Genomic DNA, 129,536 nt, shown 5'->3' on the forward strand with positions numbered 1-129,536 from the left:
GGTAGGGGCCAGCTCTGAACAGATTGAAGGCCTAGATCTAGAAGCTCTGATGGGTGCCATCAATGACGAGGAGACCGCTTCTCTGGTGGTTGCTTCTCTAGCTTGGTCTGGATTCACTTCTCTGGTAGCTTCTACTCTGGTAGTTGCTTCTCTAGCAGACTTGTCTGGAGACTTCCTCTCTGGCGTTCCTAGGACAAGGTCATCTTAAGTCAGCCTTAATCCGGTTTGGTTCGATCTGGTCTGGTTTGACTTTCCATGGTACTCGAATCCATCTAAATAAGCTACGTGTCATGATCTTAGGGCAGCGCATATTTTACTCCTCATCAGTTCTCTTTCTATTGATTCAATAGCATGTGCATTGAAAGGTTGAAAGCACATAAAAAAACTACTTCCATATATTTTTTTAGGGTGCGTTTACTTCGATGGATAAATTTATCTAAGAAAAATGATAGATAATAAAAATTTATGCATTAAAATATCTCATTTCTTTTCCAACATTTGACACAAAAGAGATGTTCATCATTTTTCCTTCCTTATTTTCACTTTCAAGGATGGATAATATTATCCAGTAAAAAATGACTGGATAATATTATCCAACCTTGAAAGTGAAAATAAGGAAGAAAAAATGGTGAACATCTTTTTTGTGTCAAATGTTGGGAAAAAAAAGGAGACATTTCAAGGTATAATTTTTTGTTATCCTTCATTTTCCATGGATAAATTTATCCATCAAAGTAAACGCAGCATTAAGGGTTAAGTACCAAATTTTCCACTATCGATGGCGTCCGTATCGCGTATAGGACTCTATAGTCAGGGTAAGCGCTGTTTACTACCGCAACGTGGCAAAATCAAACCAATTTCCCCCCACCACTTAACGGAGCTTAACACCGTTATATATATATATATATTTAATTAATATGAAAATCGAACATTTCTACGGGACCAAATACCCCCCTGCGCCGTCGGGCCTCCTTTCTCTTCTTTGTTTGACACAGGGCGCACGACCAGAACCGTCGCCGCCTCTGTTCCAGCGAAAGTCGCCGATTCTCGCCGCCTTCGGCGCAGCAAGGCCAGCTTCTCTCATTCCCCCTCACTTCTTCTCTTCTTCCTTTTCCCCAAATCAAAATACATCAAGGATTTCTAATTTTTAAATTTTGATTTTCTCTTTTTCATACCTTGGCGGTTGGTGGATATGATAAAGGTCGAGGTTTTGGGTCTGGAAGGGGTTGGGGTGGTGGCCATGGAGGCGGTGACGGGTTTGGCGGCGGCTCTGTTGGTGGGGATGGGTTTGGCGGTGGAAGATTTGGTAATGGCGGTGGTGGTGGAAGTGTGTATGATATTGGGGGAGGTAGTGGCGGAGGGTGGGGTAGCGGTGGTGGTGGAGGCTCTGGCATTTGCCAAGGTGGTGCTGGATATAGTTCAGGCGGCGGATACGGAGGTGGCGACGGTTCTGGTCGTGCGTCGTGCATCGAACAGAGAAGGGGAAGGAGGCTCGACGGCGCATGGGGTATTTGGTCTGGTAGGAACGTTTGATTTTCATATTAATTAAAAAAAAATTGACAGTGTTAACGTCCGTTAAGTGGCGGGAGGAAAATTGGTTCGATTTTGTCACGTTGAGGTAGTAAACAACGCTTACCCTGACTATAGGGTCATGTACGCGATAAGGACGCCATCGATAAGGGGGAATTTGGTACTTAACCATTTTTAAAAAAAAATAATCTATCTTTATCATATACAAGAATAAATAATTTTTTACTGAAAGCTGGACTGGCTTGTGAGCTAAACTATGCAGACATTAGCTTAAATATTTTTAATATATATATGACAAAATTTAGGACTTGCACTGGTTGGTGCCCTGTGAGTCTCCAATAAAGATCCGCTCATGATTGAGATGTCTATTATTTTATTAGATATCAATATTATATTTGATAAAATATACTCCCTTCGTCCCGCTATTAAAGTCTCATTTCTTTTCGGCACGGAGATTAAGGAGAAGCAAATTAGATGATTTAAGAGTGTGGTCCACATGATTTAGTTTGTGTTTAAGGAATAACTAATTATTTCTAATTTATTATTATTAAAAGACTTAATTTTTTTAATTTATTTTTATATAATCTGTAATTTTATTTATATTAATTTTATGCTTGTTTGATGAAATTTTTACCTGCCTAAATTAAAAATTAATGGGCATAAGTTGAAAATTTCAAAATGAAAATCTGCCTAACTAATTGGAGTGCATTAACTTTAAAAAATTGAAACACAATTCAATGCACAAAAAAATGGCGGCAGTTGAAAAAGAACCTTTAGCATTAAAAATTGGCCAACATTCAAATTTCCCACAATTTTCAGATTGCTATGCCCTTTATAAATAGGGCAGACAACACATTCAGTCGACTAAACTCCCAAAAAACAAAAAACACTCAAAAACTTAGAAATTGCTCCACATGGCTAGAAGGAAGGATCTTTCTTCCTTTGAGAGGGCTGCCATCATCGAGTTTCTGCTTGAAGGAAGCCAAAATGGAAAGCCATCTCGAGGGAAGATTGATGCTGTTGTTAAAAAATGGAGCTGCTGCCGGCGGACGATCAGTCGTATTTGGGCAGCTGCAAAAGAACGAAGAGTAAATGGTGAGGTAATGAGTTCGGTGAGTAAGAAAATGTTGAGACCAAGGAGAAAACTTGTAGCTCTGGATTTACAGTTAATTGCTAGCCTAAATTTGTCAAAAAGATCAACAATTAGAAAGCTTGCATGTGGGGTTAAATGCAGTAAAAACACAGTGGGTAGATGGGCAAAATCTGGACTGATCAGGGCTCATTCGAATGCAACAAAACCTGATCTCACAGCTCCAAACAAGTTGTTTAGGCTACGGTTTTCCTTAGAAGCTCTAGAATATGATAGGATTATGAGGAGTTTGACATTTAAAAGCATGCTTAACACAGTCCACATTGATGAGAAATGGTTCTACATCACAAAAAGTGCACAAAGGTTCTACTTAACTCCTGAAGAGATAGAACCTCATAGGACATGCAAGAACAAGAAGTTCATCACCAAGGTGATGTTCATGTGTGCTGTATGTAGGCCAGTGTTTGGGGCTAATGGTGAGTGCTTGTTTGATGGAAAAATTGGAATTTTTCCATTCACTGAACTTGTTCCAACAAAAAGGAATAGTAAGAACAGGGCTGCAGGCACTATGGAGTGGAAGCCAATTCAAAGCATCACCAAACAAGTGGTGAAAGACTACCTGATATACCAGGTATATAGGGTGAATGAGATATGCCCTAAATGTAACAATAGCATGTTCCAAGTTCAATTTATTTCTATATATGCTTAGATGATTTGAGACATGCAATGCATTGTGTATGTATGACTGTTTGTATGCATAGCAGCAGCTTTGTAAGGTGTAATGCAGTGGGTATGTAAGAATGAATGCTGAGTTAGTTTCATTGTTTTTTTTAGGGAAAATTGCACCTAAATACATCAACTTTGCCGAAAATCCATATTTGACACGAACTTAGGATTTTACATTTTAATACACCAATTTAATAAGTTGTTCATTTTTGACTTAATTTTCATTTCCGGCGACCGCATTTACAGACGTGGCACTTACGTGTCACGAACTTATCCAGCGTGGCTACATGACGACGTCGTTTTGTTTTTCTGAATTTTAAATAGGGTTTACTCATAAAACGATGTCGTTTTGACCACCGTTTACTATACCTCTCATGCAACGTTTCGGATTCTTCATTCTCACTTCAGTTTTCTCCTCTGATCAACCCTTGTCTTCGCTCGTAATCTTGTCCTCTTGGTATATTCTGACGCCGGCGAGAGTTCGTTAGTCGCACGAAGTGGCGGCGCACCGTTCCGAGATGGCGGATGACAGGTATTTTATTGAGCATCATTTTGCCCTCTTTTCACTAGAATTTTCCGTGATTACGTGAATGTGTATGTTTGGTTCTTGATTGTATCATTTTTAGTGTTTTGGTTCTTGATTGTATCATTTTTAGTGTTTTGGTTTTTGATTGTATCCTTTTTTTTATATGTTTTTATACAGCGATGTATTCGGTGTTTATATCCATCATGGGGGTTCATGGAGGCACTTAGGGAAGCAAAGAATGTATTTGAGGGGTGAAGTTAAGTTTGTAGCCAACTTTGAAAAGGATAGATTCGGTTTTTTTGATGTGCAAGATGAAATCAGAAAACTAGGGTATGTGGACTACGAAGACTTAGAATATAAAGTCCCTAAAACTAAGAATTACTATCCCCTCTATGATGACATTGATTGCATGATGATGTTGCAGCCGTTGTCTCCATCTTGTAAATACTTTGAGGTGTTTTTACATAATGGAGTGAAAGAGGATATGCAATTGGGTAAGGGGGATAGTACTGCTAAGGGGAAGGGATTACAGAAACCAGGATTAGAAAAGGAGAAGGGGGATAGTACTGCTAAGGAGAAGGGATTACAGAAACAGGGATTAGAAAAGGAGAAGGGGGATGTCTCTGCTAAGGGGAAGGGTATACAGAAACAGGCATTAGGAAAGGAGAAAGTTGATAGTACTGCTAAGGGGAAGAGTTTACAGAAAAAGGGAATAGGAAATGGGAGAGAACAAGATGCAGAGGGTGTAGCATTTGAATGCCAAACTGATACTGATTCTGAGGATGATCAACTTGAGCCTGAGGATGTTATTGAACAGATAGAGACTGATGATAGTTTGGGTGAAAGTGAACTAGGAAGTGAAGATGAGGAATACAAGGCTGCAAGAGTTGGTGTTAGGTTGCAAGAGAATGTGATTGCTGATGTTAACTGGAATGAAATTCCAGAACAGAGCAATGCAGGTATGATGTGTAGGTTAGTTGATGAGGCTGAGGGAGGTGTAGATTCTGGATGCACATCTGATTACATTGCTTCAGATGAGGATGTGTTTTCAGATTCTACTGATGATGAAGATGATGGTCAAAGGCAGAAGAGGCGCCCTAGAGTTCTTTATGATCCTAAGTGTGATCATAAAGAACTTGAGCCAAGGTTGGGTATGAGATTTGAAACAGGGTACCAGTGTAAAGAAGCTTTGAGAACTTGGGCAATATTTAAGGGATATCCACTTCATTTTGGGAGAGTGCAAAAGAAGACTTGTGAGGCTTTGTGTACACCTCCATGCAAGTGGAGGTGTTATGGAAGTATGAGCAAGAGTCAGGATGTGTTCAAACTGAAAATCCTAGAGGGTGAGCCACATACTTGTGGCTTTGCAATTCATACTAAGCTTGCTAACTACAAATGGATAGCTAGCCAATACTTAAATCATTTCAGATTGAGGCCCAATATGGATATAGGTGAGTTGCAGGCTGACATCATTGAGAGGTATGGTATTGAACCCTCTAGAGGCAGGTTATATAGGGCCAAGACAGAGGCTTTAAAATTGTTGAGGGGGTCAGTTAGTCAGCACTATGCTAGCTTGAGGCCATACATACTGGAATTGATGAGGGTTGACCCAGAGGGCAGGTTTGAGCTATTAACAGATGGTGGGGTTTTTAAAGGCTTGTACATTGGCTTTAGTGCCTTAAAGAAGGGTTTTATGCAAGGATGCAGATGGATCTTAGGCTTGGATGGGTGTTTCCTCAAAACACATTTGGGAGGGCAGTTATTGAGTGCCATTGCCAAGGATGCAAATGACCAAATGTATCCATTGGCTTGGGCAGTGGTCGAAGTAGAAAATGAACAGTGCTGGACTTGGTTCTTGAGCATACTTCTTCAAGAGCTAGGGGTTGAAGATGGCTTGGGAATATCTTTCATTTCGGACCAACAAAAAGTAAGTTTCCATAACATTTGATTTATTTCTGCTGCATATTAAGTAGTAAGTTTCCATAACACATTGTTTATTTGTGCAGGGTCTTATAAATGCAGTGCAAAACCTGGCTCCATTTGCAGAGCATCGCAATTGTGCGCGCCATGTTTATTGCAACTGGAAGAAAGAGTTCAAGGGCCCAACATTGAAGAATCTCTTTTGGAAGGCAGCCAGAAGTACATATGAAGAGCAATGGGAGGCTGCTCTTGAGGAGATGAAAGGTGAGAATGAGGCAGCGTATGAAGATTTCAAAAACAGAGACTACAAGAGATTTTGCAAGGTATTTTTGTGCACAGAATTTCAGAATGACATGGTTGACAATAATATATCTGAGACCTTCAATGGTTATATAGTTAAGTCTAGAAGCAAGCACATTGTGAACATGCTAGAGGATATTAGGATTGCTTTGATGGAGAGGCAGGTGAAAAAACTTCAATTTTTTTTTTATCAGGAAAAAGAGCATTTTATTAAAAAGGAGGGGGTATCAGGAATACCCAAAGGCTGATACAACGAAAAAAGCAAAAACAATAACAACGAACAAAAGAAACTCCTCAGAACTCACAAGACGAACTAACCATGTAATTTTGCCTCTGTAAACCATCGCCTAAAATCTGAAGTGAAACGCTGCAGTTTAAAAGCCTCCAACCACCCCCAAATCCTTGTTTTGATCTCCGCAGCCAACTTCTCTTTCCTCCACACGCCTTGATTGAACTTACAAACATTCCTCTCTTTCCAGATGCACCACATCGTGCATAACCAAACCACAAGAAGAAATTGGCTATCATCCTTGTTTCCAAGATTTATAAAGGCCAACAGATGCTCCTTAGCTTTATGATTCATTGTTGTCTGTTTGCCAATCCACCGCAAAATCTCTTTCCAAACTTCATCGGCTTTATTGCACCCAAAAAATGTATGATTAATGGTTTCATCTTTCACTTTGCAAAAGCCGCACAAAGTATCTGCATTTTGAAAACTGACCTGATGTTTTTGGAGTTCATCGCATGTAGGCAGTCTTCATTTCAAAATCCGCCAAGCTGTGGTTCTAGCCTTGAATGGGACTGCAGCCTTCCAAATCAGCGACCAGATGTTGTCTTCTTGAGGGCGGACTATAGGATTTTTCTCAGAGCAAAGAACCTTGTACGCCGTTTTGACGGAGAAACAACCATTGGGAGATGTTTTCCATCTCCAACCATCTTTGGCAGCAGCATTTACACGTGCTCTGTTGATGAAAGAATGCATAGTGTTGATGAAAGAAAAAACTTCAATTGATTGAGAAGTGTGAAGGCAGGATCTGTCCATCCATTAAGAAAAAACTTGAGAAATTAATGGTTAGTGCTAGGATGTGTATAGCTCATCCAGGAGTAGGGCAAAAGTTTGAAGTGCAGAGGTTAGATGATAAGTTTGTGGTTAGCTTGAGTTCTAGGTCATGTACATGTAGGGCATGGAATCTATCTGGAGTTCCTTGTGTACATGCCATCTCTGCCATTAACTACATGAAACATGGCCCTCAAGACTATGTACATGATGCTTACACAGTGGAGAAATACAAGAAAGCATATTCCTATGCACTTGAACCTATTAATGGTGAGAAAATGTGGCCAAAAGCCACTGGAGATCCTGTACTGCCTCCTTTGGTTAGGATCATGCCAGGACGACCTAAGAAAAAAAGAAGAAGGGAGCATGATGAGGTTGATCCAAAGAAATCCACTAGATTGAGGAAGATTGGGGGACGGATCACTTGTCAAAACTGCTTACAAGTAGGGCATAATGCGAGGGGCTGCAAGAATGAGAAGGTTACTAAGCCACAAAAAGAAAAGGTACAATGTTATGCTATTTCATTTAATCTTTTTCAGTTTGATATCTTATATAACCAATGCCATTCATGTATAGGGCACAAGAGGGAGGCCTCGAAAAACAACTGCTGGAACAAGTGTAGGGAATCAAAGTCTGCTACCTGATGGTTCGAAGAAGAGAGCTAGAAGAGGGTCGAAGGGAGGAAAGGATGCAGGGAACCAACCAACCACACAAGCTGGACAAGATGCAACCAACCAAGCAGAGGGACAATCTGGACAAGATGCAAGCAACCAAACAAGCTCCCAAGGAGAAATTCTAACCCAACATAGTCAAGTGACTGAATGAAGCTTATGTTGGGTTGTAATTTTGGTGGGAGTGAATAGGGAATTACTTTTATTTTGGTGGGAGGAATTACTTCTGTTTTGATGGGATTACATATGTTTTGTTATAAACTGATTATGTAATGGCAAACAATTGAAAGCCAAGCAGGGTGTCATTCTCTGATTCTGTTGTTATAAACTGTTTGGTTATATAATGCTTTTCAGTTTCAGTTTGCTATACATTCTTGTGTCTCTTTCATTTCAGTTTTTTGAAGGGATTAAATGTAGGTTTGAGAGAGATGTGTACCAAAATAGGTTCTTTCATTTCATATCATGAACAAAAAATAAGCACTTACAAAATGTTGGCACCTAACACTAGAACTAACAAGATTACAATAGTAAAATCATGATCACAGTCATGAGGATCACAATCAACCAACACATGCAAACCATCTTCTTCCCACAGTAAATCTTCATATCCTCCATCTCTTTCATATTCTTCTCCAATTCATCAAATTTCCCTTCAAGCTCTATCACTCTACTTAAACAATGCTCAGCAAATTCAGCAAAATGGGACATTGAAACTACATTCAATTGCTTCTGTACCGTGTCCACCCAGAGAAAATAATTACACTGAAAATGAAGGAAAGGAAAGAGTATAAGAGCATTAGAGCTTACGAAATATGCAGATTATTTCAGATTATAATAGGGAAATCAAAAATTTCATTGGGAAATCGATTTGAATGGTATTCTTACGTCTCCATACTGACAACAATAGAACTTTCGATCGGGATTTTTCGAAGTTCTTGATGTCTCCACCTTCGCCGGTATTTTGCAACGGCAATTAATCACAGCGTCCTCTGACCCAGCCGACAACGAAGAAGAGGCTGACATGATCTTAGATCTTGAAGATGAAGGTCGATTTGAACACCAGAGTTTGAAGAAGAAGAGCTGAAGAATGGCGAGGATCGAGTTTTTGAATTTGAGCTGAGCGTGAAATTAGGTTAGAATATATTGGGATTGGAAAATAATTAGTGTAAAACGACGTCGTTTTATACTGCAAAAACGACGTCGTTTAGTGTCTACTCCGGCGAACGGAATAGCGCGTGCCGGTGAGACACGTAGTACGCCACGTAAGACGTTAGATTGGGGGAAATGAAAATTAAGTCAAAATTGAACAACTTATTAAATTGGTGTATTAAAATGTAAAATCCTAAGTTCGTGTCAAATATGGATTTTCGGCAAAGTTGGTGTATTTAGGTGCAATTTTCCCTTTTTTTATGGAAAAACACAGACAATTCCTGCTATTAAAGCAAAGTGGCCAGCAAATGCAAGCAAAACCATCTTTATTCAGCAAGATAATGCCAGGCCTCACATTCAAGACTCAGAACCAGATTTCAGGGCCGTTGCTTCAGTTGATGGCTTTGATATTCACTTGGTGCATCAACCACCAAACTCCCCAGACACAAACATTAATGATTTGGGGTGGTTTAGGGCAATACAAAGCCTCCAAACTGAATCCATGTCTACAAATGTGGATGGCCTAGTGAATGCAGTGATTAATTCATTAAATGAGTTAAGCCCAACTACTTTAAATAAAGTTTTCTTAAGCTTGCAAAGCTGTATGGTGGAAATTCTGAAAGTGAAGGGGAGGAATAGCTATAAGATCCCTCATTTAGGGAAGGATGCTTTGATTAGGCAGGATATGCTGCCCTTGAATCTCCAAGTTCCAAGTGAACTTGTAAGGGAGTGCATATCCTACCTAATTGACAATGGAGCATTGTCAATTAGTGATACACTAATGCAGAATTTGGGAGTTAATGCAGGTTGCACAGATGAGGTTGAGTTGATAGTGCATCAACTTTAAATTCAATCAACTAAAGTTATGTGATATGGGAGTGCAAGGTGGATGCTTTTTGTAAATGATGCTAAACTTTTTTGTAGATGCAACCTGTGATGAAAGGTTTTTTTTTGTAAATGAATGTTGTTATTGCAGTCTGCATGTTCCAAGACTGCAGTAGAAAGGTTTCTATTTTGTAAATGTAGGAAGAATGATGTGGATGTTATAATGCTATAATGTGATGCTATAATGCTGTGATTGAATGCACAAACCAATAACACCAAATCAAACAACAACAGTCACCCAACACCATCAGTTTCAGCAACCAATCAATAACACCATCAATCAACAGCCACTCAATAACACCAATTCAACCACACCTAACCAACAACCACACATAAACAACACCACACACCCAAAACATAAACTAGAACAACTGGACCACACAAGCCGGTAAGAACAGGGGAACAAGTAAGAATCAGGATGCACTCATAGTCAAAATAATGCCATTTAATCATAGATCATTGGACCAAACCAAGTAGGGACGTATAAAGTTGAGCATCAATCATCATTTCAGACCAATGGACCACACATACCACATATGACTAACACTGCAAAAACCCACATGCAACATCCTAAACCAAACCAAATCCCACACGAGATCGCCAACAACCAGTAGTTGTAAATGAAGATTAGGGTAGATCTCACCAGAAAAAAATCAGGGAGCATGCTTTTCAACATCAACAACACAACATCAGACATATCTCTGTGTTGCCAGTTTTCTTCAGACAGATAGGGGTGGGAAGATAGGGTTCGGGTATCGGGTACCCGATTATCCGACCCGAAAAAATCGGGTATCGGGTACCCAATACCCGAAAAAATCGGTGTCGGGCTCGGTATCGGGTAGTTTGAGCGGCTAAAAATTGGGTATCGGGTATACCCGAATACCCGATTGAAAATAAAGGGGGCTATATTTTCGATTTAAAAAAAAATCGGGTATTTCCCTAATACCCGATTAGGCCAAAATTGGGTAATTCGGGTACCCTAATACCCGAAATACCCGATTTTCATAGTTTGACTTGAAAAATGAGATTTTGATCGGGTAATTTAGGGTACTCGAATACCCGACTCGGGTACCCGAGTCGGGTATTAGGGTACCCGATTTTTTTTCGGGGCCGGGTAGTGATTTTCGGTGTTATTCGGGTTCGGGTACCCAATTTTTTCGGGTAGGGTACCCGAACCCGACCCGATTCCCAGGCCTACACACAGAAAAAAAAGAATCAGGGTAAGAAATAGGGTTTCCAGTTGAAACCGATACATCACCGGAGGAGGAAGAACTAGGTGTAGACGAAATCACTTTACCTTCATGGATCTCAGCCCGGCGACGCCAATCTTTGCATCCATCTTCAATCACCAACAATTGGATCCAAGTCTCCAACTCAACCATCCATGCGAAATCGGACTTCTCTGCGTATGATTTCGACATGGAATCGGTGGAATCCCTCAGAAAAATAGATGAAAGAGAGAGCTTCAGATTTCGACCAAAGGCGACGAAATAGAAAGCGAGAGAGAGAGCTTCAGATTTTGACGGAGTTAAATCACAGGGATTCAGATGGGTGAGAGACGAATGCAGAGGAGCGGCGGCTGAAACCCAAGAAAGTCGACGACGGAGCGTCGGAGAATCGGAGAGGCAGAGCGCCGATCGCGATTCGAGAGAGAGAGTAGTTTTAGGGTTTCAGACTTGCGGCGGACTCAAATGGAGAAGAATTGGGAGAAAATTAAATGGTGGGTTGGAGTCCGGTAGGTTCCAATTGAAATTAGTGTGATAATTAGTGATCTCATTTAATGTTAAGCATCCCCTTATTATTTCCTTTTTAGGAAACGGGACATTATCGGTGGGACAACCCAAAAAGGAAAATGGAACTTGAATAGCGGGACGGAGGGAGTATAAAAATGTTTCATGCTCATGTGTAATACAAAATAAAAAAGATATAAATAATAGATAAAGAATCATTATTTTATAAAAAGCTTTGATTTTTAGAACAGACAATACATTATCTCACTCTTATTAATGCATAGCAAAGGAGCTCAAAGACTATTACAACCTTTTACACATGAAGTGATGAAACTAACAATTACTAGGATAGTTCATTTCTTACCTGAAACGGCATATTTTAAGGATAACTACACACACATGGACTGCTGCTCCGATCACTCAATTAGGAAATCTTCTGATTTCCACAACTGCTCACAAAGCAACAACCACCAAATATCTACCACTACAACTCACTTGCTTACATACGAGAGATGAGCAACGGGGCCGAAATTGTCGGGGCGTCCACGCCCATCACCGGCTGGAAAAGATCGAGCTCCCCGTACCTCTCCAAGACGCGCATCCTGGAGTCCTCCGCGGCCATCAGACCGGTGGCGTATGCACCGTGGACCGACCCTGGGTAGTCTATGCTCGTTGCTTCCCCGGCGAAGAACAGGTTGTCGACCGGGATCCTCAGCCGTTCGTAGAGCTCGTGGGACTTCCCGACTTTGTCGTAGCTGTAGGATCCCAGTGAGTCTCTGTCGGATCCCCAATGCGAAACCAGGTACTGCACCTGCAAGATCATGGCAAGTAACACGAAACACGGGCATTAATACGTGTGAAAAAGAGAACGAAGAGCCACGACGTTAGAGAATGCAACACGAACCGGTGCATCAGCATTTGGGAGGATCCTCTGTAGTTGTGCGAAGGCAAAGTTTGCAGCTTCCTCGTCGGACATTTTCTCGATCTCACGGGCCAGCTGGCCTGCGGGCATGTAGACGAGTACCGCATGGCCCGTAGCCTTGTGCAGGTTGAGAAAATAACTGCACTCATACGAGGTCTCAGCAACAACGCCCAAGAACTCTACATTAGGCCAAAACACTTTCTCGAAGTGCAAGATGATCTTGTTCTCGATCCCAATCCCTAAGTCCTTGATGGCTGCTTCCTTCCATTCGGGTAGTCTCGGCTCAAAACTGATGCAGTTCGATTTTAGAACGCCAAGAGGGACAGCGACAACAGCAGCATCTGCTACAAAGGTTCTCCCGTCTTCTACAGTCACCTTTACTCCGTTGTAGCGCCTAACAACTTTTATCACCCTAAAGATTCACATCAAGAAAGGTTAAAATCAGTATTCTACACTAGAAAGGGTTTGTCTATTAAGGAAACATGTTACAATTGTTTACCTGTGGCCCAAGCGAATGTCGAGACCTTTGGCAAGAGTATTAATAACGGGGCGATATCCTCGCACCATTAGCCCATGCCCACCAGGAAGTAACTCTTCCTGCAAATGCAAATATTAAAATCATGCAAGAATGGAGAATATTATCATCTAACAACACACAATCGGATTTTCAATCAGAAACGCCATAGCAATGGAAAATAACCTGATCCCAGCCTCTAAGTGATATGGTATCGGAATCTGCAGAAAACCAGCCTTCCATTCTGCATAGGTACCACTGCAAAACTTTATGACCAAGCCCCTCCAACCTGAAATAGAGACAAGTTGCATTTCCATTAGAGGGCCGTTAAGACAGTATCTTGATACTATTAAGTGTAGGATGTTGCTGCATCTATAGAACCTTAAATCTGGTCTCCTGTCGACAGCAATTGAGAGGGCGCGCTTTATGGACATGTCCTCACTGAATTCCTGTCTTATGAGTTCCGTCTGCATAAAATTGATTCGAGAAACAATTAGAAGTATATTAGGTAAAGGGAAGTTACAAGAGAATGATTCCTAGCAATTCCCATGTATTGTTAATGTTTTTTCTCATTTTCTGAAATCACAAGTGTACGAAGAGAGATAAGACTTGCCTCTTTCAAGATGCTCTCAAATGTTTCCCCGACTTTCGCTACAAGATCTGGAGAAACTTGCTCTCCGTCCATATCAAAAAGCGCATAACTGAAAATGAGCAGATATTAGCTGATAAAATACAGCTAAAATAGATGGATCTTCTTAAGTTATATAAATCAAATCAATTTCTCAAAGCTAATATAAAATTTAGCAAACATTTACTATTGAAACAGATATATACACATGCAAAAATGACAGGTGAAGACTGAATGATAAGAAAACATATTGTTTTGAGGATAATTACCTCTCGAGATCATGATCGTACAAAACAGAGTTATCCCCACTAGTGCGATAAAGTGGTAAACCCAGTCGTCCAATAACAGGGGCTAACGGATTTTCCTTGCAAACACCATGTAACCTGAAACATGATGGAAGATGGTAGCAAGCAGGATTAGGATTACAGGAAGAGCATATAGAGATTGCACAAACATACATATGAGAGAGAGAGAGAGAGAGCAGCAGCAGCAGCAGCAGCAGCAACAATTATGAATGGGGACTAAGCTACATGCATATTCATAACTAATGTTTTAGGGGGGAAAACTCAATAATAAGAAAAGTTTTGGAAGAATTTAACATCTACATTACATACAAGAGATGATTAAGTCGTTTTCAGTTCTTGAAGCACCAAATAATATAATTAACACATGATGTATAAAAATTATGTATTCATGCATTTCCAAACCATTGGCACAACTAACGCGTATAAAAATAGCGTTAAAGAGCAAGAAAATTACCATGAAGCACCCAAATCAACTGGGAAACCAAAAGAATAGTCGGTGTGCACTCTTCCACCTATTCTATCACGTGATTCGAGTACAACTACCTGCAAGATTTACTCTCTTCAAGACTATATCCTTATGCATACCGAGATAGATGACATAACATCTCGAGTATATACCTGAAATTCCGCATCATGCAGAGCTCGTGCAGCTGCAATGCCGGCAAAACCGGCACCTATAACAATAACAGATGGCGATGCCATAGACTTCCTCTCAAAGTTTGAATAGCAAACAGCTGCAAGATGCAGTTTTTGCTCAATAAACAACCTTTACAATAATAAGATTCCTTCTCATTTGTTTTCACTTTAAAATATACTCGTTTTATCAATAAATCATCAATCAGCAAATAATTAAAAGGGTTAAAAGTAGAAAAATTACATAGAATATATATCTTGAAAGGAAAGGAAAATGACTGGAGTCTGGCCATCAACTTGTTCTTCAAAAGGAGCTACTTATATATGCAAATTGACTTATATATGTAAGACAAAAAATATGCAAAGATTCTAACGGTCGAAGTCGAGTCCACTATAAATTTAAAATATTACTATTATAGTTTTAGATTTATTTTGTCTTTATAAAACTTAAATCCACCAAGGCTGCAACCGTCATCATCTTTTCTCCTTTTCTTTGTATGGGATGGATTTTTTATTTTATTTTATTTATTTATTTAAGACTAAACATCAAATTTACTTCTATCTACATTTCCCTCAGAAAAACAGTAACAAATATGCTTAAAAATTCACGTCGATCAAGGAAAAAACAACAGGCAGAAAATCAACAATTCCAGTCACAAATTACTGATTTTAGCCATGATTCAGCTTAAACAAAACTAGCGCCGCGAATAACTAACTCAAACAAGTAAACAACACACACACACACACACACAGAGTTAGAGCTCACCTCTTTCGAGCTGGCGACTGCCCTTATTCCTCGACTCCATAATTCGCGACGATCGGAACGAAAATGATAGCTACGATAATTCACGAATTGATCGCAAAAATTTCAATACTAATTCTGCAGCAGCTCAGCAGCTGAAGGGGACAACGGAAAGGGATATGTTTGAGAGTAATGGATGACGGAAGTGATGAAATTGTTGACCTCCGCAGCTTCACCTTGCTACTCAAATTTTCAACGAATTTGGAACCAAAACAGTTGGGATTTGCGGGGAGAAATTGCTGCGATGATGAATGAGAGATTGAAGAGAGATGAAGTATGGATTTTTTTGAGAGGAGAGAGATGGAAAAGTTAGGTAGTTTCTACAATATTTTTGGAGAATTTATGGAGAGCAGATGATAGCAATCCCACGTGTTTTTGTATTCTTTTTTGAGAACCTTTTTTTCTTGTAATTTTTTTTTTTTTTTCATGTCTTCGTTTACAAAATAATTTTTTATATTTTTCAGACGTCCACAAAAGTTTTATCTACATATGTTCAGAGGGAGAGGTTCAAATAAGAACCACTAATAAAATAAGAACGGAGAACCATTTTAAGTCATTGATCATCAAGATCTACGATGGATGCATCATCTTGGTGGATGGATGCAGGTGCTGGGTTCGAATCCTCAAGAGAGCAAAAAAATTAGTATTTTTTTCGGATGCATTAAATTTAATAGCGGATGCATTAATTTGTATAGCAGATACAGTAATTTTATTGGTTCTTATGTTCTCACGATAATTGTGGTTCTCACTATAACCGCATCCTATGTTCAGATTATACTCCACTATTTATAAATATTTCATTTGCCCTTACTTTTCACATTTTCATCACTTTCAATAATAATTAAAATACATTTTCAACATTTTGAATTACAATCCATAATTTTTGCTACAATATTAATACACTCAATAACTTCTTTCTTAAAACTCGTATAACTCCCTTCAAGGAAGTTCTTTTGTGGACGGATAGAATAATTTTCAACAAGATTTTATTTTATATTAAAATTAGTTATATGAGCATTAATTTTTTTTATTTTGCATATTCATCCATTTTTTTCGGCATAATGACATGACATAAAATACTTGCTTGACATAAATATGATTATGTGAAGAAATAAAATAGTTGGATTAAAATAACGTCGCTTCAATTATTAAGTTTGACCAAAAAATGAACAAGTATGAAAAAAAAAATGCAAAAATTATGATTTTGCACAACAAATTCAGTTTCAAATCTAAAAAATACAAAATATTCTTGGAAAATATTCAACAATGCAAACTGCACACCTCAAATTAAATTTACAAATGAAGATTAATTTGAGGGGACAAAATATAAAGTAATAGTATGTTATAGGAGTACGAATTTATATTAACATGTGATTTGTATATCCGACCTAAACTTTACACGATAATTTATATCCTTATTAAGTTGATTCGATAATGACACAAATCTAATAAAATTTGACATTAATTCATTAATTTTATATATTCATATCGAATTATCGTGTGAAATATTACCAATTACCTAAGAATTAGGTGGTAAAATTAAGGTCACATCAAATGTTTGGTTAAAATGGGATTATTTCACATATAAAATAATTGTTATAAGTTATAGCATAGATTATTATTTTTAATACGTCACTATAAGATTGTGTGTGATTGGTTGTAACCACACGGTGAATTCTTGATTCTTTTTTCTAAGCATATTTGGTCATTTTCACGTAATAAATATTACATTACGTATAAAAGCAATAACTCAACAATTTTCATATATTATATCCTCCATATTAATGTAGTAAAGGTGCAATTTTATATATAATAAAGTTTTGAATGTGACAATTAAAAGATATTTTTTTTAAAAAAGTTCAGTTAGTTGTCTGAAAAGACTCGAGCAATTGAAAGTAGATATAATATTTAATGCACTTTTGTATTCCATGTTGCGACGCGTAGGAGTGGAGAATTTAGGTAATATTTACTCCACTAACATCTTATTTTTATTAATAAAAAATAAATTTTAGATAAAATTATTTAATTATTTATCGTAATCGCCATTCATGAAAGTTAAACTAATTAATACTTATGCCGTTGTGCCGTCGTCCATTTTGTACAATAAATTTGATTTTAAAATATTACATATTTCCTAACTTATTAGTAACTTTATAATATAGATGATGTACGTAAAGAACCTAGATTTATATGGATGAATGATGATGTAATTGTATAAAGAACCTGAAATTATAAATTTTCGAATTTCAATAGCAATTATATATATATATATATATAGGGGTGGGCTACCGTGAGAGCACATCTTAAAATAAGAAATAAGAACAATTTTTAATGTATGAATTTTATATAGAACACGTATGAATTCGCTGTATAAATGTATGAATTGTAAAAAATAAATTTTTGCTACTTTTGAGATTCGAACTCAGGACCATAAATCCATCCCACATGATTATGAATCAACCGTAGATCGAAGGGCTAAAAATGATTCTTATTTTATATCTTAAGAAATGCTCTTATTTTAGCCCATCCTGTTAAAAATTCAACTATTTTAAATTTCATGGAAGTATGTAAATGGACTATTAAAAAATTAATAGCAGTTTTCTCAAAAAAATAAAATAATACTAGCAGTTAATGAACGATTTTTTTTTTACATAATTAAACATTATATTAATGGTTAATTTTACAATTGTATTAAATTGAGTTTTGCAAAAAAGAAATATGACTTTAATTTCTCTTCTTCTTTTTTTTTGACGAATGACTTTAATTTCTCTATAAGTGACAAAATCACTATTTAAATAAATTTGAAATCAATTTTAAATTTAAAACTATATTTTTAATATTTATAAATTTATCCGATGTATTGATTAGATAATGACGAGAAAAATTACAGTGGGCGCTCTAACTATAAGCTCTATCTAGATTCTAGAAAGTGTTTGATGAAATTCAAATTTAAAATTTATATATCTAACTCTAACTCGTGCTTACTCCTCAATTTATATATTGAAGAACAATTAATAAAGTATAGGGCTATTACTTATATATTCAAATTTAAATATCGACCCATATCATTTAACATATTACTCCAAATAATACGGATATTTATTGCTAATATATTTACCCAATTAAAGTTTAATAAGAAAGTTTTTTTTTTAGTTGAGTCTTGATACATATAGTTTTGCATGGACCCTCTTTTGTAAATTACATTTAACTTTATAAATGAAGTAGTATCATGCATTTGTTATGTTCCATATATTTTAAAAAAATCTCCCATGCTCATAAGTAATTAAACATCAATGTAGTTCAATTCGTGAAGGTGCAACTGAAATAAATTAATATACATTTCCATTGTATATGCGATCTTAATTTATTTTTTATCGTATTCTAAAAAAAAATATTTTTTTTATCTTATTTCTCACCAAAAAAACATCTACGTATAGAATATTTATAATAATTTAAATAATACACAATAAATTAGTAATAACTCATACTATTTTATATCCAAGAATGAATTAAATTGATGCTTGTTAATTAATTTACCGACTCTTGTATACATATATGTAATATGCTCCCACAATTATTAATAATATAAACTTTTTATACTGTAATTATGCATTTATTTATTTTTTGTGGTGGCAAATCTGCCGCCGATCTAATTTGAACATTATCTTCTTCTTCTTCTTCTTCTTTTTTTTAAAATGTTATCTTTCAGACAATATAAATTATAAAGAAGATGTCAATTCATCATTTATAATTGCACATCACTCTTCACAATTCACTATTCCACGTGCTAAATGTATATATGGTCGGAAAACATTTGAATGTTTACTTTTTGGATTTTTTTTTAATCCAACTGGATATTATAAACTTAGAAAAAATGGTATAAATAAATAAATATGTATCATCTTTTGAATTTAAATTAATCAAACCTCGTACTCCATAAATGATGCCACTCAACGATATTTTCGTGTAATTCTATAATGTTGTCGGATATAAATATTCAAGAATATATGTATCTATATATAAATATAAAATTAACACACAGTCAATAACTTATAGTATTAAAAGTTATATATTAATAATATTTTAATATGATATCAATAAATAACAAGTCTTCATTTAATAGCCGAACTTTTTATTTGCTACACGTGATATAACAATCTCGTGGCAGGAATTTGCTTTAAATTTTTTGTTCAATTAATTTATCAACATGATAAAATCATTTGGACCACCAATATATAATTAAATTATATGTACTCGCCTTTTTGAATGATTTTAATATTGATTTTTTCGAATTTATGGTAAAAATGACATGTTCTCGTACTAATAGTAAAAAAACATATCATCTCATTTTGCTCATGCACATATTCTTTTCAATATTTCTACTATATACTAACAAAACATATAAGTATATTTTTTTAAAACATTATACATCAAAGATTACAAAAATTTTCATTTCTTAATAATCTTATACTATAATTTTTTGTAACGCCTACTCCTCATGCTGAGCAAAAAAAAAAAAAAAAAAATCTAGAAAAGCTAACAATGTGTTTTAAATGCCAACGCTTTATTTCTTCATAGCGACACGCATTTAGATTCCACATATATATCTATACTATATTAAAACAACAGTTTTCAATTAGAAATTGATTTCAAATCAATTTCAATGGCAATTTTGTGATTTCTTACAAAAAAAATGACTTATTGTATATATTCAAAAATTAAGTAACTAACTCAATTAAAATTGCATAACCCATAATTTTTAAAAAAATGCACACCCCACGTTTAAAAAGAAAAATTGCATAACCCACGTTTATAATTCCATAATAAATTATATGTTTATATGTGTATATATACAATTTATAAGGTATTGGTTATAAATAATTTATAAATTTATATTTATATAATAATTTATAATATATTAAGAAGATCATTTTCAATTTCAAATTGATTTCAAAATTAATAAGTGACACTTTTGTAGTTATAAAAAATTGAAGTTTTATTTGTACAATATAATTTTTTCTTTGTGTTCTTATTTTTTAATATTATTTTTTTCTAAAATTGTGAAATTAAAATTATTTATAAAATATATCAAATTAAATATCATGATAAGAGCATTAATTTGATATATTTTATGTAAATATTTGATTTAAAATGGAGAATTATATTTATTTAAAGATTGATGATTTTTAAAAATTCTCTCTCATCTCTCCTCTTTTTTTGAATAAATCTATTTTTTCTATTTTATTCTTTTTACTTATTATTTATGCCTTTTCACAATATCAATTTTTATTATTGTGAATTTTTCTTTATTTTTTTAATATTCAACTCAAATATATTAAGTGAAAAATAATTTTTTTTTCTTATATTTATAAATATAATAATTGAGTTAGTATCAATTTATATATATAAAAATATAAAAATATTTTCCGTGCATTGCACGGGGTGAAAATGCTAGTTTTAAGATAATGTCCACAACTTTTAATAATATACCTATTTTGGTATTTTTGATGACTCCACAATTTTTGAATTATTTTAATAAATCCTAAATTCATATCTTGTCACATCAAATTAATTTCACGACCTACAATGACTCGACAAAGGTGGCATAAATTATGAATAGACAGGCGAAAACTTCCAAAATGCGGAGAACTGAGTTTTTTTTTTTCCTATTATTATTATTATTATTATTATTATTATTATTATTATTGTTGTTGTTGTTGTTATTATTATATATTTAGAGAAAATAATGCGATATATAATACTGAAAAACAAAGGTATCCACGTTTGTAATTAAGCATGTGCTGATAAATCAATAACGTATTTTTGAGAAGTAAAATTATACTACTATAAATTAAATTATGTAAAATAGTGTAAGATTTAATGAATTGTCGATAATTTAGTGATTCAGTGTAGATAAACTAAAATTAAATATACTAATAAAGTAATTTATTTAAATGATAAATACTCATGAATAAAGTGGTCCTTGAGAGTTGAGATGATTTAATTGGCGAAACGTGCATACTTGTAAATAAATTAATGCATGAGCCAAACATGATGTGATGTTTTAACTGAAATATATATAAACTTGAGATATTTATTCGTAATATTTTATTTTATTTTATTTTATTTTATTTTATGGGTATATAGATTGAGAACCGACATGAAATATTAGACTATAAATAATAAATAGATGATTTTTTTTTTGTTAATTCATATTGCAAGCAAAACCAAATAAGCATGTGGCATGATATTAGCAAACATGTGGCTAAGTTTATGGCTCATTTAATGGAATAATCTCAAAAGGAAACACATGATTATCAAGATATTTTGATTCATTTATTATTATTATTATTATTATTATTATTATTATTATTATTATTATTATTATTATTATTATTATTATTATTATTATATTTTTTTTTTGATCAGGCAAAATGTAATTAAGATAGATAGAGGTACCAGCAGTACCAAAAACCAAAACAGAGTACAAAACACAAAAAAGGAAGAGAGAGAAACGGGTCTCAAGACCCAAAAACAGAAAGCCTCAGAAGCAAAAACTATCCATCCAAGTTCACCGCAACAATTCATCGCTTGAAATCCAAAGGAGAGGAAGACACTTTGAAAGCTGTCCTCCACCCCCATAGCCTGATCTTGATCTCTGCTGTCATTCTCTCTTTGTTCCACGTACCTTGATTGAATTTACATTCGTTTCTCCCTTCCAAATCGTACAGATCCAAACTCCGAGAAGAAAAGAAGCGTCCTTCTTGTTTCCAAGATTATTATTATTATATTATTTTGGTGAGAAAAATGAGCTTTTACTTTTTAGTGGGAGTTTGACACGACTTGAAAATTTGCATAATACTTTTAATTGTTATAATCAGACGATTCTTTGATATTAAAAGGTCAGTTTGATTCAATTTTTCAAACCACCTAATATTTAAATTTGACCTTTTTTCTTTTCTTAGAGACGAATTTGACCTTTTTTCTTAACTCTTGTTTGATTGCTTAAATTTAATCTCTTTCAAAGCTTGCTAATAATCATTATTGCATTAATATGTTATATTTTTTCTGTAATAAAATAAAAAAAATACAGTTAAATTTTTTTTTGGATGATTGAATCACATACGCTTAACCAAAATAAACTTACAAAATATAAAAATATTGATGAGCTTTTGAGAAATGTGTTTTCATATAACTTTTTGAAATTGTTGTCATTTTCACGTGTTATACTTTTAAATTAACTAGTAATTACTATTGAAAGACACGTATTAACCATAATCAACATTGTGCGGTCTTATATTATTGATCATTTTATTCATGTCATCGTTTTAAAATAGCTAATAATCTTAAGTGTGACACCTATTAATGTTTGGCCCTATAACTATTAATAATTTTTTTTTGAGAATAAATTAAACACTATACTTTTGTTACTTGGGTGCTTTTCCACGAACGTGTGGTGAGATTTTGATAACAATTAAATTATTATTATCTTTAATACATTCTAATTGAAAATCAATAAATTCTAACCAGAGAGGTTACAATTAAGAATTTAATTATTTTTTACCCTAAAAAATTGAATTAAATTTTAATTAAAAAATAAATATACTTTAATCAGATATTACTAATCCTACTTTGCTTACCATATTTTCAAAAATCAGATCATATAAGTCAGTTGAGTTAACAAATGATAGAGCATTAAAAATTAAGACGACGTTAAATTTAAATGATAGAATAAACTGATAAAATGTAGTATATAATTAAGTATTTGAAATAAAAATGATAAAATAAATGTAAAATTAATTGATTTTGGTACAAAAAGATACATTCTCAATGATAGATGAATTTGTACTATTTTTATTAATTTATTCTATCACCTAGTAAAAGCTTTTTGAGGAGTATTATATTATTTTATTTAAGCATGAAAAACATGCACATAAATAAGACACTTTATGCTCCACACGCTTTTTTCTGTCGTTTAGATTAAATATATTTATTTACTATAGACATGAGATTTTCATGGTTCAGTTTGATCACAAGAGATCAACATTTAATATTTGGTACTGTATAATATTTATTTATTTGGTATCTCAGATTATTAATTAAGAGAGTACGAGATAGACTAATGTTATTTTTTTTATTTCACTATTTTCTTTTGAAAATTAATCTCACATAATCCCTAAGATAAATTAATCTTGACGATACAATAGTTATTCAATATTTATTTTTTTATTATTTATCTTACTTTTATTAATCAAGTCCATTTTCAAATATGAATACAAAACAAGTGCTCGATGTGCAAAATCAGTCTCTTATTTATTTTCATTCACACACTCGTACAATTATAAATAGAGTAACCGTCTAAATCACAATACGAGTATTAATATAGATATCCTGATTAATTATCAGTATAGTATCTGCTTAAGTAGTCGCCTTATAGAGACGGAGCTAGGATTTTAAAAATGAGTACAAATTTGGGCGGGCAAATTATAATTTTATACATAAAAATTAATAAGAATAATCAAAAAATACAACTTAGATATAATAATAAAAAAGTTTGTCCAAGCGACCATTGAGTCGAATTCGAATTCAGGCTTGACCTCATCTTTGCCGCCTACAACCATTGGGCATCGAAGGACACATCATCCTATCAAAAACATCATTACCTTCCTGATAATTATGAGAAATCCTAAATTTTATTTGTCTAATATTTCATGCGTCCATGAAAATGTATTGTAGTTCGAATGGTACGATTATTAATAAATAGTTGGGTGATGTATATAAAATTGATGAAGATATCCACTAAAGTTGAGTGGAGAAAGTAACACATCAAAATTGATGCATTAAATAATTAATTTTTTTTATAAATATTAATCATAAATAAAATTTAAAATATAAGATATAGTTTTCGAAAAAGAAAAACTACAATTTTTATAAATGGACAAAAATAGCACTGTCCAAATATGAAAAATTGAAAATGTTGGAGTCATAGCCCAACACCAATTATCTCTTTACGTCGCCACAAATTTAAACCTCTCAATTAATGTCTGGACTATGGGCTGGGCCAGGCCGTCATTTAATGGGCCAACAAATCCAATCTATCCTAGAAATTGGGCTTGACCGACCCGACCCGACCCGACCGAACTCGAACCCATTTCGACGGCTCCACATGTTAGTTGAACTCTGAAGTCTGAACTTTTTAACAACGCCATTCACAACACATCCGGCAACTCACATCCTGCCACGTGTTCTTTACTCCACGTGTAATATTCTGATTGGTTCACAGATCCTGCTCTTTCCACGTGGACGCTCTCCCCTACAAAAACCCATTCCCCACAACTCCCCAATTTGATGCAACGGTGGTGAGCTCGAAACTTCCACAAAAATGGCGACGCCGAGTTCACTGCACGCGCTGCTCTTCCTCTCGCTCTTCCTGCTGCATTCGTTTCAAACCGAATCGGCGGTGGCCAGCATAGATCTCGGCTCGGAATGGCTCAAAGTCGCCGTAGTCAACCTCAAGCCCGGCCAGGCGCCGATCTCCGTCGCCATCAACGAGATGTCGAAGCGGAAGACGCCGACGCTCATCAGTTTCCACGCTGACTCCCGCTTGATCGGCGAGGAGTCGGCTAATCTCCTCGCGCGCTACCCGACCAAGGTGTTCTCGCATCTCCCCTCGCTCGTCGCTAAACCCTACAATTTCACGCGAGATTTCCTGCGCAAGCTGTATCTGAGCTACGAGATCGCGCCCGAGGACACGCGGGGTGTGGCGGTTTTCAAGGCCGAGGTTGGGGATGGCGGTCATTTCACGGCGGAGGAGATGGTGGGGATGGTGCTCAAGTACGCGGCGGGGCTGGCGGAGACTCACGCGAGGACGAGCGTGAAGGATGTCGTGATCACGGTGCCCCCGTTCACGGGAGTGGCTGAGAGAAGGGGATTGCTGGCTGCGGCGGATTTGGCCGGGCTGAATGTGCTGGCTTTGGTGAATGAGCACTCCGGGGCTGCTTTGCAGTACGGAATCGATAAGGATTTCTCAAATGGATCAAGGCATGTGGTGTTTTATGACATGGGGGCTAGCAGTACTTATGCCGCATTGGTGTATTTTTCGGCTTACAATGCTAAGGAGTTGGGGAAGACGGTGTCAGTTAATCAATTTCAGGTAACTTGTTCTTTTGAATATTGAGTACGGTATTTAAATTGTTTCGGTTCCTCTTGACGAGTGAGGTTTAGCATTTCAGGTAGGAGTGTGAATAGATTGAATCTGTTGAACTTGAACGTACTGCTCTTGTTCAAGCTTGTTTGAATTTTATCGGTTTCTGTAAGTTGTTTTGGCTTGTTTGATAAACAAATGAATCAAGGCGAGTTCACCTAGGGCATTTTGGTTCTCTTATATGTATATTTTAGACCTAGCTCTGAACAATCTTATTAGAAATTAGAATATGTTATTGAGCCTTTCACAAATGATCATTCAAATGTGTAGTTCTTGAGTTACATATTTTGAGTGACAATCTTATCAGAAATTAGAATATTTTTGGATGGTTCTTGTTATAAGTAAATCCAGCAGTTTGAGTCGCTATCTTTTGATGTCTAAATCTGAAATGTAAACATTTTTTGGTCCATCAAATGAATGAAAAGGTACCTGTGAGTGAAATTACCATAAGTAGCCAAACTTTCAATGCACTTGAGCCCTTCTTTCCAAACATAATCTTCAAATTTATCCGACTTTAGTATAGAGTTTGCCATGAAGGATAATATCACATATATCAAACTTCCATGTTTCAGAATTTTTTTCTGTGAGTGTGGATAGTTTGACATTTGATAGTTGTAACCAGGTGAAGGATGTCAAATGGGATGCAGAACTCGGAGGTCAGAATATGGAATTGAGGTTGGTAGAGTATTTTGCGGATGAGTTCAACAAACAATTTGGAAATGGGGTTGATATTAGGAATTCACCCAAGGCGATGGCCAAATTGAAGAAGCAGGTTAAGCGCACAAAAGAAATCTTGAGTGCCAATATGATGGCTCCGATATCTGTAGAATCTCTTTATGATGATCGTGACTTCAGGTTAGCCTGAGAAACAAGAAATTTTCTTTTGCAAAATATCCATTGATTATTCGTTTTCTTGTTCCCCTTTTTTAACCTCTTAGAAATTATTTTTTCGTAGGAGCTCAATTACTCGTGAGAAGTTTGAAGAGATTTGTGGAGATCTTTGGGAAAAAGCCCTTCTACCCATAAAAGAAGTTCTCAAGCATTCTGGAATGAGTACTGATGATTTGTATGCAGTAGAGTTGATTGGTGGTGCCACACGGGTTCCGAAGTTGCAGGTACATCTGACTTTAAAGTTCTATTTTAGGGTATTGATGCAATGGCGCTACATTTTCATGCTTTCTGTTGTATGTCTTAGTTTCTGGAAGATACCATGTTTATATGTAACTCTTTTAATAAGAACAATTTTCAAGTTTTGCTAACACCATGTGTTGACTTACTCTCAGAGTAATGCCAGAGGCTCAGAACAAAACAACAGTTTTATCTTTTGAATCTCAGCTTCCTTTTCCGTATCAATGTATGGTTTGGATTTGACCATGCCTTTTTCCTACAGGCCAAGCTTCAGGAATTTCTTGGGAGGAAGCAGTTGGACAAACATCTGGATGCTGATGAGGCTATTGTTCTAGGTGCCTCACTACATGCTGCAAATTTAAGTGATGGAATCAAATTAAACCGCAAGTTGGGAATGGTTGATGGTTCTACTTATGGTTTTGTGCTGGAGTTGAATGGTGATGGTCTTTTGAAAGATGAAAACACCAGACAGCTGATTGTACCAAGAATGAAAAAGCTACCTAGCAAGGTAGGTAAATTACTTTTTGGATGTAGAAGTTCGGTGTATCTCTTTCCTTCATATGGTTTTATATCTCATTTACTTTACTGCAGATGTTCAGATCTGTTGTCCACAACAAAGATTTCGAAGTTTCACTTGCTTATGAGAGTGAAGATCTGCTACCACCTGGTGCTGCCTCTCTTACATTTGCGAATTATGATATCTTAGGTCTTGCTGATGCGAGTGAGAAGTAAGGATTATTTTAATTAAAATTCTGATTTCATTCATCGGATAATTGTATTTTTGCCATGAGGTTTTCTCAAGCCCTTGTATGTTCCAGGTACTCATCACGGAACCTTTCCTCCCCGATTAAGGCCAATTTACATTTCTCTCTCAGTAGAAGTGGTATATTTTCCTTAGATCGTGCTGAGGCTGTTGTTGAGATAACCGAATGGGTAGAAGTCCCACGAAAGAATCTCACTGCGGACAACTCAACATCTGCCTCTGCCAACACAACTGATGCTGAAGCTAAGAATGTTTCAGAGGAGAGCACTGACAAGTTGGAGACAAATAATGGCAATAGTAACACGTCTGATTCCAGTGCTAATGATTCTAGCAATGTAGATCTTGGTACCGAGAAGAAGCTAAAGAAGAGGACATTCAGAGTTCCCCTTAAGGTTTCTAAAATAAATGATTTGCAGTTGATAGTTACTTCATCTATAGTAATTTTAAGAATCATATGTGTGTTGCGTGTAGGTTATTGAGAAGACAACAGGGACTGGAATGCCTCTCTCAAAAGAATCTTATGCTGAGTCTAAACGCAAATTAGAAGTACTGGACAAGAAGGATTCAGAAAGGAGAAGAACGGCTGAATTGAAAAACAACCTTGAAGGCTATATCTATTCTACTAAGGACAAGGTAAGAAGTTTAGCTTTTGCTTGTGTAGACTTTGAACATGCATAAAAAATCCCCTCATTGATTGTGGCCATCACTCTGCTATTATTATGTATGTCAACAATATGGATGCTAGTAAATGTCATCTTAGAATAGTCGAATCAAGGTCTTACCTTTTATTCCCTCGTTGACCTGTAATTGTATTATTGTAATATACCTGATGGTATCAGCTAGCCTTGTCCCATTAGAATTTCATATACATGATACCACTATTCTCACATTAATTATTTTACAAGACTATTAGCTCATGTTATCTTTTCTCACTTTCTGAATCCCCATTCATTGCTACCTTGGCATCTGTCGGACTCTGAGGTGGCTTTGCCCTTGTATTAGATTTTGGGATTATTTTACTATCTATCAATTATGCTTATGGATTTAGTTTTCTGATATTTTTTAGCATCCTGTGATTTTGTTTTTAAAATTTACTACTCACACGTGCTTACTTGTGTGCTGATATACCAGCTTGAATCTGAAGAGTTCGAAAAAATATCTTCTGAGCAAGAGAGGAAATCTTTTATGGAAAAACTTAATGAGGTTTGCTCTCTCTCCCTCTCTCCACGCACATGCATGCGTGCTCATTGTTCCATGAATTGGTCCACACTTTCTTATGTGGTATTTGGTTTAAATATTTGCTGATGTTATCTATTGATGCAGGTGGAGGATTGGTTGTATACTGATGGTGAAGATGCTTCTGCCTCTGAATTTCAACAACGTCTGGACACATTGAAATCTATTGGCGACCCTATATTTTTCAGGTCTCTTTTAATTTCAATAATCCAGTAATTTATTACATCTCATTGTCTAAGTTGGTCCTAATGTTGTTATTTGTTGTAGGCATACTGAACTCACTGCACGGCCTGCTGCATCTGAACAAGCACGAAGATATCTGACAGAAATAGAGCAGGTAAATAAACTATAGTTTTGGAAGTATAAATTTTTGCTCACAGCTGGACATCACAAGAAAAGATGTGATTTAAGTGATAAAATTATGGAAAAGAGCATTATTTTTTCTCCCACTTGGTTTGATTTAACTGTTTGAAACCTTGACGAGCTGTCCGATTATTTTACTTTCAGATGATAGTATGGTTTTTTACTTGTTATATGCAATTATGCTTATGAACTGCATGAACCGAGTAAAAAAATTTGAGGAGGCTGAACTTTGGTTTAGTCAACAAAAGAACTTTTCAGTGGAAAACTGCATTCATTTGCTTGAGTTCTTTTGCTTTCATCTGCAGAACAGAGTACAAGCTATGAATTTTTTTTGTTGAGGTTTTACTGTATATGACTGAAAGCTAAATACTTAGAAGTGGAAGTGCACTTGTTTTTAGACGAGGTGTTTATGTATACGACTTGAATCTTTAGATGCATGCTTGGACGCCTGTTATTAGGCCAATCTCTAACTACGTGTTTCTCGCCCTAAATATTCAGATTGTGGAAGGATGGGAAAAAAACAAGTCCTGGTTGCCAAGAGAGAGAATAGACGAGGTACTCTTAACCTTGTATCTAAAAACATGAATATATCTCATGCAGACACACAATACCCGAATATTAATGTCATGGTGGGCATCGCCTTGATGTCTGTGGTTTTATAGGTCTTACGTGGAGCTGATAAGTTCAAAACTTGGTTAAGTGACAAGGAAGCTGTGCAGCAAAAGTAAGTTTGGCCTTTTCTTTCATTTCCATTGGCTTGCAACCTTGCTTCCATCTTACATGTGACAAGGAGACTCTTTTTATTTTAAGATAATATTGGTTTCTACCACAAAATATTGGAAAACACAAGTTCTATTCTTTCACGCTGCATTGTTCTTTTCGATACCCTTCCATGTGCTAAATGCATTAATGTCTCCTCTAACAGGACTACTGCATTTAGCAAACCGGCTTTCACATCTGATGAAGTATACGACAAGATTTTAGATCTCCAAGACAAGGTACTCATATACAAAGACTACATATGCTCGAATATTTTACATTAGATTTATCTTTATTGGTGCCTTGTTTGTTATTCTGGTTCCAAGCCAATCAATTCATGACTGAGGCAAGGCTTAGATCTGGAATTATATTAATAATTAATTAAAAAATTCGAAGTCACTCTTAGGGTGCGTTTGTTTTTCATGATTGATAAGATACATGTAAGTATTTTATCCTCATGGGCCTTGAGATACCCCAAAGTTCCAATCCATCTTAGCAAACGATCATTTTTAATCCTTGCCACTTGCATGCATTTTGTAATATATGAAAATCTCTTATTTAGTTACTATTTGATTTTCATTTCTGCTTTTGCCCTCATGCATAGGTTGCAAGTGTGAACAGAATCCCCAAGCCAAAACCGAAAGTTGAGAAACCTGCGAAGGTGGAAACAGATAATGGTGACGATAAAGCAAACAGCACAGACTCTGCATCTGAAGAGACCACCTCTTCAAAAGACCAGACGACCACTGAATCAGACGATGTCGAGGCTGAAGCTGAGTCCAATGGTCACGATGAGCTGTAATGATCATTTAGGTAACACACACAAAACCAAAGGTGCCAACAGATACGAATGCTGCTGCTGCAGATGATGATGATGATGATTAGACGTAGGGAAAGCTTAGCTTAGCGTTGAGCCCTTCTTTTGATGGTCGGTTTTTGTCTTGCCATCGCGGCCGCCTTGGATCGGAGACTACTTAGGGATACCATTATATTGCATCGTTCCTTTCCTTATCTATCTCCTTGTAATACTAAGATACAGATATTATTATTGATGAGCCATTTTTGATTTATTTAGAGAATTTTGTTTGGTCTCTTGTACTACATTATACAAGAATTTTACTACCTTTGTTCAAATAGTGGTATATCAATATCATGCACATATCAGTTCTGTTTTTTGCGTGTGAGTTGGATTTCTATTGTTTCTGCTTTTGGTAAATGGATTTGGATTATTTAATTCTTTTAATCATACTTCATACAAGCTTGTTTAGTAAACTTCGTTAGCTAAATGAATCAAGCTTAGCTTGATGCTAGTATTTTGCTTCTTAATCTGTGAACAAACTCGTTATTAAAATTTACATAACTCATTATTTACACGAGATAATACTACCCAATCTCGAAATAATACCACGTATAATTAATCATGACTTTTGAGTCTTAGCCTATCCGTGTGATTAAAATAATCTCGAAACAATTCAATCTCGAACAACTGAATGACCCGACCCCTAAATGTATTAAGTCTCTAATTCATTTCATTTGTTATAAGAAAATATTGAATATATTATTATATTAGTGAATAAACTAATTTAAATCTAAATTTAGAAAGTTTATTCGTACTCGATTAAGCTCGTAAACATCAGAATATTCAGTAAATCAAGCTAGAATCAATAAAGTTCGAGACTCGTCTCGATTATAAACGAACCAAACTTGAGCATGACAATATTGGACTCGGTTCTGCTCTATCAAATCTTGGCTCACTAATAAACTGCTCTTAGGCCATATGCAGTTAGACACTAACCATTTTTGCCTACACTCTCCAAAATCAGTATAAACTGTCTCATTTCACATCACCTATATCAATACCTTCTGTCATATCTTACTACACATTTTACACATTCCTCAACTCACATTTTCTTATTGTCATAAGCATGGTGCCAAGCCACTAATCTTGCAGCAAAAAAACCGCGATTTTGAAGAGCACGACGATCAATCATCATAACCGTTGAGATGCGCCTTCTGCCATCTCCAAGCAACGCTCAAACTCTGCTGCAGATTCGTGTACTTAGCCGTCCAGTTGAGCTCCCTGAGAATCTTCGAAGGATCACTGTAAACTTCAGCGTAATCCCCTGGCCGCCGGCTCAGGTAATCCACCTTTATGTTCGCCCCAGTCGCCCTCTTACAAGCCTCCACGAATTCGTTTACTGAACTACCTGTGCTCAGACAGCGAATACCAAGATTTTTTTAAGTCCAACACAACCCCAAGCATGTTTTGGTGCTTTCTTGTAAGAAAATGACAGACCTTTTCCTGTTCCAACGTTGTAGATCCCGACTCTCCCGGGCCTCGCGTGGCCTAAGGCTTTCACGTGCGCGTCTATCAAGTCAGTCACATCGATGTAGTCTCGTATGCAAGTCCCATCTCTAGTCTTGTAATCAGTCCCTCTCACCTGCAAAAATTTTATGACTTCTGCTGATAACAATACATAACATGGATGAATTATACGCGTTTTTCTTTTAACGTTTGGAGACGTACCTTGAGCCCGGGTATTATGCCCCTGGCTGCATCAAAGCAAGCTCCGGATATTCTTCCTTGCTCTCGTAGCTCTGGTCGAGGAGCTTCTCCGAGCCTTCCCTCGGGGTCCGAGCCAATCACGTTGAAATACCTAATGACAGAATGATCAAATTTGACAGTAGTTTCCTCAACAAACATGATGAACTATACAAACCTCAAGATCATGACAGCCATGTCCGTTGTCTTAGAGAAGTCGATGATTATGTCTTCTGCCATTTTCTTGGCTTTACCATATGGATTGATGGGGACCTAAGGTTCATTCAACCACAAGTAAATGATGTATGATCCAAAAACAACTACAAATGAATGTATGCAGAAGACTGAAACTCACTTGTGGGGTGGTTTCTGTGATGGGCATCTTGTCGGGCTCTCCATACGTCGCGCAAGTGCTCGAGTAGATCAATGTCTTCACACCATGAGCGGCCATTGCTTTCACAACCAACAAGGTATTTGATGTAATATTGTGATAGTACCTGGATCATGTTTAGGGACACCATTTAGTCTTAAGAATCAACTCGAGAGAGAGAGATCGTGTGAGACGAGAGACGAGCACCTCAGAGGTTCAGCGGTGCTCTCGCCAACATAAGCAACAGCAGCAAAATGCATAACAGCATCAAAAGCATTCTCAGAGAATATCTTGTCTACCTGATATCAACACTTAAGGAGCAACTTAAACAAGGAGCTAACTAGTCGAAGATACGGAGAAACTCTAAAGGGATACAGCAGCTGCATCTCCTAGATCAGCATATATGAACTGAAGTCTCCCCGGCTCCGGATAGAGTCCTTGGAGGATTCTAACGGCTCCCATGTTTCCACGAGAGAGATTGTCCTAAACGACGAGAAAAATCAAGAAAAAAACCAACTTTTGCAAGAATGAGACAACAGTTTGTGCTTGATTAAGCTGATGTACCACAATGGTTACGCGGTATGAATCCCTCAGAAGGCGAAGAACAGCATGGGAGCCGATGTAGCCTGCACCCCCCGTCACTAGGACATGTGTGACGCCTGCCTCGTGCTCAGAAAACTGAAGATGTAAAGGTCAACAACAACACAGTCTAAACAACTTGTCACATTCAGAAACAGAATAGTAGCATTTGATTTGCTAGTGAATTAGTTAACAAACCATCTCTTCCAATCAAAGCAACACACATTTTCATTTTTCAAGTCTACTTTCAATCATACAAAATGAAAAACCAAATGCAGGCAAATTAGGCAAATTATATATACCTTTGAAGAGCCACTAATACTAGAAGGGCCTTTAACCATGAAGATCAAAAGCGCGGAAACAACAACGGCCAAGAGGATCCTTCTCGTGAAGCTGCTCCGTCGCTTCATCTCTATGTAATCCATCCCTACACTTGAATTGTGATCCTTAAGCAGCATACCTCTGCACCATTGGTTTTCAACAGCCATTTTCAACTTCATCAGAATGAAAAAACCTCATCCCAAAAGCCAAAACAGAATCCATCAAGCATCAAAGAAGCAAGAAACCTGATATTTTTACCTTAAAATAAAAGCTAGAATTCACAAATAAAATAAAGAAAATGGAACTTGCTCAGCAATGGTGATTGATCACAGCTCCAATTTTCCTAAAGCTAATATATATCGATTTTGGAAGACAACAAAAAAAGCATTAATATATGCAGAGGGCAATTAACACAATCATATTACATACAAAACAGAAACAGCAATCTCCAAATATAGAACTAATTTCATTAGCAGATTCAAGAAATCAAATCCCACGTGATTAAATGTCATGAAAATCCCCAAAAAATCACATACTCACCAACAGATTTTGCCACTTATTTCATGGCAAATAAAATAATTCTCAACTGAAAAATGACCATTAAGACAGAGGGGGGTTCCAAGTAAATAAATACAGTTTGGCAAAAATCACGACTTTTTTTACAAGAAAAATCAACTCAACCTAATTGAACATCAAGGTAAATAAAATTAAAACTTCTGACTTTTAGCTCCCACCCCAAACTCAGAAACAACCATGCAAATAAATCAATGAAATAAAATAAAATAAAATAAAATAAAAAATCTAGTTTCAAAGCATTAATTCCAAATTAAATTCATTTTAATGAGAAGTTTGGTGAAAGAAAAAGACTGATTTTTTTTGGATGGATAATGACTTACCAGAAAGATGAAGAAAACAAAAGAAGAGATTTCAACGGAGAATTAACGCCCGCATAGTAACTGAAGTTTAGACCAAATATAATCAAATTCCACATAATCAAAACGGCAAGTGTGTGTGTGTGTGTGAGAGAGTGGCATAGAATGAGATAAATGTGACGAAAGAAAAAATGGAGCTTGGTGTTTGATGAGTATAGCAACATGAAGAAAGCCATGAAATGAGGAGAAAACGTATATTGACACCAAAATACTGCCGAAAAAAATGAATTCAACCATGCATTCACGTTTAGTCTGTGTGTGTGTCTTCGTGCGTGAGAGAGAGAGAGAGTCCAAGTCTCTTCTTGGTAAGAAAGAGGAAGTGGCCGAAGGGAATTGGACTGCCCATGACAACAACTTTTTCGCTTTTCATAAATTTTACTACTAATATTTTTGAATATTTATTTTTTAGATTTTATGTCAATATGCATTATTCCTTTATAGGATTAAATATGTTGCCTTTATTGAATTTTAAATTCTATCCCAATTTTTATTTTCTATTAAAACCCTCAACTTTCAGTATTTTAAAAGTGTTTTTTAAAACAACAAAAACACACTCGCGCATTAACCCTCCGAATGACTCAAATTAGAGTTGTCAAGTGGACCAGGTCAAAAGGCCCGCTAGGTATGAGGCTCGACCCAAGCCGACGAATAGAACAAACAGAGCTTGGTTGGCTCACATTAGGGATGGCAACAAGGTGGGTTCGGGGTGGGGAGTGTTTTTCCACCCTCATACTCGCCTCAAAATTTTAACCCTATACCCGTCTTCATATTCATTTGAATAGGGTCGGGTTCAGGACGAGGATTACCTAGCGAAAAAAGGGTACATGTTGGGTATCCACCAATTTATTTATTTATTTATTTTTGCAAAACTTTCTTATGCAACAAGCATTTTGTCCATTCCATCAAATATATAAAAACTCAAAATAAATAACAGTATCATTCAACATCACAAACAAACCATAAATTTCACAATTAGAACTTGAATATATCTTCTAACAAGAACTCTATCAAACATATAAAAATATAATCAGCGGGTTCAAGGCGGATATCTATACCCCGAACCCGACAACGAGTATAAATTTCATACCCGCCTTCGAACCAGGCCCCGAATTGAATAATTTAAGGCGGATATCTAAATCAAACACTTCAATCTAGTAATTGAAGGAGAAGTATCTTAACAACAAATTGTATTTCGTCATTTTTTTATTTTTTATTTTTAATTTACAGTTGAAGAGGGGGAGTTCTGATCAAATCCCAATAGCTATGTAAAGATTTTTGAAAAGCTTAAGCTAGAATAGTATAGGTGCCAAAGTTTATTAAATTGTAACGACATATGATATATGGAAAGAAAAGAAAAAGTAAACAAAATTGCAGTTCTAAATGGCAAAACTATTGCAAACGAGATTCTTGAATGTTACATGAATATAATATGTAAATGGAATAAACGTGAACTTGAGGTGTAAGGCAAGTCGCATAAATTTAGATAAAGACTAAAAATGAATATACGATTTTAATTAATTATATAGATTAATTTCCTACAAAAGTGGTTGAAAGTTGAAACTATTGAATCGTCTCTCATGAATAATAATAATAATAATAATAATATATTCGACAAGTCTTACTTTTAGGTAGGGTGCACCCAAGATAAGATGTCGATGGGGAAAAAACTTATCACTTTCGTGCACTGTTATTTCTAAAAAAGGTATGTAAATGAACACAAATAAAGAGGTAGTTATGGTGTATAGAAAAGGAAATTAATTTAGTCATACCTCACTATATACAACCAATCATACAACATGTGTCACTACAACTCCTTTATGATTGCTCACTCCAATTATAGAATAAATCATTACATTATAAATAAATAAAAAAATACTTCATATCAACTTTTCTTTGCATCTTTTAGAAAATCGAAACTATTTGGGATGTAATTTTTTAAAACAATCACGATTAAATTCAACCACTTCTCTCCAAAAAAAAAATTAAAATATAATTAAATCAACTACACAGAACCGATCACCTACCCACCGTGGGCATGCATAACGTGCCCACCATGATGTGACAATTGTAATTATAGTAAGATAATTTTAATTAGAGTAGGATTTATTAATTATCTTTCCTAATTAAAATTACCACATCAATGATGGACACGTTATGCTTGCCCACGGTGGGTAGGTGATCGGTTCAGATCAACTACAATTCTAAAACATAGTCTCAAAAAACGATGCATATGCTTGAACGATTTGCAGACTAAAGTTAGGGTTGGGGGATGAATCTAGTGCGATGGGAGAAAGTAAAATTCCAAAAAAATTATCACTACTTATTCTATAATTTTTACAACAGATTTTCCATACCACAATTCACATATACATGTATATAAAAGGGATAATAACGCTAAAATACACAAATTTTCAAAACATAAACTTAAACGCAAACTTTCATTTCTTTCTAACTAGAATGTCCATTTGTGCGATGCACGACGAACATCGAAATTAACGATATATTTAAATAAATATAAAAATATATTTTAAAAATAAAATCAAATAAATCACGTCAATTATACAATAAAATCTTGAATTTAAAAATTATATTAACAACTTTGTATAAAGTGTAATAAAAATTATTCAATAACAAAAATTAGCATTTACACATTATTATTATAGAGTTACACGTCATAATAAATATTTTCATATACAAACATAAATAAAAAGTTATAAAATTTTAATGAAAAGAGAGAAAATAAAATATTTAAAAATTTTCATAACTTATTCATTTTAAATTTATTTTTGATGTTTTTATACAATAGTATTAAATTTAAGATGCATATTGAAAAAAAATCATGAATTAAATTTGATAATATTTACAAAAGAATTAAATTATGAAAAACTAAAAGAAAAAAAAGAGTGAAAAAATTGATGGAAGAAGAGAGGGAAAAGATGGAGGGTAAAACTCCTCTTTTATATATTATATAGATATAGATTTTGCTCACGATGAACATTTTTGACGAGTGATTTCTTAATGTATCTTTGTATTCTTGTAAAAGAATTTACCTAATGTCCAACTACATCATTTAGAAAAACTTCCGTTTAAACCACATAGATAATTCCAACTTCTACCCCAACATTCATTCGTCGAAAATATTCATCCATGCAAAATCAAAATGAAATGAAAGTTCATATATCTAAGCAAAATTTTAAGTTCATGTGTAAAATAAAAAATGTGTAAATAATTGTGTATTTTGACGCTATTACTCCTTAAAATAAATAAAGTACAATTTTGGACCAAAAGAATTAGTCCATCAATTGTAGACTATATATTTTAGGTATTCATGAAATCATACCTCATAAATCTAACTCGATTCAAATCAAAAATAAGATTTAATTGAAACATTGTGCCCAATTAGATTTACAAGATCCCTTTTTATATAAACTAGTACTCTCGTGCGATGCACGGCGACACCTACTTAATTAAAATAGTAAATATATATATATATATATATATATTTTAGAATATTATATTTAAAAAATAATATTTTATAAGTTGCTTATATTATTATATAAAATAGCTTTAATAAAGATAGTATCGTTAAAATAAATTATAAATGTTAGTGTAACCTTGCATCAACATTGTAAATAAATTAGCCTCTACCGCAACATTATTAAATCTTTTTCAGATTTAATGTGCCCAAAAAATTTATCTCTATTATTTACTATTTCTCCCAGGCGGTTTACTTGAAACATTCCTTCTTTGCTCTCCTCACCACAAATTTGTACCCCATAGCCTAGGGTATGTGTTAGGTCTTCTCGTATCTTTTAGTGTTTTCACTTTTCTTCGGAATACATTTAGAACACATCTGAAATATACTTCAGGCCGATATCCAAAAAACATGTCGTGCTTATATTACTCTCGTGCGATGCACGGCGATACCTACTTAATTAAGATAGTAAAACAAATTATATTTTTTAGAATATTATATTTAGAAAATAACATTTTATAAGTTGCTTATATTATTATATAAAATAGCTTTAATAAAGATAGTATCGTTAAAATAAAGATGAAACTGTTTCATCTTATAATTGGACGCGCATCAAATGAATGATCAAGATCTTGACAAAACTTTTTTTATCTAATAATTATTATTATCTATTTAAAATTTCCACCAAAATATCTAGATATTTTTCTTTCCAATTTTCTATTAGTCTTGAAAGAGTTTTTGAAACTTTTAATTACTTTTTATTAATTTGCATTTCACAACATATTTTTTTTAGGCGTTAATTGACTGTAAATCCACAAATTATTAGTAAATTTTGGTATTTTTTTCAACTATATAAGGTTGTAATATAAATACATAAACTTTAGTCCATTCTGAAATTTGTCCTGAATTATAATTTTGTCCAAATCTATATTAAAGATGATATAATATATATACACATTATATTAAGCTAATTTATACGAAATTTCTATGAAATATATTCAGTACTAAAATATATACATATGTGTGTATATATATATATATATATATATATGTGTGTGTGTGTGTGTGTGTTAATATATTATATCTATATATATATATATATATATACTTTTTTTATATTTAATGAATATATAGTTTAATTTTAAAATTTATATTTTGATAAAATAATACTAACAAATACAACCTAGCAAGAATTATCCTAAAATAGATGATCAAGGATCATGACATTTTAAATATTTTTTATGCATTAAATGAATAAATTAATTCGATCAAATTCGGCCAACAAACAATTATAACTTTCCAACCGAAATTATAAGTGATTTTGTCAAAAAAAAATGGTGTGAATATAAGTCATATTTAAGAGATAAAAAAAATTAAATAATACTAGTATAAATTATAGTGTCATGATTATATTATAATTAATTTAGTGCGATTATAATTGATACACAACTATAGTGACCTGATTAATCTTAAATATTAATTTATTTTATACTTGCTAATTGAATGTTCATGAAAGAAAGAAACAATAAATAAATAAATAATTTTATTAAAAGTCCATATGAAAGCATAAATCTTGATCAATATTAATATTTTAATAATTTTATTTAGGTTTACTAAATATCACATATACATTAACTAAAGATTTTATGATCATTTTAGGCAAAAATATGTATTTTATTACATAAACATGTAACTGAATATTGTATATACGCTCTGAAAACATTTTATGATCATTTTAGATAAAAATATGTGATTACATGTTTCATTAAATATACAGGTAACTAAATATTGTACATATATTAACTGAACATTTTATGATCATTTTAGACAAAAATATGTTAATAAACATGCAATATTGATAATATAAGATAGTGTTAACCTATAATTCCATTTTAAATAAGAACTACACGGTAAAAACTATGAAAATGTGATAAATTGTATGATTGTATACCAATAGAAAAAATTAGAATAAAAAAACAAAAAATTATTTCCAAAAATAGTAAGGTGATTTTTGACGAAAAAATATAACTTACTATTTTTAAATAAACATGCAATATCTGTATAACATAGATTCCCCAAAATACAAATTGTGTGTGTGTGTGTGAGAGAGAGACATGTAATCCTGAGCCTTTTCTTAATGATGATATACCTGTACATTCACCCTGAAAATGCTAGATCCAGACTGTTAACAAAAGAAGTCATCCCCATTTGGGTGTCCCCAAAGGAGCCATAATAATAATAATAATAATTAAAAGCTTAAAACGGAGCTTTTGACATTATACAAAGTTTGCAAGAAACTTATTAATTAAAATGAAATTTTTTGGCACTAAAAATCTGCCAAACCCCAAAAGCAGCAGCAGATGCTGCTTTTCCCCTACAGTGACAAGAGAAGCAGAGCAGAGCAAAGCATTTACAGTTCACAGCTCACCTACCCCTTCACCGATTCAGGATTCACTTGTCCACCACCTCCACCCCCGGAACTAAAGCCGGACCCCGCGGTGGGCATCGACCGTTGCGCCAAATTCAGCAACAGTTTCTTCTGACTCTCGTTCGTGTGAGGGATGCTAGCGCGTAGAACCTCCACCGGCATCTCCCCGCTTACAGCTCTTGCAGCCTCCGAGCCCATCTCCTCCTTGTGTTGAGACATTAGGGACTGCACTATACTTTCGTACTTGCTGACGCAGTATTTCGTCAGGAGGCCGAAGAAGGCATCGAACGACGCCTGCCAGAGGGCGCGGTTGGGCGTGCTCAAGTTGCTGGCAGGCAAAGGAATAGGATCTCTCAGTAAATGAGTAGCTCTTTCTAGAACAGACTTCAGGATGACCGAGGCACCATCTCCGGCAGGACTGCCGATTGGTCGGAGAGGAGGCTGCTCCGAGGAACAAACAACCGCAGCAAGACAAGCACTAAGGGAATTAAGATCCATACCACCAATGCAGATGGAGACTGTCTCAGCGAGATCATTAATGGTGTCAGCCGCTTTTGCATCAGCTGGTAGCCCCCCGAACAGAAATCTCAGATGGCAGAAGATAGCCATGCAGGCTATTCGAGCAAGTTCGCTACCGGGTAAAAGAAGCTGAAGAAACCTTGAAATGAGTTTCCGGCCCTTGCAAACAGAAACTATCCTCAGGAACACAATATCATCCTTGGGAGACAGGCCGACTGAATTCCCACTTTTACCAAGTGGGTCGGCTAGCTGCAGAGAGGCGGCTAATCCTTCTAAAAGGGTATGGCGCTTTCGCCTTAACTGGTTTCCACCATCCTGAGGTTGAGTAGCCTGTAAAAGACGATCAATGTCATCCACCTCCAGAAGAAGACAAAACCCATCCTCAATTGTCACCCTTGCTGCAAGCATCGGTTCCTGCTCCAGTGGCTTCTCAAATATTTTCGGCTCGGAGCCACTATCTCCACAGGCCGAAGGAGGGGGGTCAAGTTCAAGAAGTGGGCAAGGCCTGCGAATTGAAGAAAAAGAAACCCTTCCAAGAGCATCAACCTGAAGATGTGGTTCTGATTCAGTACTACTACGGGACCGAGAAGACTGTTCCCGAGGGAGGGATGGGCAGAAACGGTACTTTGACCTCATTTCAGCAGATTTCTTTGCAAGGCGAGCTTGGTGGTAGTAATCATCTACATAAGGGTCATTGCCATGCGCATGCTGCATTTTGAGTATGCTCTCTATTTCATCAGCAGTCATGTGCTTAGATTTGATTTGTGGAAAATTACTATCACTCCGATGGATACTAGCATCAGACCCTTGATTAGAGAACCTTACAGAATGTTTACCTTTCTGTGATGATTTAGATTTTGACTTGCTCTTCTGAGTCAATCTATATTTGCACCAATCTGATGAAGAAGGAACACTGTTAAACATCTGAGACTGCAAGGCTGACAATTGGGCCAAAGATGGTTGGAAAGAAAGGTGTCGTCTTGGCTGCTGTGGGGATAATAGCTGTGGAGGTAATAGTCCATTATGATACTGATGCTGCAGGATATTGTCTAAGAGAATGGAATGATCCCCATGAAGAACACCGGCATGGCTAATCCAGTGGTTTTGCAAATGATTATTGTGAGATATATTTGGAGACATTAGGTTCATATTAGCATTATATTGGAACCCTACAGGTAAACTTGACCAATTGAGGGTAGAGTTAGAGAGCAGAGAGTTGTTCTGTGCAGAGAATGGCGATTGAGGTCCACTAGAAAGAGATGACAAATTGAAAGAAGTTTTTTGAGAACCTGGTGGAGGGAAAGAAGTGAATGATGACTTAGGGGGTAAAATAGGCTCGCTTGAAGCGTGAAGCAGCTGCGGCTGTTGCTGAGGGTAGGATGATGTTCTATATAATGGTTTAGATTCTGAGAGAAACATTGAGGACAGGTGGGGCTGTGATGACCATCTCTTATTTTCTTCATAGCATTCTGAGTCAGACATATGGTGATCAAACCATTCAGGAAAATCTGTATCCCGCGTCCACTCTGTAGCTGATGAACCTGAATTAACATTTGTCAATCAGAGGGCCAGAAAACAACTAGAAAAAGAAAAGAAGAAATTGAACATAGCATGGAATGGAAAGCAGGTTAAAGTCATGTCATTAAGAAAAAGCAATGATTTAGAATGTGATTACTAAGGTATCTTTCCTTTACACCTTAGAAAGATCAGACCTCATGGAAATCCCCAAATACTGAAATATTTGTAATACCTAGCTTCTTAACAGAAAATTATAAAATAATAAATGCTTGTTAAAAGGGCAAGATACTGCAAGAATATATAAGAAACAAGTGTCCATTATAACACCTAGCATGCAGGAACGAACAAGAAATAATAACCCAAAACATCAAATGTCTTAATCTAGGTTTAATAATGATGTGAATCCCAGTGCGAACAGAGTGTTTTTCCTTCACCAAGGAGAGAATCCAATTTCTTTACTTTCGCTTTTACTTTCTGAATACTTCATATCGGTGAAGACATTTGGAAAAGGGCTTGATGCTTATTTTTTTGCCTCGAGAGCATTCACATTACATGAGGTATCAATATTGTAATTGCCAAAAAAAGTTAATTGCAAAGCTTCATAGTTCATATTGAGAAAAAATGCTTTAACTGTTTAACATTTTGGAACAAACTTTCTTAAAAAAAAGAGGGATCAACTAATTTACACATACAGTAGAAACCAGGGTGGCTGCAATCATTGGCATAAAACTAAGGGCAGAGAGATAAATTGAATTATAACTCCACAAATAGAGTCATAGACACATAATAAGAACTCACTCTCTCTAGAAAAAGATCCAGACCCTCGATCACCAATAACTCCAGGATGTCTTGGTCCCGAAACAACTTTGTTCAACTGCATGATAACAACATGACACAATAAATAGAAGCAGGTAATAAAGTGATCAAGACTGAGCAAATATTGGACAAATTTCCATATCTAGGAGATCATAAGACTTCAATTAGCTGAGCTTTTGATTATTTTGTTTGTACATCCTATTATTGTTATCTATTTTTAGAATAAATGTCTAGAAGCAACATAATATTGTTGTCTAGGATCAATCATATTAGTCCAAATCCCAATTCAAGTTAGACTTTCTCGGCCATACAATTTTCCATTTAGCTTTTTTCATATCTCATTGAGCTGTGTCTCTCTTTGTATGTCTTGAAATAACCGTTATTCCAACAATCAAATCCTTGCTGCCAAATGTGGTATTTGTTGTATTTCATGTGTGGCTACGCTTCCATTTCTGGACGGTGCACAGAGACATGCTTAACAAAGCACGGATTAGCATCGCACCAATTTTATTGAAAGTTCAGATGGAGATTCAAGCATACATGATTCAGCAATAACGTGAGTAACAAATCGATAGAAAAATATCAATCCAAAATCACAAGAATGAGCTATGCACCAGAAGTATATGTTCCAAAACAACTCACTTTTGCAAATGTAGTTGCCAGATCATCTATATCAGACAAAGATCCTACTCCTGAGCCCTGGAAAATGAAAATTGTATACAAGACATTAGGACAAAATAAATGCATAAAAGAAGATAGGCCCTTATACAAGAAGATTTGCAAAGTTTGACATAAGAAACAGGACTTCCATAGCCAACAACAAATAAGACCAGCCTAAGAACTATAGGAGCCCATCTTATCTGAATATATTAAAAGATCACAAGTAGACAGGACCAAACTATTAAAAATTCAAAGAACATCATTAAGAATTACAATATAATTTTCGTTTAAGAGACGTTCCCTCTTTACTAAGTCACATGAAAAATACGGCTATCCTTTAATGACCTTCATATGTTGATTAACACTTCACTACACGAACAACTATGAGCTTCTACTGTTGTAACTTCTAAGACTAGGGTTCAACAATAAGGGTTAACTGAGCCCAACAAAACCATTAAGATGAACAGCACAGTAACACATCTAACTTCATAGAAAATACAGTTTCACGACAACAATTCAACGTATTCACCTCGTCTTTCTGGAACAAATGATACTCATTCAATTCCTCTTCACCACAAAATCCTCCCCCAATCGAACGTACAACCTCTTCATCATCCTCCAAACCCCCCAATTCCACTTCATCCATTGCCTCCTTACCGAAGAAGGCATACTGGGACGCGTCAAACATCGCACTACCTGCACAGATAATCAAAACGCCATATCAGAACCTCGCGTCCGCAAATTCCAGCTGAAATCACACCCACACTCATTTCATAAAGCTCGAACGCCCAAAACACAAACTCAAAACGGAAACGAACACGGATCGAAAGCGACAAACGAATGGAATCAAAACACACAATAATCAAAACAGAGCAGCTGAAACAGAAAAAGCTTCCTACCAGAAGCCGAGCTGCTGGAGAAGTCGGTGAAGTCGTTGAAATCCTTGCCGTCGGATCTCTCCATAATCACGCAATTAATCAACACCTAACTCCAATCACGGAGGCGGAGAGGATGATTAACACTCCAGCTCCCCTTCGCTTTGAGATTCCCCGCAATTAGGGTTTTAGCAGCAGACAAGACAAAGACTCAACCCACTGAGATATTCACACAGTTCACACAGTAAGCGGTTAGACTCGATTCTATATTTGTATGTGCGTGTGTGTGTTTTTTCTAGAGAGAGAAAGTAATATTTTTTGTGCGTATATAATAAAGTGTGTCTGGATTTGTCTCTGTTATATATATATATATATATATATAGAGTGAGAGAGAGAGAGTTCATTTGTTCGGACGTGTTTGGCCTTTAACAAACAATGCGATGTAATGTATATATCTTGTGTTTATTTCATTTCATGTCTAGCTCGATTTTAACAGTTTATAATGTTAACTTAGATATATATATATATATATATATATATAAAAATTCAAGTAAAAAAAAAACTTAGATATATAAATTAGTATAGATTTGTGTTGTAATATAATTATGTGAACTAATAAAATTAAATAAAGTTGGGACGGTGTATATAGTAATCAAGACATGGTTCATGAATAATTACCGTAAATACACGAATTGTAGACCGTCTTAATTTTATATATGAATTTATTATTAAATTATGATTTTTATTATAGATAAAAAAAGAAAAAGAAAAATAGCTTAGAAGAACCCTTGAAAGCACAATGATACAAACAAAGGGCTCGTTAAAACCTTCTTAAAAAAATTCAGTGAGAAAAACTTTAAGAAGGAAAATTAAAGGCGAAAAAACAATAAAACATCACAACGAACAAAGAAATTCAACCACCAACAAGAATTCAGAAAGATAGACAGACCTCGAGCTTCGAACTAATCATCACCCAGGATCCGATAATCTCATCCCAACTCAAGGAGGCTAGGCCATAAAAAAGAAAAACATCCCTAAAATAACATAAATCCATAATGAAAAGGAACAATCAACAATCGCACGTCTCCGAGCTTTAGCTCACCAGAAGCCCGTAAAGTGACGCGGACCAGCCAAGCAAACACGTGGAGCCAAGCAAAAGCACCTCCGAGTTTTAGCATACCAGAGACCCGTAAAGAGATGTGAAGCTACCCCGGAGCCATCGAAAAAAAAAATCCGCAAAAGTGAAAGAGACGAAGTTGCATGCCATTCGGAGAAGCAAGTATAACATAAAATCATCATTAAACTTTAGATTAATTGCATACAAATTATTGACCTTTCAACAAATTTTTATTTTACACGCCAACTTTAATATTTATATTGAAATTATTTAAGTATTAATTTTTTCTCATTTTATATACTAGTTCATTTTTCAGCGTGGCGACGTGACATAAATATGCTCGTATTATATAAATATGACAACATGGAAAATAAAATCAACATTGTATTGTATATGGTTGGATTGAAACAATTTCGTTTCAGGCATAAAGTTTAGCTGAAAAATAGGCTAGTATGTAAAATAATAAAATAAAAATTAATATAATTTCTAAAGTTGGCGTGCAAAATGAAATTTTATTGAATTATTTGATAATTTATATAGAATTAATCCTTAATTAAACTTTTTATGTAACTTTCACACGATTCATTTGTAACCAAATGTTAGAGACATGAACACTAATGTGGCATTCAATCATGTCGACAGTAATTTGGTCAAAAATAAAAATCTTGTGAAAATTACAATAAGTGTAAAATTTATATTATTGGAATGTCATGCTTTTAAGTTCATGTATAAAATAAAAAAGGTAAATATCATGAAAACTCTTAAAGTATACCCATTTTATCAAAAATACCCTTAAATTTTCAAAATGTTCTCTAAATTCTTAAACTATCATATTTTTATCAAATATATCCCGCATCTATTTTTCGATCACCAAAAACGTGATGTGGCTCGCCGGATGCCACAATGTAATTTATATTCCAGTTCTTTTAAATGCAATGGAAAATTGCCGTCGTTTCGTACCATATCACTTTAAAAAATCTACTCTGAAATTTAAAATTCACTTCTATCGTGTTTGAAATTCACTCTAATAACGAAGCCGTTTTTTCCATGTCATTTTTTAAAAAATAGAATATAAATTATATTGTGGCATTTGGCGAGTCACATCACGTTTCTGGTGACCGAAAAATAAATGTGGGATATATTTGATAAAAACCTGATAGTTTGAGGGTTTAGAGAACATTTTGAAAGTTTCAGGGTATTTTTGATAAAGTGAGTATAGTTCAGGGATTTTCATGATATTTACCCAATAAAAAATAGTTTCATATCTCGCCAATTTTTTTTATGGTGTGATTTTTCTTGTGTATGCTTTGGATAAATATCTTTGATGGTCTACAAATGAGTCCAAAAAATTTCATAATCAACAAAGTTTTCTGTAAATAATTTGAGCCGTATATATTCAGAAATGTTATAATGAGAGTAAAATCCAAATTATAATTTATTCAGATGGAGCTAAAAGTCATTACAATAATTTTCATACCACCAATCACTGGAAATGTCTATGAAAATACATAAAACGTAAGGTACAACTTTCGTCATCAATTAATTTAATATTAGATTAATTTATTATATACTAAAACTATGCTGCGAAAAATAATTGAACGAGAAAGGAAATTGGCATCCCCCCCCCCCCCAAGAATTATACACAAAACTAGAAACAATTAAGTCAACGAAACTTACATTAAGGACAAAGACTGCCAGCAAGTTTGTAACCATTTGAATTAATTACATAATTAAGAAAAATAATTCGAATATATGAATAGTATGAGACTAGCTAGACGTAGTTTCATTTACACTGTTTTTATTATCAATGTATATTAATGCCATTATATCCATTACACAATTACTGTTGTACATTATTTTTACAGCTAATCGAGTACTATTATTTTAGTAGTGAAATATATATATATATATAGATATATATAGTTATTAAAACAAAATAAAATCTATCCTACGTGGCGTCGTATAACCACTTCATTCCAATTCTCCTCAATTCTCATTCATTCTTATTTTTTCTAAATTTTTAATCAACAAATTTCGATATCTAATAAATAATATATATGCTAGAACTCCAACTCAACCATTCTTCTTTTTGAAAAATTCGAAAGAAAAATTAGAAACTATCAAATGATAAACTCCAAAAATTTCAACTTTTTGAAACTGATCCTTTTTCTATTTCAACGAAATTTCATCATGCCATTTAAGTGTATCTATATATTATGCGTTTAATTTTAAACACAAAAAATACATACTACCATTAAACAAAGATATATACTATAATATTGGCCATCAATATGCATAAAATAAAATCCTAAAACATATTTTTTCGTGGGTCAATTGAAAAATATCTAAAAAATCATTAACTATCTAAAAACCATTCTATTTCAATTTTCCTCAATTCTAATTTATTCTTATTTATTTATAAATCCGTAATCAATCTTTACATCTAAAAATTATTAAATAATTATATAAACTTATTAATAAAAATTCTACACCATTAAATAATCATACAAACCTATAGATAACTTACAACATGTTCAAATCTTTATGTTTGTTAAACATAAAAGTAATTTATGAAATTCAAATCTAAAACATATAAATAGAACTAATAACATCAAAGTCATATATATTAAAGTAGATGAAGTACATTTTTAACTTGAAATTGCAAAGTTGGATATCATGAAGTATAATATTACAAAATCATTACAACCTCAAAATTACAAATACTTGTGTATTATCTATTTTTCGTGTATGGATATAAATAAATTTAATTGATAAGTGAAATATTAATAAAATGATTTTTAGATATTTAATAGTTTTTGGATATGAACATTGATTAAAAATTAAAAAAATAACAATGAATGAGAATTGAGGAAAATTAGAATGGAGTGATTATACGACGCCACATAAGATATAATTTATTTTATTATAATATTTATATAATAATTTTTTAGATATTTAGTTTTTAAATATATCATGAAGGAAAAATTACTTATTGCTAGACGATTGCTTCGATAATTTATAGTGGACTGATACACCATGATGAAAATGCAAAGCTTACAATTGATCTGTTACATCCAGCCGACCCTTAGATCATAAAAATACGAAAACTAAATAATTTTGGTGAAGCATAAATGAACGGTGATCGTTTGTTCGGTAAATTATCGGTGAATTGTGGATTTTACCTAGAGATTGATCGGAAAAGTGAGAAGAGATTGCTAGATTGTTGAGAGCACGAGAGAAGATTGTTGCAGTAGTAAAAGTATTGAAAGCGTAAGTTTACAAGGTACATGCTAAGGGCTATTTATAGATTACACGTTAAGGGTAAAAGAGTAATTTCATCGTTGGAACACGCATCTTGCATGGTCGGGGGCATAATGGTAATTCTGTCTTCACGCGGGAGATTTTCCCGCTCTTTTGGTGACTCCTCTGGCAAAAAACCATTTCCCGAGCGGGACTGACTTCTCTGGTGTTGACCGTTCCTCTGATAAGGCCCATCCCTCTGACTTCTCTGCGGAAGCCCATTTCACTGATGAAGCCCGCTCCTCTGTCAAGCCCGTTCCTCTGGCTGAGACCATTTCTCTGCTCTGCACATATTACTCCTCATCAAATTTGAAAAGCAAGAAAAATATTGATAACACTCATGTTTCCATGGTTTTTAATGTTATTATGATGTTAATTTTATAGGAAATTGAGTGTTGGATGATTGTTTTGTGCTTAATTTGCTTTATCTTGTGAAACATGATTCTTACTCAAACTTTGAAGGAATTTTCAGATTTATTGAGTTCGAATTTGGAACAATGTTCTGAAATAGAAGTTGTAGATCATCTCGATACGAGTTCGTGAGCGTGAACGGATCATAAATCGGAGTTCGGACGAGAAAGTTATGGCCGAAACAAAAATATCGCGCGCAGCAGTCACAATTCGGCGACCTAAACGGCGACCGCCGAATTTGGGCGATTTTATGAGCAAAATCGGCGACCAACTCGGCGATCGCCGAGTAGGTCGCCGAAATCCCTGGATTGAAATTGGCTTTGAGGAGAAAATTCGGCAATCGCCGAATTTCAGCTGTTTTCAGGCCAAATTCGGCGACCTGTTCGGCGAACGCCGAACGGGTCGCCGTTTTTTACGCGTGTTTTTATATCTTCCGCGTTTTTACGTTTTTCCAAGTTATTTTCGAGCTCAAACTCTGTATTTTACCCTAAGACTATAAATAGGTCCTCTTTTGACCTATCTAGGGTTCCTAGCTTTAGTTTTTGAGTTCCCAACATTCATATTTCAGTTTTATAGCTTTAGAATATTTTAGCTTTCCAGTTTTCAAGGCTTGGATCAAGATTGAAGATTCAAGCCGCTACAATCGTTTTAATTCGGTTTTTATACAATTTGTTTTTACAATTGCGTTCAATTTAATTATGTTTATGTTTGATTTTATTATGTCTGGCTAGTTCTTTTATTCTGAACCTAGGGTTTGTATATAGCTGATTGATTATGTGTTTTTGATTTATTGATATCAATTTGCCCTCCAACTTGTGATTCATGATTCCTGGTGCTTAATTTCTTGTGAATTATCTGATCAATGATTTACATGTTTAGCTGTTCAGTTTGAGTCTTGAATGCGATAATTGTTCAGCCGATTCAGGAATGCATGATATAGTGTTAGCCTTGAGTCTTGAATGCGATAGGTGAAGCTATAGGAAGCTATTCTTTATGTGCTATTTGGAGTTAATTTATTCCTTGGAGTCTTGAATGCGAAAAGGGATTAATTAATCTACGTTCATAGGTTGTCACGACCGGCCTTAATTAAGGATAATTAAGCCGGGGAAACCGTGACTAATGGAGGGAGATTAGAAGCGGGGTAGAAAGGGGAATAATCAAACAAGGAAGGATCGTATTTCATCATTGTTAACAAAAGGGATATTTATAATATAACGGAGGTTTAGTCGTAGAGACTCAAATAACTAGTAAGTTCGGATAACTCCGACTTAGCCAAAATAACATAAAACTTCTGAGTACGCAGCGGAATAAGGTTCTGATTACATGTATGAAGACATGTATCCCTAGAGTTCATTAATACATAATAAGACAAAAGAGTCCCGCTCGTCACTTCATCACCTTCGGCAGCTACTCAACCTGCACATTTAGAAATATATGCAGGGCTGAGTACAAAAGTACTCAGTGGGCACGTATGCCTAAGTATAAAAATACATGCTTCAAAACTGTAAATTGTCATGCCATCATAAACAGTACAGCAAGGGAGTTTTTCGCTAAAAAGGCCCAAGCTTACTAAGTTCATTTGTGATTCTTAAAGTTCGACTGCAGTCTAAGTTCTCTTGTAATCTATCATATCTGGAACTGTGTGCCGGAGAGGTGGCCACCTCTCACGATCACTTGACCGGCCAACCCGCTAGATGACTCACGGTCACTGGTGTACACTAGCCCTGGCAGGATAGCTATCAACTGCTCAGGACCCGAATTCGATTTCATCATTGGCAAAGCCAAAGCAGATAGATATCATACTAAAATTGAAACATTTTATGGCAAGACAATACTTGAAATAACTTTAACTCAAAGATTTTATCATGAAATAACTTGCTTGAACGTAACATTTAAACTCATCTGATATATATGAAAGTAATGCCCACCTGATAGCAAAGCTTTGCTACAGATTAGTGACTCCTTGACGAGTTCTTATTCTTGCGCTCGACCTTTAATCCGAGAAAATAACGTAAGACTTTAAATCGAGGGAAAATTCTCAATTAAATGAGAATGCGTAATTTAACTATGCATGAATCTCGTATTCCGTTAATAATAATCCAAACTATGGGATTAAAGCTCATCTTATGAAATCGAATTATTAATCTTAATTTATCCACTGTCTTAGGGTTCGCTAACCCGCTTAGCAATCTCATAATCTTGTTCTAAATTTATCCATATTTAGAATTAACTGAGTCTAATTAATCGATTAATAATTCTAGAATCAATCTCTACTTGGGCTCAATAAATGATAAGACAATCTAATAAAATAAAAGAAACTGGGTTCAATCAATTAACCATGACAACCCATACATAAATAATAAGAAGTCTGGGCCCAAATAATTAAATGATGGAATGTGGGCCTGGTTAAAAAGTACTCCAGCCCAATTCTCTAATAATTCGGCCCACTGGAAATAAATAAGGGCAGTCCAACTCTTTTTCTTCCTTAACATTCATCCTCTCTCTCTCTCTCTCTCTCTCTCTCTCTCTCTCTCTCTCTCTCTCTCTCTCTCAATCGTTCAACAGCTCGCTTCCGTAAGGGCTTCTGCCGCCTCTGGCTCCGGCCGGCGTCGGCCGTCGCCGCGCCTGAGTCCGACGCCCTTCTCTCTCTTGTCCGCCTTCGATTTCCTCATGAAACCGAGCTTGCATCTCCCTCTCCTCTTTTGATTTCGGAGGCTCGGCCACCTCTCTAGAGATTTCGGCGGCTTCGCTGCTGCTGAAGGCCGGCGGAGTTGTATGGCCATCCTTCTATTTCTCCTCCCAATTTCCGCCCTTAATCGACTGAAAAGGAAATAAAAGAAAGTCCTAATTTTCCTCCTGAATCGAAATCGCCGCCGCCTGAATCCGGAAGCCGGAGAAAGACCGGCGTCTTCTCCCTCGACGCCGCTTCTGTTCCGAAATCCGGCGATGATTGTCGCCCCATGGCTCTGCTTCCTCTTTTCTCCACTCAAGGCAGACGTACACATGTTCAATCGAGGTTTGGAATCGGAGCCCTAACTCCTGCCTGAGGAATCGACATGGTAACCTCCGCTGCCGCTCTGTGAACTGGCGAGAGCCTCACTGTCGTCGTCGCTGGGTTCTCCCCTGATCTCGCCCGACGAGCAACAGAGCTCTGCCTCCGCCGACGCTCTTAGGTTCGGCGGAACAGGGCAGCCTCCCCTCCTTAAAGAAAGCTAAGTTCATTCTTAATACTCTATTGTGAACGAAACTCAAAGCTTGTTGTAAACTCAATTCATGATTCTATTGAGCTCTAGCATTTCTATAATTCGATTATGCAGTGGGTAAACTAGCCATAGTGTTTCGTTTCTGTTTCAAAAGTTCTCATTGTCTGACTCATGAATAACACATAAAAAAAACTGACTTCTTTACGTGTGACTCTTGGGTCCATAAGCATATATACATGTTTACACCTCTATATTTCTATTCAAACATGTATGTGATGGTATGATGCATGAAGAGCTGAGTTTAGTATTCACCTGCAAATGCTTGGTGTCGGTGGCTGTCTATTGCCATTGAATTGGTCTCAATGAGAAGATAGCTGAAATGAATTGTGTATTGTTTCCCTATTAAATGCAGGGCTGAAATTCAGGGAGGAAGTGGAGGAGTTAAAGCCAAGGCTTACATCCTTTGAAGTCGGCAGCAGTAAATGAAGTCCTTCTTTTCTTTTGGTGAAGTTTTTAGTGTAGAATGGGGGTGATAAGAAGGAAGTTTGCTGCTGAATTATTAAAGGCGTGAATTTGGTAGCTATACTTGAGTATCTAGTCCTCTATGCCATGTGAAAGCCTTGAGAGAGAATAGGTAGAGTTGCGGCTGATTGACAGCTTGCTTGTTCCCACACGCATCCCTTTTCCTTTTCTTTTCTTGTTGCTGCTGTAATAATAGGAATGTAGGGAGTAGGCTAGGAATTGAGTGATGTTTGTAATAGATAGTGTAGAGTTGCAGCTGATTGACAGTTTGCTTGTTCCCACACGCATCATTTTCCTTTTCTTTTCTTATTGCTGCTGTAATAATAGGAATGTAGGGAGTAGGCTAGGAATTGGGTGATGTTTGTGTATCTGAAAGTGTAATACAATCTCGAGTTTGCTACTATACTGAATACTCTAATAAATCTCGTTATTCAATATTTGATTTCCTGCCTTACTAATATCGTGATACTCGTAGAATGAATCTAAATTGTATCCGTAGATTTAATTCACTTCACAATTCGGAGTAAACTCACGACTCAAGTAATAAAGTTAAATAAATAGAAATAATATTTCGATTACAAATAAAATAATAACTCGACTTCGCTAAGTCAATTATCATTCTGAAATAAATCATTGACTACTCAATAATTCAATCGTGGTCATCTCAGGTAATGGCATCTAATTCAGAACTCTGAGCTGAATTAACTTAATATTAATCACTGGATTAAATCAACTGAAAGATGCAAAAATAAATATTGCATTTATTGCTCTTAATCATAAAATAAAATAGCAGGCTACTACATAGGTGGTCGTTAGAGACGCTTGTGAATAATATAGTGATCTTTCATCAGGGTTGGATTAAAATTGGTAATTGAATCAATAGGTTGAATACATGTAGTTGATTAGTGAAAGTACATCCCTAGGGTCAGAGCTTTCCTTATATTTGAGTTAATTATCATAGTTTACATGCTCTTTAGTTTTTATTTAGTTAATCTTAGTTCGTAATTCACCTTCAAATTCGTTTTACCTGCATACTGTGAGAGTCTGTTTAGGAAGTAGATAGAGTAATTTCGTTTTACAGTCTCTGTGGATACGATACTCTGCTTGCTGTTTTCGTACTACAATTACACTGTTTAGTTGCAGTTATTATTGCTATAAAAATAGTGATAAAATATTACTAACAAAAAAAAAAACATCATGCATGGTGAATTCAAAGTGCTTAAAAAGATACCCAAAAAATCATGTTAGTCATACAAAGCTTTATAATAATGCATTTTCAATCTATAGGATGAGAGATACACGTGTCACAAGAAAATAAAATTTATTATTTGGGATGAGGCACCGATAACTCACAGATAATGCTTTGAATCACTTGAAAGAAGCTTAAAGGATATTATGAGATCTTCCGATAGGGCTAAAAGACCTTTTGAAGGTTTGGTGGTTATTTTAGGAGGCGACTTTCGGCATATACTCTTTGTGATCCCTAAGGAAAGTCGGTTTGATATCGTGCATGCCATCACAATTTCATCTTAAACTAAGGAATACGTGTTAAGTTCTCAAGTTAACTAAGATACTCTTAATCGCAATATATAATCTAATAAATTATATTAGCAACCATAATTTATTCAAATGATCTTTATTCCAACCAGATGAATATTATTTATGTATAAAGAAGCGATCAAGTGTATTTTTTTTTATCTATGCAATAGCACTAGACTGATAGTAACTTGGGGAACACGTAATAGTAATAGATGTCCGTCGAATTTCGATGGGTCACTCGCTAGTATAAGTGAAAATAAAATAAAGTTTGAAATTAAATACAATATGAGATAGAAGATCTTGCAATTTACTCTTGATGTTATTCGAAAACATATAAACGATTCGAGAATCTATATATTATATAAAACAACAGTTTAACGGATACTTTTTCCCGGCAAAATTTAAAGTCACGGTTTCTCACACACGTTCTCTTCTTTCCCACGTTCTCTCCCAATCTCTCTCAAGCAATTATAATCTCTCTCACACTGTTCTCTTAACAATATCAATTTTCTCTCTTTCTCATCCTTTTCATTTTCTTTCTCTTCTTCATCTTGCGTTTTTCATACATCTTTTTCTTCTATTTCACCATCCTGCATCTTCTTCTTCTTAATTCCTATAAATAATGGTTGTGAAATTGTAATTTTCAAAAGTATAAAGTTGAATGTGTCGATAGCCCCAGACTGAAGTTGAATGCGTTGAAATTGCATTTGGAGATGTAGAGCCCTAAATGCCTATATCTGCAGACGTTACTAAAGCTATGTGTGTCGTTGATAATGTTCTTTCAATCTGGAGAATGAATGTTTGAATGGTGTTATGTGTATTCTTCTTTTCTTTTAGTTGTATTCAAATTTCTATTTATTTTCAATTAAAAAGAGAAAAGAACTCACTTTTAGAAAAAAAAGTCTTTGTGTTACATAAATAATTTCACCCGATTGCTTAAGAAATTTCGCACATTTCTATGGTGAGATTGCTGAGATTAACATACTGAAGGCACGTTTATTTAAAATGCCTATAATTTTGGAAAAGAAAACTACCCAAATTTTACCGAGAAAATTTTAATTACTGTTAAAAACTGTCGTTTCATATATTAATATATAGAATTGTTTATATGTTTTCGAATAACATCAAGAGTAAATTGCAAGATCCTCTATTTCATATCTATATAGTATTATATAAAACAGCAGTTTAACGAATACTTTCTCCCGGCAAAATTTTAAACACTGTTTCTCACACACATTCTCTTCTTCCCCATGTTCTTCCCCAATCTCTCTCAAGCAATTATAATCTCTCTCACACTATTCTTTTAACAATATCAATTTTCTTTATCTTTCTCTCACATGATTTTCTCACAATCTCTTAGAAGCAACCATAACTTCTCATAAATCGGAGCAATTTTTCCAACTACGTAATCTTCAACTGCTTTCCATTCATTTATGCACAAGGCCGTTGTTGTTTTTTATGATTGCAGGCACAACATGGAAGGGTAGATGGCAAGAATGGCGGAAATCGGTACAATTATATCAGAATGTGTTACGGATGAAGAAGAAAAGATGAAGAGCATGAGAGACAGGATCTGAGAGTGACAACATAGACGACGCATCTGGTGATGTTCAAGATACCAAAATCCCTAAAAACCCTTCTTCCTGCCACCGCTGATGTGTGCCGTCCCACCCACCGCCAGAGACGGAGACAGGGGGTGGCTGGTAGTGGCCACCGCCCCCTCAAAATTTTAAATTTTTCTATGTACATATATGCATAAATATATAAATATATATATGTGTATACAATTTTTTTAGTGGCCATTCTATAATCGAGCCAAATATAATTTCTACATAAATCCAATTTAATAAGTTGAACTAAACAAAATTCATTTAATAAAATATAGTGAAACTTGGTTATACAAAAGTTGATTTGCTTGTTATATGCACTCATATATATATATATATATATACTTCGTGTTATTTAAAACTATGATGAAATAAAGCTTTATTAAAGAAAACAAAAGCAGAAAACTTAAAACCCTTGATAGCACAAAACACTGAGCCACATTAAAACCTATCAAGGAAAAATCTCAGCGGGGAAAAATCCAGGATAGGAAAAAGAGTGCTCGTCTAAAACCAACCAAAAATAAGAGGAAGAAGCAGTGTGAAACGGGAAGGCGGCTTCGAAGACGTCGGCCTAACCATTGCCCCCAAGCCACCCAGTTTCCACACCCCAAACAAAACCAAAGAGCAGCGTAAAGAAAGCACTGAGCCCCGAAAACAAAAACAAAAGCCACAAAGCCGAGAGCAAAAAACCATCTAGAGACAACAGCCGCACAAGCCCGACGAAGATTAGTCGACCACACGCGTAAAAAAAGGAAGGTAGAGGTCTTCAATAACCAAATGCCGAATATGATGAATATCATGAGGCCAATATCCTTCATCGGTGATATGCGACGCCAAGCAATCGGCGACCCTATTTCCCTCCCGAAAAATTTGAGAAACACGAACCGAGATGGTAGACATATAAGTGAGAGCACGAGTCCATCTAGCCTTGAAACGCCAAGGAACTTTGGAGGAGCGCGAGCTCAGTAAGCTGACCACGAAGGTGGAATCAGCCTCGAACCAGACGCGCTGCCATCCAGCATGATAAACGCTCTCCATAGAAATGATGAGAGCAAGGAGCTCCGCTTCGAAGGCCACCCCGCGACCACCAGAGAAATGGAAGCAGCCGATAACCTCATTAAAAACATTCGCATAAAGCTGAAGAATGGAATCAATCATAATGCAGTTAGATCTAGAAGCTTGACAAAATAAAAGCACGCCATCGGCATATAACAGATGAGAAGGAAAGAGTTGCCGTCGAGAATAACGCATGTGCGTTATAAGCTTCCTCGAAGAAGCATCAAGCAGGAGCCTACTTAACACCTCTTCAGCAAGACCAAAGAGAAAGGGCCAAAATGTTGAAGCACAACTTGGAGAAAGGGCCAACTGATCGTATCAAAAGCTTTCCGAATGTCAACTTTAAGAGCAATATTGTTCCCATGACACGATCTATCCATGCAATTTATCCCCTCCGAGGCAAGTAAGATGCACTCATGAATAGAGCGGCCTTTAATAAAACCAAATTGATTCTCCCAAGTAATCGTAGGGGTGATCGTATTGAGACAGACCGCCAGAATCTTGGCAATGATCTTAAAGAAGAAGTTGCCAAGCACGATGGGTCGATAATCCGAGATGCAACGAGCATTCGGCTTCTTAGGCAAAAGACTAAGGATGTTAGCATTGAGCCCAGAAGGGAGATAGTACTGCGGCCTCTGCGCTCATGCGCGCCAAGGATGGCGTTGAAATCACCAAGAATCGCCATATGAGCAGTAACATAATGAGTGAGGTCCTCCCAAAGAATACGGCGAGTAATGTAGTTGCAGCTCTCAATCAATACAAGTGATTTATTACATTTGTTACCAACTTTATAATTTTTCAGTAGAAAATACGAATTAAGAGGTGAGTAGGATTAAAAAATTTAGAATAAAATCAAATTCGTTATTACCATTTGAATTTATGAAGATGGTCAATTTTTTTCATCAAGCGTCTATTTCTATATAAAAAGAAAGCAAGAATGTGAACATATCAATTTAAAATATTTTCACTTCATTGAATTTTTAAAAAATAAATCATTTAATTTCTTTGATAAAATCTTTAACTTTTATATAATTATCTTATGTCATTTTCCTCACTCAATTTATTCCATTAAAAAATTAATTTATTTTAGTTTCAAATTTATCTAAAATAAATCATAACTTCACATCGTAAAAGAGTGTAAATTTTTGTGTGCTCACAATAATCATCCAACTTCTTCTCATTTTTATTGTCCTAATCCGCGTTGATATAATATACTATATCCATCTCAATTAAATAGACTTATTTTTTTTTCCAGATATTCCAAAATATAGGTCGATTTTCATAAAAGATAATGTATTTTTAAATTATTTACAAATATATCTTTATTTAATTCTTTGATTAATTCTAGCATTAATGTATTGTCAAATAATACAAATGAGCATATTAGGAAGTTACTTGTATAATTTTCTTTTTCAATGATTTTCTTAATCATTGTGCAGAATTCAATCACCCTATATAATTGGGGCGAATGAAGTATTTTGAAAAAAATACTAAGTCATATAAGTTCTAGAAAATCTTATTTGCTAATATGCATAAAAAAAATTTAGAAAATCTTTCTTGCTTAGTAGAAACTTAAAATAAAAAAATAGATGGATATTTTGATGGACATTTTAACTGGCGAATAATGAGCGTTGATAAAAATGTGTTGTTAATTGAGATATTGGTCATTGATTTGACTCAAATACAACTATAAAAAGTTACCTTTATTTTAACAATTATAGGATTAGTGAGATCTATGTTATACAAGTTAAAAAATTATGAATGTTAGTATCATTTAAGTTGTGAAAATATTACTAATTTTATTATAATTGTATAATATAAAAATACATTCATTTTTAAAAAGTATAGATTATTTATACTTTTTAATAATTTAGTTAAATACTCCATCCGTCCACGAAATGAGTATTCATTTGTGGACGGCACGGGTTTTAAGAAATGTATTGAGTGTAGTGTGAATAGAATAAGGGTCCCACCTTTTTTAGTGTATTAATTAAAAAGTTTGGTAGGGTACACTTGCCAAAAAGGGAAATGGATACTCATTTCGTGGACGGACGAAAAAGGAAATATGGGTACTCGTTTCGTGGACGGAGGAAGTAACTTTTAGCGTGCATCGCACGGGAGCCAAGACTAGTAATTAATAATATCAAGTCACTTACTGTGTTAAAGATTGAATTTTTGTCATTTGGTTCCACAGAATCATCTTTGTGCAGATAAGTTGAGTGTATCTTCAATAGGTCTTGGTGCAGATAAGTTGAGTGTATCTTCAATAGGTCTTGGTTGACACCCATTGTGTGGCACCAGTGGTCGCATGCCTTAGTTTATGTATTTATGAGCAAAAAATAAAAATTATGTTGAATTTTAGAAGAAAAAAAAAATTGTATTTACAATGACTATTAGTTCGTACAGTTCGTACAATATATAGGTGCAATGTATATACTTGATGCATTTCTTACCATTCACATATATGATATAATGAAATTATTGAGATTAGATTCATTCAATATTACATTTTCACAAATATATTATACTATTATGCATCGTAATTAACTAAAGCGTGTGTATTTTCAAAATAAAAATAATGTGTGTGTATATTGGGATCGCACGCATTGCAAATTTGTTTAAAAGATGTATATTTTTAGAGCAAAAAAGAGAATATTATTAATTAAGCTATACTTTAATAAAAGTACTCAATAGTAGGTATGAGATTTAAGAAAAAGTGATCGGCGCAATATAAAGTAAAATATAAAATTATTAAACAATGCAATTTTTTCTGGAAGCCAAATAATTTTTTAAGAAATGACCATTTTTTAAAAATTAATTTACTCTATATTTAGTTGTATTTAATTTAAGTTTAGAAGAGTACCTCATTTTGTAAAACTTGAAAGTTTAAGGTAGGTAAATACAAATTATCTACTTTCTTCGTTTCAATTTAGGGTTAATATGCAAAAACACCCTTAACGTTATCACCTCAACTACACTTAAGCCCCTAATCTAACGTTGATAGCAATTAACACCCCAAAGTTTATTAAGTACTACAATTAAATCCATAAACAAACAATTTATTTCACAAAATTAAGAAATTCATTTTTTTTAATCTATATCTATATAATATATAAAATAGGAGTTTTCTCCCCCCATTTTAGCCCACCATTTTTTTCTCTCTTCACCCATCAATTTTTTCATTATTTTTCATCTCTTTTTTCTTTTACAATTTTAATACTTTTATAAATAATATCAAATTTAATTTATGAAGAAATATTTAATAAGCATATTATGTTTAAGTTTGTAACAAAATATTTAATATGGTATAAAATTTATTAAAAATAAATTTAAAACAAATAAGTTATTAAAATTTTAAAATATTCTATTTTATTTCTCTTTGTTAAAATTTTACAATTATTTTATTTATGTATGTGTATGAAAATATTTATTTATATGAAAAAATTGATGGGAGAAAAAGAGAGAGAAAAAATGGTGGGAAAAAATGGAGGGACAAAACTCCCATTTTATATACTATATAAATTAAAAAAAATGGAATTTCTTAATTTTGTGAAATAAATTTTGTTTATGAGTTTAATTGCATTAGTACTTAATGAACTTTGAGGTGTTAATTGCTATCAACGTTAGGTTAGGGGCATAAAAGCACTCCCAACAGATCACCTAAATGCATCACTAACTCTAAATTTAGGCTAAAACAATTGAAAATGAGATAAAAAAAAATGCATCCAGCAGATCTCCTAAATTGGATGGGGCCCACAAAAAATTTTACATGCATTTATAAAATCGAGATCCTAAAATTAAATAGGGAAGTTTTAGGGAGGAATATTGGAGCATAATTTTGAGATTTCTGCTGGGAGTGCTCTAAGTGTAGTTGAGGTGATAACGTTAGAGGTGTTTTTGCATATTAACCCTTTCAATTTATTTCCCTCTTTATTCATATTTCAAATCCCAACAGTCATCTCTCTCTCTCCCTAAATCAATTGTTTCCTATTAAGATTTCTCCACACAACGATTTCGAAATCAATTGAAGTTGAAGACATTTATCATTATACAAGTAAGGAAGGTGAAAGATTGGGCGTATTAGGGTTCCTGAGGAGAGTGGTAGCTGCAACTATATATGGGCTGTTTTCTCGGTTGTTTTGGAGTGAAAGACTCGCACTCTCGTCTCAAAACAACTCCTCTATGATTTTTAAAATTTCTTGATTGATTCTTGCTACTGATTATTGATCAGGTTTAGTAGAATCAGAAGATGATTTATTTCGAAAGACTGAGGTAGTGTGAGTTTAGATTATTGAAAAATATAACTTGTTTGATAATTTTCTTTGAATTGGCTGTTGTCATTTGTCCACCGTGAGAATCTTGATAAATGAATTTATCATGATTTAAGTAATCACGAGGAAGCATGAATATATTGCATATATAATATGATGAATGAAATGACTTTTCTCTTGATGATAATTCTTCGATTTCTGAATCTATAGCTTCATGGTATAGCAACATGACAGCTGAGTTAAGATTGATCTTTATTGCGCGTGAGCTTCAAAATTTCTACCACTTGAATCCTGATGAAGCTCTTTTTTTTTAAAAAACGAAATCTCGATGAAGTTCTTACTTTGAGAATGTGAATGATTTTATTTCATTTAGATTATATTGTGCTGCTTTTGAGTTTTATCTTACCTTTACATTATGTAAACTCAGCCGCCTTCAAATCTACAAGCAATCAAATATCTTGTAATTTGTAATTCAGTTACACTCCATATGTATTTTTGTCTAACACATGTGTCTAATTTGAGACATCCTGATTTTATACATTCAAATAAGATTAAAATTTATATAAAATCATTTTATATCCTATAACTAAAAAATAATACTCCCTCCGTCCCAATATTGTTGGCCACATTTCCTTTTTAGTTTGTCCCACTATTGTTGGCCACTTTCCTAAAATGAAAATATTTATCACATTCAATCTCTTACTTTATCACATTATCTCTCCTACTTTATCAGATTACATCTCCTACTTTATCACATTCTCTCTCCTACTTTATCATTTTATTACCTTCTATTTCATACTTTATCACCTTCTCTCTCCTACTTTATTACTTTTATACTATATTACCCACACACTTAAAATATTAATCTACAACTCCTTAATTCCCGTGCCGAAACCAAATGTGGCCAACAATATTGGGACGGAGGGAGTATACAATAATAATTATAATATAAAGTGATTTCCTGTCGAATTTCGACGGATTATACACTAGTTAATATATATTCTATTGAGAATTGTCATTTATGTAAGAATTAAGAATTAATATCCACCCTAGATATATCCTAAATCAACGGCTAGGATCAAACATTTTGATGAATTTCTCTCACCCATGAATAATTATGAATTGACCGAAAATTATGTAAATGGGCACTAATGTAATTAGCCCTTTTCGGTCAACCCCCCAATCCCTATATTTACGGCATTCTTTATCTTTCATCTTTTGGAAAATCAATCTATATCATTCTTGATTATCACTATCCTAAACAAAATTATACAGTATTTTGCAAAATTGAGGATTATTGAATAGATCAATAATTTCAATGAATTAATTAATAATTTAGATGAATATACATATTTATTTAAGATATCGAATTTTTTTTGTTATTTTGAGGTTTGAACCCAAAGTAAATTTGTATGTTTATCAATATTACTGATAAGTTCATAAAAATTATTGATATGTTCAATGATTCTAAATTTTACAAAATAATTTGTTCAATAATATTATTGATAAGTTCATAAAAATTATTGATATGTCTATAAATAAAATTATTATCTACTGGTATGTTTCTTCACCTACCATCGTAAACTATTTAATTTATCAGTAGAACCTACAATTAATCAATATTCAACATAATTCAGCACATTATTCAACTATATATAATCATATTTTGTGTTAGGTAGTTTAAAACATAAAATAAAAAAAATAAAAACATGTAGAATCATACAAACGAGAGGATTCACAATAACAAAAGAATTAATACTTTCATATCATTTGCAGTTGATAATAAAAGGAAAGAGAAAACAAAAAAGAAAAAAAATGAAAGATAAAATAAATATTGTCGCCGTTTTGATTTTGATGTGGAAGAAATAAAATAAAATAGGGCAAATTGCATGAAAATTCCCCACTTTATACCAAAATCTGATTTTTTGACAATCATTTTTTTTGTTGCAAAAATTTCAACCACATTTCAATTTGTTGCAATATCCGTCCGGGGGAAATTTCCGGCCAAATTAAATCTGAGTTGGCAACCGGAATACCAACGTGGCATCAGAAATGCCAAATCACACCCCTCACCCCCTCCCACGTCACCCTCTCTTTCTCTCTTCCCCCCTCTTCCCACGTCACCCTCTCTCTCTCTCTTCCCCATCCCCCTTCCCCGTTCACCCTCTCCCTGTCGGCTCTCACCCTCTTTCTCACTTCTTCCACCGTTGCCACGATCGCCCATATCTGCCACAACCGCCGCCACAACATCGACTCTCTCACCTCCGTCGGACGCTTCCCCTTCCCCATCTCCCACCGCCGCCACTTCCTCCCCCCTCCCCCCCTCTCTCTCCTCCACTCGATTCCCAGCGCCGGTATCTGAAATTTGGTGGTATCTGAAATTTGGTGAGAGAGAAAGAAAGGAATCGAGCGGCGGCGGCGAGTTCGCCTCAGCCAAGAGATCGACTCTCTCTCACTTCCTCCACCGCCCTCGTTGCGTACACTCCGCCTAGTGGAGGTCCAAGAAAAGGTCGGTCCTCGCTCGACGGCAGTGGGGGATGGGGGAAGGGAAAGCGAGCAGACGGAGGTCCCAGAAAAGGGCATTATGCCTCTGCTCTGGTATGCTCTGACCTCCCGAGCTCTGTCTCTGGCAGAGGCAGAGTAGGCAGAGCTAACAAGACAGAGCAGAATAGGCAGAGCTAACAAGACAGAGCAGAGTAGGAAGAGCTAACAAGGCAGAGTTGAGTCGGCAGAGCTTCTCTGACAGACTTGGTAGTCAGCTCTGGCGTACATGGTCAGCTTCCCCCATCACCGACTCTGCCCGACTCTTCCTCTACCGCCTTCCCCCACCACCATCACAGATCCGCCACCTCCTCCACCGCCCTCCCCTGCGTCTTCTCTGGCGCCCTCTGTCGCCCCCTCCGCTGCCCTACCCCACCAGACTCTGTGTGTTGTCTCTCTCTCTCTCCACTTTCTCTCTCCTGGAATTGACATCGCCGCCGCGAATCGGAGCTGCTGCTGCGTGAATTTGGTGTTGATGGAATTCAGTGATGATGGTGGTGGATTTGGTGATGATGGTGGTGGAGGGCGGTGGAAAGAGAGAGGGCGGTTGAGCGATGGATCTGCGTGGGTGGTTGGCGGCGGCGGATCTGGTGATGGTGATGGTGGAGGGCGGTGGAGAGAGAGAGGGCGGTAGAGGGGGTTCGATGCGGCGGAAGAGGAAGGCGACTGATCTGGTGATTGTGGGAGGCGGCGTGAGGTCTGGAACGACGCGAGAAGGAGGAAGGCGGAGAGAAGGGGGAGGCCGGAGGAAGTGGCGGCGGTAGGGGTGGGGGAAGGGGAAGCGTCCGACGGAAGTGGAGAAAGGGGGAGAGCTGACGGGAAGAGGGGGAGGAGGAGGAGGAAGAGGGGGAAGAGTGACGTGGAAGGGGAGGGTGACGTGGGTGGGGTGTGTGTGGGTGTGATTTGACATTTATGATGCCACGTTGGTATTCCGGCTGCCAACTCAGATTTAATTTGGCCGAAAAATTTAACGGGTCGGACATTGCAACAAATTGAAATGTGGTTGAAATTTTTGCAACAAAAAAAAAATTGTCAAAAAACCAGATTTTAGTATAAAATGGGGTATTTTCATGCAATTTGCCCAATAAAATACAAAGTAAATGAGAGTTGTGTACCTAAGGAAAAAACAGATTTCCATAAACATAGTAGAATTACGGTTTTGCAAAAATGGATAAAGTTACATATTTATCCTTATAAAAAAACGGCTGCAACAAAAGATAATAACATATCAGCCGTGAGATTTCTTTATCCGACGTACAAGATGGATTCTTAATTCTCAAGGGGACACCAAGCGGTGCGACCTCCTGTGTGTGAACAGTGAGGTCCCGGGTTCAAACCCCACTGCTCCCCCTTCCCAACTCCCCCAAGTCAAAAATATATATATGTTATAAAAAAAAAAATACCTGAAGATGAGCTTGTTTTGCAGCAATGTAACTTCCATGCTCATAATTAGTGTATATAAATTTTAAAATCCTGCAAATAAATACTTATTTTGTAACGTAACAATAATAAATAATAATAAACAAACAACAACAAAAAGGAATGTTAATAATAATTATAAGTATAACTCTAATCAAATAAATATAAACATATTGATATGGCTGCAAAACAATTACTATATCATTATATTTTATCAAAGCCTAACTTTCACAATTAAATAAAAGTCATTCTACAAACCCAAAAATTGCATAACTTATAAATCAGCCTAAATGACCAAAACAAAAATTAGAGGACATAAGTGAACATTCGGAACCTTTGGATACATGTGTCCTGCAAATATAGGTATTTGGCTCAAATTCAGTACTATTTATTACTCATTTAAGCTCCTTGATGCTTGATGACATCGTAGTTTCAACTTTCAAGTGCAAAGTCAGAGAGCTACTTTTTATTTAAGATTTAATTTAATTTATTTCCTTGGAAACCTACTCTTCATCCTTATTCTTCTATTAGCTCTTACTTTCTTCCTAGCACCTCTCTAGAGTTTTTAATTTCAATAGCACAACCTATACTCTAATAACAGAGAGCAAAGAAGAGGGCAGCTGATTGTAAGTTTACGCATCTTCCCTTAAATTGTTTGAGCACTTAAAAAAACAATAATGAGAGCTATGAGAGAAACTAAACCAAGGGCAAGGAATATGTTTTTAGGTGAGCGTAAATTGGCTCTAAAACTTTTATTCCCAACTATTTAGGTTCTCAAGAAGTATGAGAATAACTTTAAGACATATATAAAAACTTTCCCAACAATTCAAACCAATATTATGAGATAGTTGAACAAGATAACTTGTCTTGGTAATAAGAAAGGAAACAACACAACACAACATCATTATTATGAGTAGCTGAGGTTCAGTGTTTGATATCTATAACCATTTAACCATCTTCACCAAGCCAAAAATGGAATAGAATGGAAGATGTAGAGAGAGAGGCAACCTCGGAGAAGGGTTTGATCGACGTCGTTGCAGTTTGTAGTTTGCTTGTCCATGCAACAAGATAGTATAAATTATATATGCAGAATTAAATTATAAACCAAAATCACAAAGAAAGCTACCTTGATAGAGAGAATTCTAATGCAATTAGAATTCTACTCTTATCGTATTTATAATTTGATGTAAAGTGAATTCCATGTGGGTTTCGGTGTAAAGTCTATTCCCTATTGTTCAGATTTATAAAAACCCTTTCGTTCAAATCAAAAGCCAATCCTCAAAGCTAAGAAATCGACAAAGCTTCCCCACCCAAAGATAGTTCGTCTTGCAGAATGGATGGTTTTCTTTTGAAACGCAAACATGCGGATGGTGGCAATAGGCATTATTTATCTTTATTTTCTGGGCAAGAAAATCATGAAAGTATAGTGCTTCCCTTCTCTAAAAATTCTTATGTCGATGGTAGTGGTTGTGGTGGGTTATTGTATTTTGACAATTTTAAAGGTAGGATTATAATTTCCAATCCAACCACCAAAACTTTCAAATCTCTTGATCCACCCAAGATGCCAAACCCTCCAAATATAACAATTTTCAGTGGCAGCGGATTGGGATACGACCGTATATCGGATGACTATAAAGTTGTAAGACTATTTACTCACTGCCCTGCCATATTCTCGCCTCGTGATTTTCACAACAAAGCTGAGGTATTTTCACTTAAAAGGGGTTCATGGAAAGAGATTAATAGTCATGTTGATGGATGCACCGGTTTTACAAACTCCATGAGTGGTATTTATATTAATGGAGTTTGTTATTGGTCAGCAAATGGATATACTATTATATCATTTGATTTTGCGGATGAACGTTTCTCCTCTTTCGATTTACCAGTGAGTAATCTTTACGATCACAGAAATAATCTTATCAAAGTTAATGATATGCTGGGTGTGTTTCGCCAGCAGAAACCTCTACAATTTTCTACCGGTTTTGAGCTTTTGGTAAGAAAAGAAGGCTCATGGGTTCCTTGGTGTAATGTTCACCTTTGTGATATTGTGAGGCCTCTGCTGTTGAATGAAGGTCAATTTTTGTTTCTTGAAAAGCAACTAAATCTGCGTCACAGTCAATTAGTCGTTTATGATTTGAAAGCAGAGAAGTTGGAGGAGCTAGATATATATGATTATCCAAAACTGATGACGATCATACCTTATGTTGAAGACAGATTTCTACTGCGATGTGCAAAACCAATGGAGGATGGGTATGATTCTCCTTTCTAGGTTATTTCTCTTGATGATTATTAATTCTGTTGAAATGAGTTTAATGTGGAATTGTAAAGTTTGTTGGATAATATGTGTGTTTAATCATAGATTGATATTCTTGAGTGACTTTGGTAACAAAAACTTTGTCTTGATTACTAATGTCAAATTCATCATTACAGATGCTATAGTAAGGATGAGGAGAAGGAGGAGGACAGGGATAAGTTGTTGGAATGGAGGAAGAAGAATGAAGAAGATAAAGAGGAGGACCAAGAACTAATTCGTCCCAAATGCTGAATAATGTTGAAGCACTATGTAAAGAGGAAGATCAGGGATTTACTATCGTCTATGAAACATATAGTCTAGTTTATTGTTAATATATAAGCAATCAATTTAGTCTCCTTTTGGCATTTTCTTCTTCTATTTCCACTTTGTGTTGTCGACTTTTCCTTTAGAATTGAGCTTTGTGATAATTGCAGAATTGAGCTTGTGCCATTGCTATATGTCTTGAGGAATAAAGTTTTTTTTTTTCTGTTATTGACTATTTGTTTAGTTTGAAACAAATAATTTTTAGATAAAAACCTTATCAATTCACAAATTTTATCAATTCCACAACGATCATCAGCTCATCAGACATTGAGAAAAGGGTTTGATGCTTATTTTTTGCCTTGAGAAAACATGCTTTAACTGTTTAACATTTTGGAACAAACTTTTTTAAGAAAAGGGTCAACTAATTTACACATACAGTAGAAACCAGGGTGCCTGTAAGGGAGGACAGAACAGATAAATTGAATTATAAGTCTACAAATATTTAGTTACACATACAGTAGAAAGCAGGGCCATCGGCATAAAACTCTACAAATAAGAACTCGGTCTCTCTAGAAAAAGATCCAGACCCTCCCTCGATCACCAATAACTCCAGGATGTCTTGGTCCCGATACAACTTTGTCCAACTGCATGATAACAGCATGACACAATAAATATAAGCAGGTAATAAAGTGATCAAGACCGAGCAAATATTGGACTTGATTAGAGAATCGTACAGAATGTTTACCTTTCTGTGATGATTTAGATTTTGACTTGCTCTTCTGAGTCAATCTATATTTGCACCAATCTGATGAAGAAGGAACACTGTTAAACATTTGAGACTTTAAAGATGGTTGGAAAGAAAGGTGTCGTCTTGGCTGCTGTGGGGATAATAGCTGATGCTGCAGGATATTGTCTAAGAGAATGGAATGATCCCCATGAAGAACACCGGCATGGCTAATCCAGTGGTTTTGCAAATGATTATTGTGAGATATATTAGCATTATATTGGAACCCTACAGGTAAACTTGACCAATTGAGGGTAGAGTTAGAGAGCAGAGAGTTGTTCTGTGCAGAGAATGGCGATTGAGGTCCACTAGAAAGAGATGACAAATTGAAAGAAGTTTTTTGAGAACCTGGTGGAGGGAAAGAAGTGAATGATGACTTAGGGGGTAAAATAGGCTCGCTTGAAGCGTGAAGCAGCTGCGGCTGTTGCTGAGGGTAGGATGATGTTCTATATAATGGTTTAGATTCTGAGAGAAACATTGAGGACAGGTGGGGCTGTGATGACCATCTCTTATTTTCTTCATAGCATTCTGAGTCAGACATATGGTGATCAAACCATTCAGGAAAATCTGTATCCCGCGTCCACTCTGTAGCTGATGAACCTGAATTAACATTTGTCAATCAGAGGGCCAGAAAACAACTAGAAAAAGAAAAGAAGAAATTGAACATAGCATGGAATGGAAAGCAGGTTAAAGTCATGTCATTAAGAAAAAGCAATGATTTAGAATGTGATTACTAAGGTATCTTTCCTTTACACCTTAGAAAGATCAGACCTCATGGAAATCCCCAAATACTGAAATATTTGTAATACCTAGCTTCTTAACAGAAAATTACTATAAAATAATAAATGCTTGTTAAAAGGGCAAGATACTGCAAGAATATATAAGAAACAAGTGTCCATTATAACAACTAACATGCAGGCATGAACAAGAAATAATAACCCAAAACATCAAATGTCTTTAATCTAGGTTTAATAATGATGTGAATCCCAGTGCAAACAGAGTGTTTTTCCTTCACCAAGGAGAGAATCCAATTTCTTTACTTTCGCTTTTACTTTCTGAATACTTCATATCGGTGAAGACATTTGGAAAAGGGTTTGATGCCTATTTTTTTGCCTCGAGAGCATTCACATTACATGAGGTAGCAATATTGTAATTGCCAAAAACAGTTAATTGCACAGCTTCATAGTTCATATTGAGAAAAAATGCTTTAAATGTTTAACATTTTGGAACAAACTTTCTTTAAAAAAAGGGGGGGGTCAACTAATTTACACATACAGTAGAAACCAGGGTGGCTGCAATCATGGGCATAAAACTAAGGGCAGAGAGATAAATTGAATTATAACTCCACAAATAGAGTCATAGACACATAATAAGAACTCACTCTCTCTAGAAAAAGATCCAGGCCCTCGATCACCAATAACTTCAGGATGTCTTGGTCCCGAAACAACTTTGTTCAACTGCATGATAACAACATGACACAATAAATAGAAGCAGGTAACAAAGTGATCAAGACTGAGCAAATATTGGACAAATTTTTCATATCTAGGAGATCATAAGACTTCAATTAGCTGAGCTTTTGATTATTTTGTTTGTACATCCTATTATTGTTATCTATTTTTAGAATAAATGTCTAGAAGCAACATAATATTGTTGTCTAGGATCAATCATATTAGTCCAAATCCCTATTCAAGTTAGACTTTCTCAGCCATACAATTTTCCATTTAGCTTTTTTCATATCTCATTGAGCTGCGTCTCTCTTTGTATGTCTTGAAATAACCGTTATTCCAACAATCAAATCCTTGCTGCCAAATGTATTATTTGTTGTATTTCATGTGTAGTTATGCTTCCATTTTTGGAAGCATAACTACACGAACAACTATGAGCTTCTACTGTTCTAACTTCTACGACTAGGGTTCAACAATAAGGGTTAACTGAGCCCAACAAAACCATTGAGATGAACAGCACAGTAACACATCTAACTTCATAGAAAATACAGTTTCACGACAACAATTCAACGTATTCACCTCATCTTTCTGGAATAAATGATACGATACTCATTCAATTCCTCTTCACCAGAAAATGCTCCCCCAATCGAACGTACAACCTCTTCATCATCCTCCAAACCCCCCAATTCCACTTCATCCATTGCCTCCTTACCGAAGAAGGCATACTGGGACGCGTCAAACATCGCACTACCTGCACAAATAATCAAACGCCGTATCAGAACCTCGCGTCCGCAAATTCCAGCTGAAATCACACCCACACTCATTTCATAAAGCTCGAACGCCCAAAACACAAACTCAAAACGGAAACGAACACGGATCGAAAGCGACAAACGAATTGAATCAAAACAACACAATAATCAAAACAGAAAAAGCTTCCTACCAGAAGCCGAGCTGCTGGAGAAGTCGGTGAAGTCGTTGAAATCCTTGCCGTCGGATCTCTCCATAATCACGCAATTAATCAACACCTAACTCCAATCACGGAGGCGGAGAGGATGATTAACACTCCAGCACCCCTTCGCTTTGAGATTCCCCGCAATTAGGGTTTTAGCAGCAGACAAGACAAAGACTCAACCCACTGAGATATTCACACAGTTCACACAGTGAGCGGTTAGACTCGATTCTATATTTGTATGTGCGTGTGTGTGTGTTTACTAGAGAGAGAAAGTAATATTTTTTGTGCGTATATAATAAAGTGTGTCTGGATTTGTCTCTGTTACATATATATATATATACAGTGTGTGTGTGTGTGAGAGAGAGAGAGAGAGAGAGAGAGTTCATTTGTTGGGACGTGTTTGGCCTGTTACAACAATGCAATGTATATATCTTATGTTTATTTCATTTCATGTCTAGCTCGATTTTAACAGTTTATAATGTTAACTTAGATTTATAAATTAGTATAGATTTGTGTTTTAATATAATTATGTGAACTAATAAAATTAAATAAAGTTGGGACGGTGATGTATATAGCAATCAAGACATGGTTCATGAATAATTACCGTAAATACACAAATTTTAGACCGTCTTAATTTTATATATGAATTTATTATTAAATTATGATTTTTATAGATAAAAAAGAAAAAGAAAAATAGTTTAGAAGAACCCTTGAAAGCACAATGATACAAACAAAGGGCTCGTTAAAACCTTCTTAAAAAAAATCCAATGAAAAAAATTTTAAGAAGGAAAATCAGAGGCGAAAAAACAATAAAACATCACAACGAACAAAGAAGTTCAACCACCAACAAGAATTCAGAAAGATAGACAGACCTCGAGCTTCAAACTAATCTTTACCCAGGGTCCGATAATCTCATCCCAACTCAAGGAGGCTAGGCCATAAGAAAGAAACTGAAATAACATAAATCCATAATGAAAAGGAACAAATCAACAATCGCACGTCTCCGAGCTTTAGCTCACCAGAAGCCCGTAAAGTGACGTGGACCAGCCAAGCAAACATGTGGAGCCAAGCAAAAGCACCTCCGAGTTTTAGCATACTAGAGACCCGTAAAGAGATGTAAAGCTGCCCCGGAGCCACCGAAAACACAAAAAAAAAAAAAAAACTTTTCGCAAGAGTGAAAGAGACGAAGTAGCATGCCATTCGGAGAAGCAAGTATAAAATAAGATAATCATTAAACTTTAGATTAATTGCATACAAATTATTGACCTTTCAACAAATTTTTATTTTGCACGCCAACTTTAATATATATATTGAAATTATTTAAGTATTAATTTTTTCTCATTTTATATACTAGTTCATTTTTCAGCGTGGTGACGTGACATAAATATGCTCGTGTTATATAAATATGACAACATGGAAAATAAAATCGACATTGTATTGTATGGTTGGATTGAAACAATTTCGTTTCAGGCATAAAGTTTAGCTGAAAAATAGGTTAGTATGTAAAATAATAAAATAAAAATTAATATAATTTCTAAAGTTGGCGTGCAAAATGAAATTTTATTGAATTATTTGATAATTTATATAGAATTAATCCTTAATTAAACTTTTTATGTAACTTTCACACGATTCATTTGTAACCAAATGTTACAGACATGAACACTAATGTGGCATTCAATCATGTCGACAGTAATTTGGTCAAAAATAAAAATCTTGTGAAAATTACAATAAGTGTAAAATTTATATTATTGGAATGTCATGCTTTTAAGTTCATGTATAAAATAAAAAATAGTTTCATATCTCACCAATTTTTTTTATGGTGTGATTTTTCTTGTGTATGCTTTGCATATCTTTGATGGTCTACAAATGAGTCCAAAAAATTTCATAATCAACAAAGTTTTCTGTATATTAGTCCTTATACATTGTATTATCAAATAATTTGAGCCGTATATATTCAGAAATGTTATAATGAGAGTAAAGTCCAAATTATAATTTATTCAGATGGAGCTAAAAGTCATTACAATAATTTTCATACCATCAATCACTGGAACTGTCTATGAAAATACATAAAACGTAAGGTACAACCACTACAAAAAAACACGTAAATAGCGACGAAAACTACCGACGGCGGCGCCGCCGTCGGCAATTACCGACGGCACGGCGGCGGCAAAAACGGCGACCCGCCTTTTGACTGTTACCGGCGAATTACCGACGGCAAAACGGGAAATATATATTATTTATTACCGACGGCAATTGCCGTCAGTATTTACCGGCGGCAAGAGGCCGCCGCTAATCACCACCGCCGGTGCCATCCGGCGATAGCACCACCGCCGTCCGACCAAAATTACCGACGGCAAATGCTACCAAAAAAATCTTGAATTTTTTTTTTCATTTATCATCTAATAAATTGATCAAAGATAATAATACAAAAACATTAAAATTAAATATATATTGAAATACAAGTGAAAATTTAAACATTGATTATTACTAATCTAAGATTATTACTAAGAATTCAAGATTCTTAGTAAGAATCTTATAATTATAACTTAAGAATGTTAATTTGATTAGTGATTCACTCATCAATCATCACTAATCCAAGATTATTACTAAGAATTCAAGATTCTTAGTAAGAATCTTATAATTATAACTTAAGAATGTTAATTACCTTAGTGATTTACTCATCAATCATCACTAATCCAAGATTATTACTGAGAATTCAACATTCTTAGTAAGAATCTTATAATTATAACTTAAGAATGTTAATTACTTTAGTGATTTACTCATCAATCATCACTAATCCAAGAATATTACTGAGAATTCAAGATTCTTAGTAAGAATCTTATAATTATAACTTAAGAATGTTAATTTGATTAGTGATTCACTCATCAATCATCACTAATCCAAGATTATTACTAAGAATTCAAGATTCTTAGTAAGAATCTTATAATTATAACTTAAGAAGGTTAATTTGATTAGTGATTCACTCATCAATCATCACTAATCCAAGATTATTACTAAGAATTCAAGATTCTTAGTAAGAATCTTATAATTATAACTTAAGAAGGTTAATTTGATTAGTGATTCACTCATCAATCATCACTAATCCAAGATTATTACTAAGAATTCAAGATTCTTAGTAAGAAACTTATAATTATAACTTAAAAATGTTAATTTCATTAGTGATTCACTCATCACTCATCACTAATCTAAGATTATTACTAAGAATTCAAGATTCTTAGTGAGAATCTTATAATTATAACTTAAGAATGTTAATTTGATTAGTGATTCACTCATCACTCATCACTCATCACTAATCTAATATTATTACTAAGAATTCAAGATTCTTAGTGAGAATCTTATAATTATAACTTAATAATGTTAATTTGATTAGTGATTCACTCATCACTCATCACTAATCTAAGAATTCAAGATTCTTAGTGAGAATCTTATAATTATAACTTGGGTTAAGGTGCAGATAGGCCCCTCAAGTGGAGGCCCTTAGAGCGTTTCAGTCCCCTTACTAACTGTGTGTGCAAATTGGCCCCCGAACTCAAAAAAGCGGTGCAGATCGCCCCCTCCGACTTAACACCGTTATGGGCCGTTAGTCAAGGGGGCGATCTACACCGTTTTTTCGGAGTTCATGGGCTAATCTGCACCTTTTAACTTTTTAATTAATTCATCTCTCTCGCTCAAAATTTGATCGTCGTTGTCGCTGATTCAAGCTTCGGCGAGGCCGGCGGAGGGCGGCCTTTCTTTCTCCCTTGGGCCCTAAACCTCGGAGCTCGCTCGACTGCACACGCTTAGCGTCAAGGACGAGCCCTAATTCTCCCATTCCGTCGGAAATCGCCGCCGCAATATCCGGTGAACCCGCCGCTTGGCTTTTCTCGATGAGGAGTCGCCTAGCTTTTCTCGATAAGGAGTCGCCTCTTTCTCTCAAATTCGGCGAAATCCGGTGATAAAGGCCGACGATGCCCGTCGCCATCTACACTATCGGCGTGCTGTTGAAGAAGGACGCCTTCAAATCAGAGACCATGGCCAACATGATCTCGATTGGGGTCACGATCACCGCCTACGGTGAGGCGAAGTTCGATTCGTTGGGGGTGATTCTGCAATTGGGGGCGGTGACGTTCGAGGGAGAATTCGAGTTTCCATTTCGATTATGTGATTTTCGAGAGCAATGACGCCTGATTTGGAATTCCCGATTTGGGGCTTGGGAACTTGATTTCGTGATTTTCCTCATCTGACGGTGATTGACACCGAAAAAGTTGGTCGGAGAAGATGAGATGTGATTTTTTTTAATGAACGGTGTGCAGATTAGCCCCCAAACTCCAAAAAGGGAAAATGTGCAGATTAGCCCTTGAACTCCAAATAAACGGTGTAGATCGCCCCCTCTGACTAACGGCCCATAACGGTGTTAAGTCAGAGGGGGCGATCTGCACCATTTTTTTGAGTTCGAGGGCTAATCTGCACACACAGTTAGTAAGAGGACTGAAACGCTCTAAGGGCCTCCACTTGAGGGGCCTATCTGCACCTTAACCCTTATAACTTAAGAATGTTAATTACCTTAGTGATTTACTCATCAATCATCACTAATATAATATTATTACTAATCTAATAATAATCTAATATTATTATTAAGAATTGAAGATTCTTAGTAAGAAACTTATAATTATAACTTAAAAATGTTAATTTGATTAGTGATTCACTCATCACTAATCTAAGATAATATTTCTAGTAAGAATTCAAGATTCTTACTAGATTGATAAAATATTTATGGTGTATAAACTAGATTGATAAAGAAAAAAAAATTGAAAATTAATAATAAATTAATAAATAATTATTTTTCTGATATAAAAATAAGAACGGAAACGAGCTCAATCCGTAATTAACAACATTTTTTGGATATTATCTCGACATATACTAAGGTTATGAATATATATGATATTGTATATTGAAGTAGACTTTAAATGAATTAATAGATAATATATCAATAATACGAGTGTTCTGTACTGGTGATCATTCGAAAAGAACTTCAAGGTAGCATTTTTACCGGCGGCCGTGCCTGATTACCGACGGCATAATGCCGTCGGTAATCGTACATTTTTTTGTAGTGAACTTTCGTCATCAATTAATTTAATATTAGATTAATTTATGGGGTGAAATTTAAAGAACCCACTTACATAATATGTCTATGAAAAATACTCACTCAAGGGATGTACGGTACAATAGTGCTGTGATGTTGATAGGTTTGCATGAATTTTTGTAAAAGTTCTTACACTTTTCTTACACAAGTACAATTGTGTAAGAAAATGTGTAAGATAGGTAGTTAAAAATGCACAAAATCTGATAAATGTGCAATTATTGTAAAGCCACGTGACCTTGTAATTGCCTAAAATGCCATAAGTTTAAAAATAATAAAGATAAGTTTGTGTATAATAAAACAGTAATACGAGAACGTACAAAATTGTAATTTAAGTATATTTGGAATGACAAAAAAAATTCTGAACCTAATGGATACAATACCCGCCAGTAAAACATAGCCGCTCCCAATAGTTGTCATTCCAAATATACTTAAATTATAATTTTTTACGTTCTCGTATTACTGTTTTATTATATACAAACGTATCCTCATTTTGTATTTCTTTTTTTAAAATATATTTTATGAAGTAGAAATACATAATAGAGAAGGAGATTGACAAATTTGGATTATAGTGGGGTAATAAGTCTCAAATTTTTTATTTTATTTTATTTAACATGAATTAATAAAGCGTAACACATAAAATAATAGAAAATGTTGGATAAAAAAAATATAAAATCATATATTATGAAACAATAAAATATTAGAGAGCCTACCACATACATACCCGCCAGTATTTAGTATCCAAAAGAAGTAGCCGCATGAAAGAAACCCGGAGCGGCTACATCTAGCGGCTACTTTTTACTGGCGGGTATTATTACCATGTCATTTATAACTGATTTTTATATCACAATATATATAAATTTTATTTATTAGACTTCATATTAATGGTTGTTGTATTTTTTTCAAATTTGAAGACCTAACTCTAAGTCATTTTATGATTGGACAATTCAATCGGCTAGGGGGAAGCTTTATAGGGTGAGAATCTATAGGCTTTGCAGCAAATTAACTCACGGGTATTGGAATTGAGCGGGCACGGCTTTTGCGGAATTTGTTTGACCACATTGAAGATTTGATAAGAGAGATAAATTGGGTAGGGCCCATTTACACTATATTTTATGTTAAATTAGGGTGTTGGGGTAGAGAAGCAGCCGCACTATCCATCAAAGAAGCAGCCGCACTTCATTTTTCGTGTGAGAGTGGAAGGAAAAAACGGCAATTGAGAGAGGGAAGACATATACGTCATTTTCAAAGACAAGGTAAGGTTTCGTGTGTTTGTATGCAATTTTTTGTCGAAAACAATAGTCATGTTCTAACTTGTAATTAGGGGTGGGACGGTATGGTATACCTTATTAAATTGATCATACCTTATACCTTACCTTTACCTCCGGTATGGAGAAAATTCATACCTTTACCTTACCTTTACCTACGGTATACCTTAGTTCGGTATACCTTAAGTACGGTATGGAGAATATACAAAACCTTTACCGTACCTTTATTTCGGTATACCTTATCGAATTTCGGTATACCATACTTTCACGGTATACCACACTTTAACGGTATACTAAAATAATCGGTATTACCGAAATCGAAAAAATTCGGTAAAAAATTGATAACTTGTTTATTTAAAACATGTTTAGATAATGAATAATATTTAACAAATATAATAATGACATAATAATTAAAATATATCACAAATAAACAAAAAGTAATACATTTATTATTAATGATATCCATGTAAATTAACACCCATCAGGTGTAATTTTTATTATATTTTATATATAGAAAAAGAAAATCTTAAACTATAGAGAATATAATATATTTAGTTCATAAAAAAATAGAAGACATACTGGATGAAATCAAAGACTCCAAGACAGAACATATACTTAAAACTAAAATCACTATTAATCAATCATTTCGTGCCCAAGTATTCAATACTTTCATATAATTAGTCTCATATTTAAATTATATAATTTACATACTATATTATATTTTATTCACTTTTATATCATTTGATGATATTTATATTCGCATATTTGTATGCATTCATGTAATATATATATATATATAGTAAATTATATAGATGTTATAAGTTACATATAATTTATATGTTAGACGTAATATTATTTATAATATAATACTAATATTATAACTATGCTATTATATATGTAACTATTATAAGTTAGATGTATAATCTATTGTAAAACAATAATTTTAGTTATATATTATAACTATACTATAATATCAAAATAAACAATTTTATTTTATTGTACGACTTATACTATATACTATATTTTATTTGTTTTTGTATCATTTGATGATATTTATAAATTCATGTACAATTGTATATATTCACATAATATAGATATATACATCATTTTATAAAATTTATAAATATTTTTAAAAATATAAACATAAAAATATATATATATTATATTTTAAAACTATAGATTTTGATACGATATATACCGCAATTTTCGGTATACCAATATATACGGACAACTGCGGTATATCAGAATAAGGTATTGTACCTTATTACCGGTATATACCGAATATTAAGGTATACCAGAATAAGGTATGATACCGCATCACCGGCATATACAGTAATATTCGATATATCAGTAATACGGTATCATACCATGTTCCGGTATATACCTTCAATACGGTATTTATTGATTTTTCCGGTATATACCGCGGTATCGGTATACACCGGTATACCGCGGTATCTGGAAAATACATACCTTTACCTTACCGTAAATCTTCGGTACGGTATCATACCTTACCAAATAAACCGGTATACCTTAAATTCGGTATTTTACGATATTTTACGGTACGGTATGACCGGTATACTGAGTTTTCGGTATATTTTTCCAGCCCTACTTGTAATATTGTGTTATGAAATTTGAAGTGTTTTGGGGGGACAATTCACGGTTATTGTTTGGTCTTCTTCAACATTGTTCACGCCATGGCTTCTTCTTCAAACCAAGTAAGTATACTACATTTTTAAGTATTATTTGGTATATGTTTGGTGAATACATCGGTGTATATGTTAGATGAGTTTATTTGTTATTTGTTTTGTATATGTTAGATATATTTATATGTTTCGAATTTATATGTTAGATATATAGTATTGAATTTTGTTTTGTATTTGTAAGAAAATGTTAGATATATATGTTAGTTATATATGTTTTGTATGTGTTAGATACATTTGTTGAATTTATTTGTTTTGTATTTGTATAGTATTGAATTTTGATTTAGATATATAGTATTTATTTTTTATTTCGTATATGTTAGAATTTATATTTTTTGAATTTTTATATGTTTTGTATAGTATTGAATTTTGATTTTTTATTTCGTATTTGTTAGATTTATTTATATGTTTCGTATATGTTAGATATAGTGTAGTTGAGTGTTGTTACAAGTTTGAGTATAGTTTGAGTGTTGTTAGAATTTTTATTTAGTTGAAGCATATTTAGATATATTTAATCGTCTATTTAGATCATTAGGTTAATTTTACTGTATTACGCATAAAATAATAACGTTTTTTAGGTTATTCAGAATTTAAAATTTTATAAAATATTAATAAAAATGTTTAAATCATAATTAACAACATACCCGCCAGTAATTAATTTTTTTAAGAAGTAGTCGCCGGGTTCAAACCCGGCGGCTACTTCTTAAAAAAATTAATTACTGGCGGGTATTGGTTAATTTTGGTTCTATATTTTTTTAATTATGTTTCCAGTAATTTAATAGTTAATTATGCATTATTATTAGTTGATGTTTGTTAATTCATTATGTTTTGTAAATTGAGTTATTTTTTGTATTGAATAGGTCCCTTATTCGAGGCCCGATACGATCAACCGTCCAACAGTTGAGATCAGTACGTACTACAATATTAAGTACATGTCGACAGTAGCGGGGAGACTAGAGGAAATTGGCGGTTTTGCACTGGAGAATACGTTCAGACAGGGGTGCTTTGGTATGATGTTGGATTGGCAGCCGGGCCAGAAGTGCAATGCTGCATTGCACCATATTGTCTCTCGTCATCTTAAGATGACGAGAGACGATGAGGATGATGAAAGCTGCTTCTACATCAACGGGAGGAAGGTTGACTTTAATCTGAGAGATTTCGCTCTCGTGACAAGATTGGCCTTTGGGGATGATCCTTTTGATACTTTGGCTGAGCACGATCTGAGCGAGGCTCAAACATTTACACGATTTTGCCGCGGGCAGCATGTGACAGTGCAGGCGTTGAGCGATATATATTTCGACTAGGGTCAGTCGAGTGGTTGACCCCGACGGCGGATTTTACCTCCGTGTGGCCCATTTGTTGGTGCTACACGCATTTGTATTAGGAGTGGACGTGCGACGACCCGTGCAGTCCTGGACTTGGGCTTTGGTGGATGATTTGACGGCCTTTTCCAGATTTCCTTGGGGATCGTGCGCGTATAGGTGCTTGATTTACAGGTTGAAGAACACCACAATTAAGAATACAAAAGTCAAGTACCACTTCTACGGTTCTTCTTGGGCCCTATTCGTTTGGGGTCTTGAGGTTATTCCCGGCTTGGCCAAAGCCATAGCCATATGCAATGCGGGAGTTTACCCTAGTGATGAGGGATAAGGTCCTCATCAGCGCAGCACACGACCCGTATTCCATATGTTACCAATATGAAGTATCTACTGCCTTAATGATTATCGCACAAAATAGGGAAACTAACAGTGCAGGACAAAGAACGGAGATCTCAGCGCCCCTTTGAGAGAGCAGCGCAGTCATTCCACCCCCTGAAGGGGCAGCGCAGTTATTCCACCCCCTGAAAGAGCAGCGCAGTCATTCCACCCCCTGAAGGGGTAGCGCAGTTATTCCACCCCCTGAAGGGGCAGCGCAGTTATTCCACCCCCTGAAGGAGCGGCGCAGTCATTCCACCCCTAGAAGGAGCAGCGCAGTCACCACCACCCTAAGAGAGGGCGGCGCAGCACTAGCACTCCTTGGAGAAGGCAGCGCAGGCTTCAACACCTAGAGATGACGGCACGAGTGAAGAGCTCCCAACTACTTTCTGAAGGATACAAAAGCTGCAAGGCCGTTGGAGCAAGGACAACCACTAGTGACAACGACGCCAAGGACGTACCGAGCACGTGCCATGAAGGAAAAGACAATCTTACCCTCTCCTCTCCATCTCTTATAAATAGCATGTCTGTAATAATAGAAGGGACCGATCTTTTCTCTCAAGTTTTACATGTATGCTTTGGTATCTGTAAAGGACTATTCCATTGAAGAGTAAAAGAAACATCCGTCCGTCTATTTATTTCAGGTTCCGATCTATCTACTATCAATCTTCTAGTTTAGGTGTTGGTGATTCGCTATTATTTTCACCACGCCGCAAGTGTACGGTGTAGTTGCAATATAAGGGAAGCAAGGTCGTATTCCACAAGGATTGGTGAATTTAAACTTCTAAATATTATTAATAAGTTGTTTTCAATCTATTTAGACAATCAAAGTTCAAGAGGTATTGAAAACTAAAACAAAGCTAAATTAAAGCAAGCAAAGTAAATAACAATAACATAAACTTAGTTACTAAATTGGGGAATGACTCGAAAGAAAGTTATCCTAGGGACTAGATTTCGATGGATCGTAATGAACTTCAATCTAAATCAATATAAATCTTGATATGGCCTACTTATCTAGGGCGATCTCCCCACTAGTTTTAGCCCCCTCCCGGACGACTAAAACAGTAGATTACGGGTCATAATTGTCGTCCCCGGTCAATTTCTAACCTATAACTCCCAAGAGCACAAAAGATCAACAAGCCCTCACCCACCTCTCAACCTCCCGGTTTATTGAGATGATATGTATCAAACTCCTAATCTATTGTAATTATCCTCTCCCGATTCAAATCACAAATTAGAAATGCACAAAAGGTGGCCAACCAATCATACAAGAGATAAATCTAGGACTTGAAAAGATAACAATAAGCACAATCAAGAAATATATTGAACAAAGAAATCAATCCATTACAAATCCATCTAATCTAATCCCTAAGATAAGAGATTTTAGCCAAGCATATTCATAATAAAAGCAAATCTCAAGTCATAAGAAAACATAAATAAAAATATAGAGAGATAGAGATTCATAGACAAATCCTATAATCTTGATCTTCAATCATGTAGTCTTGATGAGCTCCTTTCCAAGTCTTCCCCTTCTTTATTTGATTTTGGTGTTGTTTTTGTGTGTGGAAGAGAGAAAAAATGGTAGAGAATGGAGGCTAGGGTTTGGAATTGGAGAGTTGGGGAAGATGAAGAGGGTGTGTGTGGTGAATGATATGAGAAAAGAGGGAAAAAATGGAGTTTTGGGCTAAAAATCACGTCTGGGCCCACCAAAAGGCGGATCCCCGCCTCTTCCCCGCGGTCACGGCATGAACCGCGGTTGAAAACGCGGCTGGAAGCAGGGGAGGCCGCGGTCATGGGCCGCGGCCGCGGCTCGGACCGCGGGTGACTGTAAAAAAACGTTCTGGACTGCTCTGGAGCAGAGGCCCGCGGTCGGGCCCGTGGCCGCGGCCCGGACCGCGGGTTACTGGGCAATTTTGGAGCAGAGGCCCGCGGTCGGGCCCGTGGCCGCGGCCCGGACCGCGGGTGCTTGGGCTTTATGCGCAGTCAGCTTGTTCGGCTCCGTTCTCCCTCGTCCGGACTCGGATTTGGTCACCGTTTGCGCTCACGAATTCCTATCGAGACGTACTTCGATCTCATGTCTTCAAAATCCTCCAATTAATCCTTGATTTTCCCTGAAATCACTCCAAAACTACACCAAGGAATCAAAACTCAAAATTGGGATACAAACACATATTAGCAATCAATTCATGGGGGAAAATGACAACAATTCATGCGATATTGAGGTACAAAAACCATGTTTGTCACTGTAAAGGACTATTCCATTGAAGAGTAAAAGAAACATCCGTCCGTCTATTTATTTCAGGTTCCGATCTATCTACTATCAATCTTCTAGTTTAGGTGTTGGTGATTCAGTGCTTCACCAACTGGCGCCGTCTGTGGGAAAAATGCTAGTTAAGGCGTGAGTTTTTGGGTGTGTTTGGGGGTTCTGTTCTTCATGTTCTTGCTTGATATAAGTGGAGATCTATGGTGTACGAGTATGCTGTGGGGAAAATCTTCAAACGTGTGTTCTGATCTGAGTTCTTTGCGTGTTATGCATGAAAAATCTGGGAAGAAGGCATAAAAAATTTTCTTGATGCCTACTGAATTCGTGTGATTCTTAGATCCTAATGTTTTGGTTGTAAATCGTAGCTTTGGGATGGGGTGTTCGTTCTTTAGATGAGTTTTTTCGCTCGTAGAGGTTCACTCACCATTCGTATGCACATGGGAACAGTTGAGTTGGGGCGAGAGTTTTGGTTGATTTGAGAGTTCTGAAATCTTACATGCATGCTCTGTTCTTACATGTTGTTGTGCATAAACCCCTATTCACTCACACCTATCTCTGTTTACCTGCCTAACACCTCTGTTCTTACATGTTGTTGTGCATAATCCTGAGGGTTTTTCTTTGTTGATGTATGATTAAGGATTGCTTAAAACTTTCACTTCCCTGATATCAATGTTCACTAACGTTTGTTTTCTTTGGTAATGATTACCATATAGCTGAGCTCCTTATTGTCATAATGGTTTTTTTCCTTTCTGGTGATGAAATGTGGAGATATCTTTTCTGGGTTTATTTCCCAGAAAAACTTGATGTTCCTCATGAATATCTATGAGGAAGGGTTTTCTACGCAACTTTTCTCTTCGAGAAATCCGTACGTTTGATCCTGAATGGCTTTATGGGCCGAAGTTCGCGGGCTTCTAAGAATCTTTCGTTTCAAGAATCTCTCCAGGGTTTCTCTAGGGTTTTACGGGCCCCACCCTTGCGGTCAATGATCCCAAGGATAGAGGAGACAGGGCTGCGCAGTAACAATTATTCATATATGCTTATGTAGACGTCTATTTATTTCAGGTACCCACCATGGGAATTGATGATCCTTGTAAGAATCTGGCTAAGGATTTTGACACAGTCGCGGGAGAGTCAGGAACCGGGAAGGCTGGGATCCCTTCAACCCAAGGGATTAACTTGTCTGAACTCACACCACCAGGTTTCACCACTTTCAACAACCCCGCCTCGGGGCCTACTGGGACTACTCCGGCAACAACACAGTCTCTGATCGGAACTTCAGCACCAGGGGGTACAGTGCCTACTTCCACACAAGGGCTCCTCAATGTCACGGTCACTGAACAAATGCTAGCAATGCTCAACTATGCCACAATTCGGCAACTGGCAGGGATGCAACCCCCTCCCGTTATCCCGACAGGATTGGGAGAAGCCGAGCCCGTAACACACAAGAAAACCACCACAGCACCAGCCCAGGACAGGGACCGTGAATTACCTAACATATCACACCCGGTCACGCAAAAGGGAATGGGAAATACCGGGGAAGGACAAGGGAAGAACAAGAGGAAGTTTGTCACTAACAGTGTCCAAATCGAGGATGTAGGCGACTCTACAAGTGGCACTACTCCACAGCGCAGTCGGGGCACCCAAAGGGAAAACACCAGACTCAAAGAGAGAGTATCATTCCTTAAAAGCCAGCTGAGGAGCCTAGAAACGGAACTGAGAGAGCATCCCCAAGAGACCGTAAGAAACGAAGTCTCAGACGAGGAAGCATATTCATCGGAGGAACAGGAGGAAGAGCCTCGAAGGGAAATTCCACACAAGCGCAGGGCCATGGGCACATCTGGGGGAAGAAGGAGGAATGCACCTCACCGACAGGTGCCGAGACTAAGCAATAGTCCATTCTCAGATGAAATTTTACTGGAACCTTTACCCATAAACTATCGCCCAATCTCTCTCGATTATGACGGGACGACTGATCCAGAGGCACATATGGCACGGTTCGAGGGCCTGGCATCGTTACACCAGTATGGAGAAGGCATAAAATGCCGAATTTTTGCCACCACCTTATCAGGAATGGCCCAGAGATGGTTCCACAACTTGAAGAGCAGCTCCATTTACTCTTATGGGGACTTATACCTCATGTTTATGCGACAGTTTGCTAGTTCCAAGAGAATGGGAAAGACCGCTATATCTTTGATGGATGTCAAACAAGAACCACAGGAATCACTAAGGGAGTACGTGGCCAGGTTCAACATGGCCGTGTTAGACACACCAGAGGCGGAATCACAGATCAAATGTTACGCGTTCGTGCGAGGATTAAAGCAAGGTCCCCTCTTCGACGCATTACAAATAACACCGCCCAAGGAATTCGACAACATCATGGCTATATTACCAGGATACCTACAGTTGGAGGATGCTAAGGCCGCACGAAGGGCCGAAGCCGATAAACTCCGCGTGAAGAAAGGTGACAACGGGATGCATTCCGGCGAAAAACACCCTCAGAGAATACCATATAAGGGTCTGCCACCGAGAACGCCAGCCATGGCGGTCGAAACAAGGCCTCCCTCCCCGAGACCTGCGCAGCCAGATCGACGCAACAGAGGTGGGGATACACATGAGCGTCACCCTTTGGACAGGCCTGCTGACGAGATTTTCCATCTTGTCAAAGATGAAGCTTGGTTCCGAGCCCCATGGAATTATACCCGCGGTGATCCCAAACCAGGAAAAAAATGACCAATTATGTGAATACCATAACGCTTATGGGCACACAACCGCAAATTGCGGACACCTGATGAATCAGTTGGAGATATTGGTGAGACAAGGTCGACTAGACAGATTCGTCACTGGACCCCCGAGAGCAATGAACGGAGAACGGCACAACTGTGACCGGGATAACCATAGGCGTGATGGGGGGGAGAGAAGGAATGACCCAGATGACAGGCGGGAAAGAGAATTAAGGAATGAGGCACCAGAACGACCACCTTTCCAGAGGGAAATTCATATGATCGTTGGAGAAAACGGTATGCCCACATCAAACAGAGCGAAGAAACAACTTGTCAGGGCTGTGAGAACAGGACACTTTAACTCTAAGGTCATGGCTATCACCAGCGCAGCCAGCGAACCCACCATATCCTTTGGACCGGAAGATGCTAGACCGTTAATGTACCCTCATGATGACGCCTTAGTCTTCTCAACAGACGTGGCTGGATGCCTGGTCCACCGAGTTTTCGTGGACTCAGGCAGTGCGGTGAACATTGTGTACTGGAACTGCTGGAAGGCCCTTGGCTCGGATGTCAATGTTGAACCAACGAATGCACCACTCTATGGATTCTCAGGAGAATCAGTAGTACCAATCGGAATGGTAGAACTGCCAGTTACCTTGGGACGATCGCAGGGTTATAAAACCAGAACAATCAGATTCTTGATCATAGACGCTCTGAAACCCATGTACAACATCATCTTGGGGCGGCCCGCGCTTAACACCTTCAAGGCAGTAGTTTCCACATTCTACCTCAAAATGAAGTTTCCAATGGACGGTGGAAGAATTGGGGAGGTGTGGGGGGATCAAGCTACATCGAAGCAATGTCATGTGCAAACACTAACTCAACAGAATGATAGTGTTGGAGACGACCCCAACACTCGAAAGCAGAAACGAAAGCAAGCAAAAATCCCAGGGGAACCTAATGATCAGAGAAAGGAGAAGATGGGGATAGTTACCGCGTCAAACCCCGAACGCAGAGAAATCATGGAACTCGGAGATGGAGTTGATAAACAGCCACTCGTTTCCACGAGTGATGCATGCTTGCTCATTGAACTTTTCCCTGACAGGGAAGGATACACTACCAGAATTGGAGCGGGAATGGCACCAATCCTTCAAAGGGAAGTTACCGCATGCCTGCGCAGGAACGCAGATGTATTCGCATTCAACACTTCTGATCTTAAAGGGATAAACAGAGAGCTAGCCGAACATCGTCTTAATGTGGACCCGATGGTTAAACCAGTCAGACAGAAAACAAGACACTTTGGCGCGGAGAAGGATGCAGCTATTCGGGAACAGGTCCAAGCCCTCCTAGAGGCAGTACATATCGTGGAAATCCAATATCCCGAATGGATATCTAATGCAGTCATGGTAGAAAAGAAAGTCAAGGTGTGGAGAATGTGTGTGGACTACAGAGACCTCAACGCAGCTTGCCCTAAGGACTGTTACCCGCTCCCTCGAATAGATCAACTGGTGGATGCTACTTCAGGGTGTGAACTCTTGTCCATGATGGATGCATACCAAGGATATCATCAGGTAAAGATGCATCCGGATGATGTAACCAAAACCGCCTTTGCAGTATGCACAGGAGTCTTCGGGTGGGAAAGCATGCCCTTCGGCCTCAAGAATGCAGGGGCCACATACCAGCGTATGATGGACAAAATTTTCAGAACACAGCTGAGGAGAAATATCTCGGTATATGTCGACGACATGTTGGTGCGCAGCATTAAGGCCAGCTCCCACGTGGCCGATCTGGAGGAAACCTTCTCAGTAGTCCGCAAGAATAAACTCATGCTCAATCCTGCTAAGTGCACATTCGATGACAAAGTTAAAGCTATTCTGAACATGACCTCACCCAGGAATGTCAAAGAAATCCAAACACTCAATGGGCGAATTACCGCGTTGAGTCGGTTCATTTCACGCTCAGCTGAGCGAAGTCTCCCGTTCTTCAAGGTTCTACGGAAAGGAAGTCGGTTTGAATGGAGTGGTGAGTGCCAAAGAGCATTCGAAGACCTAAAAGCTTACCTGACCAAACTACCAGTATTGACAAAACCCTCTCCGGGGGAACCATTATACTTATACATCTCCGTGGGAGTTGAATCTCTGAGCTCAGTGCTGGTCCGGGAGGAGAATCGGCAACAAAAACCCATATACTTTGTAAGCAAGGTCATCCAGGGTGCGGAGCTGCGCTACACCGAAGTCGAGAAGACCGCATACACGATCATGATCACGGCCAGAAAGTTAAGGCCATACTTCTTGTCACACAAGGTCATTGTGAGGACAATAATACCATTCAGACAAATCCTGGGACGACCCGATCTGGCGGGAAAGATGGTGAAATGGGCTATAGAACTGGGGGAGTATGAGGTCGAGTTCGAGCCGCGCACTGCCATCAGAGCACAGGCACTAGCGGATTTTATTCAAGAGGCAACACGGTGGCCTATGAGGGGACCATGGGTAGCGCAGGTCGATGGATCGGTCACCAAAGAAGGGTGTGGGGTGGGAATCTACATCACCTCGCCTGAAGGGAAAGTCTATCAATTTGCTATCAAGTTCGAGGATAAGCTATCTAATAACGAAGCTGAATATGAGGCAGTGTTGAGAACATCTCACATACTCCGGGAGCTCAGAGCCGACAATGTGGTGATCAAAACCGACTCTCAATTGGTGGCACAACAGTTGAATGGAGGCTACGAGATAAAAGAAGAAAGAATGAAGCAGTACTTTAACAAGGTCCAAGAGATAGGGATGAAGTTTGAGAAACTCGAAATACAGCAAGTGCCGAGAGAGGAAAATCAGCGAGCGGACCTCCTGGCTAGAATGGCCAGCGCAGTCGAACAAACCTGGAGGGAGGACATTACCTTGGTATTCGAACCTAAGAGAGAAATGGCTGCGCAAGTGTGCAACATCGAAACTAAGGATGACTGGAGAACGCCCATCATATACTATCTGAGAAATGGTAAACGGATGAAAGAGGATACTTCGAGATATGCCAAATACGAGAATTACTGCATCATTGGCGATCAGCTCTATAAGAGGTCCTTCACACACCCGTTTTTGAAATGCCTGGCCCCCGAAGAAGCACAATTTGCCTTAAAGGAGATCCATCAAGGGTGCTGCGGTAACCATGGTGGACATTGGGATTTGACAAGAAAGATAATCAGAGCAGGATTCTACTGGCCTGGAATTAGCAAAGAATCGAAGGCCTTCGTGCAAAAATGCGAGGCTTGTCAAAAACACGCCCCCAAAATCAATATACCAGGGGAAGAAATGGGGATCATGCATGCTGCGCATCCTTTCGACAAATGGGGAATCGACATTGTGGGTAAATTACCAACCGCTCCGGGAGGCAAGTGCTTCCTCATAGTTGCCGTAGACTACTTCTCTAAGTGGATCGAGGCGGAAGCTGTCACCAAAATCGATGATAACACAGTGGAAAAATTCATATGGAAGAACATCTGTTGTCGATATGGGGTGCCAAGGATTTTGGTTTCGGACAACGGAACCCAGTTCACGAGCAAGAAGATCGAAGATTTTTGTTCTCGGATGGACATCACACAGAAATTTGTGTCAGTAGCCCACCCTCAAGCCAACGGACAGGTAGAATTGGCAAATCGCACCATATGTGAAGGGATCAAGAAGAGACTCGAACGAAGCAGGGGACGATGGGTTGAGGAGCTAGATACAGTGTTATGGGCACTTAGAACCAGCCCGAAAACCGCAACCGGAGAGGCTCCTTTCACTTTAGTATACGGGTCGAACGCTGTGGTGCCTGCTGAGGTAAGGCTGGAATCTCATCGGATTACTACCTATGACACTGCACAGAATGAGGAATTGCGCCGACTCGACTTGGATTTGATTGAGTTACAGAGAGAGGAAGCACAAGTGAGGGCGGCAAAATACAAAAGTATCATCAAAGCTGGTTACGACAAGAAGGTAAAGCTGCGCAGACTTGGGAAAGGAGACTTAGTACTCAAACGGGCAGACGCATTGAAGCCCGTAGGGAAATTTGAAGCCAACTGGGAAGGTCCTTTTGTTATCACGGAGGTCCTGGGGGGAGGAGCTTATCATCTAGCAGATCAAGGAGGGCGGCCCTTGACCAGGCCATGGAACATAAGTAACCTTAAGAAATTCTACGTGTGAGTATTCTTTTCAGTTTCCATCATGTAGACCAAACACTCTTTTTCCCACTGGGTTTTAATGAGGTTTGGGCCATGGACATCTTAATAAAATGGATTTCATGGTTTAGGGAAACCTTCTCTTACTTGCATAACACCTAAACACACACCAGCACTGAATTTGTACCATCTTGAGGGCCGCTCTGCGGGGGTGTACCATCTGTGTTCCATCTTAAGGGTGTACCATCTTGAGGGCCGCTCTGCGGGGGTGTACCATCTGTGTTCCATCTTAAGGGTGTACCATCTTGAGGGCCGCTCTGCGGGGGTGTACTATCTGTGTTCCATCTTAAGGGTGTACCATCTTGAGGGCCGCTCTGCGGGGGTGTACCATCTGTGTTCCATCTTAAGGGTGTACCATCTTGAGGGCCGCTCTGCGAGGGTGTACCATCTGTGTTCCATCTTAAGGGTGTACCATCTTGAGGGCCGCTCTGCGGGGGTGTACCATCTGTGTTCCATCTTAAGGGTGTACCATCTTGAGGGCCGCTCTGCGGGGGTGTACCATCTGTGTTCCATCTTAAGGGTGTACCATCTTAAGGGTCGCTCTGCGGGGGTGTACCATCTGTGTTCCATCTTAAGGGTGTACCATCTTAAGGGTCGCTCTGCGGGGGTGTACCATCTGTGTTCCACCTTAGGGGTGTACCATCTTGAGGGAAACTATTCAAGGGAATCTATCACCAAGGATCTAAAGAAAGAAAATAGCACTATCACTCAAAAAGAAATGCCAGGATATCAAGAAGACGACTACGCAGAACAAAGGGATAGTGGACGCGCAGATATAACTGCGCAGAACAAAGGGATAGTGGACGCGCAGATATGACTGCGCAGACCGAGGGGATAGTGGACGTGCAAATACGACTGCGCAGAAAACGAGACAACGAATGCTTAAAAGAGGGATACACAATGGCTGCATAAATGATAGAAAAATAGAGAACTAAAAACTTAAAACAAAATTCTTCATGAACACATGAAGACTTAACAAAATGACGATCATATTCACAGAGAAGTAGGAGGTCATGAAGACAAACACGAAATACGGTTATACAAAATAAAATAACACCATCCAGAGCATTCAAGAAGATCAAACCATACGATTATATAAAATGGGTTCAAAAGAAACTTTACAATTGGGATAATGCCTACAAAAAGAACAATCTTTTACAAATAAAAGAAACATAAAAGGGAGTTGTTCAGTCAAGGCGTTGGGGAGAAGAAGGAGGATCCACGATGAACTCCTCGACAGGGGGATCTTCAACAAAGGTAGGCTGCGCGATCTCCTCGATCACCGGATCCGTCACCACCGGCAGCTGAAACACGACCTCCTCCTGCGCAGCCTCTGTTACCACAACTTCCGTCCCAACCTGCGCCGCTCGGGAGGTAGACCCCTTTTGGCCCTGAGAGTCGGGCACGACCGAGGAGGAAGTTGGAGGAGGGTAGACCAAGTTCCCCCCGGGATAGTTACCTCGAGGAGAACGCATATGGCTGCGCAGCTCATTCAGATAGGGAGATCGAATCACCGGCGCCGCAGGTAGGGCGTCCTTCGTCTCATCCCTAGGAAAGAGCTGGAGGGCTTTATCCAAAACAGGAAGCCACCAACCAGGAGTCGAAGGGGCGGAAGGATCGACGCCCAACAGCCCATTTAGACTGGTGTCATCCACTTGATCCAGCACTGCCTTAAAATCAAACTTGCTGCGCTGTTCAAGCGTCGCTTCCACCTGGTCAAGAGCGAGCCGACTGCCTTCCTTAACCAAGAACTGCATGGCAGGCCCCATCAAGAGGAGCATGTCAGGGGAACGACGAAAAGCTTGAAGAGAATCCTCTAACATATAGCGCAGGAACAATTGACCACGCACAGTCAGGAAGTATTGTTGGCGAAACTCTTGTATCCCCCGCATGAAGGCTTGGTTTTCTTGATCGGCAATCGTTGTCTTCATTTGATTCAACTTTGCCCAGCACTCCTCCGACATCTCATGCTTGAGAGCCTTGAGTTCTTCATCTTTGCTCTGGGACACACGAGCGAGCTCAGTCTTGAGGGACTCCTTCTCCACCTTCATCTTGGACAGCTCAGCCTGAGCTTGGCGCAGCTGTTCCCGTAACTCAGTATTATCAGCCAGAGAGGCCATGAGTTCCCCCTCCTTCTCATGAAGATCAGCAGCTGCCCGGGTCATATGTCGGGAGGCCGACAAGCACTTCACCCGCAACTGCGCAGACGCAATCACAATCCAGGGCATGAATAAAATATCCGCACAATAGTAATGTCATAAAAGCAAGAACACGCATAGCTTACCTGCTCTACGCCCAAGCACATGTCAAAGGCCAGGTCCCCCATGTTCATGACATCGTACCTGCGCAGGTCGACAGAGGCGATCTGCGATTCCATCTGGGATCGGCACTCCTGACCGGTCAAATCTTTCAAAGCACGAGGGCCTGGAATCTCCACAACGGAGTCAGACCCCTCCCTTGCCGGCGCAGCTTGATGAGGCACATCATCGAGTAAGGCTTCGAAAGAATCCTTACTCTCGGCACCAGAAGCAGGGACCTTTCTCTTCTTGGATGAGACTACCTGTTGAGTCTTGCGACGCTTACGAGTACCCTCAGCGGAACTCGCATCACCTTCGTCGTGGAGTTGAAGAGGTTGAATGTCAGCAGCAGACGAACCCGGACGGGGCCGCCCAGGATTGAAAGACTCAGGGGACACATGCTGCGCCGACCCAGTCTGCGGGGTAGTGTCTCCCTCAACAGCAGGATCGGGAAGAAAACTGAATGAAGCAATGGCACCGTGCTCAGCAGACCTCCACATACCTGCGCAGGAAGGAGAATGATTAGGAAATGAAAAATTTCAGCACGAAAGACGATACAAACATTTGGAATATACCGATGGAGGTTTGGGGATAACGGGAGAAGAGGCCAGCCCCAGCCAAGACAGAGGGAGAAGCGATTAGTTTAAGGACATCAAAATCTTTGTTAGCAAAGGCTTGGCCCAGGAGATCGATGAAGGCAATTTCTAGTTTACCTAGGGGTTTTCTATTTGGGGGAGAGGAGTGCTTCATCCGATGCCACTCCACCTCGTTAGTCCCTGCGCAGTCCGCCCAAGTCCCATTCCGCACTTGTACAAAGAAATACTTGTCACGAAATTTCTTATCTCTAGAATGAAGATTACCTAGGAATGTCAAGTTCATCTTTGGCTTGGCAGTAAAGTTGTAGTGACAATCGGTCTTTTTTAGGATGTGGGTCTGGTGAAACAACTCTACACTATGGGGGTAGTTATTAGCAGCGCAAAGGATATGTAGAATATGGGCCCTACGGAGAGAAGAAGGGGAGATCTGAAAAAAGGAGATCCCGAATCGCTCACATATCCCCACAAGAAAAGGGGAAGGGGGTAAGCGCAGACCCGCCTTCACCTGCGCATGCCAAATATGGATGGTGTCCGGGCGCCATTGCCCGTCCGCATCAGGTATATCGTCGGATTCCCGCTGCATCCGGATTTTCAGTTCACGATCATCCGGCTTAATGCGTAATAACCCCCGTACTTCCGCCATTTGGGCAGTGGAGATGGTGGAACGAGGAAAACGACAACCTTGGCACGTCATATCATCCGCCTCATTTATTTGTTGTTGTCTGGCACCTACGGTGGCCATGGCGAACGCACGAAAAAAAAACACACAAAACAAAAAGAAAACAGACACGCAACAACACAACCGAGAGGAAGCGAGCAGGCCGCAAGGGATAATGGAGGAAGGGAGAACCTAACCTGGTAGAAGAAGTGATGGTCGAAGGGGAAGCCTAACAAGGAAACTGGGGACGACGAGAGATCGAAGAAACCGGAAAAATCTGAAAGGAAGTTCGGAGAAGGAGAAGAAGAAGAAGAAGATGAAGGTGATGGGGGGTATTTATAAGAGGGGAATTTGAATCGAGGGAAAGGAGGGAGAATAATCATTAGGGTTGGGATATGTGAAAGGAAAATGGAAGGTTGGGATTTCATCCCAGAATGGTGGGTGAAAACGGAGGGTCGAGATCTCACCCTCACAAAAGTAGAAGCGTGGAAGGACGTCACAAAGTACTCAAAAACATCAGATCACATTAAATGCGATGGGACAAGTTCTGTACCATGGCAGTCAGCGCAGGCGGCGATACGAGGCCCTCCTGCGCAGGTTCACTCAGTGCCTTCCCTGATATCGGCTATTCTTCCATACCTCAAAGCAAACACTTTTCATCTACGAAAATTCACGTGAAAATCTACTTCTTTTCGTAGAATAAGGGGGGGAGTAGCTGATGAGGGATAAGGTCCTCATCAGCGCAGCACACGACCCATATTCCATATGTTACCAATATGAAGTATCTACTGCCTTAATGATTATCGCACAAAATAGGGAAACTAACAGTGCAGGACAAAGAACGGAGATCTCAGCGCCCCTTTGAGAGAGCAGCGCAATCATTCCACCCCCTGAAGGGGCAGCGCAGTTATTCCACCCCCTGAAAGAGCAGCGCAGTCATTCCACCCCCTGAAGGGGTAGCGCAGTTATTCTACCCCCTGAAGGGGCAGCGCAGTTATTCACCCCTGAAGGAGCGGCACAGTCATTCCACCCCTAGAAGGAGCAGCGCAGTCACCACCACCCTAAGAGAGGGCGGCGCAGCACTAGCACTCCTTGGAGAAGGCAGCGCAGGCTTCAACACCTAGAGATGACGGCACGAGTGAAGAGCTCCCAACTACTTTCTGAAGGATACAAAAGCTGCAAGGCCGTTGGAGCAAGGACAACCACTAGTGACAACGACGCCAAGGACGTACCGAGCACGTGCCATGAAGGAAAAGACAATCTTACCCTCTCCTCTCCATCTCTTATAAATAGCATGTCTGTAATAATAGAAGGGACCGATCTTTTCTCTCAAGTTTTACATGTATGCTTTGGTATCTGTAAAGGACTATTCCATTGAAGAGTAAAAGAAACATCCGTCCGTCTATTTATTTCAGGTTCCGATCTATCTACTATCAATCTTCTAGTTTAGGTGTTGGTGATTCAGTGCTTCACCACCTAGATTCAAGAGGTGGACGTTCGTGAAGAGCAAGGCCGATGGGTTACAGAGTTTATTTGAGACAGAGGTAATAATTTAGTTGTTTATTTGTTAATATTATTTTATTTTATGAATATTAATGTTTAACTACATATTTTTTGTTTCTAGGAGAACGGGATATGGGAGATGAGACCCGATGAGTACGAGGCCACGACGCATTACTGGCTATCGGTGGCAGGCGTCAATGCCGGGCCAGGGGTTCGAGTACCAGAGCCGGGAGTCTTCGGTCATAGGCAGGCTCGGGCGCGCTACAGTGGTGGGGACCACAATGAGTGTAACACCCCGTACTTTTCCTCATGTTGTGGGATAGTGTCTTAACACTAATAAGAGTACTGAGATGTCGAAATACGAGACTATTTTTTTTTTTTATGAGCAGATAAGACAGATTGTCTTTTAAATAGAGATACGAGTGAATAAACCGATGATGGAATTAGAGTGATGAGATTGGAGAAATGAGTTGAGATAGAGATGCTGATTGAATTGAGCTGAGATTTTATTTTATTTCCAACTACCGGGAATAGAGTTACCGGATACTGAATTATTAGAGATTGACTGTCCTATTAAGAAAAATAGGAATAATGAGTTGGAAATAGAGTCGAGGAAGAAAGAGTGAGAAACCTTGATAAATTGAGTCGGTCAAAGAGACGTCTAGCTTATTTGAGTCTGCCGACTGTTTTGATGTGATGTTATGTGAATTTACATGACTGAGTGATTATGTGATTTTGTGACGTGTGTCAATATGACCATATTATTATGATTTTTATTTGAAACCTTAGCACTTGGGAATTTTTATTAAGTTTCCAAAGAAAGTGCGGCTTATTTTTACCAAGAAATCGAATGATGCCGGTTTATGGAAATTTTTCCAAGCATAATATTTTTTTAAATTATTTTTCCTATGATGAGGAATATTATAATTGAGTGAGTGCACTAATATTAGTGCTATAATTATTTTATTTTGATCACATGAATAATTATACTATGGTACTTTATTAATGAGTAATATTTCCATAGTTTTTGTGATTATTATTTAATCACCCTTCTCACATGATTTATTTTTAATTTCCCAAGTATGAGACTAATTACTAAAATTTACTAAGTGTAGAGATTGAGAGAGTAGAGATTTAGAGAGTAGAGATTAGAGAGAGTGTAGAGATTATGAGAGAGAGAGATCAAGGCAATTAATGCCAATATTCACTAAGATTGCCAAATCTTCTATAAGATTAGCAAAATCCTCTCAAATCTTTCAAGATAATTCTCTCTCTCACTCCACCCCAAATTTTCGATCACCACCTTCTCCCTCCCTTCATCTCTCTACTTTCCACCATTGACAACCATTAACAAGACCTTCGGAGCTTCACAAAATCACACCAAAAACACAAATCACCCTCTAAATCTTACACTAAACACTTCCACCTCCTTGAATCCAAGAAGATCTTTGGAGTTTGATCTTCAAAGTTAGAGAGAGAAAGTTTGGTTTTGGGTGTAAGTTTGGGTAAGTGATCTCCATATTCATAGATTAGACTTGTTTGAGATTATATATAAGTATTCTTGAGAGTTTGAAGCAAGAAAACCACCCCCTTCATTTTTCTCTAAATTTTCGAAAATATGGGTCTTATACCCTTCAAAAAATTTTCTTTTTCTTTCCTTGAATTGGGGTGAGAAAAATGATCTATGATATGTTTGGTGATGATTGATGTGTGTTTTGCAAAGCTATGCTTTGAGAATTGAATTTTCGATGGAAGTTAGTTTACCCAAAAATGGGAAATTTTGAGTCAATGAGTTAATAGATAAATTGATGATATAAATGAGTCTATGAGATGTATATGATGATGATTGATGGAGTAAATTGAGTATATGATGTCAAATGATGATTTTGATATGAGTTAGTTTACTAAAATTAGGGCTATGTGTATCTATGCTCTAATTTGTAAATTGATGGTTTATATGTGAGTTAAATGGGTTAAGATTAATAGATATATGATGAGATTAAAGATCCATGTGAGTTCATAAAATTTCAAAGAGTTTAGTTTAATAAAAATTGGGACTTTCTTGTCTATGTGTTTAATAAATGATTTGGCTTAAGATATGTGTAATTGAGCATGATGTTGGTGTTTTAATATGTTTGATTAAGTCTTTTGGAAGCTAAGTAAAATTTTGACTTGAGTTAGTTTATGAGAGTTTTTGAGTTTTCATATTTTGAGAAGTCAATAATTGATAAAATGAGGTCTAATTTGCTTTATGACCATTTTGTGAAGTTGTCATGTTTTGTTGAGAGTTTATGTGAATATATGAGTTTTTATTAAAGTTTGGTTGGTATGATTAAAGGGGATTTATGTGTATAAAATGAGTTATATGAAGTATGAGGTCATTTTGAATGATTGAGTGTTTTTAAGCATGAAATTGAGAAGAGGATTGACTTGATACGTTTGTAGAAACGTTTTCCTTGAAATTTGAGTTAAGATGTAAAAGAGGAGAGTTAATTTGAGTATGATGAGTATTTTAAATGTTTTGAATGTTTTTGAGTGTTATATGTGTTTAAAATGAACTTTGATTGGTTTTCTTTGAAGAAATGTTGAATTGAGCATTTAAGAGTTTGAGATGAGTTTTGGTGATTTTTTCGTAGGCTACTGACCTACTGTGATCGACGGGTTGTCGATGTCTTATGGCTTTGACAATTTTACAGCATGTCCCTACATGAGTCTTGAGCATACCGGTAAAATTTCAAGTCATGTGGACTTGATTTACTATTTTAAAAAAATACAAAACCAAATCTGCACATTTCTACCGGGAATTTCAGAGAACAGGGGACAAAGTCATTCATTTCAGTAGCTTCCTGTGTGATCTAGCTTTCCAAATTTTTATGGTATCAACCTTACTGTATGATCTAGATATCCACCAAATTTGAGCTCCGTTTGACAACGTTTACTATTTTTCAAAAATCAATGTTTCCGATTGCTCAAAACTGCCGAATATGGTAGACCGTGGTAAAAACGCCATATCTCCCAAACCACTTGGAGTTTCTGACTCTACTTTTTTTTGAATGAAACTAGACTCAAATACCTTTCTTTTGGTATGAGTCTGGAGTCCAGAAGATGTCGGAGTCAGAACGTGTTAAATTTTGAAGTTGAGTCAGTGGGAAAACAGAACATGATTTGTTGATGTTTGATTGTATTTTCTTATGTGCCTTATGTGTTTATGTTGCTTAAGTGTTTTAATGAGATTAGACGAGTCTTATATGAGAGATAAATCGAGACTTAGAACCATGATTTTCTTGAAACCTATCCTTGGACTTAAGGATTTGAAATGAGTGAAGAAGTTTATGTAGAGTCGATCAAGAGATAGAATATAAGATAGAGCATGAGTTAAGGCATGAGTTTTTGTCGTTGAGTTCTAATCGAGATTCATTTTATGACATGAACCTTCGATGATGACGATGATCCCTGAAGACACGAGCAGAGCAAGGAAGTAAGTAACTCCGCTTTGACGGGAGTGTTTGAGTAAGGTCTTCAGGTGGGCAATATTTTGAGTATACATATATCATACGAGCTTTCGAAACTGTTTTGATGATGTTATGAATTTATCAAATGCTTTGAGATAAATGATATTTGAGAACTGTTTGACTTGCCGATTTTTGTTGATAATGACTTGTGTGTTACCCTCTACTGAGACGAATTCGGTCCTGCCACAAGCGGGATTTTGTGCACAGAGGTGACTGTGAGCCGTCTTCGGGTCGGCCGGTCACGGTACTTGAGAGGGAGGCCTACTTCTCAGTACCTTTGATAATAACGAGTTGTAGATGTGGTGCATACATGTTGAGATCTTTGACTGCAGTCGTTTCTTTATGATATCATGATTATTAAAACTGCTTACACAGGTTCATTTACGCTAAATTTATTCCTGTGTATTGCTGAGATGGGGCAAGTTTCAAACCTATAGCTCTAAGAGCACATTTCTTGTTTTTCGGCGTTTGCTCACTGAGTATTATGTACTCATGCCCTGCATGTATTTCTAAATGTGCAGGCTAAGCGAGGAGCGAGATTGGTCTGGTGCTAGTGGGGGAAACGTTTCAATCGATATAATTATGTTTTCGTATTGCCTTCATGTTAATAGAGTCTTGAGGATTGAGATACTTTGTTTTCTTTTGAAATCAAGCAATTTACTCACGGTTATGTGTCTTCATACATGTAATCGATTCGCCTTTTGCTGCGATACTCTGCATTTTATGATTCCTTATGAAAAATGAGCTATACCCGTTTTGTTTTTGTTCGTGAAATTCCTGATAATTAAAAAGTTATAACGACGTTGACGATTTTACCCTTGGGTTCATTTATGATGATTTTCCTTAGCATGCTTTGATGCGAGCTTCCGCTTGATGTTCGACCTATTCTTCTTATCTTTTATTCTTTTAAAAATAGTCGTATCGATACTCGTACCCCACTATCACTAGTGTCGGGAATCGGGCTGCGACAGGGTGGTATCAGAGCAGGTCATCTGCTCTGAGTCTATTGCTTGACTGAGCTGAACCTTTGATTGTTTCTACTCTTTTAAAATTGAGTACTAGCCTAATTTGAATTCTTAGGCTAGTTTGAGAGAGTCAGTTTGAAACGAAACCCCAGCACCCCATCTCCTCCGGCTTAACGAGGTAAGAGGTTGATGTTGTTTCTTGTTGCTTTCCTGTTGAGAGCTGAGTTTGATTCACTAATGAGTCATGTATTGTTTTAATGACGAAATTGTTTGAGATGATGAATTCTGGTACGAGGCAGTTGATGTGGAATACGAGGAGAGATGTTGAGGCTAGTATAGCCGATTGTTTCTGTTGAGCCTCGGATACAGTATGTGCCCTTTTATCCTTATCCGAGGGTTGCCCCGTTGCCTGAGCCGGGCACTTTGGCTTTTCAGACGTATATACACTCGATTTTATATTCACCGTCCCGAGACGCCCAGGAGGGAAGGTCTCGGCCAGTACACCTGAACAGTGATGAGGAGGACCCGGATGAGAAAACTCCAGAGATGACGGTCGGCCACGGACGGACCCAGCCATTACAGCGTCATATCGCTGCCAACGGAATCGAGACATGGGTACCTGTTCCCGAGGTGCCGGTTTATGGTCCGATGATGGACACCGACGTCGAGGATGAGCCGAGCGATGATAGCATCTACCGACTAATCGACGAGTACGAGAGTCAGGAGACGGAGCCGAGTGAGGATATGGAGGTTGACGATGCGACGAGCAGGATTTCAGGAGACGACGACTAGCGATCACGTGTATCTAGTAGACGCGTACATATGTATAGATGCATAGTTGATATATACGTATATGTATATATATATAGGTAGAGAGGCATAATATAGTGTGTATGTGTACATAGCATAGATCTATAGATGCTTAGTACCTATGATGCTTGTATAGTTAAAGCATCATTTTAGTGTTAGGACCTTTGTACATAGGATCCTACTTTTGTAAAAGACCTCGAGAGAGAGGCAATTTTCCATATATATATATATACAGAGATGTAGATGATTAGTGAATTTCACTATCTTTATCAGAGCTTTGAGAATGATGATGATGTTGAGGCTTGATGATAAATGAGAAATAGAGATTGATGAGAATTACGAACGATGATAGACGAGAAATAGAGTAGACGAGAATTTTGAGAACTTTGAGATCACAAATGAGATATAGGAGTGAAGTAAGAAAAACGAGGATTTGTATTTTGTAATGACGAACGGTTAGTTTAGAAGTCGATAGTTATATAACTCTTTTTCCTTTATAGTATACCTTCGAGAAGAAGAGGGAACCGAAGGAACATAAACCGAGAAGAAGATGAAGGAGAGGAGCAGAGAAACCAACCGTTGAGATAATACGACGAGAGTTAGAGTTTTCATCGCGATTTATAGACACGACCTTAATAGGACGAACGTAGTATGGAGACCTCATGGGATGCATAATACTATTGACCAATTGTACTTCGCAATAGAGGTACTTTCACCGGGACCGCGCGTATTATCGCTAGAGTAGTCATGAGGGTAGACTTATTGAGTCCCTATCCCGCTTGGTCGTATTTAAATTTTTCTGCATCCATTTGAACTCCCACAGGAGAAGAACTATTTACTATTGAGAAAATTTTTCCGGATCCACTGTATTTGAGCCTGACCCGTTTGTGTTGGAAATTTTTACCCCTTGCTTTAACAGTGGACAATATATTCATTTTCCACTTAGTGGATTGTTTCTACCTCGAGTATTGATTTATTCCTATCATATCGTATCTCAGTTTCATTCTAGATTCTGTTCTAGCTTTTGATCTTACCTTGATTTTAACTTATTCATTATCCTTGAAATAGCACTGGCTATTATGGAATTATTCCATTACTTGAGCTCGTCTTGTTCAAGATCAGACATTTTATTCATCACATCCTATTCCCTACCACATCCGACAAGAGCTAGGAATGTCTAGGTAACTAGGATGGTATAATAAGAAGAGTGTTTGGAAGAAACACGAGTTATGGCAGCAGTCGTAGAATATATTATTACGGGACGAGCACAACTTTTCGATTATGGATTTTCTTCTATTAGCCAAGTATGTAGAAAGCTAACCAATTCGAGGATGAGAAGAAGTGATGCTAAGCCAGAATAGGCAACAGCAAATTCAAGGAGATCGAGATGACAGACTAGAGCAGATAATGTTTTCCACGATAGTAGACTGAGATGACGACTAGCATAGATGTAGCATCGTCGTAGTATTAGGGGATGTTTTATTTACGTTATGCCCCGCAATTAGTAAGAGCTCTCGAAAGAGAAAATTTCCTTATATATATGTCTATAAGACGATGACCAGAGAGTCTCTATGCTTGAGTAGAGTTTTGAGCTGATGTTGCATTGATAGACATGAAATATGTCTTTGACAATGAGTTATGAGAATTGAGAAAATAGTATGATGTTGAGTAAGAGTCTTATGATTCGTGAGTTATGAGAATTAGTTCTAAGGTTGATATATGTTCCCTTAGACTTTTACCGAGAAAGAGAAACCGATCGAAGAAACAAATAGAGTTGATGATATGAGATAAGGCAATAAAACCGTAGCTGAATACGAACGTCAGTTTCGCGACTTGGTTCGGTATGCCACATATCAAGAAGAGATGAACGAGAAGATGTTAGGATTGTTTCGATCAGGTTTGAGATAAGAGGTTCGAGACGATTTAACGAGTCAGAATGCGGTTATGTGTACTGAAGCATTAAATAGAGCATTTGATATAGAACTGGCAATGCAGCCAGAGAACGTGATTTGAGCTTCAGCACCCAAACGAGTTAGAGCACTCAGATGTGCAATCCATCCTTTTCTGGATGCAGGCAAGAAGAAAAGAGAAAATGGGACGACCGAAGTCAAGATCCCCAAGGAGCCGTGGCAGAGTCAAAATACGCCACCGCGACATCAGAACTGAGATGAACAACCTTATAATTGGCCCAGCTGCCCCAGCAGCAGTTTTTCAAGGACCGCAAGGGTTATCGCTTTGTCGAAGAGCAATAAATTACGTCGGAGAGAACGCAAGATGAGAAAGAATAGCTGTTACACCTGCGGAAGGGTCGGGCACTACTCGAACCAGTGTCCGAATCGTCAGCAAAGTGGAAGCGGAGAACGACCGAGTCAGTTTCGGCCGCAACTCAAAGCAATGGAGGGAACTCTACCGCTACCTCTACCACAGCGACAACAGCCAGCCTACCGACCACATCAGTCAGAAAGGCAACTACCAGTCCCGCAGGCGAATCAACCGCATCATCAGAGACTGTTCGCGTTTGAGTAGAAAGCACCAGTTCTTTTTGTTAAAAGAAGAATGGAAACTTGAGGTTGTGTATCGATTATCGAAAGTTGAACAAAGTGACGTTAAAGAATAAATATCCGTTACCCCGGATTGATGATCTGTTCGATCAACTACAAGGAGCGAGCACCTTTTCAAAGATTGACTTGAGAACGGGATACCATCAACTAAAGATACGATCGGAAGACGTTCCGAAGACGGCATTTCGTACAAGATACGGACACTATAAGTTTATAGTTATGCCTTTCGGTTTGACGAATGCTCCGGCAGTATTCATGGATCTCATGAATCGCGTTTTTTACGAATACTTAGATAAGTTCGTGTTAGTCTTCATAGACGATATCCTGATTTACTCGAAGAGTAAACGAGAACACGAAGAGCATTTGAGGATCGTGTTGGAAAGATTACGAGCGGAAAAGCTGTATGCTAAGTTTAGCAAATGCGAGTTTTGGCTTAAAGAAACTAATTTTCTTGGCCATATCGTTTCCGCGAGAGGAATTGAGGTAGACCCAGCGAAAGTTCAAGCGGTACAGGAATGGAGATCGCCAACCACACCGCACGAGATTCGCAGTTTTCTGGGATTAGCAGGATACTATCGATGTTTTATTAGCGGCCTTTCGAAAATCGCTAAGCCATTGACGCACCTGCTAAAGAAAGAAGTTAAGATCATTTGGACGGACGAATGCGAGCGAAGTTTTCAAAAGCTAAAGAAGAGGCTTACTTTTGCCCCAGCGGATCAAGAGTATGCAGTTTATACTGATGCATCGAAAAATGGTCCAAGGTGTGCACTGATGCAAGAGTGAAAAGTTATAGCGTATGCTTCGCGACAACAGAGACCACACGAGATGAGTTATCTAACGCATGATTTAGAATTAGCAGCCGTAGTGCTTGCTTTGAAGATCTGGAGACACCGTCTCTACATAGCACTATGTGAGATATACACCGATCATAAAAGTCTCAAATAATTCTTGAGCAAAAAGATCTGAACATGCGATAAAGAAGATGATGAAAGTTAGTGCAGGATTACGATCGAGAAGCAAATTATCACCCTGGAAAAAAAAACTAACGTTGTAACCGACGCATTGAGCAGAAAGAATCAGGGAGAGTTAAGATTTCTCCTTACACGAGAAGTGAACCTAATCAGGGAATTCGAGAAGATGAATTAGGAGGTAGTAATACCACCACAAACGACAGAAATAATAATTTCTGCACTGAACGTTATACCTGACCTACGATCGAGAATAGTCACAGCTCAGAGAGAGGATGAGAAGATGGAAAGATTGCGAATGAAGATTCGAATCGAGAAAATAGAGAAGTATCAAGAGGCGGCAGATAATGCCATCTTAGTTTTAAGAGAGCGACTGTGTGTGCCTGATAAAGAAGAGCTGAAAAACGAAATTTCGAGCAAAGCTCATGATACCTTTTACACCGCACAGGCGGAAAGTATGAATACGTGCCAAGACTGAAACGACGCTTTGATAGGAGAATAAGAAGCGAGAGATGGCATCATTCGTAGAAGGATGTTTAACGTGTTAACACATGAAGGCGCCACTTTGGCAACCTTATACAATTATACCTATTAAAGACTTCCACAATAGAAGTGAGACCACTTAGCCATGAGTTATGGCAATCGATTAGCAAAATCGAGAAAAGAAAACTCAACAATTGAGTAATCACTGATAGATTCTTTTGACGTTAGAAATGATGATTGTGTAGGTTTTTCCCTATCTCGGGGAGCATGTTATTTTCGAGTTAACAAGAACTCAAACCGAGATATATAGGACCTTATGATGTATTAGAGTAAGTAGGCCATGTAGCCTATAAGCTAGCGTTGCCTCTGAGCTTCGCGAACGTCCATGACGTTTTCCATGTTTCTCAATTGAGAAAGTACGTGTTTGATCCAAAACACGTCATCTATCAAGAAGAAGTGTCCCTGGAACCAGTTTTGAGCTACGAAGAGATAAACCTGATGCTATGCAGGACTGGAAGATCCAATAATTGAGGGACGAATCGATTCCTTTGATAAAAATCCAATGGAGATATCACAGTCAAGAAGAACCAACATGGGAAGTTGAAGAGAAGATGAAAGAGAAGTACCCAGAGCTTTTTCCCGAAGGTGAATAACTCAAATTTCGGGACGAAATTTTTTTTAAGGGGGGTAGGATGTAACACCCCGTACTTTTCCTCATGTTGTGGGATAGTGTCTTAACACTAATAAGAGTACTGAGATGTCGAAATACGAGACTATTTTTTTTTTTTATGAGCAGATAAGACAGATTGTCTTTTAAATAGAGATACGAGTGAATAAACCGATGATGGAATTAGAGTGATGAGATTGGAGAAATGAGTTGAGATAGAGATGCTGATTGAATTGAGCTGAGATTTTATTTTATTTCCAACTACCGGGAATAGAGTTACCGGATACTGAATTATTAGAGATTGACTGTCCTATTAAGAAAAATAGGAATAATGAGTTGGAAATAGAGTCGAGGAAGAAAGAGTGAGAAACCTTGATAAATTGAGTCGGTCAAAGAGACGTCTAGCTTATTTGAGTCTGCCGACTGTTTTGATGTGATGTTATGTGAATTTACATGACTGAGTGATTATGTGATTTTGTGACGTGTGTCAATATGACCATATTATTATGATTTTTATTTGAAACCTTAGCACTTGGGAATTTTTATTAAGTTTCCAAAGAAAGTGCGGCTTATTTTTACCAAGAAATCGAATGATGCCGGTTTATGGAAATTTTTCCAAGCATAATATTTTTTTAAATTATTTTTCCTATGATGAGGAATATTATAATTGAGTGAGTGCACTAATATTAGTGCTATAATTATTTTATTTTGATCACATGAATAATTATACTATGGTACTTTATTAATGAGTAATATTTCCATAGTTTTTGTGATTATTATTTAATCACCCTTCTCACATGATTTATTTTTAATTTCCCAAGTATGAGACTAATTACTAAAATTTACTAAGTGTAGAGATTGAGAGAGTAGAGATTTAGAGAGTAGAGATTAGAGAGAGTGTAGAGATTATGAGAGAGAGAGATCAAGGCAATTAATGCCAATATTCACTAAGATTGCCAAATCTTCTATAAGATTAGCAAAATCCTCTCAAATCTTTCAAGATAATTCTCTCTCTCACTCCACCCCAAATTTTCGATCACCACCTTCTCCCTCCCTTCATCTCTCTACTTTCCACCATTGACAACCATTAACAAGACCTTCGGAGCTTCACAAAATCACACCAAAAACACAAATCACCCTCTAAATCTTACACTAAACACTTCCACCTCCTTGAATCCAAGAAGATCTTTGGAGTTTGATCTTCAAAGTTAGAGAGAGAAAGTTTGGTTTTGGGTGTAAGTTTGGGTAAGTGATCTCCATATTCATAGATTAGACTTGTTTGAGATTATATATAAGTATTCTTGAGAGTTTGAAGCAAGAAAACCACCCCCTTCATTTTTCTCTAAATTTTCGAAAATATGGGTCTTATACCCTTCAAAAAATTTTCTTTTTCTTTCCTTGAATTGGGGTGAGAAAAATGATCTATGATATGTTTGGTGATGATTGATGTGTGTTTTGCAAAGCTATGCTTTGAGAATTGAATTTTCGATGGAAGTTAGTTTACCCAAAAATGGGAAATTTTGAGTCAATGAGTTAATAGATAAATTGATGATATAAATGAGTCTATGAGATGTATATGATGATGATTGATGGAGTAAATTGAGTATATGATGTCAAATGATGATTTTGATATGAGTTAGTTTACTAAAATTAGGGCTATGTGTATCTATGCTCTAATTTGTAAATTGATGGTTTATATGTGAGTTAAATGGGTTAAGATTAATAGATATATGATGAGATTAAAGATCCATGTGAGTTCATAAAATTTCAAAGAGTTTAGTTTAATAAAAATTGGGACTTTCTTGTCTATGTGTTTAATAAATGATTTGGCTTAAGATATGTGTAATTGAGCATGATGTTGGTGTTTTAATATGTTTGATTAAGTCTTTTGGAAGCTAAGTAAAATTTTGACTTGAGTTAGTTTATGAGAGTTTTTGAGTTTTCATATTTTGAGAAGTCAATAATTGATAAAATGAGGTCTAATTTGCTTTATGACCATTTTGTGAAGTTGTCATGTTTTGTTGAGAGTTTATGTGAATATATGAGTTTTTATTAAAGTTTGGTTGGTATGATTAAAGGGGATTTATGTTTATAAAATGAGTTATATGAAGTATGAGGTCATTTTGAATGATTGAGTGTTTTTAAGCATGAAATTGAGAAGAGGATTGACTTGATACGTTTGTAGAAACGTTTTCCTTGAAATTTGAGTTAAGATGTAAAAGAGGAGAGTTAATTTGAGTATGATGAGTATTTTAAATGTTTTGAATGTTTTTGAGTGTTATATGTGTTTAAAATGAACTTTGATTGGTTTTCTTTGAAGAAATGTTGAATTGAGCATTTAAGAGTTTGAGATGAGTTTTGGTGATTTTTTCGTAGGCTACTGACCTACTGTGATCGACGGGTTGTCGATGTCTTATGGCTTTGACAATTTTACAGCATGTCCCTACATGAGTCTTGAGCATACCGGTAAAATTTCAAGTCATGTGGACTTGATTTACTATTTTAAAAAAATACAAAACCAAATCTGCACATTTCTACCGGGAATTTCAGAGAACAGGGGACAAAGTCATTCATTTCAGTAGCTTCCTGTGTGATCTAGCTTTCCAAATTTTTATGGTATCAACCTTACTGTATGATCTAGATATCCACCAAATTTGAGCTCCGTTTGACAACGTTTACTATTTTTCAAAAATCAATGTTTCCGATTGCTCAAAACTGCCGAATATGGTAGACCGTGGTAAAAACGCCATATCTCCCAAACCACTTGGAGTTTCTGACTCTACTTTTTTTTGAATGAAACTAGACTCAAATACCTTTCTTTTGGTATGAGTCTGGAGTCCAGAAGATGTCGGAGTCAGAACGTGGTAAATTTTGAAGTTGAGTCAGTGGGAAAACAGAACATGATTTGTTGATGTTTGATTGTATTTTCTTATGTGCCTTATGTGTTTATGTTGCTTAAGTGTTTTAATGAGATTAGACGAGTCTTATATGAGAGATAAATCGAGACTTAGAACCATGATTTTCTTGAAACCTATCCTTGGACTTAAGGATTTGAAATGAGTGAAGAAGTTTATGTAGAGTCGATCAAGAGATAGAATATAAGATAGAGCATGAGTTAAGGCATGAGTTTTTGTCGTTGAGTTCTAATCGAGATTCATTTTATGACATGAACCTTCGATGATGACGATGATCCCTGAAGACACGAGCAGAGCAAGGAAGTAAGTAACTCCGCTTTGACGGGAGTGTTTGAGTAAGGTCTTCAGGTGGGCAATATTTTGAGTATACATATATCATACGAGCTTTCGAAACTGTTTTGATGATGTTATGAATTTATCAAATGCTTTGAGATAAATGATATTTGAGAACTGTTTGACTTGCCGATTTTTGTTGATAATGACTTGTGTGTTACCCTCTACTGAGACGAATTCGGTCCTGCCACAAGCGGGATTTTGTGCACAGAGGTGACTGTGAGCCGTCTTCGGGTCGGCCGGTCACGGTACTTGAGAGGGAGGCCTACTTCTCAGTACCTTTGATAATAACGAGTTGTAGATGTGGTGCATACATGTTGAGATCTTTGACTGCAGTCGTTTCTTTATGATATCATGATTATTAAAACTGCTTACACAGGTTCATTTACGCTAAATTTATTCCTGTGTATTGCTGAGATGGGGCAAGTTTCAAACCTATAGCTCTAAGAGCACATTTCTTGTTTTTCGGCGTTTGCTCACTGAGTATTATGTACTCATGCCCTGCATGTATTTCTAAATGTGCAGGCTAAGCGAGGAGCGAGATTGGTCTGGTGCTAGTGGGGGAAACGTTTCAATCGATATAATTATGTTTTCGTATTGCCTTCATGTTAATAGAGTCTTGAGGATTGAGATACTTTGTTTTCTTTTGAAATCAAGCAATTTACTCACGGTTATGTGTCTTCATACATGTAATCGATTCGCCTTTTGCTGCGATACTCTGCATTTTATGATTCCTTATGAAAAATGAGCTATACCCGTTTTGTTTTTGTTCGTGAAATTCCTGATAATTAAAAAGTTATAACGACGTTGACGATTTTACCCTTGGGTTCATTTATGATGATTTTCCTTAGCATGCTTTGATGCGAGCTTCCGCTTGATGTTCGACCTATTCTTCTTATCTTTTATTCTTTTAAAAATAGTCGTATCGATACTCGTACCCCACTATCACTAGTGTCGGGAATCGGGCTGCGACAATGAGCCTACTATTGAGCATCAACCACGGCGTCGCAGTGCGAGACAGGATACTGGCAAGAGCCCGAGAGGACAAGTAGTGGACATCTCATCGAGCATCAGCCATCACGATCAAAGCGGGGGAGATCACCCCGTAGATTCTGGTCGAAGGTCTCACAGTCACAGAGCCCCGAGGCCTAGGCACGAGGATGAGAGTAGAGCTCCTGCACCATCACAGTGGAGCGAGTAGGATTGGCAACGCATGCAGCACATGATGCGCGAGAGTGAGGGACGGATAGCGAGGAATGTGGAGGACAGCCTGTTCACGAGGATTAAGAATTGGTTCGAGGAGAAGTTGGATGCTATGCGTTGCCGATTCTCGCATAGCATTGATGTTCATGTGCCCAGACCTGCTCCACGATCTCACTCTGACAGGAGACGCGAGCCCGAGCCCAAGCCCGAGTCCGATCCGGCGCAGCGTACATCCTCAAAGGCCCCATCGCATCACCGATCCCCTGCACACGAGTCTCCTGCACGAGAGGCGGGACATACTACTGGTGATGGCATGCACACCCCGCAGTGGCAGCATGCTCCGTTTGGTGGCTCGACTACTTTTGGGGATGTGCAGCCTCCGCACATGGGTGTCCACCAATTGCCCACATTCGGTGAGTCGAGTTCTTATGGTGGGCCACGCTACTCGTGGGCTGAGCAGGGCACTAGTTCAGCATACCCGGTTGAGCCGCCTCATTCTTCGATGCCGATCCTTACAGATACCGGATATTCTCAGGCAGAGATGCACGAGTATTGAAAGCAGTATAGTGGGGTATGTTGTCGTTGCATTAAATTTACAAGTCATTTAAATTATGTCAACATTGTTTAACTTGTGCTGTTTTAAGTGAATTATAGGGAGTTTCTGAGGCAGTAGCTGTTGTTCCCCTCAGTATTTGTGCACCAGAGGTTCCACGCAGAAGCCAGCGACAACAGAACCCGTCGGCTGCACTTCGATCACCATACGTGCACAGCGTCGTGCCGAAACCCGTCGAGCAACAATATGTTGACGGGTTTGAGCGTATGATGGAAGCTGGCCGCCGTGGACACTACCAGACGGTGTTGGTGGCAGAGAGCGGGCACCGTCTCCCATATAACTTTTGGACCGGGATGCAAAACACGAGGACTGACCTCACGACCAATGTTGGTTAATTTCTGAAGTAGTTGTTATCATGTTGGAGTCTGTTTACTTATTACTAACATTTAAGTACGTGCAGGCTGTTGATATGTACATGATGACGATGAGATCGAGGTTGATCGCGCGGGCTGACTTGATAGACGGTGTTGATCAGAGGACCACTATCATATTGGATACAGAATTCTTCGTAAGCATTTAATTAAATATTATGTTGTTATAATCAAATATGCTTTTAATATAATGTTTATTTGCTACAGAAATATTTGGATGTTGAATTCAAGGACTTGATGGCAGCTGCGCGCACTATGTTTCCCTCGAAGGCAGAAGAACGGCTTCTGAGGTCCGACGCAGTTTATTCTTCGTGGGTACCGCATCCCAAGAAGATGTATCTGGTGTATGGGCATGAAATCTCTTCGACTCATAACGATTGGATGCATGCCACAACGGTACACATATATATCTACATTATAAATATGTTGGCGTAGTTCATTTTTTATTTTCTCTTCATCAATTAAATTTGCGTGTGCAGCTCATTTTGCCTATATTTGTGTTGGGACGTTTCATTACATGCCGAGTGGATTTGTTGAGGGGTTACTGCGACATCTTCGATTCGCAGTTGTTCAAGACCCTAGCGCAGAAGCGCTTCGATGTGATCGCCGCTCTATATCCGCTGCAGTGCCTTTTAGGTAGGCTGCTTGACGTGGCCAAGTGGTTCGAAAGGACACAGATTGTCCAGAACCCGTTGGAAAACCTGTCATGGCGAAAGTTGAGAATCCGCTATGCCGAGGAGAATGAGCAGTTTCAGCAGCCAGATCAATGCAGCTCTGGTGTTTATGCGTGCATATATGTGGAGCGTCTGATATCAGGCTCGCCGAGCCTTGCGTGGGACAATGGGCACGCCGCCGACTATAGGCGCAAGATAGGCAGTAGCATCTACGAGTTTTGCATCCCCCCGGAGCAATAGATTATGTATTTCTACATTTCAGTGATACTTATGCACATTGGCGTTTTGATTAGATGTTGGAGTATCTGTTTGAGTATGTTTCTATGAGTTTCCAATTGCATCCTACATAAAATTATGAAATAAGATGAAATATACAAGTACCCGCCAGTAAATACGTAGCCGCTATCAGTAGCCGCTTGCAATAATGTCAGCGGCTACTGACGGCGGGTAATTGGATATTTCATCTTATTTAATAGTTTAATACATAACCAAACTATCTCTGGTTATGTTATGCTATTAACTAAACTTTTATATAAAACATTGTTCACTTCTCCAAAGTCTCATTCATAATTTCAACTCATAATTGTTAAGACATGTCCATGTTGGTCATTACTAAAAGCGTGTGTTTTCTGCTTCAAATATTTCAAATCAAACAGCATAACAGCTTCTAAAACACCAAAAACCTGCTAAAATTTTAAGTACCCGCCATAAAATGATTATCCGCGCCCAGTAGCCGCAGATGTTTTTTTTTAGCGGCTACTGGTGCTAAAAACTGAATTACTGGCGGGTACTGAAAAATGTGCTGTTTTTGCTAGTTTATAGATAGTATGCAAGTGATATCGCATCGAAACTTATTGAATCCAATGCTGCCAACTTAAGAACATCAATTACTGGAATGAAAAAACATCAATACCCATCGAATATAATATAACAAGAAATTAAACTACTGCTCCCAGCCCGTACCCTTGCATGCTCTACGTGTGTGGCCAGGCGAGTGATGCGTCTTCGACTTTTGGGCCATTTGGCCCTTTTTTTCTCTTTATTTTGTGTCAGTTCAGGTCTGTCCAGGGGGAAAACAAAGTTGTGGAGGAAGGAAGATCGGTAGAGCGGAAACGGAAGAAATGCGGTCAGAATGGGCATTACCGAGCCCAGTTTGCTAAAGCCATGTTTACCAGCATGGAGCTTCGGCCAACAAGTACCTCTCCAATTCAACTTGGGGCATGGGAACCTGGAGCAACCACCTGGTATGAGCCACACCGATAAGAGCAGTCAGTTTGATCGTTACCAGAAGAAGCAGCCAGCCAAAGCGATAAAAGGAAGGTCAATCTCGGAGATTTCGGGGAAACAAGTGGAAGATGGAAGAAGATGCTGGAAGAATCGAAAGAATGGGAAAGGTTGACTAAGCTTGCAGCTGGACGCCATCTTCAATCGGATCAATCAAAGATCGAGCTAATTAAGGAAAGAAGATCCCGGCGAAGATTTGGAACCGGCGCAGCTAGGGTTAGGCCTCTACCATCCGGGAGTATAAAAGATCAATAGTGTGCAGCGTGCACAAGCTTCGGACACTTGAACTCTTGTTTTCACTTTCAGCTATTACTTTAATTCGCCGAGTGTGGCATCCAAAACAATTCTACATTTTCCGTATTTTCTCTATTCAGTTGTGTTTCTACTTTTGAACAATATCGAAGGCTTGAAGCCTAGGTACTTTTTATCTATTTCAGTATTTCCTTTCGTTTTTATCATGTGTTCAATCTATTTTACAATTATGAACTCCGTTATGTGTGAGTAATTCTTTAGGTGAGGTTTTAGGGGTGGAAGTAATTGTTGTTAACATGTAAACATTCGTGAGGCATTTGTTCTTTCGGTTGAGTCTCGTGGTTCCAGACGGATTTGTGCCGAACCATGGACAGTAGGGGCCTAACGGGTGATCTCCGTTCGGTAAAACGCTGTTCGTGTTAAGCAAAGGCCAGGGCATACCAAGGTACAACAATCGGTATGCCCGAGACCGAGTAGCTGAGCAGCGTCAACAAAAGGCGTTGTAGATCCAGAAGGTGGGGAAAGGGTTGATGGGATACACTGCCCTTTCTCAGTCTTGGGCTTCTCTAGAGACTACCCATCAACTGTGACGAGGCATAAAGCCATGGTTATCAAACGAGGAAAGCAATCTCGGCGCCGTAGCATGTCTATGACTGGTCGGCTGACAAAGCCGGAAATAGTTGAGTCCAGGAGGCATGTGTCACTAAAAGCGCGGAGTTGGGGACCTCGGGAGAGAAGGTTGGTGAGGGCCATACTTGGTGAGTAACGGGTATGGCTACTATCTAAGGAGAAGTGAAGCACTGCCTTGTGACCGGGGATTGTGTGACCTTCGGACCAAGTGACCACAATGAGATCAACCATCCTATATGTGAAGTACAATTCCTTGAAACGCCCCAATGTCTTTGGGCCACGCCTTGGGATTGTATGGATCATAGACGGATTATCAGTGTGCCTATGACCGAACGAATGTTAACAACAGTTATGACCTAACCGAATAACCTCACCCCTTTGTTATTATTGATCTTGTTTATTTCTTGTGCAGCATATACAGATTGAGAATTGTGACACCTCAGTTTGTCGTTGGAGAACAAAGTGGTTCCTCACTCCCTGTGGGATTCGACCCTACGCTTACCGCTAAGACTAAGTTCTTGTCGTGAGAAGTAGGAGCGTGTATTGTCCGTACTGGGCTTACATAGGTATTTTGTCCACACCGCACGACGGGTGTGTGCCAAAATTGGCGCCGTTGCCGGGGAGTGACGCGCAGCAATTTTGTTATCTCCTCATTCCATTTTCCGCTACCGGTGTATGCGTGGAACTCGTAGAGCTGTAAGAGCATTGGTGTTTGACCCTGATATTGATCGCACCGAAAGACGACTACGCGCAGGAGCACGGATAGCGAGACGCGAAGCTATGGCAGAAGATGCAGAGCATGCAGAAGCCGTACCGGAGCAGACCCTCAGACAGTTGGCATACCCAACTAACCTCAACTTGAGGCCGAACGGAATCACTTTACCCGCAAACCCGTTCGTACCTCGTCGGTACGACATGAAGCCCTCATTGCTTCAGATCTTACCGAAGTTCAATGGATACCAAGGAGATGACCCTCATACTCATCTCCAAGATTTTGAGATGACAATCATGCACCAATCCAATGATGAGCAGCAAGAGTATGTCAAGTTGATACTCTTCCCTTTTACCTTGGTGGACAACGCAAGAACATGGCTGTATGACCTACCTGAGGGCAGTGTCACTACATGGGCACAACTGCAACAGGCCTTCTTGGAAGAATTTTTCCCAGCAGCACGAGTGGAGCGGATGAGATGGGATATCCGCAGCATCAGGCAAGATGGACTAGAATCTTTCTACGAATACTGGACAAGATTCAAAAGAATGTTGATTAACTGTCCTCATCACCAAATCTCTCCAAAAGATCAGGTAGAGAGTTTTGTAAAGGGCATGCGGAGGAATGATCGCAGTTTGGTCCTGGCAGCATGTAATGGATCGTTGATGAGTAAGACTCCATTGGAGGTTTTCCAGCTGTTGGGCACCATGGCAGAGGAATCACGTGATGAAGGGCATGAAAGGAATCTGGAAAAACCAAGGAAGGCTGAAGAAAAAGGGGAGATGTCTAATCTGGAGAAAACAATGGAGAAGAGCATGAACGAACTCAAGGAACTTCTTTCGGGCCTAACTATACCGAAGAAGATTCGCCAGTGTGGCCTTTGCGATGCCACCGGACATCAATCTGAAAATTGTCCGAATTTTGACGAAGATATTGTTGATGTCAATGCCATTGGAGGACATGATGGGAATCCACGGAAGTATGATCCTTATGCAAATACTTACAATCCAGGATGGAGAGATCACCCCAACTTTCGGTGGAAGCAAGATGGTCAGCCCCAACAGCAGAATAATATGGGCGCACCAGTGCAACGTCCTTAGTATAATCAGAACCAGCATCAACAACAGTACCAGTTAGGACCACCTCAGCACCACAACCAGAATCAGCAACAACCTCCTTACCAACCACCACATCGGAGAGCACCCTGGGAAGAAGCCATTGAAAGCATGGCCAAGGAAAGTGAGAAATTTCGCAACGAAATTCATGCCGGCATAAACCAAACCAACCAGCAAATTAGTCATTTGACTAAAGCAGTGGCCAAACTGGAGGAGAACGCTGGTAAGCTCCCAGCCATGGGAATCAACCCCAGGGAACACGCCCAAGTTGTGCTAACTGAGTTTCCTGAGGGGGAAGAAAGGGAAGAGGAGTTGTTAGCAGAGGCTGAAGTACTTCAAGGAAGCTGGAATAAGAGTGGGAAGGGTCCAACTGATAAACAAACTGGAGGTAGCAACCCAACCGAGGCACCTTACCCAGGACGCCTGAAACAGAAAGCTAGAGAGAAAGAAGCAAGTGAAATGATGAAGATGTTTCAAAAGGTTGAGTTGAGCATACCTCTACTCGACGCTATCAGGCAAATTCCCAAGTATGCCAAATTCTTGAAAGACCTTTGTTCAAGAAAAGTCAAAATGGAAGAAGAAGTCCGATACGTGATGGGAGAAAGTGTTTCGGCGGTAATCCAACGGAAGCTACCCACTAAGCGGAAGGATCCAGGGATGTTCACTATTCCATGCAACATAGGAGGAACCAACATGGATAAGGCAATGATGGATCTGGGAGCCTCCATTAATGTGATGCCATTGGCACTATACAAGAGATTGAATATTGGCGAGATGAGGAACACCCGTGTGGTCCTACAGTTGGCTGACAGGTCCAACGCTTACCCTGAAGGAGTAGTGGAAGACGTGCTGATCAAGGTTGGAGATTTGATTTTCCCAGCAGACTTCTATGTTCTAGATACCGGACCTGAAACTGGAGAGAATGCCATATTATTGGGAAGGCCATTCATGATGACCGCCGGAACCAAGATCGATATGAAAACCAGAATTTTGACATGTGAGTTCGATGGAGTCCAAGTAGAATTCAACATCTATGAGACTATGAAGAGGAAACAAGCAATGGAGATGGTAGACATGGTCGATGTATTTGAACCCTTGGTGCAAGAACAAGGAATTACACTCGGTTCCAGGGATACCACAGAAAAGGTGATTCAGTATGGTCTGACTGATCGGGATGCCGAACATATGGAGGATGAAGAAATGAAGGAAGCCATTATGGAGCTTTACTCTCTCCGAGAGAGCACCTTAGAAGCCGAAGTGGAGGTAGACCAGAAGATCAAGGAGTTAATCCAGGAGGTCTATCTAGCTGGGGGAACAGAAACAAGCAAACCGGAGTTATTGGCTCAGTATGGGCAGAACGAGAAGCTGCTACCTTCAATCCAGAAAGCCCCCGTTTTGGAGCTCAAGCAACTACCTAAGCATTTACAATATGCTTATCTGGGACCAGAAGAGACGCTACCAGTTATCATCAGTTCTGATCTAACCGTAGTGCAGCAAGATCGATTGGTCAGAGTATTACGAGAGAATAGAGAAGCCATCGGTTGGACTTTAGCTGATATCAAAGGCATCAATCCTACGGAGTGCATGCACCACATATACTTAGAAGAAGGAGCCAAACCCGTTCGAGATTCTCAAAGAAAGATGAACCCGGTCATGAAGGAGGTGGTGCTGAAAGAAATTCTTAAGTTGTTGGAATTGAGAATTATCTACCCCATATCCGATAGCCAATGGGTGAGTCCAGTCCATGTCGTACCGAAAAAGTCGGGGATACAGGTCGTGGAAAACGATCAAGGCGAGCTTGTGCCCACCCGATTACAAACAGGATGGAGAGTTTGCATTGACTACCGGAAGCTGAATGATGCTACCAGGAAGGACCACTTCCCACTACCCTTTATCGACCAGATGTTGGAGAGATTGGCCGGTAATGCCTATTACTGCTTTCTAGACGGATATTCTGGATATATGCAAATTTTTGTGGCACATGAGGACCAGGAGAAAACTACTTTCACCTGTGTTTTTGGAACATTTGCATACCGGAGAATGCCGTTCGGACTCTGCAACGCACCGGGAACTTTTCAACGGTGTATGATGAGCATTTTCTCCGATCTATTGGAGAATTGCATTGAAGTCTTCATGGACGACTTCACCGTATATGGTAGCTCTTTTGACACATGTTTGAAGCATCTAGAGCTTGTCTTGAAACGATGTGTGGAGAAAAGCCTGGTCCTTAATTATGAAAAATGCCATTTTATGGTAAGGGAAGGAATAGTGCTTGGGCACGTAATTTCAGAAAGGGGGATTGAAGTGGACAAGGCGAAAGTCGATTCCATCGCCAAATTGCCCTACCCGACGACCGTAAAGCACATACGGGCATTCCTAGGCCATGCAGGTTTCTACCGGCGATTTATCAAAGATTTTGCCAAGATTGCCCAGCCCATGACCAGACTTCTTCAACAAGATGTGCCGTTTGAGTTTGATGATGATTGTAAGGAGGCATTCACAATTTTGAGAAACAAGTTGGTGTCGGCCCCCATTATTCAACCACCAGTGTGGGACATACCGTTCGAAATCATGTGCGATGCCAGCAACCACGTCGTTGGAGCAGTACTGGGACAGAAGAAAGGCAAGGAAAGTTGCGTAATCTACTACGCATCCAAAACACTGAATCCAGCACAGTGCAGCTATACCACTACTGAGAAAGAACTCTTGGCGGTAGTGTTTGCCATAGAGAAGTTTCGTTCCTACCTTTTGGGGACGAAGGCGGTGGTCTACACGGATCATGCCGCGTTGAAGTACTTGATGGCCAAGAAGGAATCCAAACCTCGACTCATCAGGTGGATCTTGCTACTGCAAGAGTTCAATATAGAGATAAGGGACAAGAAAGGAGCTGCGAACCTCGTAGCAGACCATTTGAGCAGGTTGCAACTGGAAAAAGATGACGGTATGCCCATTACTGATACCTTTCCAGACGAGAGACTATATTCCATGAGCGTCCTAGAGGAAGAAGAAGAACTATATGCTCTAACCAAGCAGGAGCCCTGGTATGCGGATATAGCTAACTATCTGATTACTAAGGAGTTACCCTCAGGATTGACAAGATTCGAACAACGGAAGTTACTCGCGCAAGCACGATACTACCACTGGGAGGATCCCTATCTCTGGAAGACTGGAGCAGATCAAGTCATACGGAGATGCATACCTGAGGATGAGCATGCCCAAATTTTGGACATGTGTCATGGAATTGCAAATAGCGGACATTTTGGAGGAAAGCGCACGGCCCACAGAATTTTGGAGAGTAGATTCTACTGGCCCACCATATTTGCGGATGCAAGGAAATGGGTACAGAGCTGCCCGAAGTGCCAGATGACTGGAGGAATTACCGCAAGAGATGAAATGCCACAAGTTCCAATCATGCCGGTCGAAGTTTTCGACGTATGGGGGATTGACTTTATGGGACCCTTCCCAAAGTCAAGGAATTACGAATACATTCTAGTGGCAGTAGATTACGTATCAAAGTGGGTTGAAGCCAAGGCAACCGCAAGTAATGATGCTCATACCGTGGCAAGTTTCCTGAAGGAGCAAGTGTTCGGGAGATATGGTATACCCAAAATTCTAATCAGTGACCAAGGGTCTCATTTCTGTAATGCCATTATCAGAGCGCTAACCAAGAAAATGGGGGTGACACACAAGGTCACCGCTGCATATCACCCCCAAGCAAATGGCCAGGCCGAGATTTCCAACAGGGAGATAAAAAGCATCCTGGAAAAGGTGGTGCACCCCAACCGTAAGGACTGGAGTGATCATTTGGGAGATGCGTTATGGGCATACAGAACTGCTTTCAAGACACCCATTGGAATGTCCCCGTTCCGCCTACTTTATGGCAAAAGATGTCACTTGCCCGTGGAAATTGAACACAAGGCGTACTGGGCAATCAAGCAAATCAACCTCAGTATGACCCTAGCTGGAGAAACAAGGAAGCTGCAACTGAGTGAGTTAGAGGAACTTCGGTTGGAAGCTTACGACAATGCAGTGCTCTATAAGGAGCGAACCAGAAGGATCCATGATGCCAAAATCAGGAAGAAGGAATTCTTAGTGGGACAGAAAGTCCTACTCTTCAACTCACGCTTCAAGATGATGGCTGGAAAACTCCGCTCAAAATGGTCAGGGCCATTCGTGATCAAAGAAATCTTTTCAAACGGAAGCATTGAAGTATATGATCACAATGGAGTTGATACGTTCGTGGTGAATGGGCACCGCCTTAAGCCCTATCACGAGCTTGCTGAAATAGAAAAGGAGAAGGAGGAATGCCACCTTCTCGACCCTGAGTACGAGTGAAGAGTGAAGGAAGGTCGAGCTCAAGACGGGAAATAAGAGCGCTTGCTGGGAGGCAACCCAGTGTGGTTACTTCGGTATGACCTATACCGAATTTTCTTTTTCTTTAAGTTTGTTTGTTTGGATGCACTAACATGCAGGGAAGTCGGGCCGAGATAATTTGGAAGGAGGCCCAGAGGTTGATCCGAGCCCACTTTGCGTTGCAAAGTGTGTAGGTGGAAAGTTAGGGATTGGAACGGTCTGGAAGAGGGCTTACGAAGGGAGATGACGCGAGCGTGTCAGAGACAGGCGGCGATGTGACTGCAACCCTTCGGTTTCCGCAGAATTTTGAATTTCAAATTTTGGGCATGATTTTTATTTCCTTGAAAATTCTTTTTCTGCCATAACCGTCGCACCTGCCTTTTTCAAAGCCTCAACCCACGATTTTTCTTCCCCACAAACCCTAACCTCCGATAACCGCTACACCACGATCACCACTCACCCCAAACCCTAAATTTCCATAATTACCGATCACCCTTATTAAAGACCAACCTTGCCTCCGAAAATCCCACAAAATCTAAAACTTCTGCACAAATTCTAAGTTTTTTTTTTTGAGCTCTGCAAATCACAATGGCAAAGACCAAAGGAGCAGGATCCGGAAATACTCAACCACCGAAGAAGAAAGGCACCAAGCTTCCACCTCCAAAGCGCACCACAAGGCGAAGCGCTTCGGAGGAGACCTCCACCAAAATTACTGAAGATCCTTTGCTGAAAATCCAGCCCGAAGACAGAGGGCGTGCCGAAGTTCTCCAACAAGAGGAGCAAGAAGTAGCAAAAGCAGCCGCCGAGTCGACCCAACCAGAAAAAGGGGAGCCCGAGCTCACCCCTCTTGTGAAGAAACCAAAGAAGGCTCAGGGGAGCAAAGCAACTCCGGCGCGATCCACTGTCGCACCACCACCTGCTCAAACTCAACCGCAACCACAAATTCCGGAAACCTCCATGCAGGAAGGAAGGACAGCTTCCGCGGATACGGAAGAGAAAGAACAAGAGGAAGCGGAGGAGGAGAAGAGCGATGAAGAGAAGGTGGATGAGGAGGAGGCTGATGAAGCAGAGGAAGTTGAGGCAATTCAAGAAAAGGAAGCGGAAATCCCAACACCCCAGAGCAAGAGACCCGGAGTAAAAAGAAAGCTAGATGTTGCAAAACCCCCATTACCAGCTAAGGCCAAACCGACGCAGGCAGGCAGTAAGACCCGAACCAGAGCTGCACAGAGCAAGAAGCCACGGAAACCCACTGCAGTCGAAAAAGGGAAGACCAAGGAGATGGAGGAGCCGATGGAAGTAGATCCAGAGAGGACCGAGACGGCTGAAAGCTCCAACTCAGAGGATGTGATCGCCCCTGCTAAGCCGGTGGCGAGCACACTCACCTCAAAACCCAAGGGCGTCAAGCGCAAGGGAGTGGTTCGACCCCGCACTACGGAAACGGTCATACCGAGAGACAGTGAGAGGTATGCCGTCTTGAAAAACCGGGAGATAACACCTTGGTATTTTTTGGTGACTGAAGTGTTGGAGGATTTCGGGATAAAAGAACGTGTGGAGGGATATTTCAAGAGCATTGGTTGGGGGAAGATTCTGAAGTGGAATGTGTTGGCATTCAAAAATTTGTCGGAAGAGTTCATGAGCACGGTGGAATTCAAGCCAAAGGGAAATTACTCGATCGAAACACCAGGTACCCTCCGCTTCCAATTGCGGGGGAAGATGTTCCCACTATCCATCAACGATTTGAACATCCACCTGGGAGTAATCGAGGACAAGGAGGTGTACGATGATGAGTACAAGCAAGCCGAAACCATGGCCCCATCGGAGTGGCGCAGCCAGATTGACCAGTACTGGTCCCAACTCTCAACGGGGGCCAAATATGTGAAGAATATCAGCAAATCCAATGAACTCCGCGACCCAGCCTTGCAGATTTGCCATCGATGGTTGGCCTATAACATTTATGGCCGGATTGAGGGATCGAATGTCGTCACGCAGCAAGAGCTCTTTGTGCTCTGGTGCATGGTGGAGAGAAAGAGGGTGAACTTTGGGTTCACCACTGCAGTGCAATTTCAGTATGGGGTAACCCATACCAACAAGTATCTCTCCCTATGCCCTCTGGTGACCCTCTTGGCAAAGAAGCTTGCGGGTTTCAACGAGAAAACCCCGGATGAGGCGGCTGTGGCAGAAACCCGACTCTTTGATATCGGGAGGCTTGTGCGGTGGCGAATTGTCGAGATGGATGAAGGTGGTAACTACCGTTTGGTCCAACCAGAAGTCAGCTCGGTTCGACCTGAACCAAAAGTTGCGCAGGAACAGGGAACTTCTCGCCCAGTCAGTGGCGAGATTATCAAGCTAACGGCCGAACTAAAAGAAGTCAAGGATGAGCTGGTGATGCTGGGAGGAGAAGTGGCCACGCTGAGGGATACTGTGGAGGAAGGATTCAAAGCCGTGGAAGCTTGTTTTAAGGAAATCAAGGAGATGCTAGCTACGGAGGCGAGATCCTCCGACCAAAACGACTAAGTACTTTTCCCCTGAACTCATAGATTAGGTTTTATTTTATCTTTAGTTTTTCTTGTTTTAGTGTCTGTTTATCTGTGTTTGAGTCGAGTCCACTTGCATTGGTTGATGGTGAATGATTGTGCATGCTGATTTCTGTCTTGGTATGATTGGTGGATTGAGTATGAAATGCATGATGGTAGTTGTGAGGATACTGAAAATACCCCCACCGGTGAGATCAAGGCCAAATTGAAAAGAATGCATGTTTATGTGAGAATTTGCTGTGACCAGGAAATCTTGACTTTGTTTGAGGACTCATTTTTGCTAGTACATGACTTGTATGATTTGGGCATGATTCTTTGACTTAGGGCCCCAGATTCTTCTTTGCTATTTAAATGTTAAAGAAACCCTTGTATGCCAATTTGAGCCGAATTCATTCTTTCTTGAGCCTTGCTATTGCTATATCTAGAAGAAAGAATTTATGAAGTGAATAAAATGGTGAACAAGGAGTTATAGAAAAGGAAGAAAATCTGGGCACAAGAGAAATATATGTATATTTGATGAATGAGAATATTTGCCCACAAAAGAATCAAAGAAAAGATGAACCCCATTGAAAACGGGGGAATAAGAGGGATGGTTGTAACTGAATTGAATAAGTATATTGAGTAAGGGTGATACTTAGCCACTGGACCATATTTGCCTCACCTTAGCTCCGTATACCCCATTACAACCCAATAAAGACCCTTTGATGAGTCATACTAGTGTGCTTAACTTGTAGTCTTTAATCAAATTCTTAGAGGAACTAGCACAGCAAATTATGAGTGCAAACACATAGCCCGGTGCTTGAGCGAAAAAGAGAGATTACCATCACACTTTATGCATGTTCATTACTCTGGTTTGTGGTTTGATTGAACTGAATGATGCATGTTGGTACGATCTGATCCTGAAATTTATGCAAGTTTCGTGTCTCTTAGTTTTATTTCTTTTCTTTCACCCTTTTCGTTCGTGTCTTCTGTGAATCCACCTACATACTTGAGGGCAAGTATGCTTTAAGTGTGTAGGTGTGATGCGTCTTCGACTTTTGGGCCATTTGGCCCTCTTTTTCTCTTTATTTTGTGTCAGTTCGGGTCTGTCCAGGGGGAAAACAAAGTTGTGGAGGAAGGAAGATCGGTAGAGCGGAAACGGAAGAAATGCGGTCAGAATGGGCATTACCGAGCCCAGTTTGCTAAAGCCATGTTTACCAGCATGGAGCTTCGGCCAACAAGTACCTCTCCAATTCAACTTGGGGCATGGGAACCTGGAGCAACCACCTGGTATGAGCCACACCGATAAGAGCAGTCAGTCTGATCGTTACCAGAAGAAGCAGACAGCCAAAGCGATAAAAGGAAGGTCAATCTCGGAGATTTCGGGGAAACAAGTGGAAGATGGAAGAAGATGCTGGAAGAATCGAAAGAATGGGAAAGGTTGACTAAGCTTGCAGCTGGACGCCATCTTCAATCGGATCAATCAAAGATCGAGCTAATTAAGGAAAGAAGATCCCGGTGAAGATTTGGAACCGGCGCAGCTAGGGTTAGGCCTCTACCATCCGGGAGTATAAAAGATCAATAGTGTGCAGCGTGCACAAGCTTCGGACACTTGAACTCTTGTTTTCACTTTCAGCTATTACTTTAATTCGCCGAGTGTGGCATCCAAAACAATTCTACATTTTCCGTATTTTCTCTATTCAGTTGTGTTTCTACTTTTGAACAATATCGAAGGCTTGAAGCCTAGGTACTTTTTATCTATTTCAGTATTTCCTTTCGTTTTTATCATCTGTTCAATCTATTTTATAATTATGAACTCCGTTATGTGTGAGTAATTCTTTAGGTGAGGTTTTAGGGGTGGAAGTAATTGTTGTTAACATGTAAACATTCCTGAGGCATTTGTTCTTTCGGTTGAGTCTCGTGGTTCCAGACGGATTTGTGCCGAACCATGGACAGTAGGGGCCTAACGGGTGATCTCCGTTCGGTAAAACGCTGTTCGTGTTAAGCAAAGGCCAGGGCATACCAAGGTACAACAATCGGTATGCCCGAGACCGAGTAGCTGAGCAGCGTCAACAAAAGGCGTTGTAGATCCAGAAGGTGGGGAAAGGGTTGATGGGATACACTGCCCTTCCTCAGTCTTGGGCTTCTCTAGAGACTACCCATCAACTGTGATGAGGCATAAAGCCATGGTTATCAAACGAGGAAAGCAATCTCGGCGCCGTAGCATGTCTATGACTGGTCGGCTGACAAAGCCGGAAATAGTTGAGTCCAGGAGGCATGTGTCACTAAAAGCGCGGAGTTGGGGACCTCGGGAGAGAAGGTTGGTGAGGGCCATACTTGGTGAGTAACGGGTATGGCTACTATCTAAGGAGAAGTGAAGCACTGCCTTGTGACCGGGGATTGTGTGACCTTCGGACCAAGTGACCACAATGAGATCAACCATCCTATATGTGAAGTACAATTCCTTGAAACGCCCCAATGTCTTTGGGCCACGCCTTGGGATTGTATGGATCATAGACGGATTATCAGTGTGCCTATGACCGAACGAATGTTAACAACAGTTATGACCTAACCGAATAACCTCACCCCTTTGTTATTATTGATCTTGTTTATTTCTTGTGCAGCATATACAGATTGAGAATTGTGACACCTCAGTTTGTCGTTGGAGAACAAAGTGGTTCCTCACTCCCTGTGGGATTCGACCCTACGCTTACCGCTAAGACTAAGTTCTTGTCGTGAGAAGTAGGAGCGTGTATTGTCCGTACTGGGCTTACATAGGTATTTTGTCCACACCGCACGACGGGTGTGTGCCAAAATTGGCGCCGTTGCCGGGGAGTGACGCGCAGCAATTTTGTTATCTCCTCATTCCATTTTCCGCTACCGGTGTATGCGTGGAACTCGTAGAGCTGTAAGAGCATTGGTGTTTGACCCTGATATTGATCGCACCGAAAGACGACTACGCGCAGGAGAATGGATAGCGAGACGCGAAGCTATGGCAGAAGATGCAGAGCATGCAGAAGCCGTACCGGAGCAGACCCTCAGACAGTTGGCATACCCAACTAACCTCAACTTGAGGCCGAACGGAATCACTTTACCCGCAAACCCGTTCGTACCTCGTCGGTACGACATGAAGCCCTCATTGCTTCAGATCTTACCGAAGTTCAATGGATACCAAGGAGATGACCCTCATACTCATCTCCAAGATTTTGAGATGACAATCATGCACCAATCCAATGATGAGCAGCAAGAGTATGTCAAGTTGATACTCTTCCCTTTTACCTTGGTGGACAACGCAAGAACATGGCTGTATGACCTACCTGAGGGCAGTGTCACTACATGGGCACAACTGCAACAGGCCTTCTTGGAAGAATTTTTCCCAGCAGCACGAGTGGAGCGGATGAGATGGGATATCCGCAGCATCAGGCAAGATGGACTAGAATCTTTCTACGAATACTGGACAAGATTCAAAAGAATGTTGATCAACTGTCCTCATCACCAAATCTCTCCAAAAGATCAGGTAGAGAGTTTTGTAAAGGGCATGCGGAGGAATGATCGCAGTTTGGTCCTGGCAGCATGTAATGGATCGTTGATGAGTAAGACTCCATTGGAGGTTTTCCAGCTGTTGGGCACCATGGCAGAAGAATCACGTGATGAAGGGCATGAAAGGAATCTGGAAAAACCAAGGAAGGCTGAAGAAAAAGGGGAGATGTCTAATCTGGAGAAAACAATGGAGAAGAGCATGAACGAACTCAAGGAACTTCTTTCGGGCCTAACTATACCGAAGAAGATTCGCCAGTGTGGCCTTTGCGATGCCACCGGACATCAATCTGAAAATTGTCCGAATTTTGACGAAGATATTGTTGATGTCAATGCCATTGGAGGACATGATGGGATTATCAGGGTGCCTATGACCGAACGAATGTTAACAACAGTTATGACCTAACCGAATAACCTCACCCCTTTGTTATTATTGATCTTGTTTATTTCTTGTGCAGCATATACAGATTGAGAATTGTGACACCTCAGTTTGTCGTTGGAGAACAAAGTGGTTCCTCACTCCCTGTGGGATTCGACCCTACGCTTACCGCTAAGACTAAGTTCTTGTCGTGAGAAGTAGGAGCGTGTATTGTCCGTACTGGGCTTACATAGGTATTTTGTCCACACCGCACGACGGGTGTGTTCCAGCGAGCCACATAGACCACAGGTTTTGGGTGCTCGTTTTCCCAGACTAGTTGATGCATCCGCTTGTAGTAGTCCTCTGAGTCGGCCTCTCACCAGCTGAAGGAATTCTAGATTCTCTTGGTCGACCAGCTTGTCGCCGAGAAAGGTTTGGCAAAACAATATCAGTTGCAATTTCAAACGGAATTTCCCAATGCTCTAAGGGAGGCAAGTGATTTACTGAACCGGAGTATGTTTGAACCAGTGAACTCCGCTTGTAGTAAGCTTCCACGTAATCTTCCACTGGCTCGTTCGCCTCACTGCGAAAAGAATGATTATATTTAGTAGGCATCTGATCACTGTAATTTTATAATAAAATAGATTTAGCATACGTAATGGCTGCGATCGCATGAGAACACGACATGCCGTCCAGTTCGAATTCATTGCATTCATAGCTCTTCGCTTGAAGGTCAACCATGAAGCGACGATCACCAGCACGAACCCTGTATTTTCTCTCGGAGGTCCTCTTCGCAGTGTAACGACGACTCTTTGAGATCTCCGCACTTATCTTCTGTGTTGCCTCTGGAGTAAGAAGATCCTCGCTCTCTTCCGCAGACGCAAGTCTGTCATTGAACCACTGCTCCAGAACCATCCTGATTGCCTCCAGCATGGAGCATATAGAAAGGCGTCTGGCCCACAACAAACGGGCATTCAAAGCCTCGGCTGCATTAGATGTAAGAAAACTATAACGGGTCACCGGACTTTGTGATCGTGCCCACTTCTTAGGCCTACGCGCATCAACTTCCCGTACGCCGCCGGCTTCAATTGAGCCATAGCCGACATTGCACGTGAAAATTTTGAGTCCACGTAGGCGTATGCAGCCTGGCGGAAAAGCTCAACAACAGCTTGCCCGTAGCCCTTAATTTTGTTCTGCAAGTGGTAGTAGCAAAGACCGTGAGTAGCATTTGGTAACTCGCTTTTCACAGCATTAGCAATGGAGACATGCGCATCAGAGACAACTAGTAAGTTGTCGGGCTGACCAAAAGTTTGTCTCACATTTGACAAGAACCACTTCCATGACTCATCATTCTCGATCGGCCCGACACCAAATGCCAACGGAAAAACTTGCTCATTTCCGTCTTTTGTCACGGCGACGAACAAAATACCATTGTTCTTCCCCTTCAAGTGTGTGTCGTCGACCACAATCACTGGTCGAAGCGAAAAGTAGAAAGGTGAGATGGAAGCCGCAAGAGCAAGAAACAGATGTTTGAACCGATTGTTTTCGTCTACTTCCAAATCCATAACGGTGCCTGGATTCGCTTGCCTTAGGGCATACAAATATTTTGGCAGAAGAAGGAACGAATCATCAATTCGACCGTATATCTTCTCTAAGCTGAGATTTCTTGCGCACAGCGCGACATCATATTTGATTCTGACGCCAAATTCACGTAACAACTCCGCCATAATAGATTTCGGCTTAATGACCTCTCCATCATCGCGTATTCTTTTTTCCACATAAGCTGCAACCACATTCGAGTGTACCTTTATTCGTTTCAAAATTCCCAATTCCCCTTGGCAAGAGTGCTCTTTAAACTTATGCACTCCCCACATCCCTCCGCCGTGACAAGATGCACGCACATCGAACTTGCACTTATCAGAGTGCTTGCACTTGTAATAGAGGCGTCCCTGATCTGAGCGTCCAACTTTTGCCTCAGCCCCTTGCTTCATATTCCAGAAGCCAACAGCAAGGACCAATTCTTCTTTACTGTTGTAAAAAGAGTTCTTCCCAAAATCAGCAACTCTGGACAGGTCACTCTCGCGAGCAACGAGCGAAGTCATGGCGTCCACTGGAATCAACGGAACTATCCAATTAGATAGATCACCGGTCGAGTCCGTCGGATTTCCGTGACGGGTTCTACTTTGTCGGATCCAACCTGCTCGCTCGATCGCCGTGAACTCTATCAGATCATCGTCTAATAAATCCTCAGAGGCGGCCGAATCTGTGCCCGACTCGTTCGTTGGATCGTATTCTTCGTCTTCTTCATCAGAATCGTCATCAGGTTCTTCGGCTTCGTCTTTAGGTTGTACGGCTTCATCCGTCCGCACCTGGTTGAATCTCCCGCATGTCATTCAGTCTTTCTGTTTGATTCCATGCGGATTCGTCCAACGGTTGCCTATCCCATGAAAAGTATTGTGTTGGAGGCGCGCTCTCGCGACCATGATACGACGTCTCATACTGACTAGATTGTGCGTCATCTCCGTATCCCGAAGCCTGGGCAAAATCAAAAGTAGGGATGTACGCTTCTTCGACCGGGTCGTTGTTGTGCTCAACGTACACCATGGGATATTCGGCAGTTTCCAACAAGCCTTGCACATCATCGTCGTCAGTCAAGCCACATTTCGTCTCCCTTCCAAATCGATTGGTCGCCAAATAATACAATTGATAGTTCGGGCTCAACGAATGCGTTGTCATTACATTGTTGATGCTGTATATCAGGCTCGCAACTGTTTCATTTAAGAGGGGAAGGACCTCCGTAGCCCCGCCAACATAGTATATCCCCATCGACGACTCCGTTGTATATCACATATATGTATTCACGAATTCCATCTATAAAACCACATAAAATATAGTATTAAAATACGCTTAAAAAGTTCAAAACATCACGATAAGCACGAAAAATGAAGTAGCCGCCAGAATATTGTTAGCCGTCGCCAGTAGCCGCTGACCTTGTGGGGTTGGCGGCTATTGTCGTCGTCTAATGAAATTCTGGCGGGTACTTCATTTTTTGTGTTCAAAA

At 38.3% G+C, this 129,536-nt stretch overlaps 10 protein-coding genes and 2 long non-coding RNA genes across 15 annotated transcripts; 6 read left to right on the top strand and 6 right to left on the bottom strand.

Moving 5' to 3' along the window:
- The first annotated feature begins 2,441 nt into the window (after positions 1 to 2,441).
- LOC131007878 (uncharacterized) lies at positions 2,442 to 3,326 on the top strand. Its single transcript, XM_057934789.1, has one exon. It carries the CDS (start codon positions 2,442 to 2,444, stop codon positions 3,324 to 3,326), a length of 885 nt encoding a protein of 294 aa, XP_057790772.1.
- An 8,456-nt stretch (positions 3,327 to 11,782) lies between these two features.
- On the bottom strand, positions 11,783 to 15,718 carry LOC131012736 (polyamine oxidase 2-like). The gene is made up of 10 exons (XM_057940734.1): positions 15,350 to 15,718; positions 14,569 to 14,684; positions 14,405 to 14,493; positions 13,915 to 14,028; positions 13,631 to 13,718; positions 13,399 to 13,484; positions 13,204 to 13,306; positions 13,003 to 13,100; positions 12,486 to 12,915; positions 11,783 to 12,392 (listed from the first exon to the last, which is right to left on the bottom strand). Exons 1-10 carry the CDS (start codon positions 15,387 to 15,389, stop codon positions 12,081 to 12,083), a joined length of 1,476 nt encoding a protein of 491 aa, XP_057796717.1. The 5' UTR covers positions 15,390 to 15,718; the 3' UTR covers positions 11,783 to 12,080.
- An 8,872-nt stretch (positions 15,719 to 24,590) lies between these two features.
- On the top strand, positions 24,591 to 31,010 carry LOC131012712 (heat shock 70 kDa protein 17-like). The gene is made up of 14 exons (XM_057940702.1): positions 24,591 to 25,538; positions 26,212 to 26,444; positions 26,545 to 26,704; positions 26,980 to 27,225; positions 27,309 to 27,445; positions 27,536 to 27,872; positions 27,952 to 28,113; positions 28,612 to 28,683; positions 28,804 to 28,904; positions 28,984 to 29,053; positions 29,578 to 29,634; positions 29,742 to 29,803; positions 30,005 to 30,077; positions 30,443 to 31,010. Exons 1-14 carry the CDS (start codon positions 24,768 to 24,770, stop codon positions 30,638 to 30,640), a joined length of 2,679 nt encoding a protein of 892 aa, XP_057796685.1. The 5' UTR covers positions 24,591 to 24,767; the 3' UTR covers positions 30,641 to 31,010.
- Positions 31,011 to 31,435: 425 nt separating this feature from the next.
- LOC131012743 (probable UDP-arabinose 4-epimerase 3) lies at positions 31,436 to 34,920 on the bottom strand. 3 transcript variants are annotated; one of them, XM_057940744.1, is made up of 11 exons: positions 34,191 to 34,521; positions 33,909 to 33,999; positions 33,632 to 33,791; positions 33,315 to 33,428; positions 33,126 to 33,233; positions 32,958 to 33,049; positions 32,736 to 32,877; positions 32,559 to 32,653; positions 32,366 to 32,495; positions 32,135 to 32,279; positions 31,436 to 32,045 (listed from the first exon to the last, which is right to left on the bottom strand). In XM_057940744.1, the coding sequence occupies exons 3-11, from the start codon at positions 33,785 to 33,787 to the stop codon at positions 31,822 to 31,824; spliced, it is 1,206 nt and encodes a 401-aa protein (XP_057796727.1). In that variant the 5' UTR covers positions 33,788 to 33,791; positions 33,909 to 33,999; positions 34,191 to 34,521; the 3' UTR covers positions 31,436 to 31,821. The 3 variants fall into 3 exon arrangements, with proteins under 3 accessions (XP_057796727.1, XP_057796726.1, XP_057796728.1); XM_057940743.1 differs by lacking the exons at positions 33,909 to 33,999; positions 34,191 to 34,521 and adding an exon at positions 34,547 to 34,920; XM_057940745.1 differs by lacking the exon at positions 33,909 to 33,999.
- A 5,322-nt stretch (positions 34,921 to 40,242) lies between these two features.
- Positions 40,243 to 71,868, bottom strand: LOC131012714 (protein PAT1 homolog 2-like). Of its 2 annotated transcripts, none has more exons than XM_057940705.1 (5): positions 71,583 to 71,868; positions 71,222 to 71,393; positions 43,981 to 44,037; positions 43,321 to 43,396; positions 40,243 to 42,545 (listed from the first exon to the last, which is right to left on the bottom strand). In XM_057940705.1, the coding sequence occupies exon 5, from the start codon at positions 42,484 to 42,486 to the stop codon at positions 40,486 to 40,488; it is 2,001 nt and encodes a 666-aa protein (XP_057796688.1). In that variant the 5' UTR covers positions 42,487 to 42,545; positions 43,321 to 43,396; positions 43,981 to 44,037; positions 71,222 to 71,393; positions 71,583 to 71,868; the 3' UTR covers positions 40,243 to 40,485. The 2 variants fall into 2 exon arrangements, with proteins under 2 accessions (XP_057796688.1, XP_057796687.1); XM_057940704.1 differs by lacking the exons at positions 71,222 to 71,393; positions 71,583 to 71,868 and adding exons at positions 44,528 to 44,694; positions 44,898 to 45,228.
- LOC131007879 (uncharacterized) lies at positions 57,299 to 57,730 on the bottom strand. The gene has a single exon (XM_057934790.1). It carries the CDS (start codon positions 57,728 to 57,730, stop codon positions 57,299 to 57,301), a length of 432 nt encoding a protein of 143 aa, XP_057790773.1.
- LOC131012750 (F-box/kelch-repeat protein At3g23880-like) lies at positions 67,094 to 68,619 on the top strand. The gene is made up of 2 exons (XM_057940753.1): positions 67,094 to 68,106; positions 68,287 to 68,619. Exons 1-2 carry the CDS (start codon positions 67,193 to 67,195, stop codon positions 68,399 to 68,401), a joined length of 1,029 nt encoding a protein of 342 aa, XP_057796736.1. The 5' UTR covers positions 67,094 to 67,192; the 3' UTR covers positions 68,402 to 68,619.
- LOC131007880 (protein PAT1 homolog 1-like) lies at positions 68,983 to 71,646 on the bottom strand. Its single transcript, XM_057934792.1, has 5 exons — positions 71,583 to 71,646; positions 71,302 to 71,393; positions 70,579 to 70,654; positions 69,148 to 69,797; positions 68,983 to 69,057 (listed from the first exon to the last, which is right to left on the bottom strand). The coding sequence occupies exons 1-5, from the start codon at positions 71,644 to 71,646 to the stop codon at positions 68,983 to 68,985; spliced, it is 957 nt and encodes a 318-aa protein (XP_057790775.1).
- Positions 71,869 to 86,447: 14,579 nt separating the features above from the next.
- On the top strand, positions 86,448 to 90,557 carry LOC131007881 (uncharacterized). The gene has a single exon (XM_057934793.1). It carries the CDS (start codon positions 86,448 to 86,450, stop codon positions 90,555 to 90,557), a length of 4,110 nt encoding a protein of 1,369 aa, XP_057790776.1.
- A 6,084-nt stretch (positions 90,558 to 96,641) lies between these two features.
- LOC131012787 (uncharacterized) lies at positions 96,642 to 99,921 on the top strand. Its single transcript, XR_009097443.1, has 3 exons — positions 96,642 to 97,151; positions 99,106 to 99,169; positions 99,680 to 99,921. It is a non-coding gene; the product is annotated as an uncharacterized LOC131012787 (long non-coding RNA).
- A 6,426-nt stretch (positions 99,922 to 106,347) lies between these two features.
- On the top strand, positions 106,348 to 109,627 carry LOC131012789 (uncharacterized). Its single transcript, XR_009097444.1, has 3 exons — positions 106,348 to 106,857; positions 108,812 to 108,875; positions 109,386 to 109,627. It is a non-coding gene; the product is annotated as an uncharacterized LOC131012789 (long non-coding RNA).
- Positions 109,628 to 126,808: 17,181 nt separating this feature from the next.
- LOC131007882 (uncharacterized) lies at positions 126,809 to 128,040 on the bottom strand. The gene is made up of 4 exons (XM_057934794.1): positions 127,795 to 128,040; positions 127,518 to 127,668; positions 127,131 to 127,461; positions 126,809 to 127,058 (listed from the first exon to the last, which is right to left on the bottom strand). The coding sequence occupies exons 1-4, from the start codon at positions 128,038 to 128,040 to the stop codon at positions 126,809 to 126,811; spliced, it is 978 nt and encodes a 325-aa protein (XP_057790777.1).
- Between the last annotated feature and the right edge of the window lie 1,496 nt (positions 128,041 to 129,536).

This window comes from Salvia miltiorrhiza, chromosome 2 (assembly GCF_028751815.1).
Source record: "Salvia miltiorrhiza cultivar Shanhuang (shh) chromosome 2, IMPLAD_Smil_shh, whole genome shotgun sequence".
NCBI lineage: Eukaryota > Viridiplantae > Streptophyta > Magnoliopsida > Lamiales > Lamiaceae > Salvia > Salvia miltiorrhiza.

What these genes read in the sequence shown, in the direction of transcription:
- LOC131007882 (XM_057934794.1), bottom strand. Translation starts at nt 128,040, where the DNA reads ATGGATTTGGAAGTAGACGAAAACAATCGGTTCAAACATCTGTTTCTT. An exon ending in GGAAGTGGTTCTTGTCAAAT is followed by an intron (nt 127,669 to 127,794) that starts GTGAGACAAACT and finishes TACCACTTGCAG; the next exon opens with AACAAAATTAAGGGCTACGG. An exon ending in GATGCGCGTAGGCCTAAGAA is followed by an intron (nt 127,462 to 127,517) that starts GTGGGCACGATC and finishes CATCTAATGCAG; the next exon opens with CCGAGGCTTTGAATGCCCGT.
- LOC131007881 (XM_057934793.1), top strand. Translation starts at nt 86,448, where the DNA reads ATGAATCAGTTGGAGATATTGGTGAGACAAGGTCGACTAGACAGATTC.
- LOC131007878 (XM_057934789.1), top strand. Translation starts at nt 2,442, where the DNA reads ATGGCTAGAAGGAAGGATCTTTCTTCCTTTGAGAGGGCTGCCATCATC.
- LOC131007879 (XM_057934790.1), bottom strand. Translation starts at nt 57,730, where the DNA reads ATGATTGATTCCATTCTTCAGCTTTATGCGAATGTTTTTAATGAGGTT.
- LOC131012736 (XM_057940734.1), bottom strand. Translation starts at nt 15,389, where the DNA reads ATGGAGTCGAGGAATAAGGGCAGTCGCCAGCTCGAAAGAG. An exon ending in GTTGATTTGGGTGCTTCATG is followed by an intron (nt 14,029 to 14,404) that starts GTAATTTTCTTG and finishes ATCATGTTTCAG; the next exon opens with GTTACATGGTGTTTGCAAGG. An exon ending in TCCCAAATGCTGATGCACCG is followed by an intron (nt 12,393 to 12,485) that starts GTTCGTGTTGCA and finishes ATGATCTTGCAG; the next exon opens with GTGCAGTACCTGGTTTCGCA.
- LOC131012750 (XM_057940753.1), top strand. Translation starts at nt 67,193, where the DNA reads ATGGATGGTTTTCTTTTGAAACGCAAACATGCGGATGGTGGCAATAGG. An exon ending in GCAAAACCAATGGAGGATGG is followed by an intron (nt 68,107 to 68,286) that starts GTATGATTCTCC and finishes TCATCATTACAG; the next exon opens with ATGCTATAGTAAGGATGAGG.
- LOC131007880 (XM_057934792.1), bottom strand. Translation starts at nt 71,646, where the DNA reads ATGGAGAGATCCGACGGCAAGGATTTCAACGACTTCACCGACTTCTCC. An exon ending in CTCCAGCAGCTCGGCTTCTG is followed by an intron (nt 71,394 to 71,582) that starts GTAGGAAGCTTT and finishes TTATTTGTGCAG; the next exon opens with GTAGTGCGATGTTTGACGCG. An exon ending in TGGATCTTTTTCTAGAGAGA is followed by an intron (nt 69,798 to 70,578) that starts GTGAGTTCTTAT and finishes ATGTTAATTCAG; the next exon opens with GTTCATCAGCTACAGAGTGG.
- LOC131012743 (XM_057940743.1), bottom strand. Translation starts at nt 33,787, where the DNA reads ATGCTGCTTAAGGATCACAATTCAAGTGTAGGGATGGATTACATAGAG. An exon ending in GTATTAGTGGCTCTTCAAAG is followed by an intron (nt 33,429 to 33,631) that starts GTATATATAATT and finishes TTACATCTTCAG; the next exon opens with TTTTCTGAGCACGAGGCAGG. An exon ending in CATACCGCGTAACCATTGTG is followed by an intron (nt 33,234 to 33,314) that starts GTACATCAGCTT and finishes CTCGTCGTTTAG; the next exon opens with GACAATCTCTCTCGTGGAAA.
- LOC131012714 (XM_057940704.1), bottom strand. Translation starts at nt 44,961, where the DNA reads ATGGAGAGATCCGACGGCAAGGATTTCAACGACTTCACCGACTTCTCC. An exon ending in ATTTGTTCCAGAAAGACGAG is followed by an intron (nt 44,038 to 44,527) that starts GTGAATACGTTG and finishes TTCATTTTCCAG; the next exon opens with GGCTCAGGAGTAGGATCTTT. An exon ending in TGGATCTTTTTCTAGAGAGA is followed by an intron (nt 42,546 to 43,320) that starts GTGAGTTCTTAT and finishes ATGTTAATTCAG; the next exon opens with GTTCATCAGCTACAGAGTGG.
- LOC131012712 (XM_057940702.1), top strand. Translation starts at nt 24,768, where the DNA reads ATGGCGACGCCGAGTTCACTGCACGCGCTGCTCTTCCTCTCGCTCTTC. An exon ending in TGTCAGTTAATCAATTTCAG is followed by an intron (nt 25,539 to 26,211) that starts GTAACTTGTTCT and finishes AGTTGTAACCAG; the next exon opens with GTGAAGGATGTCAAATGGGA. An exon ending in CAAGAGAGAGAATAGACGAG is followed by an intron (nt 29,635 to 29,741) that starts GTACTCTTAACC and finishes GTGGTTTTATAG; the next exon opens with GTCTTACGTGGAGCTGATAA.